Here is a 128,067-nt window from a genome sequence, read left to right as displayed (position 1 = left end):
ACACAGACGTAACCCCAGACCCAGACCCAGGCAGATTTACAGATACAAATTCAGATACAGATTCTGAGACAAATACATATGAGCACGCAGCAACGTTACAGACACAGATACAGAGACATCGTCAGACGTATAGATGGGAAAACGAATGGATGCCGTTGCTAAATTACTAGCCACTTAAGCGCATCTGCGGTAAATTCAATTAAACAATTTACCATTTCTGTTGATTTTATTTTCTCAGTGAAAATAAGCAACACTTAGCAGGTTACTCATGCCGTTTCAGCAACTGATGTTCTTCCTGTGGATGTTGCTGCTGTTTTAGCTTCTGCTGGTTGGATTTTCAGCATTTGGCCAAACACATAAGTGAGTGAGTATCTGTGTGGATCTAACAATTTGGAGAGTCTATGATGCAGCTTGTGCTTTAGATTTTGTTTCTTTGGCATTACTGTTAACACATCAAGTGTTATGCCAATATTTGTCTATCAACGTTTTTATTCAGCAACTCTCCATTTCTGACCAATTCATTTCCAGTTTAGGTTGCACATTTGTACAAACGAACTCTTACGGTACTCAATACTCGACTTATTCATCAGTTATTTTCGATGCTTACTCTACTGCCGATGCCAGAAATTTAGTTTGTCACAAAAGGTCTTGTCCCATGTCTCACAAAAAGGGTCAAGATAGTAAATACACTCTGATACACGGACTGTTTATCCATCTCCTTAAGAAAGTTTGATCTATAGAAATGCAAATTATAGAAAGAAGGTCTTAATCGTTTTTATGAACCCATAATACTCAGTATATATAACATCTAATTTTTGCTTTGGATTGAATCACTAAATTATAGATTCTTAATATTTGTTTGCATGTTTCCGCGATATTTGGAATCGGAACCATTCTCTGTGTTTAAAAAAGGCTTGTTTATATCAGAACTCTGCCTTTGATTTTGTTTATTCATACACCGGGCCGTTCTATGGGCCAAACTATGCCATTTGGCAATACTCAATTAATTTATCATTTATCAAGTGGTCAATGCAACAACGCCAACGTGCAGATTGCCAACCAAACCAGCGGCATTCACATTCAAATGTCGCGATGTTTGAGTGTCGGCAATCGGTGGCCATCGATGACAGCAGTGCCACCAAAGTGGTAGTTGTTGCTGCGTTGTTGGTGTCTGCTGGAGCGCCTTTTTCTGCTGATGTTGGTGTGTCAATACGGCTGACCGTTTCGCCTGCCCGACTCGTGCAACATGCAGCATGGACTGGTCCGGTCTGGCAAACGGGGTGCAGTCCCAAACGCCCAGTTCGCTATTTCAAGCCACTTCAGGCTCACTTAAAAAAATTTTAATAAAATTCTACAAGTATACCTATAATATTAGCTAATATATGTGTTAATACCAATAAATATTAATTAAAAAAGGCAGTGGTTCTGGTGAACATATTTATCCGACTTTTTACCAAGACACGAAGAAGGATTCGACGCTTTTTTTGGTTTTGTTTTTGTTAGTTCCCTCACCATAACAATAATGGAAATAGGTTCGTAATGAAAATGAAAATAAAAATTGAAAAGGAGCTCCTTTTAAATGTATTAAAATAAGGAAAAGTGTCCAGGAATATTTGACTTCTAATTCTAGTCCTGTTGATCAACCCCAACCCAAAGATAATTCAGTAGATAATTGGGAGTGGAAATAAGTTTTTATTGGTGTTTTAATGATAAAGAACCAAAATGGTCTGGAACTCCAAATGGAACCAAATTAAGTTTTTAATTGGCTCAATGAAAAATAACATTTAATTAGATAGGACACGTACATATATTTAATCAGGAAAAGCAAAAGAATGTAACAATGTCCAATGTAACAATGTAATGAATAATAAATATATCGATGGATTTGTTTGAATATTTTTTAATAGCTATTTCAATGTTAAAAATCAATATTCCCGGAAGTCGGGAGATATCAATCACTCTGAATTCGATATCTGAGTTACAGTCTATGGTCACAAAGTGCATGTCACAATTTGGAATTTGCATTTTTTCCTTGTGTATGATAGGAGTGAAGATGGCTTTTACATCGACACTTTTTTGTGCTCGTGAATTTTGACATTTTCAATTGTCGCTCGCTGGTTGCAGCTATCTGATTTGCCGCCACCGCCCTCCCTTATCGATTTTCATTTAATTTTTCATTTTGACATTTCTATTTGTCAATAATAACATGTTGACACCGCCGCTGCCCTCGGACCCGCCGCCGCATTTGCATGGACTGATAATTGGATTTCTGGCCAAAGAGGCGTCAACTAAAAGCGCTGTTCATCTAAAATGCATTATTGATTTGGTTTGATTTCGGTTCAAAGGCGGGACAGGCGAGCCATTTGGCCCGGGGTTATCAGATATTGCAACCTAAATCTTCTCACCACGTCACGAAATAACGAGTCAATTACTCATCTGAAGCCGTCCAGTTGGGCCGGATATAGAAGGCATTATTGGAGCTGTGTCTGATGTGGGGACGAGGTGACCAGTTCACCAGGTGACCAGGAGACGGCTTGTCGCAAGCGTGCCACCCACGTGCAAATGAAATGCACGCCGAAGTTCCGTACAGGTACTGTTTACGTACGCTTGTATGTATTTTCCACCCAAAGTCCAAAGCCAAGTTAAGGGAGCACCTCCTGGCTACAACTGCTGGTGGCTCCCACATAAATCCGCTTACGTTAAATGCTGATTAAACATCGACCGACAGCAACGAACGGCTGCAACCGACGCCTTTCCATCTGTGGCGTTGAATGGATTTAATTTCCTGCAAAAATACACGCTGAAGTAGCAATGAAACGCACTCGAATCGACGGGGCCACACTTTAGTATCCCGATGCCCATAGCGACACCCAATCCACTCGAGCTGCAGACAAATGGAGATGCTGGGATACTGACAGCAGGACCCGGGATAGACAGCTAAAGTGGAGTGAAGAGCTCGGCTGGAGTGCTTCTGCTGATAATCAGCTAACAATTGTTGCTAGATCCCTGCCCAGTGCCTCGAATGATGTGTTCGATACTTTGACATTGCTACAAAAGCTGTGGAAGCCCTACAGCCTCCTGACACGAAAACATGTCAAGTAAACTAATTATTATCCAGACTTGGGAACTGAATTTTTCAATTATTGGAGCGCCTAACATTTTTTTTTTATATCTTTTTAGTAGTAAAAAAAATTTTTTTTAATTTTAGTATTAAAAAAATATTCAAAATAAACAGAAAATGTTATTCTCTACAACTTTGTCCATTTTTAAAAGCGATTTAACGCTTATGGACATACATATACGCATGTGATTCGTTTTTATTTATAGTAATTTTATTTATAATTAGATTTCTGAAAAATATGGAAAGATCTGGAAATGAAACAAAGATTTTTCGACCCACGTTATTTTTGAAAAATAATGGTAAGGTTATTGTTTTATATTATTATTACGAAAATTTTTGACATATCCACTTTACGTATAAGATTATTTTCTCCTGTCCATCTGCGATCTACAGTGCTGCTGGCTTTACTTTTTCGCCTCCATAAAGAAATAACAGTTAAATAAGCAAAAGTTTCCCACTGCCCCGCCGCCGAGTCTTTATTTCGCAGCCAACCCATCTGTGCCTCGGACCTCCGCGTACTTGGGTAGTGGGGGAAGAATCAGATGCAGCCACGCATTTTACCGTTTCGGCTGGAGATTGACCGGTGGCGTGTTCGGACCTCGGTTCTCGAAAATTCTCATCTCAGCAGCAGTAGACCCGCGTGCAGAATTTTTTGTTCTCATGCCCTTACCAAGTGTAGTTTAATTCTGAGGCACTGATGCATTGATGCCATGCTGGAGGGATTAAATAAGAGGGTATGCTAACTTAAGGGCATTGGAACTTCGGCTCATTGGCTTCGCTTTCTGATTTCGGTTTTTGTGCGGCGACTCTTGCTGCAAATTTAACCGCAATCTCCTGAATGTAGCAGAACAGAATACTGAAAAAGCCGGAGAGAGAAAGGAGCTGAGGTCCAGACCAGTTCGGAGTTCGGGGTATTGAAAAACTTTCGGTAGCGAAATGGGGGGTCGGGGGACATGCTGCATCTGATTGGTGGAATCGCACACATTGAGGCAAAAATTTGGCAGTAGCGCACAGGTAGAACTGGGCCATTCATATTTAATTGGAATATTTTTGAAATTAGAGCCAGATTACAGCCCAAATTAATACGTACTTTTTTCAAGAGTTTCAACTCGAATTCGTTGGGTTGCTGGTGGCAACTTAGCAGATGATTTATGGCCCTCGCCTCCCGACTGCCTTTGTTTGTCTTTCATGAATTAAGCGTTCAAATTTATTAGTCCTGGCCACCAACAACCTACATACATAAATGCAAAAACAGTTGTCGGTGGTGGGCCTATAATTGTAATGATGGCCACTGGCAGGAGGCAGCACTGACCACGCCAGCAATGATCAATATCTTTTTAACCAATAAATCAAATTTGGCGTTTTCCTAATCTATAAATTAAATGCTACAAGCCCAACACAGCGGCAGACACAACCAAAGCTGGTCAATAAAAGCCTGCAACATCTAAATAATCGCTCGTAAATCCCTAGTGACAATAAAATTGTTTATTCACCGAATTCTATGCTCAAAATTACCCTCATTTAGTTTTTATTGCGACACATTTAAAAATAATAATTATTAAATTGTTCAAAGAAATACTTGTTTCACTTCTTTCGACTTGTTTAAATCGTTCAAAGTTTAATCTGAATAATTTATATTCAAAGAATCTTTTATTGCGCTTGTCAAATCACCGTATATAACGGGAATATAAGCGTATACCTTTCAGTTAATAGTGGTTAATACTTTAGAATGCTCGTTAAATATGGGTTTAGTTAACTGTAGAAAATTTCAATATGAGAGGCTTAAAAAAAAATGAATTTTGAATAAAGGACCAACTTTCTATTTTAAAAAACACCAAAGGCATTGACATATCCGATCGTTCAGTTCTATGTCCGCTAAAGGAATATATTCGACCTGGACAAGAAAATCTGTATATGATCAAGAATATATACGGTAACGGTATAGAAACAAACAAGTCAGTATAAGTAACTCTGCTAGAGACGAATATTAAACACTCGTTAAGATTTTTGAAACAGTGGCAAAGAGTTTACAATGAATTTAATTTTTGGGATGTGTCCGTTTTAAAATTATTGTGCAATATAAAATTAATTTTATAATCGATAATTTTTATCAAAACATTTTCCAAAAGTCAGAAAGTTTGTTGCAACTTTGGGTGAAAGCAAAAAAATGTTAATTGGATGTAGTGGGACTTCATTGATACCTCAATGATCCCGATAATTTATTAAGAAGTTATTATTTGATTATTTCACAAAAAATTCCTTAAAGAATACTTTTTCTTCGTTTTGCAAATGAATACAGAAAGGACCTAATTTCCGAATTTTTTTTAGACGAGATTATTTGTTATCTAGAGCACGGCAGTGCACGAGGTGGAGAACCGCATGCATTAGCGTGCGCGTGAAAACACTTTAAAAACCGTAGAATTTCTGTGTGCGTCTGAACTGAATAAGTCATAAGTCAAACGAAAGGTATTGCCCTCCAACTAGAGCAATGTTTGTTTTTGTAACAGCCTACCAGTTTTGGAGAAATTTGCGTAAATTTGAAATGAAATTAAATTAATTTCACTAACTTGAAGTCTCCAGATTAATTATTTTTTCAGAACACCTCAACCATCCCAATCCGACTTTTCGTTTGGAAGTTTTTCAAGAAAACCCGATTATTCTTCTGCTTCCAAAATGAAACCTAATGTGTCCTGTTTGTCTGTTTGTACTATTTTGTTTCTCCTAATGCTGAACAAAATTTGACATGTTAGTTGCTTAAATATTTCCACCCTATGTTTTAAAATTTTTTAAAATACCTTAAGATTACGTAAGCTTTTTAAATTTAAAGATGCATAGCTTTATAACCAATTTAAACAATTATATCCAATGCATAGCTTTATAAGCCGTATAACCAATATTTTTTCATATATAATTCCTTTTAAAAAAAAAAAAATATAATGTATCTATAAGACATACACATACTTTGGGATATACTTAATTAAAAATGTATACAATTACGCTTAATAATTAGATGAATATTTATGTATGTAATAATTATGCAAGGGGAGAAGGGGGAGTTTAGATTACAATTAAATAGCCGGACTACTTAATTGCTATGTTTAAAATACATAATTCGATTGGTAGTCAAACTGGTAAATAAGTGGCGGCCAGAGATAACCGTTCTTTGCTCTTCAAATTATGGCCAATCTTCTAGCTTATCGCATTCTAGACAACACGCACTCGCTGGGGAGCAGCTGGGAGTCGTCTGGAGGACGTTCAAGCAGTTACATATCGGCTAGCCTATATAGACCTACGGTTATATCTCCTAAGATAGCAGCGGTGCGGGGGATGATGGTAAATCAGTCGATGGTGGAAGCGGTGGCAGAGGAAGAGGAGGATCACTAGGGGGATCCGAGTCCGAATCCATGGCCATCCATCACTCGTCCGACTCGGAACCCGAACCGGAATCATCGTCCTCGTCCGAACCGCCAGACCGATTGAGTCTCAGCATCTCCTGGAACTCATGCACCCGGATCTTCTCCGGTACGATCTGCAGGAGAAACTCCAGGTTCTTTCAGGTTCTCGGTTGAGGGCTGTTGCGATGCCGGGAACGACTCCATGTACGCCTCGCTGGCCGAATGCTGGACAAACATCTCCGTGCACTTGGTCATAAGGAAGAGCACCTCGTTGGTGATCAGTCCCGTGTCCGAACTCTTCATGATCGTCTGCACCGGGCTAAGGGGCAGGAAGGTATCCGAGCTGGGGCCTCGGCCTGATTTGTCGTGTTCCGCCATTATTCTCTATAGTTTCAGTTGCCGGCTTAGTTTTTGTTGATCAGTTCGGTTCCTTAAGCCGCTATATAATCGTGCTTCATTTCAAGGCAATATTTTTTAGATATCTGTTACACTTTTTACCAAATGCCTAAATCGTAAAAAAATACACTGAAAATAAATTAAATGCATAAATTAAATAATAAATAAATAAAATGCACGAAATATTTGATATCCACTTTTGTGTCCAAAAAATGCAATATAAAACTTCCTATTAAAAACTTTTCTTAGTTGGCACGTGAAAGAAAAATTAAAAACAAGAAAGGATAGCTAACTTGGGGCGGAGCCGTAACTGATACACCCTTGAAGTTACAATCGAATCGAATCGGATATAGTTGGCCGTTCATTATGAGAATCCTTATGATAATTAAACCAATTTATAAGAACACAAAATCTAGAAAAAAGTGCCAAGCTTCTATCTTGAAAAATATCAAAGTTAATCAACAAATACCATTTCCGATATAGGCGGCCGGATATAGATATAAACGGCCGATCATTATAAAATTCGGTAGGTCGCATCAATTGACCAAAAATATAATCTGTTGGAAGTTGCAACTTGCTATTTTCCAAAACACGAAAGTGGGTTATTTCTGGGAAAGTTGGGCCAAAAATAGAATCCATCCATATGGCAGCTATATTATATAGTCGGCCGATCCATGCCGTTTTGACCTACATATGTTTATACTGTGTGCAGGAAGTTCAAGTTTGTTTCAAAATTTGCCTATAGCTAATATACATACATATAACTGAAAAACAAATTTAATCGAAATCGGCCGTTTTTTAGACGAGATATACCGATATATAAACATACATACATATATGTATAATTTTCCATACAAACAGGCTAAAATTTTGAACGTGGATCTCAAAGAGATAAGAAAAAAATCTCAAGAGATAAAGCTATCCGATTTGGAACTTGAACTCGAACTCGAATTAAAATAAGTAATGTCATTTGATCCGTCTTATCCAAATACATTGGCACATAAACCCTTGTGACCGCTTAGAGGGAAAGCCCCAGAAGGTGGGAAAATCGATCGGAAAGCACAACTCAAAAATTCTTTGCTGTCAACTGCAATTATTTGGAAAAGATCTAAAAGGACGGGGCTTAAGGCAGTTGGACAAGGCAAACAAAGCAGCCAAGCAGAGAAGTCGCCACGCTGTTGTGCAGTGGAACTAATAAAAATCATAATTTTCTCATGATAAAGTAAAGCGAAACGGAAAACTGTCCAACCGCTTGGCTTTTAAAAGGCAGCTGAGCGGCGAACGTTGAAAGAACGTTGTAAGAACGGAGCGAGGCTGGGTAAACATGAATAAATAAAATTAAATGCAGCTGCCCACTTAAGAGATGAGCATGCAATTTTAAATAAGAATTAAAAGCATAAAACTGTAAATAGACACAAAAGACTGTGAGTCGGAGGCTGAGCGAGGCAGAGTAAGGGCTTTACAGTTTCAAGTTTCAGGTATTCCATTTGTCTATCGAACCAAAATTTTTGAAACGGTCACCGGTCGCCGGTGACTGCAGCGGTAAGCAGTGACGGCTGCGACTGCTGGGACGGCGGTGGAAGCCTCTGAAGGAATCTTCAATTACAAAATTGATTACCATTGAAAATTGAGAATTAAGTTCAGTTTTGGGTTTTCAGCATAATTGCAACTGATTTATGTGGCTGGGCGGTCAAAAGTGCACTGTCATTAGGACGTCCAGGGGGCGGGGGCGGTGTCGGTTTATTGTTCTGTGTTTGCTTTGGGAATGATAAACTAAAATAGACAAAGTTAGCCCGCTCTCAGCGCTGTTGCCCTGGTTTTGGCCTCCAGACTCTAGAGAATCAATCAAGCCAAACGTCAATTAAAATTACCTAACGTTCAAGTTGTATTATGCGCATTATGCAAGACCTGGGCAGACAAAATCAACAGGAAAAACAGCAATAACAATTGGTATGAGGTGCGTCGGAAATGACAGAAAACTATTCAGTTGAGTTGGGCTGAGACTCTTGATTATGGATACGCTAACTTAGTCGGATGATACTGTTTCCGTTGCGTAATTACTTCTTGAGGAGTGGCTAAGGATAGCCTAGGCGAGCCCTGTATCAGAGCTCTTGTTTATTTGACCATCGCTTACTAATTGCGATAGATTAAATTATTCCTAGAAAGTCTAACAACTTAATAATCCCAAATAATTGTAAATATTTGTCCTTTAATGTTGGTGAAAAATGTTGGGAAAGCTATTTTTGTACACAAATTAAATCCACTTGTGCGCCAGAAGGCCACAATTGAGTAGGAAATTAATTTTTGGCGATCTTTTTGGTGGGAACCTTTTGCGGCAAAAATAGTTCTTACAAAATGGAAATGGATTTATTTTTAAGGAAACTATAGTGTATTGTCAATCGATGTAAAGGACTTTGAAGTATCTGAAGAAAATGAATTCTAAGTTATCGTTTCATACGCAGTTTCTTAATCCAAAAAAGAATCATATTTAGAACTTACACTATTGTATGACAATTATTACTAGTTAAGCAGAAGCTACTTACTTGGGTAATAAACGATATTATCAATACAAAACTAAAAAAAAAGTAGAATCTATGAATCTTGTAGAGCACAAGTATAGTTTTTTTTTTTTGGTAGAGATGTTATACACATAAGCCTTATCGGAAAGTGTCAAGTCATTTAGATGATAAATGGTACAATATCTCTTGTAGGTTTCTTATTTCTCCGGCCTACTCTTAGCTCCAGTTCAATATGGATTCTATCATAACGCAGAAACTAAAGCACAGTCCAAAGAGTAAAAAGTTAATTATTGCAAAAACCGTATCTGGTATTCTCAAAGGTTGGCTCTTTCATGGCCAGCTCTATTCAATGGGCTACAGAAAGACAAGTCTATGAAAAATACATATCTTGACAAAGAAAGTCAGCGAAAACATAATAAATAAAGTGTTAAGCAGCTAACAAAGGCCCATAAAATACGGCTGGGCTTGTATTTCGGTCTTGTCTTTTTGCCAGTCCGAAGTCCGGGCACTGGGACTGCCTTCGCGTTTACAAAGCCAAGCGCAAGAGCGGAAAAAGTTTATTCTAGTCAAGCGGCTTCCGTCTGCGGAATTGACCCAGAAACACAATCCAAATTAATAAAAACGAGAAAGGAAAACTAACTCTCGAGCGGAGCCGGACAGCATATACTCTAGCAGTTACGCTTGGAAAAATCTAAAAATAGTTTAACCTTATACCGGTCCTTAACAAACTGTCTAAATGGGATATCATTTACCGAGATTCAATTACCTCTCTAGAATAAATGGCTTGTAGATTTTTTAAGGAGACATGAGTTTAAAAAATGGAGTTAAAATGAGTTAAAAAATCCTTACTAAGGATATCAAATAAAATTTTTCTTTAAAACAAAATGCTAGATTTCGGATAAATTATAATAATTTCTAAGTATAATCCATTTCTTAGTAATTACTTTTTAAAGTCCAATCAAGTATGACCTGGTATTTCCGGTCCCTAATTTCAATACTCAAAAATATTCCACGAGGCACAAATTTATAAGATGTAAGTTTAGAATAATTTTGATTGTGGGTTTTGGTATAAATGCGTTGTTAGTTACATTTTACCAACCCAAATTATTGTGTCCTGCCTTACTTGGAATGCGTTTTTGGCATAATAGAAATGCCGTGACGTTTTTACTTGGCCGTGTAATTATGTTTTCATTTGGAAATCAAATTTAATAGCGTCAGAAATAAAAAAACTACTCTCGTTTTGTTGAATCGGCTGGTTTTGATTTGATGAAGTGGCACTTATAAAGCACTTTCCCCGCCACCTAGCCGCCTCACAGACACCCATCCCACACGCACTCCAATTTATTTGCACTTTGCGTGAGGACAGAGACACTAGCCCCCAACACCCACCCAGTAACCAAAATCCAGCTAACAACCGGGGGCAAGAGTCAACGGCCAAGAGCAACAGCGGGTAGCCAGATGAAAAAACAGCGGAAAAAAATCAAGATGAGCGGAATGTCCGAGTGGCAGAGTCAAGTCCACGTAAATTGTCAATAATGCTGCTTCGGCATTGTTGTTTTCCACTTTGGCTGTGATTTGATTTTGACTCCCACTTCCAGTCCCCCTGCCACTGCCACTTCCATTGGCGTGCCACCCGCACTACCGTTTATCGCCGGCGCTTGTTAACTTTTCCCTGGCTCAGTTTATGCCAATAGCTTTTGGCCAAAATGTCACTTTTTTATTGTCTTTTTATGAGCGCAGCGTGTCGTTCGGCTTTTTTCTGTTGCTTGCTTCGTTGGCGGCCGTTACGGCTTGGCCCCGGCAATGCCGTCAAACGTGCGTCGCAACTTTCGATTAACGAAAATTATTTTACTACTTTAGTGTCCAAAAGCGAGTCTTTCCCCACGCTGCCCTCCTTAAATTTCGCCCTAGCTAAGGGCATTCACAATGCCCTGCCGTGAAAATTGACTGAAGCGATTTAGTTTTTCAGACAGTCTTTGAATTCCCCTGTGCGCGTGATCCTCAAGTGACTCAATTGGCCAAGTTAGACGGTAGCTTTTCATGTTTTGAGAGCGCCCAGCAGATTTCTAAGGTAGATGTGCGCCCGGCATTTCAATTGCAGCCTTTTGATAAATACCCAGCCAGTAAAGCGTTGGCTTTCGTTGGCTTAACTTCATTTTTCGAACCTATGTAGTCGGCGCTGCCGTGGGTGAAAATGGCCCGAATGGCATTCAGCTTTCGCCCTTTTGAAAGCATTGCCACAAAGCAACCACCCTCAGCAGGCTGTACCGCTCTGCCCCAAGTTCCTGCATTCAAAGAGTTTCTAGCTTCGCTCAAAAAAAAATTGTGGCGCAAGGTCAGCCTAAATTTTGTTTTCAAAATCCTCACGGAGGTCGCATAATTCTAAGCGCCTGGATCAGCAACTCAAATTACGTCCGTTTCAACCTCTGGTGGGCGACGAGGCAGGTCGCTACTGCATCCATTTCCAGATGCATCCGAGATCAGCATCCAATACCAATTGGTTTTCCCCGTTCACACTGATTCAGTTTTAGTCCCAAACAAGAGAGGAAAGCTAATTTCGGACGGAGGCGCCGTTGCTATAGCCCTGCATATAGTGAAGTGTCAGCTTATACACCACCATTATGACCTTTTCGATTGTTTAGTTATATGGTAGCTATCGGATATAATTGACCGAATCCTTTCATTGAGGTAAAATCCTACAACCTAATACATAGGTTCATTCATCGACAACGACAAAATACGTTTTTTACAGGGATGTTTTTGAGTTATTAATTTATTTTTTATTCAAAATATATGTATTTATAAGTATTAAAATCATAAAAAATCAGTTGGAGATTTTTTTATGTCTTCAGATGTATTAAACTATTTTTATTAAAACTCTTCCGATTCTCCTTTTTCAAATCCACGAAAGTTTTTATAAATAGTTTTTAACCCAAGAATTGATAAATTGTATATTATCTTTTCGAAGCACCAGACAAAATCTCTTTATCTGACAAAAGTGTCAATAGAATATGCAATACTGTATTTGCATCTCTACAGTATACAAGATACCTATCAATGTAAAAAGAAAATGTGTTCAAACAGCTGTGCGGCTCAGCTACTTGGTGGGTATACCTTTAGGTTCCATTATGTTGGGTCGGCTGCGCATGCGCCTCACGTAGCCAACTCACGTCGGAGTGCCGAGTACTTTGTAAGCTAGCAGCGGTTGTCAGTCTGTGAACTTTCGTGAAAGTTCTGCTTCGGGAGTGATAAATCTTCCAGATGGCTGATATAGTTGTATCTGAATCTGCATCTATAACTGGTTCCCTAACTATTTAGCGGCTGTGTAGCCGAAACGGGTCTCACGTCGTCGGGGCGGGACTCTTTCCCACTTCAGGTGCTTCGCTCTTCGCCCTCTTCTGATAATTATGATTGTAATTTAAATGCAAATTGCCCCAAGAGCTAGCGGGTTCTAGAGCATTTCGTGGGTGCGATTTCGATTCAGCGCTGCAATTTGACAAGCACTGACCCTAATGAACCCGGGGTGGAGCAATACAGCTAATATGAACTTATTGGCAAATGGTTGTGTGAAATCGCCGTCACTTCTTCCTTGTCTTTGCCTTTTTTATTTTATAACATCTGCAGCTGCGGCAACGACAACAGAGAGTACTACACACTCATAATGGGAAATTATGAACGCGTCCGTCGTCACATTAAAACAAACATAACAACTACGTGACTAATTATGTTGATATTAAACTTATTTCCTCCCCCTGCGCTCCCATTAAAGTTCATTCTCTCGGTGTCTGTACGCCAATGCAGAAGAAAGTGAAATTAATGTTAAGTACGCGTAAAACATGTGAGTTGCTTTCATATCCATAGTACGTGTTTCGTTTTTAGTTAAAGTATATTAAGAGACTGCTGCCAAGATTAGCAGAAAAGTCATTTGTATCAAGCTATTTTCCAGCTCGTGTCTCTACATCAGCTCACAAATGGCTGATTGCCTTTGCTGGATAGTCGGCGTGTTTTAAAACTTGTTGGAGGGATCTGATATTTCTTGCTGATAATTTAAATCGACTTGATAAAAGCTCTGTTTAAAAATCCTCAACTTTTAAAACCAAACACCCGAAAGTCATTGAAATTTGTATCGTTCTATATCATTATACAGGGAATCTTAGAGGGACCTCCATATCAAATGGATTCTAAAGAGTATGCCTTTAAAGCTTTAACACTTCCGATCATCCAAAATGCCGGCAAACGGACGAGCTGGCGTCACCTCGGGAAGTGATTCTAATCAAAAGTAGTTGGTATGCCTTTCACATCTTGGCATATTTTATATTGAATGTATATCGAGTACATATTGTAGCTATATTGCACATTCTGTTGGCTGGGAGCTGTCACCTTTGTGGACTTTCATGAAAATACGCGGCCAAAATTGTAAAGAAGACTGGAATCAGAAGCCCCCAAATGCACATAATGAATAGGTGCACGTGATTCGCAGAAACTGAAAACGAAATTATACGGCAAAGCAAAACTAAAACGTTCAAGAAATGAAAAGTGCCTGAAAAATGCATAATACAGAAACTTAGAAAGGAAAGCCGAGAGCGCGTGATTAATTTCGCTTTTCGTTTTAGACAAATTAAAAATGCCAACCGAGTATCTGACCAGACCACTTGTTTGTGGTCGTATTCCCAGTGGAAGTTACTTTTTTTATAATAAAATATTTTCCAAGGCAGCTGAGCTATGGCCAGACATTCGGTGAATATATTTAATTCCTCTAAACGGTTCCTTAAAAACGGAGGGAATTTCACTGGGGGTGGGTTGACGAGAAATGAAGCAAAGGCCAACACACGGAGGTTGAGTTATATTTCCTCAATGTAGGTGCCTTTAAGCACGTTCGAAACTATTGTAACTTCGTAAATAAGACGCTTTTTAAAAAATATATTCTTTTAAAAAATTCTGCCGATGGAACTATTTGCGCCATTCTTATTTACAGACACTTCGAATTCAGAACGCAAACCTGCGGTGCCCAATTGCGATTCGGTTTCGATTCCAGGGCTTGCAGTTTGATTGTTTGCATCGCTCAATAGATTTTCAGTAATACCATCGATTGGCAAACCATAAACCAAAATAAAACTAAAATGCACTACGTTTGGACGCCAATAAAAACTTAACCGGCAGCTAACCCGTTTTTTTCTTTGATATAAATGCAAGTGCCTTTTTTTTATATGCTACACAGCTAGTCTTGTGAGGAGTAAACAGCTTGATACCCCTTAAAGACCATCTCAAAGTATATGGGGTCTGAAGAATACGCTTTCCCCATCATTGAATCATTCCAATAGCTTTTTAAATATTGTTAGTTAATATCCTGATGTAGACTTCGCCTCCATCGCACTGCAAAATAATAATACCCTCTGAAAGACTTCAAATATCGTATTGATGGGAGTGAATGAAGAGCTTATGTTTGTCATGAAATTAAATCGCATCGGAAATGGGAAAATATTCCACAGCAAACAATCAAACTAAAATAGGATTAGTATCGCTCTGTGCTTAATTTCACAGTATAAACGCTGATTTCAAAATGGTTGTATTCGGGCAAGCGCCAAGTGAAAACAAACAATAAAAGCGCTAAATTAAAGCAAAACAATTGTCAGACCGTTGTGCGAAAAGCGAAATTTTAAAACCTCTATAAAATACCCATTTGTGAAAGACGGTTGTGGGTCAGTAAGATTATTTAAGATTCCACCAACAATCCGAATTTCGGGACGTCTTCCTCTATTTTGCAGTAAAATTATATTGCTGGAATAATTCTATATTAACAAGAATAAAAACTTTTGACTTATTAAAAAACTTACCTAATAAATTTTTGCTAAGCTGGTCATATTAGGACAAAGCATCTTAGACACGCCCAGAGTATGCTTCTTAAAAAAGTCATAAAAGGAGCGCCTTAAAAAAACCACACCAAAAAATGCCAAAAAGATAGTGTGAGTCCCTGCAGCCCCCGAAATGAAAAGAAATTATCTCATCAAAGTCATGCAGTAAAACATATAAATTACATGATATATGATATATTATAATATATGATATGATATTTAATATATTATTCGAACCTGACGAGGAGAAGCCATGTGATGGAGCCATTATGTTAAAATTATATAGTTTGGCTTATATCCCATTCCTCACAACCTTTCTAGCTAAAAGCTGGGATTTTTTGAGTGCATGCTCTACAAATTTGACCCACTTTGCATTATTCAGCGTTGTTCTGCGTTGAACAAATTGCAACCGCTAGGGAAACGAATTTTGAGAGCTTTAAACATTGCAGCTGGGACTAATACTATTAGTCTTTAGTTGGTAGCAGTATTAATAAAGCCGATTTTTGACATAGCGTTGTCCCGGCTGGTGAGTGAACTTTGAACCGGAGACTTTCCGGCTACTTAAAAGCCGCCCACATCACTCCAGCTTGGCCAATTTTCGGTGGCATCCGCCACTGAAGGTATCAGCTTTGGACATATAGGGCAGCAGGGGCGAGAGCAGGACCTCGGGCTCAACTATCTGCGAAAATTTGCTCAGTTACTTTTGTGCAATCCCCAAATCCCAGTTCAATTTTATCTATGTACGTATGTATCTATCTGAAGCGGCAAGGGAAGCCCTCGCTGCCTCTCCCTTCTTGCCTTCGGGTCCGAGTGCGGCTTGAATGGAACTGTTGACGTAAATTGACAACAAAGCCAGGCACTCAGCTGCGCAGTCTTATTCTTTGCCCTCGAAAAATGGAAGTCATGATTCGGGTAATGGCAAATGGCAACTGGACCCGGTGCCATGTTTATTGCATTTCGCATCGCTCTGTGCCAAATAAACACTGCTCGCGCCCTGAAAGGTAGCTGTAGCTGCCTAATTTTTTGATTCCGTCCTTCTATTCATCTGCCAGATGCAAAGGACCTCACCGCAAAGCTGCAGTGCTTTTATATGCACCTTTTCCTGGGTAAACAGAAGCTTAATTGGCCCACCCTTGCCCCCGCCTATTACACCGCCCAATCACCCACTCCTACTGGGGCGTGTAGGAGGACTCCTCCTTTAAATGGAGGATGTGTGCGAGATCCTTTGTTTGCCCAGATTGATGCTAACTACAAGCACTTGCTGTGATGTGCTCGGCTGTGCTGCTGGACATCCATTCATGCTGCCTTTTTATTTAGTTATCCAGACCGCAGAGTAATACGTGAGGGGTTTCAAGCCAGGCGTCCTGGAATCGGGGCGAATACGCAATGCTCCCTCTCAATTAGGGACGACTTGTACCTGTAATGCAGATCACAGTCGTTGTGGGAATCGATTTGTGTTTCTTTCCCTCGCAGTTCGAGGCCGTAACTGAGTCATTTTCTTGTGGGTTGCACTGAAGACTTTCCCGAGAGAAATGCGAGAAATGCGAGAAATGGGAAATGGAAAATGAGAGACGGTGCATAGAGCAAGCCTTTTTGCGCACAGCTTACAAGGGTTCTAGTTTGACGGCAAATTTTGTTTTTGCTCCCATAAAATTCCCAGAAATAATCCGGCTGCGTGCAACCTTGCTTCGTTACCGAGCCAACGAAATCATATTTTATTTTGGGCTTTAAAGCCAATTCTGCCAGAGTCTGGATTTCGTATTATAATGCACCATCAGAGATGAACAATCCGCACAGGAAACTGCACACTCCACTCATATACACACATGTATGTACATGATGTGTGTAATAACTGGAGCATAAATGCGAGTATATTGCTGCTCAAAGCACTTCGAAATATTTGGCCCCAGGTTGCAAGCACAAAGCTCGCTTTATGTGCCTTAACCAAATGTATTCCCAGACGATACGTCACTCACCTGTATCGCATACAGGTACTCATGCTGAAGTTTGGAATTTAAAATTCTGAACTTTTTGATTACATATGTAAATGGGGGACTCGATGCAGTCAACTGGTTCCTTTTAATGGGACGGAGCACACCTAGGTTTGCATTCTATTAGCAGGTCAAAGTAAATTAAACTGCTCATTGCTGTTTTTGCTTTTAATAATTTACGAAGGAGCCCGACAGGACTACATTATTTTTTCATCTTTCCTCCTTATTGAAGCTGCTGGCCGGAGTAAAAGAGTTGTCTGCGAAAAGCAATAAAGAAAACATTTATAATATCTGATGGAGAAGCAAATTAAGCTACTCGGATGACACACATCTTGAGCGAAGTGCCCTGATGTCATCGGGAGAGAATTTTCTACAGGCATCCAAATAATTCTTAAGTCAATCAAGACAATAAAATTGGACATGATAGACAAACGAGGACCGGGATTTAATTTGTGTTTTATGATCGTTATTTAGATACTTCCTGGGATTTCGAAGGACGGTAATTAAAACGCTTCCAAATCGAACGTCAAGACAGGCGCAAGTCAGGGACAACGATTTTGGCATGGCGCAGAATACTTTCGAGCTGCTGGTACTTTGGCAGTATCTCAATTATTTCAATTTGGCATCGTTCAAGCATTTTTAATAATGGCCAAGAATCCTGGCAAATAAAGGATCTGCCAAGAATGGCAATTCCGAAACTTTCTCTGTTCATTTCTCTGCCTTTTATTACGGTGCATAAACTACCAAAAATTTTGCAAGCTAATTTCTTAGTCGGAAAGTCGGAAAGTCGAGAAAAAAGGTAAAATTGTGGGGTCAAATGAAACACGAGGGCCAGCACGAGCAGAACGGGCTGGAGGAGCTAAGATAAAGTTGCGCCGCACCAAGAAATAACTCAATAAAGGGTATTCAATGAATGAATTGACAAGAACTTGGCAAACTTGGGATATGCTTATAGATGCTGCTCCTCAGACAATAAATTAATGCCATCCGAGCTGAACAAAAGGTGACAGCAGAAACAGGAAACGACGGAAGACAAAAGCGCATCGCTGAATATTATTTTTCATTAAGGACATATGTGAGTGTGGGCGAGTGCCGAGGACGAATCGGATGATGACTACTGTTCCTCGGCTTTTTCGCTTGCCTCTGAGATATTAAGAGCATATTCAATGAGCACTGGCCCTCCTCAAAAAAGCAGCATTCAATCAGCTCTCGGTTGCGGACCAGCGGGCATTAAAAGTCAAATGGGACGTCAAGAGCCCGCAACTATGGAATGGGCGATTAAGCCAAAGTCTGGCTTCAAGACCGAATCCAGCTCTGAGTCCCACATCGAGTCCGATTCCGAGTCCCTAGCCACTTTCCATGGTCGCCATCGCAGCTCCTTTCGCGACCATTCCACTCTCCTCCATTCTCCGGCAGGTCCGTTGGGGAAATTTTACTAAATCGCTTGTAATCAATCAGTTGAAAATTAAATTCTCCAGCGCCAGTTTCGATTAAGAGTGACGCAGTGCTTCAGGATGAAAAGGAACGCAAAAAGAAAGTATCTGATTGCAACATTGATGTGCAACGCAGCACAATGAAAAATAAATCAAAGGAAAAATCACATGAAGTTATATTTTTTTGCCCATTAAGAGGATATAAAAATTTTGAGTAATCTTGATCTTTCGCCCTTTAATAATAAAAACGCTTAAAAAGCCGCTAACGGAAAATATAAATAACTTAAACCATATACCACTTAACGTAAAATATTGAAAAAAATACAAATATTTTCTAGTTAAGAGTGTTCTTCCAAATGGGGCGTCCATTCGCCATCAACAGAACCTCACATTCCGCTGCCAAATTAATAACTCCCACAAGAGCCAATGGCTCTTACCATCAGCTGCCCCTCATTTTTCCATCCTGGCCATAGAAGTCGTCATGATGGCCGCCATTGAGACATGCGTCCCGCAGTTGCTGTGCGTGAGTTGAAAAATTTTTATTGCATACATTTGGGCCGTCAGCGTAATTTCTCACTTTAGCAGAGAGCGCGGGCCTGTGATGCCTGCGTGAAGTTTATATGGCGTCGGCACGCGTTGACAAATGGGGACCTGACCCCGCCCCCCAGCCTCCTACGGAAAACAGGCTACAATGAATGACGATGTGGGGCTAGAGCGATGGCTAAAGGCATCTCCATTACTGGGTATCACGGCGTCTAGTGAATAGTGCCATTTAGGCCAGCAACTTTATGTTTCGCGACCCTCTGGCGCTGCGGAGCGAAATTTGCTTTCTTCCGCAGCGCGCACCAGTTTATTTTGACGCCTTCGGGCTCATAAATAAACTTCCAGAAACTCAAGATGATGAATTGTGTTGACGACTCTTTAGGGATTATGGTTTTCCCTACCTAATTTACCCCAAAAACTCTTATATTCACACCGGGGGTATTTTAAATTTGTTTAGCTGTGTGTGGTGTTCATAGGCGAAGCCCCATACTTTTGTTTCTGCAAAGAACCGGATTAGGCATTCGATTCCTGTTAATTCCAATTAGCTTATTGCACCCTTCCGCGGGTCTCGCTGAAACTAAGTTTTAAATCACATTTTCCTGCCATGTAAATAGATTCCCGACTTCAGTTAAGGAGTGTATAAATTCGTCGACCTTTCGAAGGGCTTATCAAAGTAATTTGGAAGCAGATGCCGAAATTCCGATCCATTTTCCTGGGTATTAAAGTATGTATTTATGTTCCTCGGGCTTAATAATTAAGAGTTTAAAAACCAAACCATTTTTATTTATTAACTTAATATGTTAAACTAATATGTTTAAGTAAATTATGCAACTTGGAATTTGGGACCTGAACTGTGCTCGAGCAAACAGTCGCTTGCTCAAGCTAATTTAACTTTTCTTTGGCTCGCACACGGACACTTCCAGCTGCGGTAGGGCCAGGACGAGGCTAAATAAATATAACGAGAAGTCTGCTCAATGCTAGGCCAGGGATTTTCTCGAAGTTATTACGTGAGGTAGTTGCCCTAAAAATTTATGCACTCCCGGCGCACAGGACTCCTTGCGCGCTGACGTGCACAGGTCGAGCGGAAGTAGTGGCCCATAATGGCTCAAATCTGAATTATGTGGCAAGAAACCGGATGTCAAGGAGCAGAGAAGGCCGGGCGGCGGCAGTAGAAATGACAAGCGGACATCCGTCATAGGTCAGAAATCAGCATGCTAAGCACTGTGCCCGACTCCGATGTCTCAGCAAGCCCTCGTCTCCGGCCATCGGTTTTATCAATTATGCAAATGGCAAATTTAACACCTCAGAAAAGTAGCATATACGGGAATGCAGCTTGAGCGGGTCGGTCTGGGAGCCCTAGTTGGTGGGACTCACTAAGTCGATGAGACGACGAACCGTCGCCCATAAATCTTTAGCGCCGTAAATGCAACGTGACGTTAGCAGCCCGACAATGAATTTAAAATACTTTTTGTTCCTGGTGGACTTTTCAAGTGCTGCGGCAGACCAGCGCTGCCGACCGCACTAAGTTGCTTAATTTTACGGTCGCGGTTTCGGTCCCGGATATCAAGGCAAAGTGGAATTTTCCGTTAAACACACATAAGTTATGCAGGAATATTAAAGCAAAACCAGGACGCAGTGAAGCCCGAAAGGCGGACGTGGAACTGCAGTTTTCATTGGACAGGGGAAATAATGAGACGATGGTTGCCATGATAAAGATGGAGTTGATTACGTGTGGAAATATTTTATGCGATTTCAAAAATGAAACACAAACGGCTCGAGGGCTATTAATTTAAATCCACGTCAGGAGCGAAGCTCCCGGGACCCGATTTTCGACTCCCTAGTCCCGAGCTCCGACTCTCGAGTTCCGAGCTCCGAGTGGTAATATTCTTTTTCATAATTCTTTGTCGCTTTGCTTGCATAAGCATTTGTTTTATGCTCTCCCACATCCTTGCGTCTTGAATTCTTTGTCAGCTGTGGCTCCAGCCTGAGGACATTATTTTTCTTCTCTTGCTGAGCTCAGCGCAAAATGCCTTCGCTTGTAATATTAAAATAACCGGAAACGGAAATTCAAAACGCCACTGCATGCCCGCGTATGAGAAGGTTTGTAGGTGAACACTGGTACACGTCCACTACTGTACACTGTACACTTCACACGTGTTGGTATTTTTTCATATTTGATTTTCTTGCAGAACCCTATGGGCGCCCTTGCATGTCGCTAAGTATTTATAAAACGTGCATACAGGCATGCCAAAATAAACACCCCGGGGACTCCAGACGAACGTCCAGGTCCCGTGCTCATCCAGAATTCAGTTCTAATAAGGCTGCCCCTCCGAGTCCTTCGGCGCTATTGATTGTTTCCTCCGCAACAAATTATAAGTACAAAACGGTGAAGGCTTCCCGGCGAGAGGGTGCTTTACGGACGCTGGCTTGTTGGCATAACAAGCACGTGCCAGGACAAAGGGGTTGGTCGGGGACTGGGGCCGATTGGGGTAGCAGAAAATCTTAAATCCAGGCCTTTATATTATATAATGAGTGCAGGGAACGCGCCGCACCTGATAGATCAAGGATTACGGGATTGTCAGAGGCTTTTGGAACTTTGTCCAATTCTTCGTTTATGTGCACTTTGACTCCATGTGTGCTATTAAAATTTAATTGGTACTCCAATGTACTTAATTGGCAAGGCACGATAATTGAAACTGCGTAGAATAATAGGTATTAAGGAAGAATTAAAGAAGCTCTGTAAACAATAATACATAAATACAGATTTGTAAATTTTAATCATATTCGGAATTACATATTTTTACGGTCGCGAACGTACGAGAACGTACGATTTTTCCACAAAAAAAATTTTTTTTTTTTTGATTACCTCTTTGTTTTTATAAATAAATTTATATTTTCTTAAAAAATTTGAATTTAAATTTTATTTTAATTTTAATTTAATTTAATTTCGATTGCCACTTCCATCTACAACTATTTTTTATACGTACGTCATACATACGGTCGCGAACGTACGCCACTTTAAAATTCAATATAACAAAAATTTCTTGAAAAAGTCGGGATTTTTTTTATAAATTTCAATAGTTTACACTTAAATGACTTAACACATAAAGTTTCATCCACCTGCTTTCACTCAATGCGAAGCAATTACAATAAAATTATGTTTTGGGTCGCGAACGTACGATTAAAACATAGTTAAGAATCAAAATACAAATTAAGAGGTAATTGAACATTTTTTCGCTCTCTTTAATTTTTTTTTGTCTTATTAGATTGGTATTAAGAGATTTAGTACAAAAAGAGCAAACACAGCATATGTTTTCCTTGAGAAATAAATAAACATAAAAATGTCTTTAAAAGTATACAAGAAAGGAAAGCTAACTTCGGGCGGAGCCGAAGTTTATATACCCTTGCAGTTAAAACCGGATATATATCGCAAACATCGGATATAGTTGGCCGATCCTTATGAGAATATGATAATATAACCCAATTTATTATAATACAAAATTTAAAACAAGTCCCAAGCTTCTATCTTTAACAATACCAAAGTTGGTATTTCTACCAAAAACCATTTCCGAACGTTCAGTTATATGGCAGCTATAGGATATAGTCGGACGATCGTTGTGAAATTTGGTAGGTCGGATAAACTGACCAAAAATATAATCTGTACCAAGTTCCAGTTTTCTATCTTCAAAAACACGAAAGTTGCGTCATTTCCGATCGTTCAGTTATATGGCAGCTATAGGATATAGTCGGCCGATTCCGATCGTTCCGACTTATATACTGCGTGCAAAGGAAAGAAGGGTGTGTGCTAAGTTTCAAGTCGATAGCTTTAAAACTGAGAGACTAGTTTGCGTAGAAACAGACAGACGGACAGACAGACGGACAGACGGACATGCTCATATCAACTCAGGAGGTGATTCTGATCAAGAATATATATACTTTATAGGGTCGGAGATGTCTCCTTCACTGCGTTGCACACTTTTGACCAAAATTATAATACCCTCTGCAAGGGTATAACAAGAAAGGAAAGCTAACTTCGAGCGCAGCTGAAGTTGATATAGGAAAATTATAAATGATAAATGAAAATTTAACATAATGCTCAAAATACAAAAATAATTTTCGCTTATTTTCAATGTTGTGCTTTAGCTTAAGCCTTTATATTTTTCCTTTCCATTGTTTATTGCAATATTTTTACGATGAAATTCCAAGTATTTTGCTATCGAAAATCTTTGGAATGAAGACGAAGGGGCGATAAAGAGTGAGAGCTTGACCGTGGCTTGGGTGAAATACCGCTTGGACGTGATGATGCACTTTGCTTCGAACGGTGCGCAAGCCATCGATGATAATTTTTTTCTGCACTTGCACTCAATACACAAATGTGCCATAAAATATGTGAACAAATATATCTTTTTGTAAGGGAATGGGCAGAGCTATAAATGGCTTCTGGTTGTACTTTAAGTGGGGCGCAGACCCTGACTTTCTCCCCGCCGTTCCCTGCCGATGGCGGTGCCACTACCCTGCTCATTGGGCTTCCTGTCACGGCGTTATGTTGTGCGCTTTCTTCCCCCAATGCTCCGCACGGTTGCATCATCAATTATGCTTATCAAAACAGTGAAGGCTAAACTTTTGCTGACCAACTGATGCCCCTGTTGGGCGATACGCTTTCAGACCATCCACTCTTTCGTCTTCAGCTCTTCCGACCGCCCTTTGCCCTGCCCAGCTCCGGTCTGCCCTGTCCGTCCCAATGACCCCACTACAACGGCTGCATGTGATTTGAGTGCACTCGACAGGTAATAAATATGAAGTGCTAAACACGAGATACGCGCATTTTTCTGCTCGCAAAACTTTTGCCACATTGTGGCCAACAATATTGCAAAAGCTTTTAAACAATTGCAAAGGGCTCGGGCGGGACTGATTTAGAGCCGCAGACAGACCCAGGGCCACAAAAGGTACCAATACGGTCGCGGATGCGAACGCGGATACGGATTTGGATTCCGATGCCGTCAAAGAGCTGGCTAAGAGTGCTAGCAGGCCAAGGCCTGGGCAGATTGAACTGCTCTCACCCCGTCGCTTTCCAATCAATTACAACCGGCACGAGTAAGTGCAGAACGCAGCGAGAACAGCACTCTTGGGTGGCTTGGATTTACACAAATGCACAATAATTTCTAACATCTAACGGAAAACATGACTGCTTAATGGCGGAGGGCCAGCAGCAGAGGAATGCTCCGCCAGGTATGTGCACACGGGGCGTATGCGCAATTTGAATGATTGTTTTGCGTTTTGTTTCTCCATTTTCCTATTCGTCGCTTTGCGCTTTGATTGTTTGTTCTTGCCACGGGAGAGTGGAACGTGTGTTGATTACAGTTATTGCAAGCTGTTACGTGGTACTCACAGAGAGTGTTGAGTGTGTTATAGTCGTGCAAGGACGAGTAACATAGAACACTACATTTTTTCATATATTTTTTTTCTCATCCGTCAGACAGACAGACGGACATGCTCAACTCAGGATGGGATGCTGATCAATAATATATAAATATATATACTTTATAGGGTCGAAGATGTCTCCTTCACTGCGGTGCACAGCGGTGTATAAGATATAGTCGGCCGATAGTTATGAAAGTTGGTAGGTCGCACCAACTGACCAAAAATAGAATCTGTACGAAGTTTAAGGTTTCCGTCTTTAAAAACATGAAAGTTGGTTCATTTACGATTTTTCAGTTGTATGGACGATAAAAGATATAGTCGGCCGATCCCGTCCGTTCCGACTAATATACTGCGTGCAAAGCAAATAAGGTTGTGTGCAAAGCTTATAGCTTTAAAACTGAGATAGCTTTAAAACAGAGATACTATACCTTTGCCCTATACTCGTTCGCGTAGAAACAGACAAACGGACATACTCATATCAACTCAGGAGATGAGTCAAGAATATATATACCCTTTAGGGTCGGAGATGTTTCCTTCACTGCGTTGCACACTTTTGACCAAAATTACCCTTTTCAAGGGTATAAAAATTGGGCGAACACTCAAATCTCTAGAGTCTAGACGATTGACATATTTGCGACGATTTCTTTTGAGGAATAAAGGTATGTAGGTATTGTGTAGGTATAGGATTTTGCTGGTCTGAAATCATGGAATAAAATTCAGCACTCAAATTGTTGTTGATTGAAATTTGTTTGATAATAATTTTGTTCAGTGTATTTTGCTGCCAGCTGCAGTGACAAAATGGAAATCTGTGCGCCATTTGGGGTGCCTGTCATGACATTAAAATTAATGCGTTAAAAAATTCGATAATTTAAATGTTTATAACTCGCCTATAAATTCAATTTGAGCTTTTAAGCAAACAGGACTCATGGAGAACCCGGCTTAACAGCTGTCATCCTGCGGCGCTGTGTGTTTATGGGAAGGATATGCGATGTGGGTAGGCGAGATACGAGTGTTTGCCAATTTCGATTCCAGCAGAGGTGACATTTCAGGGCTGAATTATACAGCGTTTTTGTGAGCGACCTGGATCTTTGAGTTTTCGCGTGAAACTTTTTAATCAAAACGGCAAATCGAAAATAAAAATAGCAAAGTTTTCACTCAGCAAACGTCGAAGACTTTCGGCAACTCAACTTTGGCTGTCAACAGCCAATTTCGCCCATTTGGCTGCCGCTCTGGCGAAGTGTGCAAAAAGGTTCCGGCTGCGACTCAGTACATCTTGAGGGGCCTCGGCAGGGCCTTTCGCTTGTGTGTACACTATAATTTCTTGTTGAAAACTCTCCATTACTTTTGCAGTTCAATGTTTTACTTTTAAGCCACCCAATCGACCCACCAAGGCATCGAGCCACCGACCAGGCAGCCCACCGACCCATCGGCCATGGGCTGCTCTGGCACTTGTGCATGGCAAATTTACTCGGGTTCATTTCATTTGGCAAAACTTTGGTGGCCACAAAAGTTTGCTGTTCGGGCCGGGCCTGGTGGCAGCATTCAATGCATTTGATTTCTCAAACACACTTAGCGTGGAATTTAAGGCACGGCGGGCATGACTGCGAGGGCTTCTGTGTACTTAAGTGCAACATGTTCGCTGGCGAAATGAGAGGCGACGGGCCAGTGAATGAAATGCTGACAGAAAGTAAACTGCCGGGCTTAAGGAAAATGTCGAAAAATAATTGGCGCGCGTTCGGAAAAACTAGCAACTTTGGCAAATAGGCAGTCGGTTCTTTTCGGGGTGTGTGCTGTGGGTGTGGATCCTGCGTTTTGCCAACAATGGGGTCTAATTATAGCGTGTTGACGCACAGCCTTTACAATAGCAAGGATTTGGCACTTTTTGAAAAGTTTTTGGCTACCGGACGGAGCGGCTTTCTTGATTGGCAATGGCTCAATAACTTACCAATAACTGCATTTCGGCCACTCCTGCCGCTTTATATAGTACAAAGAATAAGCCAGGACAAAACATGATTATTGTTTAAATTACATTTATTTTCCATGATAATCACTTGATTTATTCGAATGCATTCGTATTGGTTTCCATACTTTGCTGGTTTGGTTGTGTCTCCTGTCGCCTTTATTCCCCCTTCCGGGTGTGAGTGGGTGTGTGTGTAAGCACAATGTTTTATTTACTGATTTACTGGTAATTTTACTATTATTAAATTCATATTCGTCAAATGTTTGCAAGTTGAAATTGTACAATAATGCGCACGAGCATTTACATTGAAAACACTTTAATCATTTTGAATCGTTTGTTCGTTAGGTTTCGCTATGGCCTTCGTCCATACAGAGAGTACAATATCTATTATAAGATTTCATTTGTCATATGTGACTTTATAAATAACAAACGGACATTACCGGCCATTCGATATACATATGGTAATATGGTAATACAAAATATTTACAGTGGAAATGCTTAACAGTGAGAACCAATTAAATGCTCCGAACATTGCATTTAATTCAATCCAATAAATTACTTGTTCCAAAAGATCAAAGGACCTGGGGCATTCGCATACACATACAACACATCAAGGAGACGAATCCACAGTTAGTACTTTGATATTTTCAATATTCTTATTACGTTTCACAATCAGTAAACTACATTTACCTAATTTTTGGTTTTATGTCCGGTTTATACTAAGGAATCTAGTCGAACTTCAAGTGGTATTGTTTAACAGTTTGTCGCTTGTAAATTACGTACCGATTATAAACGAATGTTGGCTTAAATCTGATTATCCAATAAGAGGCGGAGGAGATCCTCTATGTTGTATTGTATTCTATCGTATATGCTGACCACCCTGGCCACCCCGCGGGGTGTCAGCCTTGGAGTCGGGTTCCGTAAACAGTCGAAAAGTTGTACATAATTCATTACGTAGATGCTTGTTTCTAGATTGAGGTGTTGCAGCCGCTGGCACAGGCACGAAAGAAATGCGGATTGCGAATTACAGAGGAATGTTAAAAGAAAGTGCTGAATTTTCAACTTTCTTGCTGCCCCGGCCTGCCTTGCCCTGCCATAGATGACGAAGTACCGAATGGAAGCTCGACATGCGGACGCTTTAAGGATTTCGTTGATTTAGACTCCATTCAGGGTACGAGGGCCCTTTGCTGGGAGAGTGGCGTCAGTACAGCACGTGGGTTGGTGCGGTCCACTTTGCCGTGGTGGTCCGGCACTCGTTTCCTCCCAGTGTTCGAAATTAATTACTGAATGATTTTGACAGGTTGAAAGTCCATAAAGCATCCGCACGCTCCAAGCCCGCACCCTCTCATCCCGTTTAATATTATTGCGCATTTTCAGTCGGTTTTGTGTCTTTTGGTTGCTGGTGTTGTAGCTGAATGATTTCCTCTTTATTTACAAAATTTGAATTACTATATTTTTGCTGAATGCGGCGTGAGTCCTTGTGTGCACGTATGCTTGCGCTGCCGTTTGCAATAAAATGTATTTACAAACTTAATAACACAATTAATTAAAATGGGTTTATTTCGTCCTTCTTACTTTCGTCAGAGAGTGCAATTCGTGCTGCTTGCTTTGCCTGCGGAGGTCCTTTATACTATAAGTTTTCAATTAGCAACTAATAACAGTTATAATGGTTTTTTAATGGATGCCGCATTTGTTAAAGAACTCGTTTAATGGATTCGATTGGCATATAACCATTTTCAGAGACGCAAAGCATTTCACTGGCTCAAACAAGGATACATATAACATTTGATATTTTCATTGCACTTACCCATGACATTACCCATGTCAAACCCAAACTTAAGCGTAAACTTAAACTTAAACTTTGTCTTAATTCAACGCATTACCAAATAAAGAAACAGTTCACATACATATTTGTCTCCAATCTTCAACCTCAAACACACTGTACACAATCAATGGAAAGTGAGTTATAACTAAACTTGGACTTATCTAAACGTCTAGATGTACGAGTGGATGCCTGGCATACATACGCTACACATATATGCGACTGTGATTGGATTACGTTGATTTTTACACTCCAGTGCTTAGCTTAGCAATTATTCTAGACTCGGGTTATTTAGTTATTAACTGTGTGTCTGGCTTGTTTAGGTCTAACACTGAAATAGCTTAAATAGGACTTCTTTGTCGCCAACATCCGCTCGTCGCTTGCCAGTTGCCGTCTCCTCCCTTGCCCCTTAGGTCAGAAGAATGCGTCTGTTGCGGGATACATAGATAAAAATACAAGTTCTGCCATTGGGGATTAGAGCGCGTCTTTCGTCTTACCTCACAACAACCGTGTTTAGCAGCAGGCAGGGCGCCAGCATTGACCTAAATATGTGCGTCAGACGATCGGCCGAAGAGGTCTTGCGCCGCGATATAGCCGCCATATTGTCGCCTGAAAGTGACAGGGTAAATTTGAATTTGAATTAGTGCCAGAATTAGTTGGGTGCGAATGCAATTATGTGTGCCAACAGCCGCGCCATCCTGTGCAACTTGCCCTCCTATTTGTATCCTCCCGTTTCCCCATTTTTATTTTCAGCATCTGCAGGCGTCGTCTCATTTGCATATTTTCATCATCATTACAAAATTCGCTCCATGTCCATTTAAATGCAAACATAGCAAGAAACTCGATTTGTGTCACCCTTTTTAAGGAACAAGAAATGGAAACTTAAGCGAGACCCACGCTGCTTGAAGCTAAACTCACGGGAGCTGTGTAAACGCAAATATCAGGATATTTTGGTATTTCCAATCTCACCTTTCGAAACAAAGACGTAAATGCTGGCCGGCTCCGTGTTGCTGGCCGAGCACGTGTAGTTGCCGGAATCGGTGATCTGTGGCTCTCGGATGATCAGCCGGCTCTGCGTTCGGGGCCCAGGAGTCGTCTCTATGGTGATGTCACGCCGGGAGTCCACGTAGTTGATCAGACGGTCGTTCTTCTGCCAGTATACGTACTGGGGCGGTGTCGGACTCTGTAAGTAGACGGGAAATCGTCTGAGAGCCGAAAAAGGAGGCACGTGGACAGCTTACCTTTTCAATAATGCAAACCAGATTGATTGTTGAGCCCATGTCGACATGCAGCTCGCCAGAGCCCAGGATGAAGGCCTCCGGCACAACCACTTGAAGATTCACAAAGTGCGAAATGATGCCAGTCGGGGTCGAGACCTGGGTGTTAAGTTTTATTTTGAGTGTAAGGTGAGAAAATGGGAGGAGCCATGGAGCGGAAAGAGCAAGTACGGCAATTGAGTGCGATTGGTATACGTAATCAACTCGAGTCTTAATGCTTCAGTAAACTCAAAGCAAAAACCACTCCCCGCCGGGCTGTGTTAGGAAATCGTTGCGAGTGCAAGAAATGTTGCACTCATTGAAATGCAAATCAAACAATTTCAATTTGGCACACAAAAATGAAACAAAAACGAACGGATTCTATATAAGTGGAGCGCTTCCTACACGTTCCGAATACTTTCTGTCTGAAGCGATAGCGGTAGAGGGAGGGGGAGCAGAAGCCGGAGCAGGATCAGACGAAGGCCCTGCTCACAAAAATAACCGGCAGGCAGGCAGCAGTTGCTGCAGCTTCTACGCTTCTGCTGCCCAATAGCAGCAATGGAGAAGGAAATAATCATTTCGGCATATTTGCATGCAGCTCTCGTTGGCTACGTATTCCCGGGTCCAGAGACCGAAGACCTGAGTCCGGAGGGGACATGCCCGACCCACTGACTCTGAGCATGACTCGATGACTGACTGGTTTGCCCTGGCATGCGGCTTCTCATATTGAAATTGCATGCAAACAATTTTGAAATTGAAGCTACGTTTCCGAAATCGCTCTGTTCACCGCCCGACCGCTCCGTCCACCAGCCCTATGCACATCTCCACCCGTTGTCCTATCCATCCAGTCAAAGCAGCCCGAGTGGCACTTGCGCTGCTGCACAAACAGAGTTACTGTCAAGTGTCCATTTCAGCAGCGTCTAACTTTGTTGCTTTTCGGTTAGTTGTCTTCCCCGCTTCTTTCCCTTTTCTATCCCTTCCCTAGCTCCGTCCCTCTTAAGCTGTTTTCCTTTTCATTCCGTGCCGGGAACACGCCCCTTCCATATTTGCATCCTCATGACTTTCGGCTTCTTGTGCATTAGTTGGCAGGATAGAAGGAACGTCGCTCGAATTTGTTATCTGCAACCGTGTGTCAGCCAGTGAGCCAGTCAGCCAGTCAGCCGTGTTCCTGGGTGGCCCTGGGTCCAATGCTACACTCTTTCGGCTGGCCTGAATTGTCAGTGTCAGCCAGACGATTGCTGATTCGGACCCGGACTCGGACTCCGACGCGGATGCTACAGTTCCTGATTGTGACAGCTGACCAAATAGTCGCGGGCAGTTACCTTAAATCGAACCTCTGCATATAAAACTCAATTTGCATATTACAATTAAATCATGCGCAGGTACGCAAACCGACGCGACGTGACGTAACGTTTCCCGAAATCAGCGCGGAGCATAGAGCCTTCCGTGAAAACCTCAATACTTTGTCCACATACGGTCGTTACGGGGGAGGAGCGGAGCACGAGAGCGTATGCAAATGCACTTTAGTTTATTTCAACTGCGCTGCATGCATAAAATATGGAGCCATCATCGCAGAGACTCGCATCCATCTGCACCGGCCCTGTTCCCGGCGTCCACCACATACGCCCACTGGGCGGAGTGGGCCCAACACCGTCGTCCCCCTTCCCGGTGACTTACCTGGCACTCGTACATGCCATGATCCCGGCGCTGCACAAACTTTATCTGCAAGGTCCACATGTTGGATCCTGGGGTGTGCAGTATCGCGAAGCGCTCGTCGTTGGTGTAGAGCTGGGCCCCCGACGACAGGATGTGCCAGTCCCGGCGGCGGATCCAAGATATTTGATTCTGTTGACGAGAGCCAATACCCAGCCGCGTTATTAACAAAGCGAACAAATTGGAAATCGAGTATTATGCGCACAGATAATTAATAGCACTACAAAGTAGGCAGCACAAAGCCGCTCATGCAATTAGCGAAACATGCGAATGCTTCTCGAAAAGTAATTAAAAAATGCTCACATGCGGCCCTCTTCGTCGCCCAGCACCAAGCCGCCAAGCGGTGGCTGGGTGCAGCGGGAATTGAATTACAACTTGGGTTTACACGCGGATAAACTATTTTTAATGCCCTAGCAGGTGCGCAGCCAGAAACGAATGAGGCTGCAGCGAAATAATGTGGGTCAAGGGATTTCGAGCTAGCGATGAGTCTCAACGAAGGATACCCCGTACTTTGTTGTATGAGAATAACATTTCCGATTAACTTTTAACTTCAAAGAATTTTTTTACACATTGCTTTTGAATTAAGAAAGTTTTGATTATGAATTGCCACGACTTTAAAATACAGCTTTCGGGTGCTTCTATCAAAAAATAGGAAATAATAATCCTAGACATTTAAAAATTTGACTCTTGGTGAATTGTCATTGAATTGTCATCATTTATTTAGCAACGCTGTTAATTGGCATTTCATGAGGTTTCGTTCGATCTGAAGGTGTTGAAAAAAGATCCTTACGCACATAAAAAGCGTGTGAGAAAAATTTTCGGGGGGAATCCTTCTAATTAATTGACATTTTTTAGGCCCATGTATTGAGAGTCCCATCAAGCATTGTGTGCCAGTTGTGGTGCTTAATTGCTTGTTAGCCAAACCGAATGTCAAACAGTGTGTCCTGAAATTGTCATTCTGCCGAACGCTTGCTTTCAACTACAAATTAAGCTCTTGTTTGGCTGTTGTTCGTACTTGGCTGTTCAACAAATTAGACTTTTGCGTGCCGCATTCGAGAAAACAATAAGCGAAATGAAAATGCCATATAATTAGACAGGAAAATGAAATGAAAACGAAAACGGAAACGGAAATGGCATTGGGAGAGGGAGTGGTAGTGGTAGCTGGAGTGTGAGTGGTTGCTGGTGCGGGTGCGGGTGCGGGAAAAACCAGAACAAGTTTCAAATAAAATATGCATGTTGCATTGCAGCAGCAGTTGTGCTCGCCAGCAGATCTCTCCCGTCCTATCTAGTCCTGGTATCTAGCGGTCTCGAACCGTATTCAATTTCCCAGCTCCGCCGGCTAGTGGGAACCAATGGGGCGGAGCTGCAGGAGGCGGAGGTGCTGGCGTTCACCCTGCACTGAACTAAGCTACTGGTATAATGCGGGAGTGTCCTCGCGCTTCGACGAGGCACAATTAGAGAGACAAAAACAAACCCAATTTACACCCACTCTGTCCACGCCGGAGACCTTGCAGACCAGGAAGGCGGTGCCACCCAACTGGACGGTTGTGTTGTGCGCCATCAGCTGTTGCAAAAGAAGAAAAGAGGGAAGGGAACGGGGAAGAGAACACACAAGACAAAAAGTTAAAAGTTCATTGTTGGGTTGTGGGTCGGTGGGTTGACATCCAAACGACACTGGCTCCGAATCCAGCAAAGCAGCGCCACCCCCTCGCTCCAGTTCCTGATACATCAGCGTCGCATTCGAGTCATCCGCCCAGCGAAGACGGTTCGAGTGGCTGGGGGCCTGGAGAGCTTGCTATTTGGATAATTAGATTCGAAGCCAGTGCGAATGAATTATAAATAAGCACTAAAGATTAATTAGCCGCGGTCTAGACCCAGGCTCTTCCGTTACGCTCTCTCTGGGGCGTAATTAGCGCCAAGCCGCTTGGGTGTTATCTCCGGATTCTTTCTCGCAGGGTGCACTCTCCTTCAGCATCATTAACATATTGATCGTTCTGACGTCTTACCTCCTCCCTCCTACCCCTCATCAGCGACTGCAATCGACTGAAGTTTACAACGCTACCGGATTCGGCACGAGTTGATTGCATTTGGGATAGGGGGCAATGAAGGTCAATCTGTCATCGGGACTTACCTCGCTGTCTTCGAACATTGGACTGTCACTCGAGTCAAGATTATTATCCAATTTTGAGTCGGCCCCCACTCCGCCGCGCATCCATAGCTTCTTCCAGTCGTTATCTGTTAGTATTGACTTTTGATCTGCAATCAGAAAAGAGTAGCCACGAGCGTTACTCGAAAATTGTGTTAAAGTTCCGATTGTTCTTATTCGAGTGCAATCAGCAGAATGTCTGGGGTGCAAGTGAATGTGATTGGCCTTGGGTTTGGTGAGGGCTAATCCCATCCCAAATGGCACTCGGCTCTCTCCCAGGACGTTTCTTATCTGAGCCCCTTGAAATGATACATCAGATACTCCAAGATGGACCTCGAAGTGATTCGTCCTATTTCGGGTTATTGACTTTCGACTGCTTTTCGAGACAAACACTGCCCCATCTATAGCTAGGCGGATACACCTCAATTTATTTCTCCTAAATACAATGCTGGAGAAGCTCCTTAATAGGTTTTTGGAAATAGAAACAGCGCGCCTGTCCTGCTCCCCTCAATGGCGATTGTGTGGAATCAGTCAGGTGCACAAAGTTGTGTCTTAGAGAAGCCAATTTTGTTGGCGGAGAAGGAACGCAGTCCAAGTAAAAATGTGTAATAATGTTGTCTGCAGGATCAGCAGATGAAAGTGTGCGCCCACCTCTGACACTCGGCTATAAAACCCAGCGAAGCGAACTCGCAGTTTTATTGCCTCGTAAATTTTTATAGTTTATACTTTAGGCATGCGTATGCAGGACTCCAATCGAGAGCATACGAGGACATGTATGTATTTTCGGGTTTCTTTTCCAGCGCCAATGTTATTTATGTTAGCAGAGCTCGCACTGACGTCAAACACTTTCGGCCACGATGCATTGATTTTAAAATGGGTCTGTTCGGCTCAGAAGTGTTCTGTTTATGAGTACCCTGGCTGACGGTGTACACACACAGCTTCATGGCGGGGAAGGTCCTGCTAATGCCCAACTATTAATTATGCGGAATGAGCCAGGCAAAGCCAGCAGAAACGGGAGCAGCATGGAAGCCACAGCACAAAGGCGAGTCCACTTGACTCGAGCCGTTTCGTGGCAGCTTTATGACAGGTCAGGTCGGCTTTGGCATCAAACATAAATTATTATACATACCCACACGCGTTATCTTTGCATTTGTATGCATGACAGTCAAACACACACAGCCGCGTCCTGGGGTAGGGGCTAGTGGAAATATATTGCGCATGTTTAAGGGAATGTAAATGCTCGGGAAGAGACTTTGACTGAGGTCAAGTGTGGGCAGAATGAGCGGGGTTGTGGGCGGCAGGCCGTGGTGAAGGCCAAACACGATAATAGTGAAAGAACACGCACTGCTAATAAAACGGCTAGAGCGGCGTATTTCAACGCATCCTGTACTTGGCGGTACGTGCGCATGTCAGCTGCCTTCGGCTTAGGCGTGTGAATTATATTATGCCTGAAAGTAGGCAACTGTAATAAAACTTGCGCAAAAAGCGATAGAAAATGACACACCCCTCGCTCGCCGACTCCGGGCTAACCGGATGCCGCAACAAAAGTAGCAAAAACTGGCAATACATGGCAATATGACTCCCTTCGTTCCGTTTAGTTTCCTTTCGTTGCCGAATTTTTCATTTAATTTACCCCGTCTGCCCGCTCCCGCTGCTAAAAAGCGATAAATAATGAAGTCAGCAAGTGGGGCTGGCATGCTCGCATGTTTATTATTAATAATAAATATTTCTTGTCAATCTCTCGCCCCACGCCCTCAACCGCTTAAGTTATATGGCCCGCAGTCACGGCATACTGGTTATTGTCCTTGTTGTCGCCAGGATCGGTTGTTGTGAGTTTTTCTATTGTTTTTCCCTAAGCATATACCTGTGCCTGTTTTAAAATAATATTTATCTGTCTTCGTTGACTGAGGGCTCCTCGGCGTATACGTAAAACTTAATGCCATGCCAATATGTCTGCGCTAAGCCCCAAATCTGCTTAGGCCGACGGAGCGCTTAGCACTTATGAAGCTGCCTGCCAGGCGCTCTGTGACCTGGTGGTCACAAAAGCCACGCCGGCTCTCAGCTCGTTTGCAGGCCAGAGGTCGCCCCTCCGCCATCCCACTCGCTTAATTTTTAAACCGCTAAGCAAATTTGCAATACTGCTGACTGAGACACACCCACTCCGCCACCCACAGAGCCACCCACTCAGCACTTCCAACTCATTTGCACTTAAGACTTGAGTGCGAGGATACGCGAAATCGTGTTACGAAGTGAAACGCACGAGAAAAAGAGAAAAATGGAAAATCTCTGGAAAACGCCATCTTCTGTCCCTTGTTTGTTTGCCGAGCGTAGAGTGTGTCTCGCCCCCTACGTGTATGCAGAGTGTGGCAGCCCCGCTGCTTCAGCGACCTTGGGCCCCAGCCCATGTGCCACGGGTATGCCATTTGGAGGGGCTAGCTTGCCCTGGACGACATGGAAAATTATTTTTTCGACGAAGCTCTGCGATGAAGCCAAAAAAGGCGTCTGAGGAAACTTTTGGCCTGGTCGAATGACGAGGGAAATATAATACAAAGGGTGGGATAGAAAACATAAGCTAAAATAACAGATATCTTTCTTGAAATGGTGGTACTGGAGTTCGTGCCTTCATGAATGCATTAAGGGTTTAGTTTGAACAGATATTCCCCAACAAGAAACTTAAAAATTTGGGGAGATCCTGTGCTGGAGAACTTTTTAGTTGGTGTCATGGACAAACTTTCGAACAAACTGCAGGTGCGAATGCCTAGGGGAATTCGTTATCTGGCAGCAGACTGCACAAGTTTTTAAGATTGATTAGTTTCATTAAATAACCGCCACTAAAATAATAAATTCGGTGTCACTCAACTCTGACACAAGTAAATGTATTCTAAAACATCGTAGGAGACCGGGATAATTATTCGCTAGCAAAGTAACCATGAAATCTTGTGGTGAATGAACATAGGCGCTTCGTCACCGAAACTTGAAAGTTCAATTTTTCCGAAACCGGCAGTGACAGTCCCTCCCAGCTGGTGAGCTTACATCCACGCGCCCTCTTTACACACTTTCCACCCCAGCGACTTCCGCACTTTAAAAGTCAATTTACAAAGTTTTTTCTGACAACGACTTTCAAGCCACAAGGCGTCGCAATAAATTTTCAATTTTTGCACTGTCACGCGAGCATTGTTTGTTTTCGACTACGGTTTTGACTGCGCCCCTCTTCCCACGTCCTTGTTCTCGTTCTGGTCCTCGCCAAGTGCCCGCAACCACCCACTTTCCTCAGGAGGCTGCGTAATGAGCGGACCTCTCGCTTCGATAAGGTGTCGCCTTTGCCGTGTCGGATAATTTATGCGCAACGCGTTTGGCGAGCTGCGAAAAAAGCAACAGAAAGCGGCAAGCTCCGCGACCAGGGGTGTTGCCCCATCGACGACCCCGGTAGAAACCAAAGCCGCAAGGGCAGCAACTACGACAACGGCCACATCGCCCATTGCCCATCAACAAGGTGGGTCGCCCTCGGTGCTAATCTTTCCCCTGTGTATTTTTCATTATCCTTATTATTTGTGAATGTTACGTGTTGGCCATAACTTTGGAGCTCTAACGATGCGTATACGTGACGTTCCAAGTGCTTTGGGCTTGGCAGCCCGCCACGCTGTTCGGCAGCGACGCCCATTTAAAGTAAATTAGCGAAAGGTCAAGCGATGCGGTGTGGATGAAAAATTAATAACTGTTTGCGAAGCAATCGCCGAAAGCCTAAAATTAGTTGGCTGCACTCTGGATTCGAGTGAACGCCCACCCGCCCTACTTGAGGCGTTTACTTGGCATCGTTCGGCTGCATTCCATTTTTCAAATGAATGGCAAACAGTCAGATGTGCTACTTGTTATTGCCAGCAAGTCCCGCGGGCGTATTTAAAGTATTCCGTCCCAAAGTTCGGTCCGCAGGTGCAAGCTCTCGACAACTACGACTTCGGAGCTCCCGGATTGAACTCAATGCCTTGACCTAAACCTAATGATTAAAATTCGTGGCAAAATAAATCCGTAAATTGGCCAAGTTTCGGCCGCTTTGGCCGTGCGATTTGGGACTTTAATTATTGGCCTGCGGACTTAGGGGCTGTTTTTGCCACGATTTGTAGGCCCAGTGTTAATATTAAAATAAACTGCTGCATACTTTGAGAAACTGGCTGAGTACTTGGCATAAATTTCGACTTAATTTACATAGCACTTTCAGGAATAAGCCAGCCACCTCTACTAGGGGGGTCTCGCCCGAGGAAACCCCCTAATTAAATACTAGAAGCAAAAGTGTGACTGGGGATCGGAAGAGCAATGAGATTTTCAACGCACCTGGCTCGAGAGTCGTGGCAAGAAGTAGGGTGGGCAGACACAGCAGCAGGATGCGCAGCTCCATGAGGTGCACGGGTCGCCGCAAGGGCAGTAGCAGTCGTGGCAGCACCATTGGCAGTTCCTTCGGCTTCTTTCTGTTCCTTTCCGATCCGACGTTGCAACTACTACCACTGTCTACGCCTATGGCCGCTTTACCGCCTAGATCCTAAATCCCAGAATTGATGGGGCACATCGATGGGCGGCAGCAGAATGGTTCGCCTCGTTGTTGTGGCTGCTTATTAGGGTTAATGGCTTTTTGAATGAACGTGCAACAATGTCGGCATCTCCGGCCCGCACCCGCCTCACTGGGCCAGCGAGGCAGATCTACTGTTTTTGTTGTTGTTTGGTGTTGCTAGTTCCTAGTTGCCAGTTGCCAGATGCTTTCTCTTTGTTGGATGCGATGCGGCGCTGATAAATGAAGCTGGTCCAATGTGAGCTTTTTTTTCCTATTCGCTGTCGCCTGTCAATGCGATGTCTGCTGTCTAATGTCCTTTGCCCGCCTGTTGTCCTGTGCAACACAATGCGTCCTCCCCCTTCACGGGTGCCTTACTCTGCTGTATGCAACGCGTTGGGCGCCGAGCGCTCTTTCTTTAGGCTTTGCTTCTTTAGGGAGCTTCACACGAGGTCTCCATCATTTTTCATGTCAATGCGTGTTAGCACATTAAGCCACGTCTGGCTGTATCTATCTTGTATTGTGTGGCTGGCAAAAAATTAACACCCGCTTTTTATGAAATTACATTCAATTTGCTATAGTGGCTGTTGGCGTTGCCATGAACAATGGTGTAGCGTTGAGGCAATGATGAATCGCTTCCAACGTAATGTCCATTGAGGACTCTTGTTTTCCCGTTTTCCGCTCTCCACTTTCTTTTTTCTGGTCCTAGGTTGGCTTTACTTTTTCCGGGTGCTGCTCAGCGAGCTGAAAGAAGAAAAATAAAGGAAAATGCATAAGTTACGGAGTGGAAAAAATAACAAGTTTCTTAAATTAGGAATAAGTTATAGATACAAAAACTAACTAAGGGGCTAATTAAAAGAGTAATTGAGTTCATGGGCGGTTTCTAGCGCCCTTGCTCCCAATCGCTTCAATTTATTTATTGCCGAGGAAAATTCGTCACATTATGTGTTTCTAGGTGGGTGGGTGCTGTCAGAGTCGGGTGAGGCAGCTGGACAATTGGCGAGATCAAGATTATGCAAAGTGGACGCCGAGGACGCCACTGTAATGGCTCAGCAATTGGCCGGACGGACTGGACACCAGAACCTTACGACCTCGAAACATAACCTCAGAGTGGGATTTTCCATAAATTTGTATTTATTTGCCCGCACGCGTGAGTGAGTTTATTTAAATTTTTATGCTGAGATGCATAAAAAGCGATGGCCACTGGCAACTTGGTCAAAGTTTTGTGGCCAGTCATAATTTTTATCTGCAGCCCGGCTCTTGTTCTACGTCTGCTCTTTATTGTGACTTTACATTTTATAAGTTTTTATATTTATGTCGATATTTGGGGGCTTGGGCCGAGGCCAGCTCTTCAAATGGATGGTATTGTGGAGACTAGCGGTGCGAGAGTCCGGGAGTTTGTTCAACTCGCTGTGCAAACAGAGCTAATGAATCCGAATTTGGCGAAGCGTTGTGCACATAAATTAAAATTGAAATTCGGCCGCAGGATTGCCAAAGCGTTCGTTCATTTTAATTACAAAACTATGTGGTTTTCTGAGCATGGCGATTTTCTGGTTTTGATTTCGCTCTGCGGCCCGGAAGAATCCGAGCTTTTTAATTAACACTGCTAGTCCGCTGCTTGCTCTTATGGCCAAACATTAGGAAATGTCATGCGGCCCGAATTTATGACACACTCGTGTACAATTCATTTAAATTGATAAGGGTGGAACAGCTCCAGCTTCCAGTTGCAAGTTGCCATTTGCTATTTTGCTATTTGCTGCCATTTTGCCTTTTTCGGACTCGCATATCGCATCGCAAGTGCAGCAGTTTAGAGTAATTCGCAGAGTAAATGTCATGCCAGAGGAATTCTTGTTTATGCATCTGTGTTCTCGGTGTGAGTGCGAATGCGACTGCTAGTGCGAGTCCTGGCCCAAGTGTAAGAGCAAGTGTAAGTGTATGTGTGAGTGCTGTTCAACACAACTATGCACTTAAATGCAGTCACGTACTCACACAGAGACGTCCATATTATTATCTTGACACAATGGTGCCATAAAACTTAAAGACCCCCACAGCATTTTGCCTTTCCGAATGCTTCTGCCTTTGCTCTGGCGAGGGCAAGTGCTGAAGGACATGGCGCTTGCCTTTCCCGCGTCGTTGCCTCTCCTCTTGCCTGCCTCTCTGTTTCTGTTTCTGTTTGTGTGTCTATTTCGCTTCACCCTCTGCTACTGCCTTTGTCCGCCCATTGCTCCCTATTTACACACTGCACACACATATGCACACTTGTATGCAATCCGCGCACACAAATACACATCCACCCAGCTGTTCTGGCCTGCGTCCTGTTTATGCCGCCCCTACCCCGGCGCTCTGGAGGTTATATGGAAATTGTAATAAGTTGGAAACCAAAAAGCTGATGTCATGAGGTTAGTTGCTGAGGCTCAAGTTTCAAGCGACAATCATGTGCTTTCTTTTGTGCTCGGCTCGGCTCGGCTCTGTTTTGTTTTTCTTTGCTCCTGCTTGGCTCTCTTCTGCTGACCTCATACTTCATTTTGTTGCTTTTGTTTGGCTTGTCATCCGACTTGCTCTGAGCTCTGGCGCTCTGCTCCAGCCCCCCAAAGTCCCAGGATCCCCGAGTCCTCTTGCCGTGCTTTCTGTATAATGCACTGCGATGGCGCTATGATCCCGCCCGTATTGTTATTGCAGCCGCTTGGCTATGCTGTCGGAAACGTAACTGCATGCCAACATGCGGGCACTTGCCCCGCCACTCTCCGCATGAGCCATCCGAGCATGTATAATTAAGTATTGCCAAGGACCCTGTTTTATTATTGAGGGCAAGTGCGGGCGGCATTAAATAGTTCATGTTCTTATTCGGAGATTTCGCGGAGTACTGACATCACTGGGACCTCCGAAAGGCCACCATGGCGTATGCTTGTTGCCATCTGCTAATTGATTGATGTATACGACGAATTTGTCAATTCTCTTGCTTTCAAAAAATGCGGATATATTTTTGCACCAAACTATCCCTAACAGAGTTTTGTTCACTTACTCTAGCTTTTGGGGCATGTAAGTGGCCTTCCTCCTAACCAAAGTTTTTCTCTAAAACAGTATTTTAATTTTAAAAGGTGACGATAAAGAGTTGAATAAATAGAAGGGGCCAAATTATCTTTTATAACCAAAATAAATTATTTCCGTATATGTGCATCGAAATCATAAATTATTCAACCTGCTTTTCTACTTGCATTATTATGAAAGGTTGGAAAAAAGTCAAATTTCCCGCAAAGTGCTGAATAATAAACTGGATGAATAATTTATGAATCTTTATTCCAGAATATTAGTGGTTCATCACAAAAGATAGCTAAGTTTCTGGCAAGAGCATCGTTTACCAAATGATTTCACCTCGTTGGGAGCACAAATCAATTATTCAGGACATTCAATGTAACATTCCAAGGAAGACACAACGCTCGGGAGTTAAGGATTTATCGAATGACCTCTCCTATATTTCCCACGCCTAAGTCCCACAGAAGGGCTGCTACTCATTTATGTCCCATGAGTGGTTCGATTTTTGGAGGAAACTGCAAAACCATTATTGTGGTTCCACTAAATGGCGTGCGCCCGCACTGGTCGGCTTTATAATTAGTGCATTTGAAATTAAGGCGATAAGTGCGGCAAGCGGGGAAATTGGAAAATTATTACGCCTTGGCAGGCCGATTGAAAATTAGTATTTGCCACAAGCACTGGGTAATTTATGTGGTATTGCGATACAAAAACGAATAACGTCAATGCTCCCCAATCTTTATCCCGATTTCAATCCCGTCCCAGTCCCACACAACCACAAACTCGTCCCCATTGCAGCGCTCACCACTTCCTCCTAGCATTCAAATGAAAATGCACGTTACGCATTTTGATTGCGCTTGAGTGGCTGGATAAAAAAAGCATTATATAAATTTCGCCCTTTAGATGACGACATTGTAGCTTCACTGTTATGGTCGTGTATCTGCGCATACGAGTGGGTGCTCGCGTTGCAGGCTCCTGCCGCCTCCCTTGAACTGGTAATTGTTTTGCGCACATTTCCGTTTCCGCTACGCTGCACTTCAATGGCCTTAATTTACACTATTTTTATTTACATTCTCTGCTCTTCACAAGTGGCCAATTGTCAGGTCCAATCCGAAAATCTGCATACTTTCGAAATTCATGTTTTATGACAAAGGAAGTGTGTGAATTCACCATAAAAAAGCTCATTTGTTCGCTGGCTGCTTCCTGACCCTGTCAGTTTATGTTATAATTTATTACTGGATATTAACAATTTAATAATTCAATGCCCAAAGTTTAATGCCGGTTTTTATGGAAACATATTTAGGGTCCTGACAAGCTAGCCCCAAGGGTTATTGGTTTAGGCCCCGCAGAAACAAAGACTTCGAGAATGCCAAGTGTGATATGCAGTAAACAGTAAAGTAAATAAGTTAAGGGGAAGACAGCCCCGTCCTCTTAAGGGAAGCTCGGAAAGTGATATTTTTGTACCGCCGGTTTTAGCTCTCAATCGCAGCGCTTGCAGTCTGCAGGAAAACTTCAATCTCCGCCCGGGGGTGCACTGAATCCTTTCCTGGAACTTGTTCACAACATTTAAAAGCGAAAGAAACTTGCAAGTTGCAAACTTTTTCAATTTAAGCACGCTGTGCCCACTGTCCCACCTCCACCAGCCCCACCGCCCAACTAAGCCCACAGCGAGACCATAACTGCAAGTTTTGTACTTGTTAATTTACCGTTGAAAAGTGCATTGGCCACACTCGCATTATTCCGTGCCTTTGCGTGTTGCGAGGACAGTTGCTTCGGCCTGACTGGCGTATCCTTTTCGGCGCTCCCGCTCGTCCGTCGCTCATTTGGCTTTAATTAAAACTACGCCAGCCGAGATAAACTCGTAAAACGCCAAATATCCAAGATGTCTGTTCCCAGCAGTTCGTGTCGGAAATGGAATCGATCATCATGAGGAGGGGTCCCCGTCCATACCCAAAGTTGTGGCAAAGAAAGCGGGTGGCAGTCATAATAAAAACAAAACTATTCTCGGTGTTTATTTAAGTTTAGAAATCGTGCAAATTTTCATAAATTGTTTTGTGCTTTGCACGCTTGTTACAGGAAAGCGACGAAACTTTTCCCAGCCGTGGCCCTTTGAATGTGTGTGCCACTACATTAAACTCTTCCCATCATTTTCCACCCCGTTGTTCTGTCCACCTCCTGTGCCCCATGTAGCATTTGTTTTTTGTTTTTTTTTTCAATTTTTTTTAGCTTTTGTAGTTTCTGTCTATGTGCCGTGACTGCAGCAAAGTTTTAGTTCGGCAATTTTGCCTTTCCGTTCGCTTCGTGGGTTCTTTTTCTTTTCCATTTCCATTTTCATTTTCCGTATTTCTTTTTTACTGGTGGGGTTTAGCTTTTTTCGGCGCCATTTTTGTTTCGTTTTGTGCTTTGTTAGTTCCGTTTCCGCTCCACGCTCGCCACCAGAACACACACAGGACTCTCCCGACACGGCAGAGCTCTATTTTCGGGGCCGACCCGCTCGTTTTTATTTTATGTGGTGTTGTCAACTTATTCCTACGTTCGGTGATTTATTCTCTAAACAATTAAGGCAAAACAGAAATGCAAGCGCGCGGAGATATCAGTGGGCCATGGGGTGCCTGGCGTGGCTTTATGAATTTTTCAGTTGAAATATTTACAGGAGAAACGCAGGTAAAGGGACAGAAAGGGCCGTGCCGCTAGGCACGGTTCAATAAAAACAACAGCCAGCGTTTTTCGCAAGCTGCAACCGGGGAAACAAAAACTTTGCATGTCACCTGTATGGGAACTGGATGAAAATCAGATGGAAAAACTAGTGGATAGATAGAGTATCAGGGATAATCTCCGCATGAGTCACCAGACCAAATGACTTTTGGAGCGATCCTGCTGCGCCGAAATCAATGCATCGCGGCAATTTCAGCAGTCAGCTCGGATGCAGTTTAAAACAGCTTGCTGTAGCTTAACTAACAAAACGTGACTACACCATTTTCATACAAAATTAATTTCGCTTTCAGCTTTCACGTGTGCTGTGTGTACTCTGCGCCAGTCAACCGACACATAAATCCTGACAGGTATTTCATTAAGTCAGCGTCGCAGCACCTCGCTGCTCATAAATAAGAATGTGCAGGTGCCCCACGGATACGCCCATCGTCCCGAGAGTGCATGCCCCACACGAACAGTCCACAGACACATCTATAAAGTCGTGTAATCGTCTTCATAATTCGCGCCAAGACAACTCGACTCGGCCCACCTGAACCGCCATTCCGACCGAGAACGCCAAGAACCAGAGCCAGCCAGCCGGCATAATATCCAGAGCTGCGCAGTGAACAATAAAGCGCAGCAGCGAGACTATTACATTCACAAACACACCGAGTACACAACCCCAACACCAATCCCCCCACACCCAATCCCAGAACACCCAGAACGAAAAGTTTCCTCGCAGCTCCTGGAGAAACTACAGAAATTATGCGCATTTATCAAAGCAGCGCTGCAAAGACGATGCGAGCACACACATCCAAAGGCACAATAACGTATACGCCGTGGCGCGTGGGAAAAAGTGCATGTAATTTTGTGTCAGAAATTATAAACTCGGCACACACGCGGGGCATAAATGCATCCAGATCTCGAGAAGGTAGGGATCCTACGGAGACTGCTCGTCGGTGTTCCTTGCCCGCAGTGTCTCTAAGCGGAGGAAAAAAAACTTCCACGCCCCGAAGCTTTCTTATTGTATCTTCGCCTGAATGCTTCCAGAAAAAAAATGCAATTCTTATCACAAAATTTGTTCTTTTAATTTGGGCTCCGAAAGAGCTGCCTTGTATAAGAGTTATGGTGTCGAAACTAAGTGAAAAAATATCAAATTATCTTCAAAAGAATCAAAAAAAAAAAATTGGTAGTAACTGCTTGGCCACTCACAGGTCAAATGAGAATAAAAAGACGGGTTTATATAATACATTGTCCTTTCTAAATTAACTGTGGTTTTCAACTTTCTTTAAGAATAACTCTATAACTTTTATAGGTTAAGAGTTCTATGGTGGCCTTGAACTGCCTAAGATGCGAGAGCTACTTTCTTGGGTGACATGGAGTCCATAATTTTAGGCTTGACGCAATCCATTTTTTGTTTTCACACCAGCATAGGTCGTCGTTTAATGCAAATTGTCGTCCCGTGTATTTCATGAATTCATGCAATTAATTTCGCTCCCAAACCTGGCCACGTGCATGGCTGGCCGGGTGTGAGTGTGTATGGGTTTTGATTGATTGCTCTCACTTTGCGGTGAAAGCTTTGGGAAAAGTTTCGGGACCGCTCCAGCTAGGGCTGTGCCGGGCTTGAGAAATGCATTTGAATTTACAATGTGTCAGCCCAAGCACCATTAATATGCCTTTCTCTGAGCCCGTGCGATTGTGGCAGGGCAGGGCATGTGGAGCCCGATTTCGGGCCTTTATGAGCCCAGAGGTTCTGTGATATTTATGATGGCCGGGCCGCAACTTTGGCAATGCATAAATATTTCCACACGCCGACACCTCCCGGCCAGATAATAACGACTTGAATTTACGATAAACGCTATCCAGGCCGGATTTCTTTTCCTTCTGTCTTTATTCGGGCCTCCTTTTTGTTTTCGTTGTCCGCTCCGCTCCGCTCCTTTCTGTTCCGTTCCACGACGGAAAAGCAGAGTACTTTCAAGGACACGACGCAGGACGCAGGGCAAGCCGCATTATGTGAACCGGTTGCCATTAAAAAGGGTCCCGGCCGGGGTACGGGATCAGGGGCCGCGCCAAACAAAGGTTGTCCGGCTGGAAATGGTTCTCCTTCGCTTTCGATTGAGCGGCGGAAGTCCGCGGCGGTGGCCTGATGGCCGTGGCCCTGGATCCCTGGTTGCTGGTCCCCGGCCATTGCGTGGTGGACATCATTGCCGCCATTAAGCTCTAATGACCGTAATAAATAATAATTTATTTTACCTGCAGGCCACTAGCTCCGACCCGACCATGCATGAGGATTTGAATTCGATTGTGTAATGGAAAAGGCAGAGGATCGACCCAGCCTGGAGTGCCACTAAAAACAAAAGGTTATTGTTGCATTCGCCGTATTAATTGTTTTCCTCGGACGGAGGGTCTCATCTAACTGCGATTTAAGTGGCATTTTATGCCACCACTGTGGCAGCCAGACGTCGGGAACGTGCCGGGATTTAGCGAAAATCCCTAACCCAGCCCGATCCAAGCCGATACGGGCCCAGCCCGTTTATATAACTTGGACCGGCTTCCTGCTGGCAGAGCGGTAATTACAAACACACCAAACTTTTGGGTCTTCTTAATGCATGCTTATTAAAATTTCGTGTCATTATAATGGACCGAAAAGTGGCTAGACCAGGCGGGGTAATAATGATGGAGACCATTGCGTGCAGGTGGCGCGCCTAATTGTACACCTGACTTGGCCGAAAGGAGACTTCTGGTCCGGGGGTCAAATCGTTTAGCTTATATGTAGGTCCGACCACTAAGTTTCTAGTCGAATGCGAAATCGATGAATGAGGGAATGTGGACGACGACGTAAGAATTTGATTAGGTTCTGACAAAACGAACTCCCCGAAAGACGTGCACCGCCACCATCAGGCCAACAACTGAGCCGAGATGTGTCTGAAATAAAATCAATAGACGAGGAACATCCCCGACAATGGCAGCATATGCTGCATCGCAATAAACATGGGCGTGAAAACCACAAAATTTTATGCAAACTCATAAAATGATTTTTACAGCTAAGCAACAACGACCAAAAAATAATGCCCATTGTGGCACAGACAAGCATAGTCCAGAGGCCAGATCCCAGAGCCCCGGGCCCGGAGCCGTCTATAAAACTCGCAACAAAAAGTGCAGTTAAACATGAGTCCCAAACGTGTTTGGTTTTGGGTTTTGTATGGCTCGGAGCGGCAAAGCCAAAGTCAATGCCGCTGCCAATGCCATCGCCAATATTTTTCCTAAGGCGCTTTGCAGGAACTCGCCAAAAACCGCAAAACAGCAAACGGATTTTTATACCCGGCCGCGTTCAGATTGTGTTTGTGCTCATACGTTGTGCGGAAACCGATCGGGGATGGAATATACGAGGTATGCTCAGTGGAGTTGGCATAAAATATGGAGGTCGACTCGGTGGAAGCCAATATGTATAGAAACTGGGCTCCCTATGCAGGCAAATCCCAAAGGCAATGGCCAATCGCGCCTACCAGTATGCGTCAAGTAATATAAATCGAACGGACCCCGCCTGGTCTGCGGCGCAGAAGCGGTATGCCAGACCTTTGTGGGTGTGGTAGGTCTGCCTTGTCAGCTTCTGGCTGACCTCAGAGGATTTGGCGCTCAGTCGGACAGTCATGACTATTGAACTAATATCCGGGCCAATGGGGCAGGGATTTGGCATGCCGGAGCCAAATGCTCCCCAAGCGAAACAAATTTTACCATTTTATGACAGGCATTATCCGGGGTGCCTTCTTGGCATTTTCCGAGCAAAGACAAAGCCCTGCCAAAGATGTGGACATCTACTTCTGCACTGCATCGGGACGCATTCAGGTTAATTTCCTATGTACAAAGGAGGGTTATGCAAGCCCAGTCTTTGTGATTCGTGCCCATCCTGCCAAGTGACCTGTGAGCTCGGCGGGGTGACCCGGTAACTGCGACCGGGTGGGCAAACAAAAGTTGAGTTAGCAGGACATTTGAAGCGAAACCATCGCCGCCATATGGGGACGAAAATCAAACACATCTGCCGCACTCTCGTCGCTTGTTGGATAGGTGCCACGGTACTCATGTCAGATCAATCAGACCGGCAGTTGTTGCATTCGTCGCTGTAGTTGTCATTTAACTTAAAGTCAAAGAGAAGACCAAACTTTCAAAAAGATTTGAAAAATATTTACATAAAATTGATTGGATGCCAGGTCCTCGCCGATTTGTAGCAAGGAAGAGAGATTGGAAGCAATTCCCTAGGCGGCCATAAGTAGGGAATAGAGGTCTTAAGCTGCTTTTACCCCAAATGCCTTTCGATTACCCTCTCCGTGCGACAAATTCCTTACATGACACTTTGATACCTCGGCGGAGCCTGATATGAAGAATGAACTTGTACATATATGATGATTCTGGCCAACGATAAACCATCACACTTAAAGCAGGCAAACTGTATAACTTTATGACAATCAACAAACAATATGTTTTTCAGTTTGGGACACAACACGAGAAAGACGAGCCCTAGAAAAAATAATTTTTCATTCGCGGTTTCATCCTTCGTTTTTTTTTACGTCGTCATTACAATTGCAACACGAGCCAGTTTGAGTTCCTGGAGGTGCAGGGACGCGGCGAAATTATTTTGTTTCTGCTTGTCGGCAAAATTATTCTCTTCAGTTAATTGCGACTGGGATCAGCGTCTGAACATGGAGACAAGCACACTATTAAAGGGGAACATAGCTCAGAAGTGGGAACGACACAAAGGATGAGTTCCATTTAAAAATAATGAGTTTTCCGGCTAGTTCGCTGAGAAAAGCAGCGAAATGGGGCTGGTGTCGAGTCGCACAACATTCCCAAAGCAAAAAATTAACTTTTCTCTTAATTATAAAGCTGGAACCCCCGAGAAAAATCCCGAACCAAGTCGGGCCAACTAATGGCAGATGAATTTTAGATAGCTGAAGGGATTCCGCCTCCCAGGAGTCCCCTCCGCAGATAAGCCCGACGTGCAAAGGCCAGGTCAACGACAACAACTGCTTGGGCATTGAATATTTTAATTAATTACCAGGCGCCACCACTGAAATACATATAATGCAAAAAAAAACCGGACGTAGCCCAAAAGTGCCTAATTATTCAAATGCAAATGAAAGTGAAAACGAAAAATTAGTACTGTACTTGGAGAACGCTATTATAAATATTAAATTCCCTAGCCCAGAGCAGGCTGTAAATAACTGAAGATAATTCTGGAACAAAAAACAGCAAATTAAAGCTATGATATCAGTTGGTGGAACACTGGCTCCAAGGATAATTTTAGAGAGTCCATAGAAGTGCTCACCCGACTATAGATACCCGTTAACTAATTGCAACATGCTGAATAGTAATTACTTTTTGGAATGCTGGCCAGAATGCGGAAAGAACATAAAATGTACTACGAAAACGGCATACCCCTGCTCAATCTAACCACTCAGTACTATCAATAAACGTTTATTTGTTTGTATTTCTGAAATTATTTCTCTTTATGGGAGGGAGAGGGACATAGATTCCAAAGCCCGGGTCAGCCCTTGTTATTCTACTTGAGCTATTCCTTGGCATTTAAAATCCACATTTGAATGCGAATGAGTTTCCGGTCCTATCTCCACTTATTTTTATGATATTTTGAATGTAATTGCCGCACATTATGCAGATGTATGCCGAGTATGTATCCTTTAGTTATTTTCCAAGCATAAACACTGCCGGATAATAAATGGATTGCCGTTTAATTATTAGTTACTTATACTTCTGGTCTGCCTGTTTGGCTGCTAAAAGATAAAAAATAAATTAAAATAAAGCAGATAAATTCTACTGCATCCTAATTTTTCCACCTTTTAAAACATTTCCATAGATTTTGTTCCTATTAAAACTTTTCCCTGCTTCCTTCGTACAACTTGAATATGACCTACTTCGAGTAGTGGTAGGTGAAATCCACAAAGCGTTATCTATGTTAGGACTGGTCGGCCTCCCATTTGTGAGATTTTCAGAAATGGAAAGGGGACATGGGTCGTGTACCCTTTGCTGAAATTTAAATAGTTTTCGAAAAGCAGTCAATTTTATCGTGCTTTTCCTGGGAAATTAACATGCGTCGAGACCTCGGTGGGATGCCTCCTTGGAAGTCCCAACTAGCTCGTTTACACTCCCATTCCCCAACATGGCAGTTAAAAAAAGGCCGTCCGTCCGCCTGAATGCTCCTTTGTGTGCGTCCGGCTCAGCACTAAACTTTTATTCTAGATTAAGTCAATTTGCCCAACAAGTATACAAAGAACACCCGCGTGTTAGAATGTGTGTAAATGCGGGATTGGGTGAAGTTTTTTTCATTTCTTCATGCGCTTTTTATTAACAACGCCACATCCGAAGATATTCGGAAGCAAACTATTTACACATTCTGCCGCACACACAACACCATGTGCCCCGGCTTGGCGGTCGGCCCATTATTACGTACGATACGTATACGCACCGGGGTCTCCAAGGTGTAATCGACAAAGTTAAATTTTGCACTTTTGTTGAAAACTTCTTGAGCCAGGCCCAATTTTTGATATATCCCCAGCCGCATTTCAGCCACCCTCTGCCTCTGCCTGCTTCGTCTGCCTCCGCAGAGCCTCGTTTTGAAAACGAGTGTAAAAACTCCATAAATAATGCCGCTGGCTGCGTGCTCAGTGCTCACTGTAGACACACAGCCCTTTTCCTCTTTGCTCGCCTGATGGCTTGATTTATCCACTGTCTTTAGGCTAAAGACTTTATTGGAAAAGTTTGATTGGGATACTCACGGCTAAGGGGATGCTCATTGGCGAGGCTGAGGATGCGGATGCGGATGGCGTTGCGGCGGCTCTGATTGCCTCATTTCGGAGGACGGTCGGCCGGGTAGGTACACACATGCACATCCTGATTGACGTCGGCTCCCTGGACCCATAAATCATAGATTCACATGCCAATAAGGCACAATTTTGAAGTGTTTAAAAATTAATGGGCCCCGCGCAACTTTAGTCCATCAATAAATGATAAGCACGCGCGAAAAAAATGATGTTAAAAATTCATTTCGCCCACTATCCCATGAAAGCCTGGATCCTGGGAGATTGATCATGTTGAATTTAATTGAGCTTTGGTATAAAACAATTTCCCTCCTTTTAGGACCCCAAATCGTAACTCCTGGGATTGAATTTCGAGCACACTCTCAATTAGTAGCTTTTAAAAGAAATTTAAAAATGGTCACCGATTTTTGTTTGCTATTTGACTTTCTGTTGACTTTCTGTGGATACCCGGTACTCGTAGAGGACTAATATTGATCTATTTAATATATGTATATATATACAAACTCCTTGGTTGGTTTGTTTTGCCACGCTCACGGCATCCAGGGCAGAAACCTTTTTTCAGCAAATTTCGATTTCAAACTGTGTTAATAAAATTAAAAATTCCTTAGATATAAATATTGTGTAATTGGAATATTATTAATATATCGACTTGAAACTTTGCACACCCCCTATATTCCTTTGCACGCAGTCGGAACTCCGGGATCGGCAGACTATATCCTATAACTGCCATATATCTGATTGGTCGGAAATGCAATAACTTTGGTGTTTTTAGGGTAAGAGAGTTGTAATATTCTATGGATTCCATTTTAAGCAAAATAATATGCCCTTCAAAATTTTATAGGGTTTGGACTAGTATATCCTATAGCTGCGATGCAACTGAAAGATCGGAAATGACCTATCGGAAATTTTTGGAAAGGATCGGTCAATACTTATTACCGATCAAATATATATAATGCAAAGGTACATTTACTTCGGCTTCCCCCCAAGTTGGATTGCCTTTCTTGTTTCTGATCTGACACGGTAGGAAACTTTGGATCTTAAGGATTAGTTTTCTGATTCAAATAACCATTGAACAATTTATGTTAAAGGAACGAAAAAGCATTTTTCATTAATCACATTATATTTTAGACCAGAACTAGGTGTCAAGTTTCATAGTTCATATAAATGATTTTCAAATGGATCGTAAAAGTAGAGTTGACACTTCATTGAATATTTTTTTTTTTAAGCAACAAGTCATATATTAGCTTAACTTCTAAATTTTTTTGAACCTTAAAAAATTAAATAGTTAAAGAAAAGTAAAACATTGTAAAAATTTCTCCGTTTCATTTAGTCGTACCTACAAAAAATATAAAATTCATTTAATTAGCCAGTCTTTTGGCTTTAATACCTTTTTTTTATATGGGTTCATTTGGCCATAGGGCCAAATAGACAAACTATAATTCGAATAATATGATGTGAATTCCTTTTCTGAATCCTTTTCACCAAATGTCCCCATATAATCAAGACTTTAATCATGTGCCATTGCTCCCGGAGTGAAGCCCGCAATAAAAAGGAAATATCCTAACTACCTCCTGCGCCTCAAAGGGGCTTCTTTAATTACAATTGCCGGGTGGTGTCCCGCTCTAATTCAGCCGAGGCAGAAAGCGGGCACATCTTTGTGCGTGGCCCCCAATCGTCACCTCGTCTGGCATATGCAATTGAATGTTCAATCCCCTCCTTAGGATACAGGCACTTGAGACTGGCATTTGGGTTTTCTTTGTGGCTAAATTCGTGCCGGGAAGGGGTTCCGGGTTGGGGCTGGCCTTTGTTTCGGCAGTGTTTGTTTATGACCTTTTCCTGCTAATGAATGCCGGCAAACCCCCGACCTCGAACGTAAACCACCCACGTGCGTGCCAGTTGGCAAGTGTGTTTGCAGGAGATTTGGGTCTTCGCCGTGTGGTTTTTATGCCAGATTTGCAAATTGTCTTTTATAATATTTAATATGCCATGTTGCCGCTAGCACTTGCTCGGCTCCAACCAGCCGGGGCTCTACTTTTATTTTATGTCCTTGACAACATTTTTATTGCTTAATACGGCCAAGGCGAGAATTGTCGCCTTGCCAAACAGGTCCTGCCGCGCGTTAAATTGAACCACGCGGGGGAAACGCCGGTTTCCCAAGGGCCTTTAATATGCAATTAATGTGCTGGCGGTCTCTAATGATACGAATTATTTATTTGTTTTAATAAATAATTTGGGCCACATAAATCAAAAGCTCGCCGCTCTAACCGCACGGACAATGCACATAAATCATAGTCAGTTCTCCGGGATCGGTGTGTCCCCATGCACCTTCACACGAGTCTCCCCAAAGGCAGTCCGTGCTCCTGATTGAATCCCCTCAAAGTAGTTCGAGTCTTTGACTTCTTTGTTCTCCACGCCCAAGATGACACTTTGGCCCCTGAGATGCCTGGCGGTTGTGTATTGGGGCTACAAGATTTATGGCGTTCCACCTCCCTTCCCAATGTTATCCGTGTCACATCTGCTCCCCGGAACCTATCAATGGGAAATTGCAGTCGCTTAAAATATGCTCAAAGTTGCGGCAGCGACAGGGGCTAGAAGGCACTTTGCAGCTTGATTGTGCGCAGCCTCCTCCCAGCCAAGGCGGGACAAATTAGGGTTTCTGCGCTGACCAGGGTATCGCCTAATGTCAACTCATTAGAAGCAAGCTTCTGTTTTTTCCCTGTTTTAAGTGTCTCCCGCTTTTGTGTAAAAATAAATTTTAAAACAGATACGAAGCCAAAGCAGATCCAAGCGCGCCATCGCAGGATGTGCAACCATGCGTATAATTAATCTGTTGGCATTAATTGCGGCAATGGGTGGAAAACCGCATTGCCAGCAGTAAAAAAAACCGCGGCAGAGTACCGTATAAGAGCGGGGCGGAGCAGGGAGAGGCTTGGAAAATCCTGAAATTATTTTAACGCTCAGCCCGGCGAGATAAACTAAAGCAGGCACTTCTCATTCGAAATCAGTCGAGCGTGAAAGCCAAATATAAATCTGCTGCCTACCAGTGGGGGATCGGGAATTGAGTGTTTTAAGAGCCACGGAAGTCTTATTTGTTGGGAAAAACCGAATTGTAGACTTGAAGTACCCAGGGTAAAAGTCTGTTTGTCTGAACATCCACCTAATTTAATTTCTTTATTTATCGGAAGTTCTGAATTTTCCCAGTTTTTACCCAGTTGCAATGTTATAATTTTGTCCAAAAGTGTGCAACGCAGTGAAGGAGACATCTCCGACCCTATAAAGTATATATGTTCATGATCAGGATCACCTCCTGAGTTGAGCGTGTCCGTCTGTCTGTTTCTACGCAAACTAGTCTCTCAGTTTTAAAGCTATCGTCTTGAAACTTAGCACACACCCTCCTTTCCTTAGCATGCAATATTAAGTCGGATCGGCCGACTATATCCTATAGCTGTCATACAACTGAACGATCGAAAATGACACTACTTTCGTGTCTTTAAAGATAGAAAGCTGAAACTTAGTACAGTTTATATCAGTTAGTAACTTAGTACAGTTTTGGTCAGTTAATTCGACCTACCAAATTTCATAACTATCGCCCTACTATATCTTATAGCTGCCATATAACTGAACGATCGGAAATGGTTTTTGGTAGAAATACCAACTTTGGTATTGTTAAAGATAGAAGTTTGGGACTATTTTTAGATTTTGCATTATAATAAATTGGGTTACATTCTCATAATAAGGATCTCATAAGGATCGGCCAACTATATCCGATGTTTGCGATATATATCCGGTTTTAACTCTTTATATCAACTTCGGCTCCGCCCAACTTTCCTTTCTTGTTTAATATTCCTTTAATCTTTTAGATGAATTCTTTACAAAGAAATGTCTAACCAATAAAATCTTATAAAAATTTATAAAAATCTAACCAATCTTTTTAATGAATCCGTTCTAAGCCCAACAAGGGATTTCTGGCTTAAGAACTTTTTGATTTTTTCAATCTGAAATGTTTCAGTAATTGCCTTGTGTGCCGGGGTGAACACCAAATATGAGCCAAGCCAATCAGATCAAGTACTTTAAAAACTTTAAAGCTATCTGCACGCTATTTTATTTGCACGTAGTATATAAGTCGGAACCGGGAGCGGGGATCGGCCGACTATGTCCTATAGCTGTCATATAACTGAACGATCGGAAATGGTATTAGGTGAAATACCAACTTAGATGTTTTTGAAAATACAAGCTTGCGTCTTTTTTTACATTTTGCATTGTAATAAATTGGTTATATTGTGATATTCTCTTAAGGATCGTCCAACTATATCCGTTCTTTGCGATATATATCCGGTTTTGCTGCAAGGGTCCGCCCAAAATAAGCTTTCCTTTTTTGTTTTTATTTAATTCCCTACGTTTTTATCCCATTCCGTCCAATTTGATTTTTATGAGAAATCCAAAAAAATCACGGATTAGGGATGTGTTGGAGTTCACAAGTTTAAAAACTAAAACGGATTGGGTTCTTTTAATATGGTTATATTAAAAGGGAGTATACAGGCAAGCTCCGGTGTTTATGGTACTTTTTTTTAAGTAAATTACTTTTCTCTAAAAAAATATTTCCTCTTTATTTTCAAAAAAAAAAAATCTCGTTCAAGTGGAATGAAAAATACCTACTTTTTCACCCCTAAATCGACATATAAGTAAAATAAAATAAAAATATTCGACGAATTTAGGTATTGACTTTTAAAATACATAATTCGTTTGCCGATTATTTGGATACTAAGAAATATTTTTTTTTACACACTTTATTTTTGGGTCTTGAGTTGCCAGGCTACTTCAGATTGCGTTTTTAGGGTTTGTGTATCGGGTTGACAGATTTATAAGTTACTCAAAGTTTGTGGGGTAATGAAATGTTTAGACTGTTTAAGGCGGCTATAAAATTAATTTTTTTTCAATCGTTCTTATTTAATTTTTTTTAAGAAAGGCAAATATTTATTTGCATTTAAGTGAATAGCTAAAGTGTATGTAGCTTTAAGAGAAGTTACTTATGAGAGGTTAATAAGGTATGGAATGGAATTAAAAAGAGGGGAATCTTTACTGGGTAAAGTTTTACCAAAAACAAAGAAGGTGTGAAACTAGGCTGAACTCACAGGATCTCACACATTTTGGTTGTTAAAATTCACTTCGTAAGAGTAAACACCGCAACCTGCCTGATAGTCTTGATCATAGTCCTGTATAAGGTTTTTGGAATACCTTTCCTAGAAATGAAATACCTTCTATGGTTGCAAATACAAGTGACTTGTTTCGAATTTTGGAGTTTTATAAAATCTTTGACTTTGAAAACTTTATGAAAACTTAAATAGTATTCGGCTTTGTCATCCTTTCTTGTTCAATTACCAGATATACCGCTTAATAGAATTTAAACTGGCTATAGTTTAAACTGTGTGGCGACCTTAATTGCTGGCCAGGTGGAACACACATACAAAAATTCGCACATGGACGAGCTCAAGGAAGAACGTGCAAAATGAGAACACAATTTATAACAGTCAACACTTGAACACGTTTCAGCATTTCAGGAAAGAGGGTAGTGCTCGCCCACCAGGTCACTTCATTTTATTATCAAGCGTATTTCTGCTCGTAATTGTTTTGACGTCACTTTGCAAATTGTCCTTTTCGCCGTGTCGTCGTGTTGTCCTGTCATCGTGCTTCTGGCCTTCCTTTGCCCTGATGTGACCTCAGTCGATGCTATTGGGTTTAGTTTACCTTATTCATCAACTAAAAGTATCACAATTAAAGTTCATATGTCAAGCCACCGTATCTGGCTTACGCATGATGGTTTTGGATGGTTTCTCGTCACGCCAACTTTCTCGACCACAAACCGATCAAATAATAATTCAACCTTAAGCCGCCATTCACTTACCTTCCAACCAGTCGGGAAGGGTCGTTACCTGTAATAGGAAAAAAACAAGAAAGGAAAGCTAACTTCGGGCGGAGCCGAAATTAAAATATCCCCTGCAGTTAAAAGCGGATATGTATTGCAAAAATCGGATATAGTTGGCCGATCTCTTTGAGAATATCATAATATAATGTTGAAAGTTGATATACCCTTGCAGGTAAAACCGAATATATATCAAAAACATCGGATATAGTTGGTTGACCCTAATGAGAATACTATCTGTACTTTCTATCTTTAAAAACACGAAAGTTGAGTCATTTCCGATTGTTCAGTTATATGGCAGCTATAGGATATAGTCGGCCGATATTATATACTGCGGCCAAAGGAAAGAAGGGTGGGTGCAAAGTTTCATGTCGATCGCTTTAAAACTGAGAGACTAGATTGCGTAGAAACAGACAGACATATGGACATGCTCATTTCAACTCAGGAGACTCCCCCATCCAGCAGTATCCGTAGAGCTGCGCTGATTGCCGACTGATGAGTCAGACATGACAGCTTCAACGTCAGCACTTTGCAGTCCATTGACGCTAAAGAAGCCAAGCACACGAATCCGACTCTACACCCGAGTCGGCCTAAGGCGCCCGAGAGTGAGTCAGCTGCTGGGTCCTGCCTTTGTCGAGCGATTTGCAATCAATGCGGCGTAAGGTCATAATCGCTGCCTCAACTTCAGAAAATCTGCATGCAAAGAGCAAAGTGACTACATTGAATTGTGAGTCGCAAAGATGCGTCTTGGAAAGCTGCTCCAATTAATTATTGGAAACTTTTGCGAAAAATAAATGAATTAAGTGGCTCCCCCGCTCTTCTGGACGATGAAACCTAAAGCAACAAAGTCTTAGCCAAATAATTAAAAAAGGACACGACGGTCCAATCCGAAAAAGTAATTATTTTACTCGGTCTCCTTCGCTAGGATTCTCCGCCTCTAAAGAAGTGGAGCCAAAAACTTTTACAGCAAATTAAAATTAATGAAAATAAATTTTCAGAATGATTTTAACCCCTTTTTCAGTGGGCCCAGGACGCCGATGCCGGCTCTTGAACAATTTAAGTGTAATAAAGCAAAGCAACCAAATCAAAGAAGGACCCAGCGAAAAGTCGAAGGGTTCGAAGAGTCTGCACAGGTCCCCCGTCTCGGTGTAGTCGCCGCCATTCTGGGCAGTGGCTAGTGAGCCTGGGCCGTGAAAGCACTCAAGAAATTGAGTTCTTGTTCCCAGCCTTGTATTTGAGGTCGCTCCCGGTTCGTGGCGACCTTTAACATTCTTCGCCAACTGTGTTTTTGTTTGGCGATCAGAAATCGCGCAAATGCTTTTGACTTTGGCTTTCAGCCCGCCTTCGCCATTGTTCCAACGACCGCGGGAACAATACCCCACGGACCTATGCTAATCTCCGAGCCGATTTGGGATGGCATCAAACTAATTAAATATTCGATTAACGGAAAGGCCAAGATGGACAGCGGACACGACTGACAAATTAAAATCCATTAATTTTGCATCGCTAAGCGTGCGTCCCAGGTTTTCTGGATGTATTCATTTCGCCAAGCATCCTTCCCCAATCCTGCCCACAAATCCTTTGGCCCGTTTCGCTTTTCTCGCGTTACATACACTTATAATGCGGACATGGGAAAATGCGCGCTGCCATTTGTTTATTTAATTAGGCTCATTAAATGGCGGCTACTTTGAGCCCCTCAGGCTGGCGGGCTCAGGCAGTCCATATGCCAAACGGCCCGCCCCTTTATCCAGCCGTACCACCCCTCCGTCCTTCTGTACAGGACAAGCCGCACACACATGCATAATTAATGGGCGGCTTGGTGGCTTCATCTGATTATGAGCATATTGAGCTTTGTTTTGGCCATATTGTGCCTGGAACTGAAAGCCCGGACGCCTTTGAAAATGTTGTAAAAAGATTTTGTTTTATCCCTTTTAAGCCGCCTCGACTGACATTTAAAACGCCTAATTAGCTGCGAGCCCTGCCCCTCTTACCCCACCCATTCGCTCCCTTCCGGTCCTAATGAAATTATTGGAGCATGTCTGTCATGCATCCGAGAATCCCTATATGTGCTAGCCTTCTGTCCATCCGCTCGTCCGCTCTCCCGGCAAGGAGTGACCATTTATAAAGCCCGCCCGAGCACAGACAAATTAAATTTATTCAAAATGAGACACATGGCGAGGCCGTATGTCCTTGCCGAAACTTTCAGTGGTCAAATGGCCTCATCCTTGTACAAGCCGAATTCCAGTTTGACCTTTGCCCGACCCGCCCGTATCCGTGGAAATTTTCCTGCATGAGCACACCTTGGAGTGGAGTGTTATTTAAAAAGGAACAGGATATACTTTGCCCCTCAAAGGGCCCAGGCCACACGGGCAATTTCATTTGAATTGTGAACGAGCCTTTTTAATGCCTGCGATTATTTTATTTCTATTTATTCGACCCTGTGGATGTGAAGGCCTTATAGGAGGCGTCCCATAAATAAGTGCATTTCGTGCTTGACAGACCCGTTGCCTATTTTCCCAAAGTTTATTGAACTTTATGAGTGGGGGATTCCATACGAGCGGGACCAGAGATATGGCATACAAGTAGGAGTAAGACAGACCCTTGTGATTTACGAGGCTATGGTTGACTGACAAGTTTATGTTTTCCTTTTTGTTGAAAACCCCAATGTATTCGAATAGAGGGATTTAAAAATAAGTTCTTGTGAATTACAACACACATTTCGAGGTTCCGTGGCTTATTCGCCGAAAATACCTACCCTAAATTATTAGCCGACGACTAAATCTTTCCAGGATTTATTCAAATATGAGGGAATTTAGCACGAAGCCCAAGTCCAAGCCCAACGAGGTCTATTTATAAACTTGTTTCCCAACCTGCTTAAAATTTGTGAGTCGCTTTTAAAATTTCCTTTAATGGCATTATTCACACATGGATGCATTATAGTCCATACATCGGTTTCCACTATTCGACTTGGTTTTGCTTTTCCGCCATCCTGTTTAGGAAATTAGAAAACTCAACAAAAAAAACGTTGTTTGTTCAGGTTTCCAGCCATTAAATGATTTAATGTTCCTTTTTTCACTGGTTGCGGGCTGGATTCTCGTCCTGGAAGAGCTTAAAACCAGTTTGTTTATTTAAGTCTGAAAACTCTAAAAAAGCCATCTGAAAGGCTGATTATTTAGGTTCCAATATATAGCTTTTAAGGACAATTTTAGTATAAATATTTTAGATTAAAGAACTGTACATAAGCCATCTGAGTATCTGAATATTAAGATTCTAATATATATATATATATAACATAAGAATAAGAAGCCAAAAATATATACATATATTATCTATAAGGATATAGAAATATACATATGCTTAATTAATATTTTTCAGATTTAAGATTTTAGGAATTTCAATAATCTGGTATTTAAATATTATGAAAAATTTTAGACTAACATAGTTTTACTAAGTTGTTACATCGTATACAATCGTATCGATTTAGATTCCGCACATTGTGCTTCAATCCTCTTGGCTTTGGCCAGCAACGACCGACTTTTCTTGCTTAACTTAACCCAACGCTTTGCGAAAAGGCTTTCAGCCTCAGCCTTAAAGGAGCGAAATTGAATTTGCCAATCTTGTTGTTTTTGCCCTTCTTGCAAAGTGCAGTTGGCCACATTTATTGTTGCCGGGCGCTGCTACTGCCAAGTTGCCCTGCTCATTGTGCCGGAATGACCAATTTTTGTGATTTTCAATTAAGTTAACGGTGAGAGGAGCGACTGCGCTTCTCCCTGACGGCTTCTGTTTTTGTAACACTTTAAACAGCTGCCGGCAGCACTTTCTTCCCTATTCCCACTTTTTCCCTGGAGTCTCGGACCTAGCCCACCAGTATGCTCCGCTGCATCTCCTCCGCGGTTCCTTGCGGCTGACCACGGCGGTCGGCACCATTAGTCTCGAAATTTATCTACATGCACTTGACAGGTGACCAGTCTCAGTGGCCGGGCGGAGCAGCAGCAGCTACAGCTTGATTTAGTCGGACCGGCAAGCTGGCATATTAAATTGGTCCGCTAGTTGACGTGGCAGCCAGTCTGGCTCTGGAAGGTGGACACGGATCCGAACGGACAGTCGGACCAAGCTTGCGGGCAATTGTAAGCTTTGGCTCTGGTGCCTAGGCTGTGAGCTCTACTAAGTGCTGGCTGCAAAATTGGCTTAAATTCAATAAGTTAATGGCAAGCCGCTCGTGCCACGCCTCTGACAGCTGCTAGCTGCTGGCCCATTGCACTCAATTTCATTTTGCATGGGGCACATGTTTATTTTGGCAGCTGCCATCAGCTGTGATTGCATTAGGCATTAGAGGGGAGTGTGTTCGGTGGTCAATTCTAAACTGTTGTCAGCAATAATTTCGTTCACCACCTCTCATCCTGCCGCTGCCAAGCTAACAAAAAATAAATCAACCAAATGGCCTTACTTCATTTCCACAATCGCTAGCCAATAAAATCGACTTCCAATGCCATTTGTCCCTGTCAACTCACAATTTACGATTGACAAACGATGCACGCGCAAATAACCCGCTTCCGGGGGCCAAAGGAAACAAATGGTCTCGGCTTGAGTTTGCTTCCGAGTTCGAGCGAAAAACGCAACAGTCCGCATCAAAAATAATACAAATTATGGCACTCGACCCCGCCTCTTGAAAGCTCCTGGTGTCACGGATGGGGCGTTGGCAAACGTGGAGAGGAGAGCGGGAGGGCGGGAGGTGAACCCTTTTAAGATGTCAGGTTGCGTTTTAGTTCCATCCGCCGGCCACTGCCGTCTAATGAATGCTGACGCGGCACTGACACTGATTTGAGGGGAAATCGCCGCCCCTTATGTGGGCCGCTCGGCCTGTTTTCATACTCAATTAGCCTTGACATTGATTAATACTGACCGTAATTTCATTAAATCGCCTTTTGATACCGCCCGTGAACCACAGCAGCCCTGAACTGCTCTCCTCGGCTTTCGGTCAAGACTGGCAGTCTGGGCCGTGGCATATCTTCATTACGGGTCCCAGCCGACTTGCAGTTTGCCAGTAGTACACGCCCACACCTGCGGATGAGTTCGTCGGTGAGGCAATCATTAATTTTTGCAAACGTTGAAAACATCAAGGCCAACATTATCGGCAAAGTTGTACACAAACTCTATTTTTTCGGAAAGGGAGACCAACCTCGGGGCATAGTTCGTACGAAACGGCAAATAAATTAATAAGGCCAGGACCTTGTTTTATTGCCTTAACGATGAATGCTTCTTTGATTTTATTTGACTCCCGGTGCCCATTGCTCATGTCCGTTGAGCCCTGCGTTAAATGTGAGATAATAATGTCGACCTGGCCGCATATTTGCGCTTGTTAGCTGTCAAAATAATTGACATAAAGTGGCATGTGTCTTCGGCGTCGTTATTTACGAGCCATACACATATAGGGGACGCAACAAAGGACCTGCTGCCACTCACACTCACACTGACCCACCCGAACTCGGAGCGACGCCCCGAACTATAAATAAATGTAAAGGTGCCGACGTCCTTCAAGGAAGCAAAAAAAGTCGACAACCTGGTTATACCCTTGTAGAGGGTATTATAATTTTGGTCAAAAGTGCGCAACGCAGTGAAAGAGACATCTCCGACACTATAAAGTATATAAATTCTTGATCAGGATCACCTCGTGAATTGATATGAGCATGTTCGTCTGTCTGTCTGTTTCTACGCGAACTAGTCTCTCAGTTTTAAAGCTTTCGACTTGAAACTTTGCACACACCCTTCTTTCCTTTGCACGCTGTATGTAAGTCGGAACGGCCGGGATCGGCCGACTATAGCTGCCATATAACTGATTAATGGGATATGCTATTAGCTAAAAATACTAACTTTGTAATAAGCTGGGTTGATTATGATATTCTCACAAGGATCGGCCAACAATATCCGATGTTTGCGATATATATCCGGTTTTAACTGCAAGGGTATTTCAACTATGGGTCCGCCCGATGTTAGCCTTCCTTTCTTGTTTTACTTCTCATTCCGGCGAGCCAAGAATTTATTTCCGCTGGGGCTCTGAGCTACGGGGCTCCGGGGCCCCGGGACTCCGAGCGTACTTGATATGCTTTGTTCATTTCTCACAGCACGCATAATAAAGCTGGGCAGGACTAATTTATCAGAAATTTCCCTAATTCCGATAGAATTTACTTTAATTTTGTGCCTTACGACGAAGACAGGAGACCTAGATCATTCCCGCCTGCCTGCCATCAACCCGGCCCTAGAAATGGCGTTTGAATATATTATTCATCGGTCCTTTGAAATATTTATTAATAAAATTGCTCGGCGCTGTTAAATATTTAGCTCCTGTGTATAAACAACTCTCCAAAATATGTCCAAATATTTTTGACTGCCATCGTCGACCGTCGCCGCCGCCGTGCCGTTGACTTTTCGACACGAACTTATCCTTTCTGGAAATTCACACAGTTCACTGTCATCGGCAATTTGGGGTTCATCAAAAATTTAGCAGGAGCTCTGAACCAGCTCGAAGAAGGAGACCGCCGCAGAGGCAGCAAAAAGATGTCAAAAATTCTTGGGAGAAAGTTGGTTAATGGGCATAAATGTGGCAACAGACGCTGGCAACGACTGAACAATGAACTTTAATGCGCAAACAGTATTCCACTATGTGTGTATACGCGATGCGTGTCTGCCATCGATATTTTCCGTGCTCAAGTTGCCCCCTGACGCTCCTACGACTCCGGCTCCGTCCTTCGTGCTTCACTCACTTCTCAGGTGCTTGGGGCCTTCTCGCATTATTAATAAGTCGTACGGCGCTGAGTATACGTGACATTTACGGAAATTTGATTGAAAAATATCGAACATACTTTTCGCCGCTTTCCCAGGGCTGCATAACAATTTCATTTGATGCGAAAAAAAATATGAGTTGATATGCCAATTTCAGCCCCCCGGTCGCAGAAGAAGCAGAACGGAAAGGCTCGCAGAAGACACGTTGTTTGGGTGTCAGGCTCCGCCCGTTTTATACCATAATTCCGCTTCGCTTCGCCCACCCTGTCATCACCCAGCCTGTTACTGATATCGGAGTGCGTGTGCGAAATGACGTGTCCCCGGTAAAAGGATAAACGGCCCCTACCCTTATTTCTCCTCGATTTTCCCATTACAATTCGCCGGACCCAAGGGCTCAAGGGCCCACACACCGAGGAATCCTTGGTAACGGACGCCAAGGTCGTGGCTTCGTCGAGGTGCAGCCTGCTCACAGATTTGCAGCAGTAGTTGAAATTGGCTCATCAAAAATTAATCGAATTCCCGGGCTGCGGGCCAGCGTTGAGATGTCAGTTGTCAAGCCGGCGAAACTAGCTTCACTCATTGTGTAATCTGCTTAAAACAAATATTCGACAGTCGCCTGCGGCTGACGGCTGATGGCTGACGGTCGACAGTGTTGGAGTGGACGCGGTCACGGTCTCCATGCGGCTCACGGCGCATTATTATGCGGCTGCGAAACTCAAAGACTCTCATAATTGGAATTCCGGCGCAGGTTAAATACGCCTAGTGTTCCGCTAACAGTAGGTGTGGTTCTGATTCCATGACCTACACCTGCGCCTGTTGCCCTGCTCTCCATAAGAGCCATTAATCAAACTATTTGAGCTATCCGTTGTATCGCTGCATCCGCGTTTGAGACCGCATTTGCCTGCGGCTTGCCGCCTTTGCTTTTGTCGCCATGTGACAGTTGGCAGTGCGACAACCCTTTTATTAAATGTGGCTTTTTAATTTCACTTTCATCGTGCTTCGTTTTATCAAGCCTTTGGCACAGGCTTCTACTACGGTTGGAAACCTGCCGACTTGGCATTTTTGCAAACACATTTTTCAAGTGTCCAGCACATTATAGATTCACTGGAGCATAAAATTATTTTTTACTTGGATCGAAAATGGAAATCATATTGGCATGATGAAATAAATAAATATAAAGCAATAAATTGCAAACTTTTTACTATTTTTATTGAAGTTTTCCCTATATTTATTCCCGATATATACTGAATTAAGATTTTTGCCTACCACTTAAATCTATTAGTCAATAAATACATTAACGGAAATATTCAAAAAGAAAATACTTAAAAATTTTAAAACAATACTGCCATAAAATCGTCAGATGTATGAATGGTCGCTTTACTTTATTAATAATTATAACATATATTTACTTTGGTAAAATTATTCATATTAATGAAACTACTTTTGTTTTCATTAAAAATCAATGTAGTAACACATAGAAAAAAATCTTTAAAGAGTCAATTTTTTAAATGGATTTTGTTTAAGATTATCTTTATGTTTTTCACTATAACATAGATTGTAGGCTATTATATATCATGTCTGAAAACTATTTCAAAAGTACGTTGCATTCCGCACACATCCTGCAAATCAATCGAAATAAAAAACCCGCGGCAGTTAATCCAGATAATAGCAGATACATTTTTCTTTAACTGCCCAAATTAGTCCCTCAATACTGACTTTACCATTTCGGGTTTCGTTGCCCAAATCGATACGCGGAAAGTGAGTCCTTGGTCGTAAATATTTATCAATCGCAGCCCTGGCCTACATGACGGATGAGTGTTGATGTCGCCTGTTTGGCCCGCACCTTCGCTACATAAATCGGCTCAGGTGGGATATTCCTCTTCCAATGATCAGGAGCCCGGGCTCCTCGCGAAATCGTCGAATGCAAAAGTTTAGGCCAACACAAGGAGGCCGAAGCCGACCAAGGCCCGACTGCCAAACGGCGCGCCTTTGTGCGTGTCAATAAATGAAGCGTGATTGATTATGGGGAAAAGTTTTTGAAAAATCTTCGCTTTTATGACAGCCTTAAAGGGGCCGTGGCAGGACGCAAGGACCGGACCGCACAGGACCATGGCCTGTGTGTGTAAAAGTGTGTGCTGCGGGCTGTGGGTATTTGTTAGTGTTTATTGTTTGAATTTCGTGTATCTTTGTTCAGCTGGCACTTCCTGCTCTGCTACCTGGTTGCCTAACTGCCCGGCTATTCTTCCTTCCCAGCCTTCCCCGACCGCTACCCCCACGGGTGTGTCGGCTGGGAAAATATTTTGTCAGCCATTTTTATGCAAATGAAATAAATTTTGCATAAAAAGTCAAACATCAACACAGATTTATGACTTGTTGAAACTTTATCATAATTTCATAAATATTTAAACATTTTCGTGTCTGCTGCAGAAAGGCTCCCAAAATTATGCACAAGTATGAGTATGCCGAACAAAGGCAAAGGATGATTATGTGCAAATATTTACGCTTATTATGCGCAGCTCTTGGTCCTGACCTAAATTGTAATGCCATCGAGTGGCCAGTTTGCAAGCAAGGGTGAGGAAACATCCTTTTCGATGATTTTGCCTTAAGTGTCTATCCAGCGGTCGTGCTAATCAATTTTCGAGTTCAACAAAGTATCATTTTTATATGCTTAACTACGCGATACAATATATGTATAGTATAGTAATATAGATAATTATATAATTAAACCCATAGTCTTTCGTCATTTTAAAAATACTTACAACGTAAAGAGAGTAAAGTGGCTATGTGTTATCTCCCAATCCTGTTATTAACAATATTAAAGGGAATTCACGTTCGTTATTTAACCTCAAAGTAAAAAATGTTTTGCTCAAGTTAATAATTTTATGGCATATCAGGCACCTGTAAGCATAGAATTTAAATACCTGCTGGGATGGAATAGGCAGAGCTTGGCTCTTAGCTATACATCCTTTGTGCGAACTAAATCGCCTTGCTCCGCCGCATGCCTTACATGGCTTTTGGTTTCTGCAGGCACTTTGATAAACATTCACTTTGGCCCCTTGAACACAATGAATAATGAAGCGGTTCTGAACGGAATCGCACACTGCACAGGTTGTGGGTCAGTTTTGAACGGCGCTGTTTTGGTGCTGTCAGGACTGCCCGTGACAGTCGCAGGCACTTCAATTAATGAGCGCTCGGCTAATTGCAGGACGCGCAAACATGCGGAATTAGCGGTGGCATGCAATAATTCAATTGCACGGTCAATGGGCAAAACTTCTACGAAGGGGGTGGCTTTTTTCATGCAGCTCAATATAATACACGCCACGCAAACCGCCATGCCGTATCGGTGTTCTAGCTCGGGGAGTATCGAGCTGAATACTCTGGGTAGCTACCCAAAGGAACCATGAAAGTTGCTCCGAAGTGGCCGACGTTGACCCTCTTATCGGCAGTGTTTTATCGCTTCTAACATTTCATGTTAATTTATTTCAGTTCTTTGATCTTAAGGAACCACCGCAACTGCCAAGCCTGCAGAAGTGGGTGGCAGGCAAATAAGTTTTCATATAAATTTCACATTTTGAGCGACAACATGCCGGGCGGGATCCGGGCCGGGCGGGGTGTTTTATCTGCTCGATAAATTGCGCATCCTGCGACTGAAAATATTTTCGAAAAAGGTCCGACCGTCTGCCCGCCCCTAGCACCCCCCAGCAGACAAAGGACGCGACCAGCATTTGTTGTATGTGAGCAGCACATGGTAATGGCAAAAACAGCTGAATGTTTACAAATAAGCAAACCATGAAGTGGGCTGGGGGTGCAATGGGTCTGACAAGTGATTACACGGCTCCTGTCGGGGCTGTTGTTATTCTTTTCGCTGATGTTGAAGTTGATGTCGACGTGGATGTGGATGCTAGAGTATCGGGTACCTGGTACCACGATATAGGAAACAGCATAACAACGTCGTTTCTACGGAAACTTTCGCTGGAATCGGGAATGACGTATCTGCTTCCATTGCTTCCAGAACATTAAGGCACGGCTCGACTTGTTTAGTTTGGCGCGGAGCCCAGTTCTGAGTTCAACAAAAGGAAGATAAGCATAAGACCAACAAAGCAAGAGCAGGCAATATTCTATGTTATTCCCTAAAGGGCACTCCAAAAAATCATACAATACCATCTTATTCAGCGGGCAAAGACACGATCGCGAAATATATTTTATGAACAAATATGAAAGAGCTGCGTCTTAGTTTTTTCATCTATGCCAGGAATAAATTAAAACTCTCAAAATTCCATATTCACAGACTGGCAGCATTATGTAGAAACTCCGTGTCCGAATATGTTTGAAGACAAAACACAGTCTCTGCAAAAGCCTTTGGCAATTAGTTTTGCTGAGTTTGTCTGAATTTCCGAAATAGACTATCAGCGGAAACATTCCAGTTCACAAATAAAATCTTCTTTTAACACTATATCCCAATCGAAGCATCCATTTGGTTTGCTTCACAATTTCCCCTTACAAATTTCCCATTTACACTTTTACTGCTTTCGCGGAAAGGTTCTACGGCGGGCTCCGCGAAATTGTTTGTACAGTTTAATGACACAAGGCAGCCCCTGCGTGGGTGGGCGTGGTTGGTGTCTTTGGCATTGGCACTCGCTGCCCCGCTTATGCTGTAAATATAAATAAGCAGCTCCCCCCCTCCCCGGTGACGATCCAGAGGCGCCCCTTGGAATTGCGCTTTGTTGAGATTTTGTAGCATGCATTTGTTTCACGCTCACTTGACGGCTACGGCATTGACACACATGAACACATTCGCCAGTTCACTTGAACGAAAATCCCAACATTTACACTATACACAGCCAGGCCCACACCCCGATGCGCACTATACTTTTGGCTGGGCTCATACCCTCGTGGAGGCAGCTCACGAGAACTGCGAAAGGAATTTGTTTTTTTTTTTTATTTGTCAACATTTTGAACTTTCACTGTGGCCTCATTGTTGCAGCGACTGCAGTTGCTCGCATTTGTTGGTCTTTCGAGCCACCTGGTATATTAGAGAATCTTCGACACCCGGCTGTTGGGGAAAAAGAGTCGTCTAATGCGATTTTATGGCTCCAGTAAAATAGACAAAAGTAAAAATTATGCGATGAATAAGAAGAAAAAGTAAGGACAGCCAACTTGCATCAACATTTTTTGCCATTCAACCAATTTTCTTCGTGGTTTTGCGAGTGGACGGACTAATGATATATGCCTTTCCACATGCCAAGTCCCAATTCAATTTATAGGAAATACGTAGTATGCGTATACGTACTAAAAGCCACATTAGTCCCAACTTTGTTGGGAACATAGCTTGGAAACGGGCTTGTGTATTCGCCTTTCCTTGGGAACTCCTCATGCTGGGAACGGTGGGGCTTCCACGTATCTTTCTTCCTTCCTTAGGTTGGCGTTTTTATTGCAACAACCAGAGCGGCAGTCAAATATGAAAATGTTCGCAGGTTCCTTACCGGTAGTAACACATTCGAAAGTCATGAATATATATATTTCATTATCTGCTGAACAGAAAGAAACTTTTTTATGTGACTGACTTAAGCGCAGTCAGAAACAAATATTTATGTGTAATTAATTGTGTTTTCAAGACTCCCCCCAAGGTGTCTGATTTACAAATGTACGTAATTGAAGGGGAGCTACATTTTCCGTGTGTGGGAATCTATCCTGAAGGAAGCGGCACCGAAAACCACAGACCTTTAATTTGCGTCGAAGCATCTTCGCCAAGGAGGTGTAGCGCCGGGTTCCATCAGACGGTTTAGTGCCGCGTCGCATCGGATGTTATGCCACATGGCGGCAAAATTTATGCCGTTGCCACTTCCAAGCCCTGATGTGGAATAGAGGAGGTAAGTCAGGCCTCAGGCCACGAGCCTGGCACATTTGTCGCTTAATTTACAGGAAGGTTTGGCGTACTTTAACACACTAACTGCTTTGGCTAATTCAATAACGGCTGCAGGTTGCTCAGCCTTATCTTTGTCAGCGGCACGGAGATTAATAAATAAAGTGGCCATACCAGTTATGACAAGGGAGTAGGAAACTAAAAGTGCTAAAGGTCCTAAATGTCATTAAAATATTTAAAAGCTTCTCATATTTTTCAAGCCAAAAGTTTCACTCTAAAATAGTTTATTTACTAGTTTATACTAGTTTATTATTTTATTTCATGTTGATTGAATATGGATGTGCAAGAAAGTAATGAAAAAATCCGTTTGAAAGACTAAGATTAAGATTATCAGAAAGCTTGGGTTTTTATGCCATTGGGGAAAAAATTGAAAATTCCTGATTTTTACATTACATTACCAGAAAAAAATGCAAGACTTACGAAAATCGTATACGCCAATCATCGGTGGCTTGGTCAAAACGAGGTCAAGCAGTAAAAAGACCAGCGAAGCATGGTCATGCGACCACAAAGTCGATCAAAGAGACCTTTGTCTTATTCGTTATTCCCGTCAGCCTCAGGACCACCACGTCCGGCAAAGGAGAATTACTACGCCCCCAGTCCGATGTCACATATCAATGCCGCAAATAACTTCCAGCCCCGCTGAAAAACACCACCGTAAAATTTAAAATCACAACAATCACGTATTACAGGGGGCTTGACTGACTTTTATTTATACCCATGGCTATTTTTATTGAAATTGTATGCTCTGCACCCGACCCACAGATCTGGACGGAGACTGGAATTTAATTTTGGTTCCGCAATATTTCTACGAAATTTCCAGTGCCCGCGCAGCTTCCTCTGAAGAGCCCTCTGTGGCATATTCCCCATATTTTTAGCTGTCAAATTGGGCAGACAAAACAACAGAAGGAAAGAACCCGTTGGTCAGAACCCGGGCCTAAAGCAACAGTCACGCCAGTGGTTTGTTAGTATCGATGGCTACATTAAAATCTGATTTTGTGTGAGCGGTAGCTGGACGATAAACGCTTGCCAAAAAGCCAGAAATGACTGCATTTAATTCAAGTCCATTTAAATTTTTTATGACCACAGAGTGCTCTGCGTGGAGAATAAAAAATGTCATCGAAAACGAAACCCATAAATAATACTTTATTGTTCAATTTTTGGTTGTCCCCGACATTCCGCGGCACCTGCCCGCCACAATCCGAGCAAATCCATTCCACTAATGACTAGTCAGCCAGTCGGGTGGAAGATGACAGTGTGTCCTGGTACCAAGCAGTGCCATCATGCTCGTATTACGTGCGCAGTGCTCCCGGGGGTGGGCAGGCCAGCAAAACTGCTTAATAAGCAGCGCAGCTGTCAACGCTTCGGTATCAATTCGGTTCCCATTGACTCTAGAGTCTAGACTGTCGGTTTCTGGTTTTTTGGTTTGGTTTTCTGACGAGCTATACCTTTTTTTCCTGGTGACGCCCCCACAAAATGTCGGCTATCAAAAGTTATTGCGATGTGCTCAGCCGCTATCAATTTCTAGTGGAAGATCTGCGGGCTGGGCGATAGGCGAAAATGTTTAGCGCGATTGGGAAAATGTCCGCCATTCTGCGCAACAAAAGCAAAAATGGCGCTCGAGGAGAGCCCAGCTGGAACCTCAGAGTCCAGGTACGGATTTATTTTGCGCTGCAGGCGGACAAAGAATTAATTTTAAGCGACCCGCCCTCTTCGCAACGTGAGCCCGCAATCTGGCATCTTGATGTCCTGGACGTGGCAGTGGGAGTTACGGTCCGCACAACTTGAGCCTGGTGGAAACGGAACGGTGCTGAGACCAGGACAGCCACAGGCTACGCAGTTTGGCCTGTTTATGTGCCGAAAATTGCAGCTGTTGCCCATCGTTTTGACAATAATCAAAACATCAACAGCAAGGGGAGGCGACGGCATCGTGGCAGGCATCCTTGCCCTCGCATCGCAACACCCCACGCTCCTTCTTCTACACTAATTGCTTTCAATTAAATGAAAATTTTAATAGAACGGCGCCTCGCCAAGAACAGTTATCGTTTCTTGGGTCCTAAGCTGCAGCTGTGCAGTGCATGAAAAACTTAAAGGACTCAAAGCTAGCCCAAGGCAGCCAGAAAATTGCGCCAAAACAATTTGCACTTTATATGGTGAGGGGAATTTATTTGGCACACACTTGCTCGCACACGTACTCGAGACTTAATAAACACAAGTTGGCATTTTCGGCTGGCTCGGCTTGCGTTGCAATCTGCACTGCTCCAGACCTCGCCAAGTCCAAGGTGTCGTACTAGCGATTGCGATTTTGGTTCTACTAGCGATTTCGATATACACACACATACATAAATATGTAGGTATCCTTTGGAGCATCTCTTGTAGTTTTGACTAAAATTCTGCACGCAGATTACTGTTAAACTTTGTGAGTTTTGGAACTTCTAAAGTTGGAACAAAGGTTTGATCTTATTCGTGTCCCAAGTGGGAAGAACAGTAGAATCAGTACTCCAACATTTCTAAGCCAATTGATTATATAAGCCTGCAAATATGATATTACAAAAGATTATAGAGTATATAGATATAGACAGTAAGATTATATACAGTAAAATGTGGATGTGTCGAGCATGATTTGAATTTGTTCCACTCCGCACACCAGCCGAGCACTTTTCCACTCGGCTATACATGACTTGTTGTCCCGCGAGAAATTTCATAAACTTAGCTTATTGCTCTGGAACCCGCCATAGGAACCCATTTGTTTCTATGAGATGTCCCATCTATGTACTGCATAATGTTTTGTACTATATACATAGGTACATATGTATCGTAAAGGAATTATTACATTTATTTTAAAGAGGCAGCAAGTGCTTTTTTAAAAAGGGAGATTATCTATTCCAGGAAAATGATTCCCGTTCAATGTTGAGCCCTGTCTCACATCATGCCGGTTCGAGAGACACCTGCCGAAATAATTCTCAAGTGACTTCGAAAAAAGATACGTTGGCAGGCGCCATCAAAGAGCTATCCGCTCGATAAACGGCTGGTAATGAAGACCCCGGGGCGCGGCTGACACCGTTGGGCAATGGCCTGCCGAAATAGTCGACCATAATTTTTGGCCACGGTTCGGTTGCTGGCTGTTTGCGGATCGATGGAGCCAATAAACAATGATGAATCACTTATAAATTGTGGCCATATTTCGAGGACCCATTTCAGGAAGCATCGGGCCTTCTTATTGGGTGCGGATGCCTCCCCCCGTGTAAAGTGGAAATTGAAATTGATGAAGTTGTTCGCGCGGAGCTTTTGACTTGTCGCCGCTTAAATGTTGCCAGTAAGGAACTGGAAGTGGCATTATTGTCCCAGCCATCCCGGCTGTGCCCTCCAGCGGCTGGCCCTCCCCCTATTGCGGTTGTTTATTTACGAACATTAAGAAAATAAATGACATGCAAATAAAAAGGCAAATGCGAACGCGAATGCGAAGCGACGTTGCCACAAAAAAAGTTAGAACAGACAAATTACTGCGATGCTACTGTCCTAGCATACGATGAGGAGGGGTAATCACTAATGGTAACTGCCACCCGCTAAACCCAATTCATTCAAATTTCCCCGACTCGAAAAAAGGCTGACGGAACGACAGTTGGCTGGCGGGGCATTTTTAATCTTTCCCCCCAAAGAACTCGTGATTCTTTCCCATTGATTGGCTTTGACCGGGCACAAATTTTGTCACTCGTCCACGTAATTAAGAGCAAACTTATTAATCACCATTTTTGGACTCCCCCAGTCGGCTAATTAAGTCAGATTCCTGAAAATCGAAATTTTATTTAATTGTTTTCCGGATGACTTTTCTGCTCCTTCGATTTTCTGTCTCAAAACTTTTACCTTGTTGCTGAGCCTTCACGAGAATCTCGCGGTTATGTTTTACGAGGCAAAGTGAAAATTTGGCAACTTCGAAGGGTTCCTAATGGGAGAACCCGCCAGCAGGCAGACAAGGGTCCTTGGCGCGCGCGCTGTTGAACGTTGTTTTCGGCTTGTCAGGCATTTCACAAATTTCATAATAATTATAATTGTGTGTGTTTTCTCATTTTCGGTGTGCCGGATTGTGGCAGGGGTCTCGTGGGAATGGGTTGCGTAGCTGCTGGATTTGGCAGCTGTGGCTTATCTTGGCCAATCATTTAATACGGGAAAGTTGTCAGCTTTATAAGATATTTTCGGCATGTTGCATAGCAGGTACAATGGTTGATTTTACAACGTGTTTGTTTAAGAACGAAATGCGGAAGGGGTCAATACTGATCGGTGGCGAAAGAGGGACACTTGTATCAGGAAACTACATGAAACAGCCAGCTTTCTGGTGGGCTTTATTACTTTCATTCATTCACCCTATTTAATGTATCTAATGAAAGACAGTTTTAAAACTTGAAGATGCTCAGATAGATGCTTCTTTTGTGTTCGATGTAGAGATTTATTACATTTCTGGCCTTTTTTTTTCTCATATTTATTATTTTTGTATGCAAATGAATTCTATTCCGAAAATTAAATTCCAAGCCAAGCTTATCTTTGCGCTCTGCCCCAACAATACCATCAATTGCATTCGTCCTTCCTTAAATTGTAGTTCTCAGTAGGTTGACACTACAATTGACATTTTATCAAATGGAAAGTAATAAATAGCGATTCCCATTCCCCACATTTCCGCACATCGTCGACATTGGAAGCACATTCGACTCGGCCAACAGTCGTATCCTGGCCGGCGTGCTCGTGTCTACAAAGCAGGTTTTAATGTTGCGTAGTAAATTGAAAAGTAAGCAAGCAAATAAAACATACACATGCCCAGACTCAAACCCAGACCCCGACACAATAGCAGACCCAATTCCACAGCGAGAGCCAAAGCCACCAGCAACATTGTAGGCAATGACTTCAGTTGGGGTGTGGCATTGGCCAGGCCGCTATCATTTTCAGACAGTCATAAAAGTGGCTTTACAATGCCAGCTGCTACTGTTCCTGCTTACGCTATGAATGCCACTAATGCAATTCAATACAAATCGCAAGGATACCTAGTGGGTCGAGCAGTTTAGCTAAAAGACTGTAAACTGTGATGAACCATGCTCCTGCAACTTTTCTTTTGGGACTCGGATTTCGGTTAAATGTGAACAGTCCAAGGCCAGAATGCCGAATTGTCAGCCAGTCGCGTTCCCATTCAATTTTCAACATGACTGCGATTTGTTACCCGACATCCCCTAAGCCTCAACCGGCCATATTTAACGTCACGTATTTGATCAGAAAATGAAGGATCAAAAAAGAATTTATGTAAGCATCTGAAAATGTTGTGATTTATTGCGCCACACCCGGTTGGCCTGGCATGCGCTCCTCCTGGCCAAGTTCTGGGGACATTTCCACACATATCCACATCCCACATCCCGCATCCACTTTCACTTCTACGTCCATATCCACCATCCATTTGACATACGAGCCAAGCAGCTGCCAGACCGGGGCTCTGACTTAGACTGCTTAGTTTTAAACAGGGACATGTACAATTTAATTTAATCTTTGGATTTTCTTCAGGCAAGCTGCTTCGCCTGCCCCTTGGTCTCCTCTTGGCTTTTCCAAGCTTCTCTGTTCGGGCCCCCCATACATTTCGTACATGACTGGCGCAGAATAATGCAGGAGCAGGAAAATATGGAAAATCTTTTCATTTTGCAGAACCTTTTGTGTGTGCGATTAGAGATGAAGTTAGAGATGGAGGTAGAAGTGGAGGTAATGGTGGAGGTAGAGGTGGAGGTGGATGTGAAGGGGCCGTTGTTTTCCGGCTGGCGGAATTCTGTTTTCTTAATTATTTGAGTTGCTTTTGCCCATTGTCCTCCATGTTCTCGACAAGTGATAAATCAGTTACCTGCACAGATATCCTTTGAGCTTGACAGGGGTTATCGCACCGAGATGACTCTGGCAAACAGAAATGCGAATGTCACTGCCATTAGCAAATGTGGCAAATATTTCAAATTTTAATTAAATTCACGGAGTGTTCATCCGATAATAACCTAAAAGACCGCGTCACTCCACTCCACTGCACTCCACTCTAGGCCATTCAATCGTTGTCATCTCTCCCACATCCACGCAGTCAATTTAATTTGCTGAGAGCTATTGCTTTCCACGGCACGTAAAGCAATTTCAAATGAGCAACTGACGGAAAATTTAATAAATTTTTAATGCTTTAAGGACCCGTGTGTGGCGGTCTGCGTGGGGCTCTGTCATCGCGGACGGCCCGTTGAAACTGATAGCCCCACATAATTATGTCGCCTACTCTGATGATTTTTGCACATTGCATCAATTATTGTGTGTTTATGCTGATTAAAAATCAATAAAAGGCGCCATGGGCATTGCATTTTTTGCAGCTCATATTAATTGCGATAGACATCTTATTTACTTTTCAATCTCAGCTCCCCCAAACATTTACACTCGGAATTAAATACAGCTGCAGGTGCAGAAACTAACTCTGCCCACAGACCAATTAGCAGCAACTTTTCCGCCAAAACTTTTACAGCTCCAGGTTTCACAAAAAAACATGGAACAAAGCAAATAGTGCGAACCGCACCAGCCACCGGATACCCGACTTAAATTCCACCTTTTTATATTTTGCTCATATTTGACCATCCAGCAGACAAATTCGATTGCCGCTTCCGATTTCGGGTTTCCATAAATAAAAGCACACACTGGGCGTATACTCGATTAGTCGGCGGCAAGGACACAACGCCAGCGGTTATTTTCGGTCTTTAAGGCAAATGAAGCGTGCAAATGCCACACCGCCCCCGGATCCAGACCATTAAATGAGCAGCTCCGACATGCACTGCAAACTCGCCCCACTTCCAGTTCAGGGCAACGCTGGCTTTTCGGCACTTTGTGTGTTTGCCGAATAAATGAATGGGCGACGGCCACTCCCAGAGGCGTCGCGATTGAGTCGTGATGGAAAATCGATGGAGATTGTGAAAGAATCTATTGCAAAACTCTGTTTACGATGATTACCATGTTATTACGAGTATTTCCCTTAGGTTTTACAGTCACTGTAGCCTCATCGGTTGTCTTCTTGATGTAAATACCCTTACTATTCGAAGCGCACATGAGCAAAAATAGTTAAAAATAATTAGTCATAGATTTTAGTAGTAGTCCTCTATCAGTTCGGAAGGTATTCCTATTTAGTTATTAGTTGGTCTCTTGATGACCTTCCTTGGTTTTAATCCAACAGAGTGTCTAGAAACCATTTTTTCCGAATATTTATTTATTTTATTTCGAATAATAGTAATTAGTTCGAATAATCTGTGAGAAGCAGTGAGGCGAAAGCAAAAGAAAAAGGACTTGGCCCGTACCAGATTTAGGCACCTCGGGTCATTGAGCGAAAAAACATAATACAGCAATAAATTAAATTAGTGCGCAATATTTAAAAACAAATAATCGGTGGTGCGGCGCCTGCTAGCAAACAATGGCAGAAATTCCCGCGTCATAAATTATGCATAAACATTCATGCAAATCAACAATGTCAGCAAATACCGACGCAGATGTACGTGTGTGGCTTGTGTGACGATGTTTGCCCAGTAGGGGTTCTAGTAAGCGGGGTATGAGAAGATGCCCTCCGAAACAGTGGGTGCCAGGGGGCTCTGCGAGTGCGACTCATAATCGAATTAGTTGCAATAAAGCACGAAATTAATTTCCGCTCTCCAAGCCGCAAAATATTATTCCAGGGCTGGGAGCGGATTTACGTGGAATTATTCGCCAATAGGAAGTGGGAAGGCTGCTTGGCAGTGCCCGAATATCCTGAAAAGTCCTGGTTGTGTTTAAGTTACTTAAAAATATAATTTTGTTGTATCACTCTTGTTTAATCACTTAAAGCTAGGTGTTGTATAAGGAATCCGGAATATACGTACATAAAATTCTTCAGGAACTAATGGTAGCTTTGAACAAAATAATTTAAGGAGAAATTTTAAAAAAGCGTCCAATAAAGACTAGTTCTAACGAATGTGAGAGGACAAGCTCTATCTCGAAAGCTCTATCTCGAAATTATTTACAACCCAATTATTTACCTAATATTTGATATACAAACATTTAAACACTTAATATTTAAAAAACTGTGTACCAACTTTGCTTACGACTCGCAAAATTCCTTTCTTTCCAAACTTTCATGACAAATTAAATATATCTATGGAATTGCGTAAAAATATGTAATAAAAAGTTGTCGTTTATTTAGTAGTGTCCGAATTCCCCAAGCAGAAGCCATCCACAGCACCCCGGCACAAACTCGTGTTACAGCCCATAACGCAGCGATCCGATAGTCGTTTCCAATAAAGCGCAGCATAAAAGGATAAATGGCATAAGAAAACCACATGTGAAGGTTTTTAGGTCAGAAAATATGGGCGGAGGGGCAGGAGACACGACCGGCTTTTTGTGATAAAAATGATGGCTGCGATTCAGGCAGTAAATAAAGTGACCGACGACTAGAGTACCGGATCCAGATCTAGGACATTTTGCCTACACAGGGGCCAAGCTGCATACTTAAGATTACCCCGCATTCAAATTCAATTTACTTTTTTCTGAGGCGGCTTTCTTGTTTGACCAACCCAAACACAATCCTCTCTGTTCCGCTTGTAGACTTTGTAGCATCATTCATATTTACCCCAAAAGCCTCAGATACTTCTAACTCAGTTTTGTTTCAACGCACCCTGGTACTTGAAAAGAGAAATCAATGGGAAGTTCTTTCTCAGTCTTTCAGGAAAAACAAAAATTCATGCAGAACTGGTTCTTTCACACAGGAATTTCAAGTTGCCCATATATGTATGTTGTATGAAAATATCTACATATATACTCACCCATATACCCATATATATACACAAAACAAGCCAGAAGGTATATAAAGAGGCAGAGTTTTGTTTCCCATTTTCATTTCTTTCAAACAAAATTATGAATTTTTATTTATGAATTAATAAAGTGATTAAAATGGTTAAGGGAAACTATGCAGAACATATACCTCGGATAAGAAATTTCGTTTCTCCACTTTTCTCCACACAGTTGCGTCTCGGTCATCCTCAACGCTGCGATTTTTTGGGCGTCCTTAGAAGCCTACACTCTGCATGGAAAAATTCCTTAGCCCTCCCGCCCTCTACCGACCACCCTATGCGGCCGGAGCCTGCGGGCACTCAACATGTATTGACTCTAACATTCTTGTGCGGGGATGTCTTAATGGCAACGGCTCCTATATGCATTTTTTCTCAAGCCATCCAGTGGCTCGTTCTTCTCGGATATGATCGACGGTTTGACTGGCAGAGTGGCAGACTGGCAATTCACTTTAAAATCGACACCATGCAGCATTTAAAACTTTTGGCAAAAGGATTCGCTTTCGGGACCGACGGACTTCCCCAGGCCCCGAAGTGCTATTACTGAAATTGAAGACATCTATAAGTTGCTTTCCCATTGACGGCTCGCAGACACACACGGACACGAGGCACAGTATGTTTTTGCATAAACTCTCACTTATGTGTGCGTACATGGCAGTGCTTTTATGGTAATGAGCTCGCATTACATGGGGCATGCGGCATGCGGCAAGTGGCAAGTGGCAAGCGGCAAATGGCGAAAAGGAGAGCTGCGAAAGTGTTTCGACACAACGCACACATTTGATGAGGGCGCAGCAGAGTTTCGCACGTTTCTACCCGCCGCATCTCAAGGCTTATCACATGACAGTGAATGTCTCGGGGCACTTGCCCTTTTCCCTTTTACCCACACTATGAAGCCCGCTTCTATTATTTCCGGAATATTACTAAGGATCTCTTCCGCTGCTAAACCGTCTACGCAGCTGACTCTGTGAAATTTCAGGCTCGCTGATACAGTAGGCAAAAGTCACAACTCATTTGGCGCATCTGCCCCATTCCCCAGTACTTGGCACCCAGTACTTTAAACACAACTGCCTGGTGCTTGTTATTTCCACACTTACATGTTTTACATGTTGCCACACCAGTCGACCTAAAGACTCCTAAAGTGGTTTATCTAATATTCCAAATTTTAAATCCTACAGTCAGTGTGCCAAATAGTTACCGCCAGTGTCACAGAGACCATTTATAAGAATATATACATGTACATCTATTTATTTACCATGCATTATTTGTATATATTGACATTTCATACATGGCGCATGGTAAGAAGCACGACTTTGTAGGCAAATTGTTTCCACGACGTTCGGTACAATTCCGCAAAATCTATTTATGGAAATGGTGCTGGCGTCCAGTAGAATAATTGGATGTACGGAAAAACAGAAAGGATAAACAAACGAACAAACAGACACAAGAACATTGTAGAAAAATTGAGCCAACAAATAGATTCGGGTGATACCCAAACGAATCCAAACTACGAATTTTCATTAGGTTGTTTTCCGAGGCAGAGCGCCAGAATTTTGAGGGCAATGGCTGGCCAACACAAAAACAAGTGACGATACACATACCACCTCCAGTGACTTCGAGGACACGGAGGACACAGGGTAATTCTTAGTTAACGAGCTGCCAGCCAGTGGTCGGGCTCATCCTAATCCCCAAGGTGCCCCGCATAGGATCCTGATTCACTCTCTTTGCTTAGGGCTAAAGTATGTGGCGGCCAGGACGTGGACCATTAGGATGTGTGCTTAGGACCCGGGGCACTGCCGGGCAGTACTAGCTGCTCAGGGCAGGCCTGCTATTAGAGGCCTAATTGTGGGCAATTACTTGCTGCTTGACTAATAAAAACGTTAGAAATATTTGCGCATTTAAACAAATGGTATTTTCCAGGGCCTGAGCCAGATCTGGCCTAAGCGAATATAAGTGTCAAGCTGAGTTGCTCCGGTCATCGGAGCATACAAATTATCGTACATCCCGTCCAGAAAAGAGGCTAAGCAACATCTCATTAGCAAGCCGGCTTACACAGTTATTAATAATTCATTTCGAAGTAATTGAATGCCCATAGCTCGTTCCAGTCCCCGACCCAGTGACATAAGGCCAAATCACTGGCAACACGACAAGACACACAAGCTCTTCCGATAATTAGCCGATAGCCTTAATAATTTAGAAAGACTTCGGGAACGATGGGTCTGAAACATCGATGGGTGGTCATCAATCAAAATGTTCCGCCCGGGCAATAATATGTTAATGCTTATGTAATACTTATATTCCAGTTATCAGTTGCTGGAACAGATCCCATTATCTCCACTTTATTAGGACCTCGTAATGGCATATAATTGAAATGAAGGCCCATAATTACGGATCCTAATGTTTAAACGACACTTAATACAAAGCATCTCATCGTCTAAACTACTTTTTAATTGACTTTTGATCTTGCGCATGCTTCAGTAATTCGAAATTTAAGGCTTTGCATTTGGCACACAATGGACACTGGCGCAAATTCGTCTTGCAAGTCGCAATCAAACAGAATATACTAAACATGCTATCCAATATTTATCTGCAAAATGTTGCACAATGCGGGCTGCACACAATGGAAGGCAGATAAGCCGCCTTGCCAGTCACAAAAATAAATGGAAATTAAAAGTTCGTTCCGTCCCAATTGCGATGCAAGCATCCAATAATACTTTAATAAAATATTAAATGGCGCACGTTCAATTTTGAGCGGGGATCCCATGCAAATGACAAAAAAGCCTGCCGAAGGAGCATCTGGGTTTTGCGAAGGAGGACAACTGGGGCGAGTGTACGTGCGAGGCTGACTTACTAACAATGACATCATTGGCCAATGAACATGGCCTAATGAATACAAATTATTTGAGAGTAGGACGAGAGCTAGTAGAAAGAACTCAGGCGATTTATAAATGAAGTTTGGCTCGAAAATAATATTCTCAGACTACAACTACAGTCATTGTGCTCGTTCTTCAGTTGGGCCTTTAAGTGAATATTTTGTCTCTACAAATTTAATCCCATTTTCTTTTATAATAATTTGTGTAAAATGTTTGCCAAAAACAAGATTCATATCGCCCCAGAACACGGTGCTCGTCTGACTGTTTAACAAACGGAAAAGGAGAAGCGGAGCAGCGCTTGAGCAGGCTGCCAGCCAGTCTGGCCTAAGCCAATGGATCGGGGAACCCTCGGCCAAGAATCATAACTAAATGGCGAACTTACATGACGTCCAACGGGGCATGCTCCAATTTCTGTTTCCAGTCTTCATTTTTGCTGCGGCAGCATTAGCATCAGTTCAGCCTCATTGTACTAGTTGACTTGTGATCCGTTATTTAAATAAGGCTTGTTTTTTATTTGCCGCTGCTATTAGGCTTGAGGATATTTTGTATAAATAACTAAGAGCCAAACCGAACTAAACCGAGCAGGAGGTGGTTCGATGTTTGGAAGTATACCCACATGCGCACAATAAAATCAAATCAAGCTGGAGAAAACAACAATCTTACAAGTAGGGTGGCTTGTTCTTAGCTCCACAGTTCTGTGCTGCACCAATATAAATATTTGCCCAGGCTTGTTTGCTGTGCCGATTCGACTTTTTGGCCACAATAAGGCTTTTATTGGGTCGTGGGTTAAGGGCCAGGGCGAATGGAACTCACATTACGCATTCTCCCCAACTGAAATGCTCATTAGTCGCCACACGGGGCTGCCAAGTGGAGGCGACGCAACAGGAATGGATGTCAGCCGCAGTTAGTGTCAACAGCCGGCTAGAGGTCTGAGTTTCATGGGAGTCAACCGGAGGGGCAATACTCCCACGCCATTCCGCATTTCAGGTCCGGAGGTGATGAAGCTCTCCTGACACTGTTCCCCCCACCTGGTTCCGCCTTTCGGCCTGCTGACAGACCAACATTGAGCTAGGATTGCCAGGCCTCAAGTTTCGCCACCCAAACACGAGCGTGTTCTGGTCCCTATTTACAAGCTTGCTTATACGCTGTTGAAACTCGAATATGAAATTTACATTATTTTAACATCGAGGAGGAAATAAATTTAATTGATTTCTGACCCATGGTCCCTCAAAATACCACCAAGAGCACTTAAATTTCCGTCGTTTAGAAATTTGAAACAAATAATTAATATAAGCAATATTCAAAAATATTTTCTGATTCCTACCAGAAATGTTTTTTCAGTACTCGTCGAGTACTCATAGACTAGAGAAGGAATCATCTCCGACTCCATAAAGTATATATATATTTGATCAGCATTAATAGCCTAGTCGATATTGCCATGTCCGTTTGTCCGAATAAACTATTGGATCTCAGAGACTATAATGCAGTTCAAGTTAGTTACAAGTTTTTTCTACATTTCCTTCCGCCCCTATACAAAAATTTGAAAAATAAATTTGAACAAATTTCGGACGATTTTTAGAGGATACATAGACATATGTATATATGCCAATTCTCATGCAAACATGTTAAAATTTTGAAAGCGTGTATCCGATTTGGAACTTCCAATAGTTCCAAAAATTCAGCATAATAGGAAAATTTTTAGACGAGTTATAGACATTTTCTTTCTACTTTTCTACTGAATTGCGTCGGTTGTTTTTTCCAAGCAAAAAAGTATGCAACAAAAATTTTTGGATGAAAATCCATACCTTTCAACTTTGAAGGTTGACATATTTAAAGTATGGGTGGAAGGGATGAGTACCGGGTATAATATAGTCGGAAAACTTGACTACGGCCGTCATTTCTTTTAAAGTTTTATTTTAACGTATGTTTCTCATAAGCCAATAAATAAGTTTTGTTTTGTTTGTGGGAATGTTTTTAAAAACAACTACATCTATAATATTTTAATCTAATATTTAATAAAATTATATTAACAATTTCGCACTATATTTAAAAATTTTAACAAATTTAGTAAACCTTTTCAACCTTTTTATCTTACTCATAAATTTTTAAAATTTTTCTTTGAGGAATGAATAGTTTCCGAATTTTCAAACTCTAACACCAAAATTGTCCTGGCTGGAATTAACTTAGACTTTTAACAAGATGTTTTTCTAAAAAAGTAACGCAATGATAACGATAAAGGCAAATTAAAATAATTATTAATAATTTCTGTGCGCACCATCTTATAATGCAAGTATCTCCGTTGAATTAAAAATAATGAGGTTCTTGATTTTATAATAAATTTGGAAACCTCACTGAAAAATACACAAGGATTGTCTAATATACCATATCTTCTTATAATGATAAAAATATCCAGTTCCAGGTTTTTTTTTCTGATGTGTACTTAACAAATGTCGATGAAGTAAAATAATGACTAGGTATATGAGGGAGGGACCGAAAACACTTAATTTTTAAGCTTTTTATATTTCTGTATTGCATGGCTCTACCCATGAGCAATGGCTCATGGTTGAAATTCTTAATGATACTGTACTTCCTGTACTTCTTTAGTCCCCCACCCCACTGCACTATCTTAGGATACTCTTTACTGATTTTTAGTCTGAGTTTATAATAAATAATAAGCCCTTTCATACACACCCAGAAAATTAATGTGGTTCATTGTCAATTAGTTTGAAGCAATAACTAAAATCAAATCAATATAACTGGAGTTTGTTATTAAGGTAGGTAAAGTACAGTAAAACCATGTATAAATCGTATTTGAAAATTGATTAAAATTGGTGCTGGCTTAATGACAAACTATACCACACTTAGAAATTGAACTAACTTTAATTTAAGTTTAATGCTTAAACTCAAATTTCACTCCGCCCCGGGCTGCTAGGCTACCTGTGCTACTTCCATTTAGCTGACGTAAATGATGTGTTTTGAAGCAAAGCTCGACTGTGTGTTTGACAGCAGCAATGTTTGTGTTTGCCGCAGGCCATAAACCAAAGTCCGGACTTCGAAATCCCTTAGACGGGCCGAGTGGAAGAAGACGGCGGAATGTAGAAAGAAATCCAGTTAAGTACGTGTCATACTCACATGCAAGGAACGGCCAACGAGAATTACCTTCAAAGAGCAAATGACGGAGTTCTTCTGAGTTGGCTTATGCCGTATGTATTTATCAGACCGTCGGCACCCGCGATTTTCACTTGCCACTGACAACAACTGGCTTATCGGTCATGCATGCCACGCCGTTGCATAGGCCACTGCCAGACATAAGCCGCACACCTCGGATGCGATGCGATCTGGGTCAAAGTGCTAACAAAATGACAATGCAATCGCACATTTCACAGTTGTCACTGGCGCTGCCTGTTCTTCGTTCCTTGGCGCTCTGCCTTTCTGTTTCCGTTTCCGCTTTCACTTTTTATCACTGTTGACTTTTTAGTTGCGCTCACATTTGCCCCACCACGGGATACAGGAGCTGAGACCATATACGCGCTGCACGGACACTGGGGGTTTTTCCGTAGTCGACACTACGATTCTCACGCGCACAATTGCTTTCCCTCAGTGGAGGGAGGAACCCTCAATGTGGCACTCGTTTTGGCCGGTCTTGAACTTGGTACTCGCGCGCCGTCCCAGCACCCCGGGGCATATTTCAAAAAATTTCAAACGCACTTGCCGCCGGCAGACTTGGGCTGAGCCCTAGCACTCACTTGGCCTTGGCTTCGCTAGTTATTTTTGTGCCAGGCTGTCTCCCTGTTTTGTTTTAGCGGGCCTGTTTTTTATAGCAATGGCTAGGAGAGTTCCGTGACACAAGGAGCGATACCGTCGCTTCCGCAACGTGCACAGCTTTCAACAAGCAAACGAAGTGGACTGTCAAAGGACGACCCGTGACGACGACGTGGCGGCCTTTCCAGTGGGCCAGGAACCAGTCGTCCTCGGCGGCTCACGTTGGAAGAGCGCACCCGCACTTGCGCGGTGCCCGGCTGAGTAAAAGCTCCCGCCAGCTTTCAGGTCAGTCGCTCGACTCCGCCTCCGGGACCGCCTTCGCTCGCCAAGGCGATTGCCGCGTCAGCGGTCGGCTCCCGTTTCCAACGCGCAGCCATTATAAGAGCGCTCTCTTCCACGGAGGTCGCTCTTTATCTTTATAGCGCTCTTCGGGCGCTCCGACTTCGCTCCAAGACTCCAGAGTTGTGACACATTTTTGGGTGAACGGAGTTTGCTTTCATACTGTCACGTGCCAGGGATCCTGCCCCCGGAAAAGGGGCGGCTGGCGGATGGTGAGTCGACGGAAGGCTTCGAGGGACGCGGTTTCTTTTGGCCGCAATGACCATTCCACTAATGCCACTTGCAAGTCGCAGGTGAGCGCGTGAGAAAATCAGTGCCTCGGCACAGTCACCGGAAGCAGCGGGCAGATGAGCAGGCAGATGGACCATCGAGTCGACAGCCCGCCGAACCGCCGCAGGCAGAGCCGCAACTTGCAACTAAACTTTTGCGGTAACCGAACCCCAACGTGCAGCAAACTCCGACCACAGAGCTGACAACTACAACGACAACGCGACAACAACTATCGCTCGTCAACATCTGGGGGTAGGTAGAAGTTGTTGGGGCGTCCTTGGGGAGTGGGGCAGGCGGAAGATAGACCCAGAACGTTTGCCCACATGCCGCTTGTCGCTTTCCATTAGTGTGCCGACCAACCTCAATGATTTCTTACTTACATCGCGCAATTTGAGCGCTGGCGATGGTGTATGTATGTGGCCTTGCGGTATGTGTCAGGATGTGTGACTGTGAGGGGTAACGAATTGGTATTGGTTTTAGACTGGTGAGGATTCCGTGAGTCACCCAACGCGTGTCGAGCAGTCCGTCGTCTTAATCTGGGAGTGAGTGGGTGTTTGTGTGCGTATATTATCTCTGGCCTTGTATATGTATCTGTGTCTGTGTCCGTCGGTTAAGAGTTCAGGAAATTGCTTTTGCATGGATTGGGGACAGCCAGGTGAAGGGTAGGTAGAGTGGGTAGCGGAAGAGTACCGGACGTTTGCCGTGGCCGCTAAAAGGAAGCTGCCCCGATTGCAAAAAAAAATTTGCCAATCGACTGATTTTGCCAAGCGCAATTGTGCCAACTGGCACAGCCGGTTGGTTATCGTAATTAGTAGCGGCCATTCCCTGGAGATAATTATGCCGCCGAAATTGAATTATTGTCAGTCGCGCTCCCTATGAACATCGCAAACATTCGCATTGCTCCTTTTTCTGGCTCGCATGTTTGCCAGCCATTTAGTCAATGGTCAAAACTCTGCATTTATACCCTCTGAACCTTCAACTGTTGTCGTCAACCCGTCACTGTTGTCGCCACCCTCGGTCAGGCGCTTCCCCGTAAACACTTTATGCGTAATCGGTTCGCCGAACGACCCTCTTCCTTTCATTCCAGTCCGGAATGAAAAAGGTTGCCTTTGTTTTTGGAAGCGAATAAAAATAAAAAAAAATGACAAAATTTTGGACGTGAAGGACAAACTATCTTATAGCAAGGAAGAGTTAAAAGTGTAACATAACATAATGAAGGAAGTCATCTATGTAGGTATGTATATCCACCTAAAAACTCACGTATGAATTTTTTTTCTCAAAAATGATTGGTCTGTGTGACAAAAACTTTCATGTTTAAAGCTACACAAAAAACCTTGTTTTTTATCTAAAGATATTTCCTTTACATAAACTGACAGATGGGACATACATATGTCCCTTAGTGGATCCTAAGGAATCCCCTAAGCTTGCTGGAATGAAATGGATGTCTATTGTTTTTGATTTGTCTTGAAGTATAAGGAATATGAATAAATTAATATGAATAATTTAAATAATTAATATATGGTAAATAATTTAAAAAGTTACTTACGAATTTATTTCGAACTAGGTCTAATTGAAACTAATAGAATAGAATATACTATACTATACTATAATATACTATATATACTGTACAAGTCTAATAGGTCTAAACAAGGATTTAGGTCTAATATAATATATAATACAATATAATAGTAGTATAATATAATAATAATAATAATAATAATAATATAATAATATAATAGTATAATATACTAATAGAATAGTTCTTAGAAATCAAACCTCACAATCATAGCAACTAGAAACACTTGGCGGTGAAGAAAAAAATATGGATTGAGGCGACCATGCAGACTAAAATACCAAATGTAGGACTATTAAATCAATTTAGGTCTTTGCTCTTTGCACTACTCTCACTTGCTGTCAGCCAGTCAAGCAGCTGAAGTAAGCTGACTATTTGAATGACAGGCAACAGAAGGGGCGATGGGCGGCGCGGCCCCGATGTCTGGGCCAAGTTAATGTCTAGGCTGGCTGAGCATGCAATATTTAAAGAACAAACAACCAGACCGCGTCCCAGGGCAAATCAATGCCCTCAACTCCGGGGGATCCCTGATTCATGCCAGGAGCCAAGCTCCGTCCTGATGGACCCAGATATGGGATATGCGGAGAGTGTGTAAGGGCAATAACTCAGAAAATCATTATTAAGTTCAAATATGCGTGGCAGCCGTATAAATATTGACATCACAAAACAAATTACCTGATTACATTTGGGTCAAGCCATTTTTAGCACCAAGGCGACACTAAATGTTGTGTTATTCTTGTTTGTGTGTGTCCGCCGATAGGGACTTCCGCTCCCTCATTCTGCTTTCCGCCGCCCCTCGCTCATAAACACACAAGATTCAAATAAACAAAACGCTCGCCCCCCGACCTGTAACCGTATCATGGCAATCAGTTAGACGTATAGTATGTATGTATGTATGCACTATGTGCCCATACAGTCCCGGGTCGCACAGACAGAAATTAATTAAAAGTTTGTGTGTTGCTGCACCAGGGTGTCTAGCTTGTTTATTTGTCTTTTTGTCCGTATGTGAGAGTCCGCCGTTTCGTTAGAGCTGCATGTTGTTTTTTCATACGCGAATGTTTTCCCATTTTTTATGTATTTTCACGACCTTGTCAGCGAACAATTTGGAGCACTCGCTCAGTCGCAATGTTTACAAAATAATAATGGCGTTTACGACCCTGGTCGACCCTCGTCCCGTGAGTGATTCCGCATGTGTTTGTCTCCATGTCGGTGCGACCTGGGAATCGTCCTTTGTTTCTGCTGCCGACGCTTCGGGAATTCTTTTCATTATATTTTAATTTTCTATTGCAAGCAGGAGTAACTCATCAAAATGCATTTAAAGGGCCCTGAATAGAAGAAAATAATGATAGACTTTATTTAATCTTAAATGGCTAATTAAAATTCTTATGTTCATGGCCTAATTCTTCGTGTTTTATACAAGGTTTTATAAAAAACGACTTTAGTTTTTATGGCAAATTTAGGAAACATATGTAGTGAAAGCAATGTAAGATACTAAGAAATGTATCACAATCTCTAGCATGTTCTGCATGGATGTTATTACAAAACCAAATCTAAACTTTATTATGGAGTAAAATGAAATTAAAAAGGGAGAGCTAACTTCAAGCAAAGCCTAATGGATCTTAACTTATAAAGGGTGGCTCATATCCAGTCTTTGTAGCGTGTAACGGGTAGCCGTGATCGGACGTATCTTTAGATTCTACAATTGCGGGGCACGCTTTATTATCCGGCTCTAGCTCGTCGGCTTTTGGGGTGGTGGTCTTGCGTATATGTAGAACCTAACACTAGCCACACATTATTATTAATTAGAATAGAATTTAGCGTGCTTGCGACAACAACAAAAAACAAGAAAGGAAAGCTAACTTCGGGCGGAGCCGAAGTTTATATACCCTTGCAGCTAAAACCGGATATATATCGCAAACATCGGATATAGTTGGCCGATCCTTATGAAATTTGGTAGGATGGATCAAAAATAGAGTCTGTACTAAATTCCAGCTTTCTATCTTCAAAAACACAAAAGTTGGGTCATTTCCGATCGTTCAGTTATATGGCAGCTATAGGATATAGTCGGCCGATCCTTATGAAATTTGGCATGTCGTATTATTTTGCCAAAAATAGCTCTCATATCAAATTTGAACTCTCTAACTCTAAAAACACCAAAGTTATACCATTTCCGATCAATCAGTTATATGGCAGCTATAGGATATAGTCGGCCGATCCCGGCCGTTCCGACTTATATACTGCGTGCAAAGGAAAGAAGCGTGTGTGCAAAGTTTCAAGACGATAGCTTTAAAACTGAGAGACTAGTTTGCGTAGAAACAGACAGACGGACAGACGGACAGACGGACATGCTCATATCAACTCAGGAGGTGATCCTGATCAAGAATATATATACTTTATAGGGTCGGAGATGTCTCCTTCACTGCGTTGCACACTTTTGGACAAAATTATAATACCCTCTGCAAGGGTATAAAAATGTTATAAAAGGAGCTATAAAAACCGGAAGAACTAAGGGCACAATTCCAGACGGACAGAAGAAGGAAAGAAAAAATAGGAAGTGAGAATTTAGAGTTTGCGAGACACTGGTGTTATTGTGTTCGCTAGAAGCCCTACCCTACCTATGACCATCTCCGCTAGAGTACAACTCTGATGATCCCTTGGTACACCCTAGGACTGAAGAAACATCAGCTGGTTCAGTTTAAAGTTTTAGCAATTCATGTTTAATTCAAATTTTATCCCTAAACAACAGTAAAGTAGTTTCTAATTAGAGTAAACATTGTTTAAATATAGTTAATTTCATAAATTTTATAACAATAGGGTAAATAGGGGTAAATAAATGTTAAATATAATATATAATATGAAGGCGGTAATAAGAGTGATTTTTAAGCTGGCTATAAATTTAGTAAAGGCGAGATTTTTAAAATGTATCTAATTTTTAATTATTCATTTATTTTAGGTTGTAGTGTAATTTATAAGGAAAAAATAAAAAAAGAAAATTTCTAAAAAAAAATTTTATTGAAGAAAAAAAAATTTTTGTTCTCAGTGTATGACAAAAAGGCAAATGTATATACACTCGCCAGAAAAACTATGCGTACAAACATGTTCGCTCACTTTGGCTTCGAAAAAAAAGTGCTAATAGTATACATAGAAAATTAATTTTTTTTCTAAAAAGTAGCTCATTTTATTAGCTTTAATGGTGTGTAACTTCCTATTTCCTAGCTCTTAAACTTTAGATAATATTAAAAAAATAAAAAAAATAGTCGGCTTTTCAGTCAGAAAAAGTATGCGTACAAAACTTAAAATATAGAAAAAAATCCCTTTTTTTATAAATTATTACGAAGTTGGATATCCTTTTAGTTTCATAACATCATCCAACCAATTTGGCATTTGGTGGTCCAATTTCGCCGTATCCTTTGACGTTATTTTACTCCATTTTTCCTGAATTACCCTTTTGAGCATATCCTTGGATATTATGGTGTTTTGGCGAGTCCTGAGCTCCAATAGGTCCCATAGATGATTAATAGGATTTAGATTTAAGGATTGCGGTGTCGAATTTAAGTGATTTTCCACAAAATAAAGCATCTACAGCTTGGTATTGTGACCACAATGTCTTGGATCATTGTCCTGTTGAAACAGAAAATCATTTTCCAGTCCTAATTTTGAGCGCTTTGAAGTAAATTGGGTTTTAAAATGTTGATATACTTCTTGTGATCCTTTCTGGATTCAAAAAATTTCGGATTTCCGACTCTACTAGCCGCTATACATACCCGAACCATTGTACCACCGCCATCGTGTTTTACGGTATATTTATATTTCTTTTTCTTTTTTTGTCTCTTTTCCATGAGCGAATTTCATGTTATAATTTTATATATATATTTTTTTTTTTTTTTTTATACCCTTGCAGAGGGTATTATAATTTTGTCCAAAAGTGTGCAACGCAGTGAAGGAGACATCTCCGACCCTATAAAGTATATATATTCTTGATCAGGATCACCTCCTGAGTTGATATGAGCATGTCCGTCTGTCCGTCTGTCCGTCTGTCTGTCTGTCTGTTTCTACGCGAACTAGTCTCTCAGTTTTAAAGCTATCGACTTGAAACTTTGCACACACCCTTCTTTCCTTTGCACGCACTATATAAGTCGGAACGGCCCGGATCGGCCGACTATATCCTATAGCTGCCATATAACTGATTGATCGGAAATGGTATAACTTCGGTGTTTTTAGAGTTAGAGAGTTCAAATTTGATATGAGAGCTATTTTTGGCAAAATAATATGACATGCCAAATTTCATAAGGATCGGCCGACTATATCCTATAGCTGCCATATAACTGAACGATCGGAAATGACCCAACTTTCGTGTTTTTGATGATAGAAAGCTGGCACTTGGTACACATTCTATTTTTGGTCAGTTAATCCGACCTACAAAGTTTCATTAGGATCGGTTGACTATATCTTATAGCTGACATATAACTGAACGATCGGAAATGGTATTTGGTAGAAATATTAAATTTCGTATTTTTGAAGATAGAAGCTTGGGACTTTTTTTTAGATTTTTTATTGTAATTAATTGGTTTTATTATGATGTAATCATAAGGATCGGCCAACTATATCCGATGTTTGCGCTATATATTCGGTTTTAGCTGCAAGGGTATATCAACTTCGGCTCCGCCCGAAGTTAGCTTTGCTTTCTTGTTATTATTTGCATTATACCCTTGCAGAGGGTATTATAATTTTGTCCAAAAGTGTGCAACGCAGTGAAGGAGACATCTCCGACCCTATAAAGTATATATATTCTTGATCAGGATCACCTCCTGAGTTGATATGAGCATGTCCGTCTGTCCGTCTGTCTGTCTGTCCGTCTGTCTGTTTCTACGCAAACTAGTCTCTCAGTTTTAAAGCTATCGACTTGAAACTTTGCACACACCCTTTTTTCCTTTGCACGCAGTATATAAGTCGGAACGGCCGGGATCGGCCGACTATATCCTATAGCTACCATATAACTGATTGATCGGAAATGGTATAACTTTGGTGTTTTTAGAGTTAGAGGGCTAAAAATTGACATGAGAGCTATTTTTGGCAAAATAATACGACATGCCAAATTTCATATGGATCGGCCGACTATATCTTATAGCTGCCATATAACTGAACGATCGGAAATGACCCAACTTTCGTGTTTTTGAAGATAGAAAGCTGGAACTTGGTACACATTCTATTTTTGGTCAGTTAATCCGACCTACAAAATTTCATTAGGATCGGCCGACTATATCCTATAGCTGCCATATAACTGAACGATCGGAAATGGTATTTGGTAGAAATATCAACTTTTGTATTTTTGAAGATAGAAGCTTGGGACTTTTTTTTCGATTTTTTATTGTAATTGATTGGTTTTATTATGATGTAATCATAAGGATCGGCCAACTATATCCGATGTTTGCAATATATATCCGGTTTTAGCTGCAAGGGTATATCAACTTCGGCTCCGCCCGAAGTTAGCTTTGCTTTCTTGTTTTTGCTTCATTTAATTTTAAATCATATCTTATTGCAATTTTCGTTGTAGTTTTAGAATTTCACTTTAATTTTACATCTTTATCTTTTCCACTTGGTTTTACTTCATTTTTTCCACTTTGAATTTTTTTTAGTGCACGTTTTAAGACTTTTCGAGCATATTCCCCTTCTCCAATTTTTCCCAACTCTGGCGATTGACCCGCGGAGCAGCCGATTCCCAATTGGGATCGAAGGCAAGGTGCTCAGCGGGACACGAGCGGGTTCACGGCACTTGGGGTCGCTCCGGTTGGTGATCGATGAGCTCCCCTTTGGGCGTAAAATCCCCGGATTCGCCAGTCCACGTCGAGGGTGCTCCCAGGGACAGATGACGGCGATCCAAGTCGGAAAAGCGGCCGTTGATTCCCGTGGTGTCCACGGCTCTAGAGGATTAGTTAGGCTCCTTTAGCCAGCAGGGACGTCGATCCGCCTTAGACGGGATGCTGGTCCAGTGATCCACGTGATCCACGTGGGAATCTTGTCGGAGACAGAGGGTGTTCTCCAATTTGGGCAAAAACTCTGAAGAAATCCGTTCCGGCGGTTTCTGTCCGGATTCAGGAAGATGGCCAGGCGGCTTTGATTTGGCTGGAGCTTCTGGACCAAAAAAAAATACTACCAAGGTGTTTCTAAGTAAGGGGTTAACTGGCTTGCGCCCAGCTAGAGTCTTACTCGGAAACGTCTGTCTTCCTCGCCGGTTGGATTGAAAAGAACTTTAAGGTTCCAAGCGGAAATGCAAGCCGGCTAAGCCTTTCGCCATGATGCCATGTAAAAGCTTTCCATTGCAAGCCTGGGCCGCTGAACGGTGCCACTTAATTAATGGCATCCCCACCTATTCAATCGGTTATTTTTGGGGAATTATGGCGCCAAAAATCAATATTTTCAAAAAAAAATTTTCTTCTTTTTTTTTCCCCTTTTTTTTTTTTTTGTAAATATAAACCTTGATTAATGCTTCAGTCGCCAGTACATCTTAAAATCGGATAGCTGACCAATCCTTACGACAGTTCAGTTTGAATCCAATTTCATATACAATGATTTTAAGTTCATCCATTCCAAACTTCTATCTTAAAAAAAAAGTTTTGACTTTTCCGCTAGTTCAGTTATGAAAACTATTCCGAAAAAATAAAAGTATGTGCAAAGTTTTATTATTTTAGCTTTAAAACTGGCGATAGCTTTTTATACTCTTGCAGAGGGTATACAAATTTTGGTCAAAAGTGTGCAACGCAGTGAAGGAGACATCTCTGACCCTAGAAAGAATACGTATTCTTGATTATGATCACCTCCTGAGTTTATGTATATAAGCATGTCCGCCGGTTTCTACGCAAATTAGTCTCTCAGTTTTACTAGTCTCTCTCTCTCATCTTATAGCTGCCATATAACTGATTGATCGGAAATGCCATAATTTTGGTTTTTAGAGTTAGATAGTTTTTATACCCTTGCAGAGGGTATTAAAATTTTGTCCAAAAGTGTGCAACGCAGTGAAGGAGACATCTCCGACCCTATAAAGTATATATATTCTTGATCAGGATCACCCCTCAGTTGATATGAGCATGTCCGTCTGTCCGTCTGTCTGTCTGTCTGTCTGTCTGTCTGTCTGTCCGTCTGTCTGTCCGTCTGTCTGTCCGTCTGTTTGTCTGTTTCTACGCGAACTAGTGTCTCAGTTTTAAAGCTTTCGTCTTGAAACTTTGCACACACCCTTCTTTCCTTTGCACGCAGTATATAAGAGGGAACGGCCCAGATCGGCCGACTATATCCTATAGCTACCATATAACAGATTAATCGAAAATGGTATAACTTTGGTGTTTTTAGAGTTAGAGAGTCAAATTTGACATGATAGCTATTTTTGGCAAAACATTACGACATGTCTAATTTCATAAAGATCGGTCGACTATATCCTACAGCTGCCATATAACTGAACGATCGGAAATGGCCCAACTTTTGTGTTTTTGAAGATAGAAAGCTGGAACTTGGTACAGATTCTATTTTTGGTCAGTTGATCCAACCTACCAAATTTCATAAGGCCAACTTATGAAACTACATCGGCCAACTATACCCGATGTTTGCGATATATATCCGGTTTTAACTGCAAGGGTATATCAGCTTCGGCTCCGCCCGAAGTTAGCGTTCCTTTCTTGTTATTTTATACATACGGTACTCATAGCATATGAATGTAACATACTTAGAGAAGGAATCATTTTCGACCCCATTAAGTTATACATTCTTGATTACCATCAACAGCCGAGTCGATATAGTTATATCCGTCTGTCCTTATGAACGCGTGGATCTCAGAGACTATAAGAAATAGGACTTGGAGTGGAGACTCCTACGCAATTCCCACGCAGTTCAAGTTGGTTTTAAATTTTTTTCCGCCCTTTCCGCCCCTACAAATTGCAAATTTTTGTAGCTCCAGTACAGGGAGGGTTTTTTAATAACTTAATGCAAACTATTTCTATCGTTAATATAATATATCTCTAAAACAAATTTCATATAAATAGGCCTATTTTTAGACAAGATATACCCATATATGGTGGATCTCAAAGACTATAAGAGCAAGAGCTATCCGATTTGGAACTTGGACTCGTATGGTATCCGCGCAGATCAAGTTTGTGTAAAAATTTTACCACACCCCACTCCCGCCCCCAAAACAGAAATCTCGTTGTACCTCTAATATACAAATACACCTCTAAGTCAAAAATTCAAAATTAGACTTTTAAGATTGCTTCCCTACTGAATGTTATAGTCGTGATAGGGGGGAGTAGAGGGCTGCATTTTTTTTTTTCGTTTCTTGTTAAATGCTTATATTGACTCAAGACATACATACTCTAGAAATATATATTGTATAGATATCCAAATTTATATATATACCTAAGACCCAACATATAATATATACATATACTTTAAGAGATGTCTGCTGCATAGCCCACTTTTTCATTAAATTACATTTTATTTCATTTTAAAATTATCTTTTTTCATTTAAAATAATATTTTTGGTTGAAAGTCTTAGATAAAATTTGTTACATGTAATATTTATTTTTCATAAGTTCATTTTTTCATAATATGAATTAAAAATTTAAACCTTTACGGATACAGGGATTTAAAATACCGGATGATGCATTTTTTTATTTCCATTAATTAGGTGTGTATTAAAAACAGATTGGTGCTCGGTAATGATGCTGCAGAATGTGTGAGCCGCCTACTTCTACGTTACTTCCGAGAGGACTGACAGGCTGAAAAGGTACGTCGTGTGTAGTCGGGAAAAGAGATGTCGTGAGCAGGGATGTACGGAGATGTGCCACTCGGGGCTCTACTCGACAGGTGCTTGCTGTGCTAGCAGCGAAAAGCCTGAAAACGAGTGTAAGCAACTGCAAACATATTCGCACAGCTGCGCAGCGTGGCATTAATTTCCGTTAATTAAAATAAATACGTCAAGCGATAATAAATGACATGGCGTGTAATTTAAGCTCGAAACGAAGGATTGGGTTCGAAAATGACCCAAAAGTCGCAAACCACACATCAAATTAGTGGTCCCGACCAGAATTTGCATCTATTTTCGTGGGCAGAGTCTAGAAGAGTATTGCAATAAATGGCATAATTGATTCGCCAGGACGTCTAGCTTGGGACGCATTAATTTCTGCCACGGACAGGACACAGCATCAGATTGACGGCTTCAGAAAAATTCATCAGAAGGTCCTGTGGCTCCCTCGTGGCTTATTGCAGCGCATAAATTCTATTCAAATTCTACGACGTGTCAGCATACATATAAGCCGGCCATGTCAGCCGTACGATGTAAGATCTCACCTCGACAGACAGGAGTGGAGTGGCCAGTGGGGCGAAGTGTTTTGTACAAATAGGTAGGGCGAAGTACAAATGACTTTCGAGGTGACGACAATGGTGGACCCGGAGAGCCAACCTTCTCAAGTGTGAGAGCCGTGTCGGAGCAAACAAAAGATTATCCTTGCCCTTGCTCGTGCGCTGCTACACAAACTCGTCATGGACACAGCGCACACATCCTGCAACACAAAGGTACTTTTTAGCAGCAGCAGGGACATCAGAAGCAGCTGCTTGGCAGGACTCTTTGTTGCGCCCTGATGCCGCTGCCATAGGTGAGGCTGCGGATGCTCCTGCTATTGAAATGTTTCTGTAATGAAAAAATGTCAACTTTCACGTAGCCAGAGTTTCAGCTCCAGATCCTACTCCAACTCCCACTCGCTCTCCTTAGCCATTGCTGTATCTGAAACTGAGGCCAAAGTTGAAGGAATACCAAAAGGTATGAACAGCTAAAGCGACAGCGGCAACAAAACATGTGTCAAACGGCAGTCATTCTGAGCAATATTAATAACACTCTGTGAACATATTTTTCATTAAAGCTGCAAGTAGATGTCACGAGACGATGTAACGCACAATACACCATATGGCATCCCCGGTGGCTTTCGCTTTAAGGCTTTTTATGCAAACCTTTCTGCCCACTCGCCTGGCCATCCGACAGGAGTAAACTTTATGAAACTAACAACGATTAGTGGCCATTCCGGCTTCTCTGTGTCCTGGGGCTGGGTTCCTTTGTGGTAACCTCGATCTTTTGTGTGGGCTATAGTCTAGTAAGGGAGTAAATGCTTGTTTAACTTAGGCAAAAACAAACAAGCGAAGCTAACTTTGGTCAAAGATAAAACATATATAGTATATTACCTTGCATTTAAATGGCAGTTTCTATTGTTAGATATATACCGAAGGATCTAATATACATTGCAACTTTAGGATAGAGTTGCACGATCCCTACAATAGTGCCGGGTATCTCATATTCGAGGAACTTGAAATAAATTGAAATCATTAGAAAATCTGAACCATTTATATTTAATGTTATGCTTTTTTCGCCGTGACTTATAAACTGAGTCTATAAAGTTTGAAGTCGATAGCTTGTAAATTAAGAGACTAGTCTGCTTAGAAGCAGGCAGACGAATGTAATATCCTCTGTTAAACGTTAAATGAAAATATTACAAATGCAGTATCAAATATAAATGTCCAATGCTTATGGAAATTTTTCGTATTGAAATTTGGAACAATATGACTTTTAAAAACTATCGAAAGATTCAGAAATGTCACAAAAATAAGTTTTAATTGTTTTTTACTGTTTCAATGACTTGTGCACCAACCAATAAAACTTTAAGCCAATGTTTCTGCAAGCTTTCTTACCAAATAGTTTCACGATAGAGTCGTTTTCTAAACCTCATTTATTAAAAATATGGTTTAGTCAATATAAAAGGTTGGATTCGATTGTGGACGACGATTGTCACTTGGCAGCACCTGCAAGCTCGAGAGCCATGTTACAATTTTGCAAACTTTTGGAATCATTTATGCAAGCCGGAAAGCCATCATATGGAAGAACACCCGACACGCGGTGCAAATTGGCATTCAAAAGCAGTGTATCAAAATTTGGAGACCAAGACCTCTAAAACCTTCTGTTCGCCTTGGGCGCTCGCGCTAAGTGCCTTGACTTTGTTAATTAAACATAACGGAGCGCAGCAGAGGAATTCTCAAGTGAATAATTAAACAATAGCAAGTTTCTCAAACTTAATAAAAACTTTTAGAATTGGTTGAAACTTTCTCTATGAAAATGTCACAAATACTACTCGCCGGCCTATATAAGCGCCACGGAGTCGGCGGTACACTCCATCAGACCATCCAAACCAGCGAATCCAGTCCAGAATGTTCTTTAAGCTTATTCATCCAGCTCCTCTCACAGAGCAAATGCGATCCCGGGACGGTTGCATCTACTTGTACAGGGCCATGAAGTTCATCGGCTGGCGGCCGCCCAAGGAAGGTGCGCTGCGATACTTGTACCTCTTCTGGACACTGATGACGTTTGTGTGGTCCACAACCTACTTGCCTCTGGGCTTTTTGGGTAGCTACATGACTCAGATTAAGTCCTTCTCGCCGGGCGAGTTCCTCACCTCGCTGCAGGTGTGCATAAACGCATATGGATCCTCGGTAAAGGTGGCAATAACTTACTCCATGCTGTGGCGCTTGGTCAAAGCGAAGGCCCTTCTTGACCAGCTAGACTTGCGCTGCACTTCCATGGAAGAGCGTGAAAAGATCCATCGCGTGGTGGCGCGCAGCAACCACGCCTTCCTCATCTTCACCTTTGTTTACTGTGGATATGCCGGTTCCACCTACCTCAGCTCGGTCCTCAGCGGGAGGCCTCCGTGGCAGCTCTACAACCCGTTCATCGACTGGCGTGACGGCACTGCGAAGCTGTGGATGGCCTCCACGCTGGAGTACATCGTGATGTCGGGAGCTGTGCTGCAGGACCAGCTTTCGGACACCTACCCGCTGATCTACACCCTTATCCTGCGAGCCCATATGGACATGCTGAAGGAGCGCATCCGCCGACTTCGCTGTGACGAGACTCTCAGTGAGAGTGAGAACTACGAGGAGTTGGTCAAGTGTGTCATGGACCACAAGCTGATCCTGAAGTGATTTGTCCCACTTTAAGGCTTTAAGGCCAAGTTCCTAACAACTTTATTTCTTCGCAGGTACTGTGCCCTTATCAAGCCTGTCATTTCCGGCACCATATTCACGCAGTTCCTGCTCATCGGACTAGTGCTGGGCCTCACGCTGATCAACGTGTTCTTTTTTTCGGACATTTGGACAGGCATTGCTTCCTTCATGTTCGTCATCACCATTCTTTTGCAGACATTTCCCTTTTGCTACACTTGCAACCTGATAATGGAGGACTGTGAGGCCCTGACCCACGCCATCTTTCAGTCGAATTGGGTGGACGCCAACCGACCCTATAAGACAACGCTTCTGTACTTCCTTCAGAATGTTCAGCAACCCATCGTCTTTATAGCCGGAGGCATATTCCAGATATCAATGAGCAGCAACATCAGCGTAAGAGAGCACTTTTTATTTCTTGAAAGTCACTCACCTTTGATCAATCAGAAACTTCTATTTGAAAGAAAATTTAAACTTAAGCTAACAACGCTTTAAATATGTGGTAAAAAGGCTCTAGGTATAATTTTTTGGGAATGCAGTCGACCTGCAATTTTTGAATACCTAACTGTTTTTGTAGAACAGAGTTCTCACTAAATTAGCTTGTTTTTCAAAAACACAAAGGTGAGGGAAATTGTAGTCGCTCTTATAGGGCGACTATCTTATAGTTATAGGGCAGCTATGGGAAGTTATTAACTGCTATTTTTGTTAGAACTTACATTTAAAGGTAGTGCATGCAATGAAAGGGGTATGCTAAAAAGGGTATACTAAATATAAAGTATATAAGTAATATAGATAGACCAAAACCCAACGGACTAGTTTGCACAAATCAGACAGTCTGAATGTTGTTCTCATGGGATATCATCCTGAGTAAAAATATGTAAGTCAATAGATAGTGGATTTTCTGACTTAATTAACAATTAACATTAACAAGCCTGTAAAAAAAGAATTGCTTTGGTATATCTGTATATCCGTATATCTATATGGCCCAATCTTTAAGACAATAGAGGAATTAGCATATTCAAGGAACTTCTAAAATGCAAATAACAAGAAAAGAAAGCTAACTTCGCGCTGAGCCGAGGTCGATACACCCTTGCAGTTAAAACCGGATATATATTGCAAACATCGGATATAGTTGGCCGATCCCTATGAGAATATCATAATAAACCCAATTTATTACAACAAAAAATTTAAAAAAAAAGTCCCTTCTTCCAAATCCGTCTTCAAAAATACCAAATTTGGTATTTTACCCAGTTGGAATTTTTACCCATTTCCGATCGTTCATTTATATGGCAGCTATAAGATATAGTCGTCCGATCGTTTGGTAGGTGGAATCAACCGACCAAAAATATAATCTGTACGAAGTTTCAACCTTCTGTCTTCAAAAGCATGAAAGTTGGGTCATTTCTGATTGTTCAGTTATATGGCAGCTGTAGGATATAGTCGGTCACTCGTTATGAAATTTGGTATGTCCTATTATGTTTGCATCCCGACTCAAAAATTAATTAATCTAAGCACCATTTCGCACCATTTTGTTTGATTCAAAAATATTAACAAGCCACAAAAATATTATATCTATTTACTATATATGTACTATATTTATAGGCTGGAAAATTTATTCAGAATCTGTTTTACGTTAAATTATTTACTTTCTCCTTTTCAGGTGGCCAAGTTCGCTTTTTCAGTAATAACTATCACCAGGCAAATGAACATAGCCGACAAGTTTAAGGAAGAATAATTCAATATTTATAAAAATTAATCAAATAATAAATTAAAAATCAATAAATAATTCTTGTATAATAACTCACAAATTTGCGATTATAAAAGTGAATGAAAGAGTTTGCACAATGTTAACACACAATGTTAATGCACAATGTAAATATTTGCAGAATATTGTGTAACATTTTTATTTTTTATACCCTTGAAGAGTGTATAAAGTATATATATAAGTAAGTATATATGTTGTAAATATATGCTATATAGTATATATATTCTTGATCAGGATCACCTCCTGAGTTGCTATGAGCATGTCCGACTGTCTGTCCGTCTGTCTGTTTCTACGCAAACTAGTCTCTCAATTTTAAGGCTTGACTTGAAACTTTGCATACACCCTTCTTTTCTTTGCACGCCATATATAAGTCGGAACGGCCGGGATCGGGAAAATTTTGCCAAATATAGCTCTCGTGTAAAATTTGAACTCTCTAACTCTAAAAACACCAAAGTTTTACTATTTCCGATCAATCAGTTATATGGCAGCTTAGGATATAGTCGGCCGATCCCGGTCGTTCAGACTTATATACTGCGTGCAAAGGAAAGAAAGGTGTGTGCAAAGTTTCAAGTCGATAGCTTTAAAACTGAGAGACTAGTTCGCGTAGACGGACATGATTATATCAACTCAGGAGACTATCCTGATACTTTATAGAGTCGAAGATGTTTCCTTCACTGCGTTGCACACTTTTGACCAAAATTATAATACCCTCTGCAAGGGTAGGTAAAAGTAGATCCTAGGGTAATTTCAGGCTCCTGTCTCTTAAAAGCTGTCCAAAATTCGCCATCGCAAGTATTAGCGACTGGCTATCCATTACACTACTCATATGCACAAAACTTCACTCCACTTCACTTCAAGTGCCATAAATTTGTTTTTTAAATGGTATCCATTCCAATGAGCTGAGCATCAGAATACCAACTTTCTTGGGATCATCTTCCTCTAATAGCCAATACATCTCTCCGCCGCAGACGAGAACCCCGAAATGCTGTTTGCTTTCCCCTGGTGCGGATTTGGCAATATTTCGTCAAGATCTGGAGGAGGCACTGGATCTCTATTGGAAGGCATCTCATCGGATGATTCAAAAAATCATTGTGGAGGAAATTCAATCAACAGGTTTCGGTTTCAGGAATGAAGGAGACATCTCCGCGAAGACACACATATGGTATAAATATTGTGGATCAGGATCACCTACTGAATCGAAATAAGCGTGTCCGTCTGACTATTTCTACGCGAAAGCTATCGAATTGAAACTTTGCACACAACTTTTCAACACAATTTTCCTACACATTTAATTTTTGGTAAACTAATCCTGATCTGATATATCTGATCTTGACTGCAAGAGCAGTCAAGTGAGAAAAAGTATTACCCCAGTATTAACTTTCCTTTTTTGTTGTAGTTTCCAATTGTGTTGTGCATTAACCAGTTTATTACAGTTTCATACTGCATTTATGCCATTAAAATTACGAGAATGGGCAAAATTAAAAACATGTACTCACATGATGTACATATATGAGTACATAGCTCTATTTTTTTTAGTCTCATACGGCCAGACGGATCGAAATAACTATATAGGCTACGCTGTTGGAGCTGGTCAAAAATATATATACTTAATATAGAACAGAAAGAGGCAACCCCGTTTCATTTCAGCGAAGTCTCGGCGATTTCTTTCTTGTTTCCGCGCATTTATGTGCGCTACCCTAGACAATTTTATGAAAATATGTATTTTAGAAGACAAGCACAGTAACCAAGTGGTTGTACGGTTATACAGTTCCTCTATTCATCGTCTTCTGACTTGGCAAGTTTCTCAGCAATATTCATCTGCTTTACAAGCGTAAACACGGAGAATGAAAACTTTGTGACCTGCAAAGACACGCAATTAAATTTAACGGAGCCTTGAAGGACGAAAGCTTACGCTGATGTTTGTTCCCACGGATATCGGAAACACGTTCATGGCCATGAAGGTAATGGGCTGCTGGAGATTTTGCAGAAAATACAAAAGCGTCTTCTTGTACCGCTTTTCGCCGTCTATCCATTGAGACTGGAACAGGGCATCCGCCAAGTTGTGGCAGTCCTCCGTGAGGTAGTTGCAGAGAATGCAGAAAGGTGTGGTCTCCAGCAACACTGCGGCCATGAAGGAGAGTGCGGCAATGGCAGAGCCCAGATTGGCGAACAGCACGATGTTGATCAGGGTGAAGCCCAGCACCAGACCCACCACTAGGAACTGCACGAAGATGGTGCCCGATATCACGGGGCGCAGGCAGTCTACAAAACTGAAAAACCACACACGAATTTTAGATCCGTAACGTCTTTGATGTCTCTTTACACACCGCAGGATAACCTTGTGGTCTTCAATGCACTGAACCAGTTTTTGGTACCGCTGCTCCTGGTTTTCCACTGGATCCGTTCCCAGATGGCGGAGGCGTTCGGCAAAGATGGACATGTGGGCCCGCAGAACCAGAATGAAATTAACAGGATAGCAATCCACGCAGACGTCCTGAAAGCAGGCGCCTGCCATGGCAAAGTACTCTAGGCCGGCCTGCATTCCGAGATGCCAGTTACTGGAACGCCAGTCTAGGTAGGGATAGTAGTTCTGATAGGGCGGCCTACCGATAGCAATCGCCGAGAGAAATGTGTTCGTTGCATACACCATGTACACGGTCATGAAGAAAAAGAATATCCGGTTGCTGCTTGAGACTGCGCGATGGACCTGCAGTCGCTCGGAAGGCTGCGTCAGACGCTTGTCCATCGCATCGAGAATGATGTTGGCCTCATCGAACCTCTTGACCAACACCCACACAATTAGTACCTTGGTGGAGCAGGACCAAGCGTTGAAGGCCACTTGCAGGGAAGTGAGGAACTCTCCCGGCGAAAATTCCGACAGATGGCTGATGTAGCCTGTTAGAAAGCCTATGGGCTGGTAGAAGGTGGAGCAGAGGTTAAGTGCGAAGGACCACGCCACGTAGGCCAGAAAGAACTTGGCCGGAGGCTTCCGCACGCCCATAAGAAAGATGCATCGCAGTAAGTAGAGGGTCGCGTCCCGGGAGCGGGCCGGATCATCCTCCGACCGAATGTACATCGCTGGAAAGATTCTGCGTAGCTTTCGCATAGTTCAGGTCTATGTTTCAACTATGGATCCTTGATTATCCATCGTCCCTTTTATAGGGGAAACCGTAGCGTGATTATAAACTCATCAATGTGATTTGACTTTGATAATTTATAAACCACAGAAAAAGGTTGGTACCAATCAATTAGGGCGACGTTACCATGGCCCCTCAGCTCTTCCACAGTCTGCCACCAGGATTTTTCGACTCTCTTTGCCGTTTAGGGCTAAAGCAGTGCAGGGGTCTTGGTGTGGCCACGAGGCCGACCCTGATTCGCCTTACAGAACAGCCAGCACGTAATGCTGCCCAAAAGTGTAAAAGTTTACACTTCCATATAAATAACTGATGACCTATCGGCCAGCAGTCTGTAACAGTTCACAGTGAAAAAAGAACTATATTTTATCGCTCAATAATGCAATGATTGTGTAAGCAATCAAAGGTATTTCACAAGAACCTATCAAATTTACGACAATTAAAATTTTATTAAACTTTTTTTCGTGTTAAAAACTATATTTATCTCAATTTGTCAAAGGTATCATAAATATGTCTTTCATTGGAAATATCATTGGGTTGTTTATAACAAAAAGGGTCTCAGCTGCTGCATGGAATTTTAATTAGCAAACTCTGACAGTCTCAAACGGAGTCTTAAAGGGAAAGTGACCCACACTTAAATAAGTTTTTAATTAAATGCTTTAAGTCTCTTAGCATCAGCTGAAATGAAAGGCTTTGTTTCTGCGACTTTTATCACCAGGTTTTATTTCGATTTCGGGTAAAATAATTAAGTTAAATTTTTTAGAACTCAAATATAGTTTTTTTGTTATTATTTATAATGATAAATATTGGTAAACCGGTGTTTACCTGCTTGAGAATCGAATTTTTTTGAGAAATTTCAGTTTTCAGTTTTTTCAGTTGCTTAGCGTGTGCTGCGGTATACATATGTATTTGGAAGGGAATTATTAATTTGTTTAAATTCAATTCCAAGCATAGCTCAGCTCTGGTTCTTCCCCCTCTTATCTCTATTTCTGAATTTTTCATTTGAACTTCCCAAAGCTCCCGCTTTGGCTTCCTATTTGGCCCAGTGGTTCAAGGTAAAGTGTGTTTTAACTTTTTAAATATTATTTTTGTATTGTTAATTAATAATATGGAATTTAAACTGGTCTTTTCTATGAAGTCTTGTAACAAGACAATCTCCTCATCACAGCCTACCATCCATTGCTGGCTATGTGAAAACGTTGTACACGCCAAGTGTGCCGGGTTCACTGCCTCAGTTTCGGATGCCATTTCCCGTAGGTCTGGGATACAATATTGTTGTGAAAATTGTCGTGCTGTCCAAGGCGAAATGAGGTCGTTCATGAGACAGACCAAAAATGGATTTAAAGAGTTGATCACTGGTTTTCGTAAAGTCAATGACCTCTGCGCGCTTGACACTTAGTTTATCAGCCTTCAGCTACTAACGGAGTCTCCTAAGCGTAAGAAATCCGCTGTTCGTGATCCGCCTCAGTCTACTTAGCCGTCAATACCGCAGCCGCTCATATCTTTTGCCACCCCAAGGGCTAAAACTGAGAACAATTCGCCGTCCGAATTTCTCAAGGAAAGTGAGCAATTGTCTGATATGTCCTCCGTGGTATCCCTTCAAGTGATACCACAGGTCCAAGTAAATGAAACCTCCGCCAGAGTTACCCAAAAGGGTATTCCACAGTCTGGACCCCCGCACCGACTGATGCTGCAGTTCTCGTACCTGCGACACCAAAACCCTTACAGGTGATTCCTCCATCAAAACATATATTTGTTTCTAGGCTTGCCCCTTATACTTCAGAGATTGATATCTCGGCTGATATCAAAGCCAAAACTAAAGCCGATATAAAGGTGGAAGACATAGCGAAATTTAAACATAAATTTGTAAGGCGCACGTCTTCTTTCAAGATTCGTGTGCCTGCGCTGACGTTCAAGACGATTTGTTCACCCAGTTTTTGGACAGAGAACATTTTCGTAAAACTAGTATCGTCACTAACCCTTACCTATAAGAATACTAGGGGGTTACGTAGCAAACTCCCCAAACTATATTCTGAAAGTTTTTCTTTGCATCCCATATTATATCCTTTCCAGAAACTTGGTCAAAGCCGGAGATCTTTAGCTCCGAAGTTTTTCAAAGTAAGTACACAACTTTTAAACGGGATCGACCTTAGCGAAGGGGGGGTGGAGTCCTCATTTCGGTAGACTCCACTCTTGCTTCTGAAGAGGTGAAATCACAAGAGTTTGGTAATACAGTCGAATCCCGATAATTCGTACCCCGCTAAATCAAATCAAAAATAATTTATTTGCATTCAAACTCGTTAATTCGTAAAAATTCCATACATTTTGGTCCCCTCGTTAATTCGTAGCATTTGGCGCAACGCAAAGAATATTGAACCTCTTATAAATCGTAATTTTGTTTCCTAACCTCTTATAAATCGTAATGCAATGCGAAATTTTTTGTAGTTAAAGCACCGTTAGATTTTGCAGACAGCTATGCCGCCTTTATGTCGCTATGCATTATGAATTTTTTGTTTCTCTCACTGTTTTCGGTTAGTTTGCTGTTACCAATTATTGTTACCAAAAATTAACAATTATTTTAAAGCTTGAATTTTTGTTTTTTATAATTTAATGTTTCTGCTTAATTTTTTATTAGTACAATTTTATGTTATTGTTTAATTTTTCCCTTATTTGAAAAACGTACAAATGAATATACATACTTATAATATGTGTTTAATTTAAATAAAGTTAAATACATATGTAAACATGATGTGAAATGTAAAAGTCCCGTTTATTCGACTCTTTCATTTTTGAGCCCCGTTAAATAGAAATCTCGATAAATTGAATTTCCGTCTAATTTGTAAAAAAAGTTATCCACTTGCCCTTTCGAATTATCGGGACTCGACTGTGTATAATTTATTTGCATTCAAATTATTTTGTCCGCGGAATCTTTATACATTACTTGTTCATATATACCGCCTTCGACTGAACCGCCCACATATTGGCAGCATTTGTCCGCTATTCAACCCGTTTTTGATCTTATGGCTAATCGTGACCACCTCGTCGCTGTGAGCGACTTTAATATCCCAGAATTAAAGTGGTCCAACGTCTTTAACTCACCATCTTTATCCCTTATCACGCACCATGACTTCACCGCGGGAATTTTTGATATGTCCCTAGACCAAATTAATCATTTCATTAATCATTAGAAATTCGTTAGGTCGGCTTTTAGACTTATGCTTTATATCTGATCCCGATGGTACCGCTCTCTCCAGAGCTTTCCCCCTTTCAACCCCATAGGATCCATATCACCTTACGCTACAGGTCTCAATCAAAACCATTTCTGGTATCGATCAGATGTCTCCATGCGTGGCAAATAAGATTTGCTGCTTCCGTAAAGCTGATTTTCACAAACTTAATAGCCTTAGCGATACATATGATTGGTCCGATATTCTGGTGTGCCATGGAAATATCCGTCCGCTTTAACAAATCCTCCTTGGTTTACAAGGAGCCTTACAATCCTTAAAAATACTGAAAATAGGCTCTTACTTAAATATAAAAAAACATGCAGTAGTATTGATTTCCCAAGATATCTACTAGCTCGGTCAAATTTTCCGTGCATAACGCTGAATGTTACAGGAATTATATTCGCCGCTGCCGGATACAATTTAGTCAGGATTCAAAGCAGTTTTATAATTTTGTAAACACAAAGCGTAAATATGAATCTTTTCCACCTCTGCTTACGTTTGAAAATTCATCTGCGACCTCTGATCAGGCCATTGCCGATCTATTCGCAGAATTTTTTCAAACAACTTGTTCTCCACCTAAGTTAACAGATCAGTCTTACGCATACAACATTCAATCAGCAAATCTTATTTTCTGTCCGTTTTTCTCCGAAAAAAGCTTATTATCGGAGTTATTACCTGGATTGATTACCAGGCTGTGTGGTAAAATACTGTGCCAGGGCTCTGTGCAAACCTCTTCTAAGACTTTTCAACTTTTCTTTGGAAACCTCCATTTTTCCCCTTAAGTGGAAGGAATCTTTCATAATTCCCTTACATAAAAAAATGAAAAAGTCCGATGCTGCCAATTACAGAGGGATCTCTTAATTGTCGGCAATTCCAAAGTTATTTGAAAAATTAGTTACTCCTCATTTGCAACACATTTGCTCTGCGATCATCTCTCGATCATGGCTTTATTAAGCGTAGCTCCACCACCGCGAACTTATTGGAGTTGACATCCATCCATCGTCATAGATGGCTTTCGGAAGAGATAAAAAAAACCGATATAGTTTACTCAATCTCCTTGTCAGGACAGCTTGTCAGGACTAACTCCTCGTAGCTTAATAAATTACAAATAGCTTAATATATACTATTTTATCGTTTCTCGAGCGCCCCTCAGTCGTCTGGGCCTCTAAGCTTTATGATGAAGACAGGAATGCTAGCTGATACTCTATTCGATGCTCAAGCCATTTCTAATTCAGAAAGACCGCAAAAAAAAAAAATAAAAAAAAATATATATTCTTTCATAGATTGATTCATATATTTTACTTTAAATGTCTAGTTTTCAAACATTTTTGTATTCGTTTTTGGATGATTTGCGAGATTTTGATCATTCCCCTACTACAAAATGCTTTGTCTACTATATATTTCAAAGCCTACTGTATTATTTATATCACTGTATTTACCGTATTTATGACATAGCAGAAAAAAAAACAAGAAAGGAAAGCTAAATACCCTTGCAGTTAAAACCGTATATATATCGCAAACGTCGGATATAGTCTGCCGATCCTTATGAGAATATGATTATATAGCCCAATTTATTATAATAAAAAATCTAAAAAAAAGTCCCAAACTTTTATCTTAAACAAGAAAGGAAAGCTAACTTCGGGCGGAGCCGAAGTTTATATACCCTTGCAGTTTAAACCGGATATATATCGCAAACATCGGATATAGTTAGAGCCGATCCTTATGGGAATATGAATATACATATAATCCAATTTATTACAATACAAAATCTAAAAAAAGTCTCAAGCTTCTATCTTCAAAAATACCAAAGTTGGTATTTCTACCAAAAACCATTTCCGATCGTTCAGTTATATGGCAGCTATAAGATATAGTCGGCCGACCGTTATGAAATTTAGTATGAGTATGAGTTAGAGAGTTCAAATTTTGTATGAATTATACTTTTTGGAAATGGTCGGAAATGGTTTTTGGTAGAAATACCAACTTTGGTATTTTTATACCCTTGCAGAGGGTATTATAATTTACCATTTACCATTTTGTCTTGTTTATTCAAGATTAATGAGACAACATTAGTGTGTTTCAAAATTGATACCAGTTTTACCCAAAAAAATGGCGTCAAAGTCCGAAAATATGAAAAAAATTCCATAATGTCAGTTTCTTGTGTAAAAATTGTATCCTTTTTGTGTTAAAAAATTGAAAGTCCCTTTTTTTCAAAAGCTACATTATTTAACTATTGAAAAACGACGGAAATTTTAAAATCGGCGTAAAATTACGCGTTTACGAATTTTTAAGAGAAAAAATGTCCCTAAAACCCGTTTTTTCTAAATAAATCAAGATTTTGAGGGTGTTAGAAATATTTCAAACACGGTTTTGTAATATATTCGACCTAATAAACAATTCCTGCTAGGTCTCTATTATTAAGTTTATTATTATTATTTAAATTGATTTTATGATTTTAAATGTAGAGTTTAATTGTATTCATCGAATTACTTTGTTTACTTTTTATGTAACTTTTTGTTGAATTTTGACCAGACAAAAATACCTCATTTTACAAATCACGAAAATAATGTATGTCCCATAAACAGGGGTTATTTCTATATCGCTTTTTCAAGATATCGGTATTTCCATAGCATAAATATAGTAATAGTCTCTGACATCGACACTTTCATACGAACATGACTATATCGTATCGGCTGTTGATGCTGATCAAGAATACTTATATATGTATGTATGTATACTTTATGGAGTCGAAATGATGAGAGAAGGCTCTAGTTACATACATTAACATCATCACATTAATGCAATATACCCTTGTACTACCTTGTATTAGCGGGTAAAAAATATGGACGTTTTTACGGAAAATGAAACTCAACTCTAGATTAAATCGTTTAATATTATACCCTCTCAGAGGCCAAAAGTGTGGAACGCAGTGAACGAGACATCTCCCACCCCATTAAGTATATATTATTAAATATTATACAGTAATTTATAATCTTTGATACTATATATACATTCTGGATCATCATTACCTCTAGGATTCTATATAATAATTAGCATCAGTTTCTATTCAAAATATTTTCTTAGCTGAAAAGTTATGTACTCGAAAGTTTGCACACGTAATGGAAATGTAAAGTTTCCTTTGTAATTTGCTGTTTTTAAGCAAGAGTTTCTTTAGGACTTTCCTCAGATTCCATTTTTTCTCAACTGATCCGATATACAAATTTTCTGAGGGTTCGCCCGAATACAGCCTATTGCTTCTATAACTATAACTATAATTGATCGGAAATGCCATAAAGTTACCAGTCACAGCTTATGGCTGTCCAGTAAATGCTTGGGATTTGAAAAATTCGTACTGTAATTATTATTATATTTCAAACTATAACCAATATCCTACAATATGTTTATCTTATAACACACTCATCCTAAACGCCTTAGCTTGCACCCGAAGCTTGCTTTCCTTTCTTATTATTATTATTACCGCGGCTGGCACTTACCCCCTCCAGTCGTGAAGGGAAGCTCTACTCGCAGTAGGTGCCAAATTTCATTTCCATGGAAAGAAAACTCATTTACATTTGAAGGCCTGGCAACCATCCGTTGTGCGGCCAAAGAAGGGCGGTTACGTTGATGTTATTCACCTGAGCTTTGCCAAATCACTCATAACAAAATCAACAAACAGTCTGGACTGGGACCTCAGTCGACTTCGACTTCAGTACGAAAGATCTCGGAGTCGTTTGACTTCAAAGCAAGCAATCTGGGAATCTAATTTTTCACAGCTCCCTTTAGCAAGATGCCACGGCGGTGTGGCTGGTGCCGCGTGTCGCGCGACTGCGTCCTGCACATCAATGTGGTGTTAATTGTGATAGGGCTGATTTTTATGTTAGACGTGTTTAGCCACCTTTATCTGCGGTCGACCATGTTCCCCGACATTCGTCTATACCCGGTGGTGATACGGGGTTGGCTGTTCTGGATTCGTGGATTGACGATGCTCTCCTACATATCGGAAGCTATCCTGGGCATTTGTATGGCCAAGCAACCTAGCCTTATTAAGTACGGAAGCTACATACTGGTTGGTCTCGTAGTGCTCCTTTACACTGTAAGCATTGCGGTGACCCGCTTCATGTACCGCGACAGATTCGAATACTTCGCCCATTTGCTCGTCTACCAAATGTGGCTGAAGAGAACCCTAGGAAAGATTGAGGCCGAATTCAGTTGCTGTGGCATGGTGGGAGTAATCGACTACCAGACACCGTCTGCAAATCGCACTTGGGACAGTGGCTCTTGTTGCAGCGAGCCGAATTGCCCCGGTTGCAATCCCAAGGTTGAGGAGTACCTATGGACTATTGAGATGGATGTGGCACGCGACAACATAATCGTGTCAGTATTTTTGGCGTTGGGCATGATCGTCATGCTAATGCATTTTCATGATGTCAATTTTCACGAGGACCCATTCGAGGATGATTCCGTGGATACTACTGAAGCTACTGAGGAGGAAAAGAATATTTTGTTTGGAGAGGAGCCCTCACAGCCTTCGGACCGTAACAGTGATTATTGGAGAAAGTAATGACTCTTGCCTGTTCTGGTCAATTGAACTTTAATTCATTATGGACCCCATTCCCCTATTTCCAACTCTTGTTTATTCTTTTATATGTGGGGTTGTCGGCTAACTTGTTGTGGCCCATTAATTAGGATGCTAGAACGACCCCGGAATCCTCCATCCTCTATGCATTGGCTACACTTATTTTCGTACTTAAGAAAATGCCATTAAATAATATATAATGACTTCGATTTCAGTCTTAAAAGGAACAATTAAATATGCTTTTATAGCTTTAGCTGCATTTATATGACTCACTCCTAAGCCTAAAAAAAACTCTTCATTAAATACCATTAAAATTTTCCCACAACTTTTCTTATATGTATCATTGAACCAGTAAATAAAGTGTTTTTCTCGTCTTCAATCTTACCGCTTTGACTCAATCGTAGAAGCCGTGACCTTGTCACGTTTAAAAAAATCTTTGAACAAGTTGTGCAATTTCTATTCCCCATCTAAGACCTAATAGGAAATTAGCTGAAATTATTTCCTTTAAATAAATCCTTTTATTAAAAGATAACTTTTTTGTCGGTTTTTAGTCTTTTTAGTCTTTAGTCTTGTAGAGACTAAAATTAAACTAAACATATTAATAATTAATTGTATAATTTCATTTAATGACCAGCAATAAAATGAAAACTAATATAAAATAGAGGACCGAAGAGGTGATCGATATATAGACAAGGACAAGATATAGTATATAATATAGTCCGCAATCTTGAATTAAATGGCAAAATTTCATTATTTTGGGATTTTTAAAATACAACTTATAATGAATACGGTCCCAAGTTAGAATTATCTGACAAAAGAACACTGCCTAATTATATAAAATTACACTTTTAAATGTCATATAAATGCTACTCCGTAAACGGTTTCAAGAAGCCACCCAACCAATCTTTCAAAAGCTTCGCCCGCCTAAAGAATCAATTCTCAGAAACTAAGATCCTTTAGAAGTAGAGCCCAGTAAAAACTGTTCTAGGAACAAACAAAATCTAATTTTTATGAACTACATTTTTCTTTAAGGGGAGGGTAAGGTATTACATTTTTTTTTTTTCAATTTTTTTTTTATTTTTTAAATTGAACGCTGTCGAGTGAAGAATATTGTGTCAAAATTTCAAGTCAAATTAAACAAAATTGACGAAGTTATTAGTTATTGACAAAGTTGCTTATAAACGTTTTACACTGGATTACACTGGTGTTTAAAACTTTAAAGCGTTTTTCCCACAACTCACGTTTTCTAAGTCGGTGCCCCTCATAACTTCAAAACTACTGCACCGATCCTTTTGAAATTTTAAACACTATTTCTGTACATATTTTACGAGGTAACGCTGTCGAGTTTTTTTGTTTTTTGTTCATAATTTTGATTTTGCAATGACAAATTAACCGATTTTTTCCCAAAAAATTGAGTTTTTCACTTCAAAGTCTTCGAAAAAATTAAAAAAAATTGCAATTTTCAAAAAACCTTTACAGCGTTACCTGGGGCGAACTATTATCTAACGGATGAATTTTAATTTTTTGATTACAAATGATCCAGCACCGAGTTATGAGGGGCACCGCAATTCAACTTTTTTTGGCGACACGTCCGGACAATTGCTACCATTGCCATATTTTTAAATATTTTTTTTGTAAAAATTTTATAAAACATTCTTCTAATGTCATTCTTTAATATACCGTTGGTTGAATAAATAAATTTTAACTGTGTCGTCAGGAAAAAAATCACAAAAACATGGCTATTTTCGCATGATTTGACTTTACCCTCCCCTTAACGCTGACAGACGATTTTAGCCATTCACTTTAACATTCGCTTTTTACTCGGACTTGGGAGGAATGTTCAGCTACGGCAGGGGAAATAAAAAAGTGGCTTGAACTGGGAGGTAGGACCGGAAAAGTGCACGGCAGTGCTTCCGTTGCGGTTTGTCTAAAGGAAGCTCCACCGAAAAATAAACAGCCAGAAAGGATGCGAAATGTAACGGAAGTGCGCGAAATTTTTGCACATTTTACCAACGACTCTCCTGCCCCCGCCCTGTCCAGCTATTAAGCCAGCTGCACATTTGACGGAGGAGCGGTTGGAAGGCAAGAGCGACGGGTTGCTGAATGGTTGGGTGAATTGACAGTTTGGGGGTAGAGTGCTCTCGCGGGTGGATGGACGTTGTAAGAAGGTTTAATGATGTCAACGTTTATGACAGTTGGCTTGAAGATTTTTCAATAGTTTGACAGTTGCCCTTTTCGTGATCAAGATCTAAACTCAGTAAACGGAAGGAAGTTGAATCAGAGAAATCCAAGACGTATTTAAAGACGATAAACAAAGAAAGCCCTATTTTTAAGGGTGATCCAAAATAAAACTTTCAGTTCCTTCTGCTTTAAAAAACCCTTCTGTGCTAAGAGTAATAAATAAAACTATAAAACTCCAATCAGTTCATTTTCTAAACTAATTTTGTCAAACTTAAATTGCGAACTACTTATCAGCATAATGTGCCGCTTTAAATATTTTTACCAAAGAATGTTTTGGCGTAAACCAAAGTGCTCTTGTTTTTAGACTTTTACATAGGGTTGATTTCAGTATTATTGACCAAAAAATCAAATTAAAGGCTTACATTTTCCAATTACTATGACTTAATATTTTTTGTTTTGGCAGTTTTCCTGAAAAGTAATCATACCCTCGGAAAAATATACACAGTGTGACATGGTTTATGGATGGGTCTTTAAATGTAATAGGTACAAGATATAAAATGTATGCTCATATAAGGTATAGCGATTATTTCTTCAACGCAAGCCACTATTCAGACCATCCAAATACATTTATGCCTCTTTATTTGATTTGATTTCATATGGCTGGCTCTATATCAGGTTGTAGAGATGTGAAAAGTAATTGATCCGTCTAGATCCAGGCCATTGTCCCAAATTGTAGGTCATAAATAAGCAACGTTCCGGCAGTTCCATTTCGAAATACGTATTTTGTATGTATTTGACGTACGCCATGTTACAGCGTCAGTGGTGCGTGCATGTTTTTGTGTGCTCATTATAGTTGCCACAAGGTCAGATTTTGTCACTAAATGCTAGAACCCACCTTTCTATAGCCCACATTCTGTTTTTGGAAGTGGTTGCCATTCTGATATATCCTTCTATTTGGTTTACGACACTCAATTCGTTGGCGTTTTGGGGTTGTTTTAAATGCTATTAGCCAAACAGACATACACTGCCAACAACTGAAACAGACTGCCGATCAACTGAATAGGTTCACATAAATTTGCTTGCATTTTTATTATTTTTTTTCACAAATTGACCGTAAAAATATTGGACGAAGACAAAATGTTGTAAATTATACACGTAAAGATAAATTATTCACGTAAACCTTCAAGACTGCTCTTTACTCACACTGCTCACATAATCTGGACGAGCCAATGGCAAAAATGTTTTCCGATAAAAAAAAATTTAATTTAGACGGCCTTGATGGATACAATTCTTATTATCACGATCTTCGAAAGGAAGAGCATTTTCTGAGCCGTAGCCGTAGCTGTGAGGGAGGGTGACCATTGTCTGGGGGTCGGTATCCGATTTTGGCACTTTCGACCTGCAATGTGTTACTTTCAACATGAACGTGGAATCGTACAAATCTATATATACATATTATATATGTAGAATGCGTTTCTACATTATTCCAATGTTATTGGAATAATGTAGACTTACCAGTAAGATAACGCTCCTATTCATACAGCCAGGGTGGTAAAAGTGTGGATTAAGTCTCAAAAAACGCGGATTCACTCATTATTAGAATTTTTAAAATTTGCTTTTTGTCTTAACCAACTTATATAACTTGAATTTTTTTAGGTTTAACCTATTCAGATGAATGAAAAAAATCATTGATTTTGTTAGCCTTTTAGAAAAATAAATATACATGGAATTAATAAAATGTTTTCGAAAAAAATTCTTCAGCATTTTATTATACCCTTGCAGAGGGTATTATAATTTTGTCCAATATTATAGCATGTTCGCCAACATGCTCGGCTGTGGATGGGCCCCTTAAGTCTCTCAGCCTTAAAGCTTTGCTCACACCCAGCTTTTCTTTGCACGCAGTATATACATATATGGTAAGTCGGAACGGCGGGAATCGGCTGACTATATATTCTATAGCTGCCATAAAACTCATTGATCGAAAATTCTAGAAATTCAATATCATTATCAATAACAATTGAATAGGCTTAAGCCAAACGCACACTGCGTCCACTGTCGAAAGCTTTCGAGCTGGCTGCTGCGCTGTGAATAAAATATATATGTGTATGCACACCAAAACAATAAACTTTTTTCTTATTTTTTTCCTGGGCGGACTGCCATCACTTGCCATCACTGCTGTACTATCCTGGGTGATTTCCCTGCTATACACTTAACACTTATCTCCCTTTACAGTTCTCTCTAAATCTTAAAGCTATCCCTCTCGTCCCTCTCATTTGTGTTCAATTAACTCTCTGGAGAACATGCGGGAGGTATGCTCCATCCAGTGTTGCCAGGTATTGAGCTCGCAAATAGGCTAGATTTTGGGTAAAAATAGGCTAGAATAGGCTAAAATTCAGAAAAATATCTGAAAAATAAGCTATATATTCAAATCTAATAATATCTACCACATTAAAGTAATTTTCATGTTTTTATTATATTAAACACGTTAACAAACTTTCAATATCGTCGTTCTCCCCGTCATTCAAATAGCCTCCACGTCAGGCTATTTACAAATTTTATAGGCTATATCATTTTAAAATAGGCTAGATCTAGCCTGAAATAGGCTAAAATGGCAACACTGGCTCCATCACCTCACTACCGCGAAACTCCACCCCGTGCTATTACCCTTTTCGCTTTATCCGAACGAGGCTCCCTCAAGGACTCCGGCGGTGTCGCTTAAACCTTCATTAACCACGGATTACAACATGGGACACAAATACAATATAATTTTTTCCTGATTAACAACAAGAATTTTATCGCCGTCACGAAGGCCAACCTCCCTGCATCCACACCATTCTACCGCGTCTTCATTGCCTGTGGATCGCGGACTAATCCAGTCCCGGAGCTTTGCCTCTTTTTTGCCTAGGTGATATTTTTTTGGGAGCGATGTTACAAGCCTAGTTAAAAAGTATGCGGACTTATTAACCTCCTCTCTTATATTTTGTTTAAGGATGTAGTCTCATGTGTGAGGTTGAAAAAATCGATTTTTTTTTCACATATTTCGATAGTATTGTTTATTAGTCAACGAATGGACTACCTTATATAATTGTATCATGGAATATACTGTTAAAGTTTCAAATAAAAATATCAAATAATGACAGATCGATGACAATCGAGAGCGCGCCTACACCGAAAAGTATGAGTTTCTCGGTAGCGTCTAAACTTTAAACGCGTTTTTCTCGGAACGACATTTTTGTGTGCGGCGCAGTTGATTCACAAAATTCTATGGTACCGATCCAGCTGAAATGTGGATATGTTGTTCTAAAAAGTAACACCGCTGTCCCGTACTAGAATCATTTATTTTTAATGATTAGTTTTTTTATCATTAATTTAAGATAAATTTTTTAATTAAAAAAAAAAATTTTTTTTGTGTGTTTGCCATTTTGTTGTTTTGTGATGAAAATATTTCATTCTAGTACGGGACAGAGCCATGAGCTTACAAAACAATAATCTATTCCAATTTTTTGTTTCGGATGACTCTAGCAGTCGAAATCACCTGCGCCAGGGACCTACTTGATTTTTTTAAATGCATACTTTGGCATGCTATAAAGTGTATTAAACTACACAAGAATAAAATAAACAAAATATTTTCAAATAGAAAATATTTAAAAACATATGTGAAAATTGAAACAATCTCATTATTTTTTATTTAAAAAAAATTTTGTTGAAATAACCTCTAAAAAGTAGGCCGCAACATGAGACTACATCCTTAATTATTCCCCTGAACGCTTACCTGACCGAGTCAGCGCCAACACGAAAAACTGTTCACTTTTTATTAAACCTTTGCAGAGGGTATTATAATTTTGGTCAAAAGTGTGCAACGCAGTGAAGGAGACATCTCCGACCTATAAATCAGGATCACCCCATCAGTTGATACAGTATCTCAATTTTAAGCTATCGACTTCAAACTTTGCACACACCCTTCTTTCTTATGCACGCTGTATATAAGTCGGAACGGCCGGGATCGCCGAATATACATATCCTATAGGTATAACTGTGATCGGAAATGCTCTAACTTTTCCGGTTCTTCTTGGCCGGAAAACTATTTTCCTATTTATTGTAAATAAAAAATTTATTTTTATCCATCGCGTTGCTTGTTTTGTTTACTTGAAAGTCTGACCAGACGAAAATACCTACATACATACATAACTTTACACGGCTGGCATCTCTGATAAAATGAAATCACGAAATGATATGTGTCGTAATTTTTAGAGGACCTAGGATAGCCGGATAGGTTAGCCGTAGGTTCGTTGTTGTTGTTTTGCCCAAGCGCAAAAGTATGCAACAAAAATTTGTTGCTGAGAATTAAAGCTTCAGCTATGAAGGTTAATTAAATTGTGGGTGGAAGAGATGAGTACCGGGTATAATATAGTCGGGAAGTTTCCCGGGAAGACTATAGCTGTCCTTTCTTGTTTTTTATGCAAACATGTGGATTTTTAAAACTCAATCAAAAACAAGAAAGGAAAGTTTCATTTCCGACCATTCAGTTATATGTCAACTATAAGATATAGTCAACCGATCGTTATGAAATTTGGTAGATCGGATTAACTGACCAAAAGTAAAATATGTACCAAGTTCCAGCTTTCGATATTCAAAAACACAAAAGTTGGGTCACTTCCCATCGTTCAGTTATATGGCAGCTATAGGATATAGTCGGCGCATCCTTATGAAATTTGGCATGTCGTATTATTTTTCCAAAAATAGCTCTCATGTCAAATTTGACATGTTGCGTAGAAACAGTTTGCGTAGAAACAGACAGACGGACATGCTCATATCAACTCAGGAGGTGATCCTGATCAAGAATATATATACTTTATAGGGTCGGAGATGTCTCCTTCACTGCGTTGCACACTTTTGGACAAAATTATAAAACCCTCTGCAAGGGTATAAAAATTTAGTGAATGAAAATCCTTTTAATTTACCCAAAACTTTCTCCAAAACTGATAAACTTTTAAAAATTTTTTGAATAAAAATGGAATAAGGAAAACAATAAGCACACCAAAAAAGTTAAATTTTTCGTTTGTATATGGTGTATATTGTATATTGTATATGGTGCACACGCACGCTAATGCATGCGGTCACCCGTGTACTTCCGTCCCCACTGATATGCATATGTTTCAAGGCGTAAATTTAAGCTTTTTTAATAAAAAATTATTTTTTTTAATTTTCGGTAGTGTAAAAAATGTTTAGAAACTGCGCGGAGATATGTCGTTATGTTGCGATATATGTCGCGCGGAAATATATGCCCACTAGCACCAGAAAGTGGTGCTAGCTGTATCCGAGCTCCGAATTTCATTTATGAATTAAAAATTCATAAATTAAGAAAACTCGAAAATTCACTATATAATACAATAAGTGTTATTAAATATGCGTGATCATATGCAAAGAGGGCGCTACAAACGTCATAACAAACTTTCTTATAATACTTTGAGAGTTGTATTCGCAAGGTTATAGTAATGTTTGTTTACATTAACATCGCATTTCAGTGCATGCAGTGCAAGCCAAATCAACTACAACTCTGTAGGTTTTAATTACACTTTATAATATTTTAATAGAGGTTTTAACAGAGAAGTTAGTTTTATGCTAAATTTTATGGAATTATTTTTAATAAAAAAAATAATTAAAATAATAATAAAATAATAACAAAAAAAAAGAAGACTTCGTCTTCAAAAAATTATGAGCAAGAAAATACCGATTCTGAATTAAACCTAGAAGAAGATTAAAAATTTTGAATAGTGATGGAAAAAATAAAAGAAACGAATACTACTTTTAAAGTTTAGAGTAGATTAGAGATTAGATTAAAGTCCTAAAAAACACTTGTAACGACTTTGATCATTTTGCTGACTCTACCATTATCAGTAGGTTCGTGTGAGCGATCATTCAGTAAACTAAAATGAATAAAATCTTATCTACGCATGAAGACAGGCTGCCAAGTTTAGCTATACTTTCATTTGAAAATGAAGTTGCGGCATTACTGGACTACAATTATATAGTTGCTGATCTTGCGTCAATCAAGGCCAGAAAAGTTATATTTCAGATGTAATATTTATTTTTCATATTGTACAAAAACGCAAAATATGTTGCATGTAACAAAATAATTATAATAAAATACAATTTTATTATAAGGATAATTATAGGATAAGAGAGCATAGGATAATTATAAGCCTTTAAATTCCTGAAATATTTTGAATGTTATTCATTTAAAAAACTATGTGTCACGTTCATAAGGCAGAGGGGTCGGGGCGCAAATTTTGAGCTTTTGCCGTGGGCGCCAGCAACCTTGGATCCTCCCCTGCATAATGGAATTGGAACGGGTCGATATCCATAATTAAGATTAGATCAGAGTCTTAAAGTAATCATCTACAATATTAGGTATTTATAGGAACGTGCTATAAATATATGAAGTTATCCTGAATCTCTCAAAGTACAGTAACACAAAAAACACCAACAACCAACATCCAAAAACTTGTTAGTATTCAAACAAATTTTTGATTTGGGGCCGAAAGTGGGCGAGGCAAAATTTTGACACAAAAAAAAAAAAATTATATAAATTAGATATAGAAAAAGTTTGGCAACTATTTTTATTCAAAAAACTTTTCTGTACTGGCGCAATAGAATTATGTTATTTTTGGGTGCGGAAGGGCGTGGATATATTGAGACTTATATTGAGACAAAATTATACAGGTATAAATAGTTTAAATAATATTTTATATGTACTTAGGAGGGCGGTAATCTGGTGATTCACAGTGTGTAGTATGTATAATTAAAGTACCGGGTACCGGGTATAATATAGTCGGGAAGTTTCCCGGGAAGACTATAGCTGTCCTTTCTTGTTTTTTATGCAAACATGTGGATTTTTAAAACTCAATCAAAAACAAGAAAGGAAAGTTTCATTTCCGACCATTCAGTTATATGTCAACTATAAGATATAGTCAACCGATCGTTATGAAATTTGGTAGATCGGATTAACTGACCAAAAGTAAAATATGTACCAAGTTCCAGCTTTCGATATTCAAAAACACAAAAGTTGGGTCACTTCCCATCGTTCAGTTATATGGCAGCTATAGGATATAGTCGGCGCATCCTTATGAAATTTGGCATGTCGTATTATTTTTCCAAAAATAGCTCTCATGTCAAATTTGACATGTTGCGTAGAAACAGTTTGCGTAGAAACAGACAGACGGACATGCTCATATCAACTCAGGAGGTGATCCTGATCAAGAATATATATACTTTATAGGGTCGGAGATGTCTCCTTCACTGCGTTGCACACTTTTGGACAAAATTATAAAACCCTCTGCAAGGGTATAAAAATTTAGTGAATGAAAATCCTTTTAATTTACCCAAAACTTTCTCCAAAACTGATAAACTTTTAAAAATTTTTTGAATAAAAATGGAATAAGGAAAACAATAAGCACACCAAAAAAGTTAAATTTTTCGTTTGTATATGGTGTATATTGTATATTGTATATGGTGCACACGCACGCTAATGCATGCGGTCACCCGTGTACTTCCGTCCCCACTGATATGCATATGTTTCAAGGCGTAAATTTAAGCTTTTTTAATAAAAAATTATTTTTTTTAATTTTCGGTAGTGTAAAAAATGTTTAGAAACTGCGCGGAGATATGTCGTTATGTTGCGATATATGTCGCGCGGAAATATATGCCCACTAGCACCAGAAAGTGGTGCTAGCTGTATCCGAGCTCCGAATTTCATTTATGAATTAAAAATTCATAAATTAAGAAAACTCGAAAATTCACTATATAATACAATAAGTGTTATTAAATATGCGTGATCATATGCAAAGAGGGCGCTACAAACGTCATAACAAACTTTCTTATAATACTTTGAGAGTTGTATTCGCAAGGTTATAGTAATGTTTGTTTACATTAACATCGCATTTCAGTGCATGCAGTGCAAGCCAAATCAACTACAACTCTGTAGGTTTTAATTACACTTTATAATATTTTAATAGAGGTTTTAACAGAGAAGTTAGTTTTATGCTAAATTTTATGGAATTATTTTTAATAAAAAAAATAATTAAAATAATAATAAAATAATAACAAAAAAAAAGACTTCGTCTTCAAAAAATTATGAGCAAGAAAATACCGATTCTGAATTAAACCTAGAAGAAGATTAAAAATTTTGAATAGTGATGGAAAAAATAAAAGAAACGAATACTACTTTTAAAGTTTAGAGTAGATTAGAGATTAGATTAAAGTCCTAAAAAACACTTGTAACGACTTTGATCATTTTGCTGACTCTACCATTATCAGTAGGTTCGTGTGAGCGATCATTCAGTAAACTAAAATGAATAAAATCTTATCTACGCATGAAGACAGGCTGCCAAGTTTAGCTATACTTTCATTTGAAAATGAAGTTGCGGCATTACTGGACTACAATTATATAGTTGCTGATCTTGCGTCAATCAAGGCCAGAAAAGTTATATTTCAGATGTAATATTTATTTTTCATATTGTACAAAAACGCAAAATATGTTGCATGTAACAAAATAATTATAATAAAATACAATTTTATTATAAGGATAATTATAGGATAAGAGAGCATAGGATAATTATAAGCCTTTAAATTCCTGAAATATTTTGAATGTTATTCATTTAAAAAACTATGTGTCACGTTCATAAGGCAGAGGGGTCGGGGCGCAAATTTTGAGCTTTTGCCGTGGGCGCCAGCAACCTTGGATCCTCCCCTGCATAATGGAATTGGAACGGGTCGATATCCATAATTAAGATTAGATCAGAGTCTTAAAGTAATCATCTACAATATTAGGTATTTATAGGAACGTGCTATAAATATATGAAGTTATCCTGAATCTCTCAAAGTACAGTAACACAAAAAACACCAACAACCAACATCCAAAAACTTGTTAGTATTCAAACAAATTTTTGATTTGGGGCCGAAAGTGGGCGAGGCAAAATTTTGACACAAAAAAAAAAAAATTATATAAATTAGATATAGAAAAAGTTTGGCAACTATTTTTATTCAAAAAACTTTTCTGTACTGGCGCAATAGAATTATGTTATTTTTGGGTGCGGAAGGGCGTGGATATATTGAGACTTATATTGAGACAAAATTATACAGGTATAAATAGTTTAAATAATATTTTATATGTACTTAGGAGGGCGGTAATCTGGTGATTCACAGTGTGTAGTATGTATAATTAAAGTATTATAATGTTGCTAAAAATGTGCACCACAGCAAATCATCGTCTTGGCTAAGGATAAATAGATTCCGATAAATCGGAAACGACATAACAAATGGACAGACTGGTGTCGAAAACAAAAAAAAATTTTAATAGGTGTAAAATCCGAAATTCGTTTGAGTCAGCCCGATAAGATCCGATAATCGTCGAAAACATTGCTAAAAATATGGCCCGAACAGAAATGTTTTCGCTTACCTACAGAATTTAATCACAGTTTTGAGAGGGCTGTAAATTACCAAACGTGCCACTTCAATCAACTTGTTTACTATGTGATGAGTAGGACTTTGGTAAAAGATAACAAGATCCTCAGTCTGACCGCCATTCAAAATAACTTCAATCGAGTTAATTAATTAATAGCCATTGGAGCAAAAGCCAGCGCTATCTAAAAGATTCAATCTATCTGACATTCGTCGTAAACCTGCCTGGAATCAAAGCAACCCCCCAGATAGTAACCAGTGAACTCGTATCTAATCTTGCCCATGATAGACCCCGACGGATCCCCCCCATAACGTATACCTGGGCAATGGCATACGTTGCCATTTTGAATCACAAATCAATCTTCTTGCCAAGCCGCTAACGATGACGTCAAGTTCCCGCCCTATAAAAAGCACAGCCAAGTGGTGCCTTGATTCAGAGTAGAACTTGAGCTATGAGGGGTCTTACGAAGAGTCTTGTATGCCTCGCCCTCCTGGCGGTGGCCAACGGCCAATTCAACACCAACTATGCGGCAGGCCGCAGTGGTATGGTACACCTCTTCGAGTGGAAGTGGGATGATATTGCAGCTGAATGCGAAAACTTCTTGGGCCCGAACGGATTTGCCGGTGTCCAGGTGCGTCAGATATATTCTTAAAAGAGGTTCCTTAAAATTTGACAAATTTTGGTTTTGGTTGTCAGGTATCACCCGTGAACGAAAATGCTGTAAAAGACAGTCGTCCCTGGTGGGAACGTTACCAACCCATCTCGTACAAGCTTGTCACTCGTTCTGGCAATGAGGAACAATTCGCATCCATGGTCCGGCGTTGCAACAACGCTGGAGTGCGCATCTACGTGGACGTCGTTTTTAACCACATGGCGGCCGATGGTGGAACCTATGGCACGGGTGGCAGCACTGCCAGTCCCAGCAGCAAAAGCTATCCTGGTGTGCCCTACTCTTCGCTAGACTTCAACCCGACCTGTGCCATTTCCAACTATAACGACGCTAACCAAGTGCGTAACTGTGAGCTCGTCGGTCTCCGTGATTTGAACCAAGGCAACTCCTATGTTCAAGAGAAGGTGGCCGAGTTCCTTAACCACCTTATCGACCTTGGTGTGGCTGGATTCCGTGTGGATGCTGCCAAGCACATGTGGCCCGCAGACTTGGGCACCATCTACGGCCGCCTCAAGAACCTGAACACGGATCATGGCTTCGATTCTGGTGCCAAGGCCTATATCGTCCAGGAGGTGATCGATATGGGTGGCGAGGCCATTAGCAAGTCTGAATACACCGGCCTTGGAGCCATCACCGAGTTCCGCCACTCTGACTCCATCGGTAAGGTTTTCCGCGGCAAGGATCAGCTGAAGTATCTAACCAACTGGGGCACCGCCTGGGGCTTTGCTGCCTCCGACCGGTCGCTCGTCTTCGTTGACAATCATGACAACCAACGCGGCCACGGTGCCGGCGGTGCGGATGTGCTCACCTATAAGGTAGCCAAGCAGTACAAAATGGCCTCTGCGTTTATGTTGGCCCATCCCTTTGGCACTCCCCGTGTCATGTCCTCGTTCTCCTTCTCCGACACTGACCAGGGTCCACCCACCACCGATGGCCACAACATCGCGTCTCCGGTCTTCAACAGCGACAATTCTTGCAGCGGTGGCTGGGTTTGCGAGCACCGTTGGCGCCAGATCTTTAACATGGTTGCGTTCCGAAACACAGTTGGCTCTGACGAAATCCAGAACTGGTGGGACAATGGCAGCAACCAAATCGCATTCAGCCGTGGTACCAAGGGCTTTGTAGCCTTCAACAACGACAACTACGACCTCAATAGCTCTCTTCAGACTGGTCTCCCCGCCGGCACCTACTGTGACGTTATCTCTGGCACCAAAAGCGGTTCCTCCTGCACCGGCAAAACTGTAACGGTTGGATCTGACGGCCGAGCGAACATCTCGATCGGCAGCTCTGAAGACGATGGTGTCCTAGCCATTCATGTCAGCGCCAAATTGTAAGAAAACAGTTAGGGTCGAAGAAGAACGGAAAACTTAAATGAGATTATAGTTTTAAAATAAAAAATGAGATTATCAACATACCAGCTTGTCACTTTCTGGTCAGCCTAAAAACACATACAAGCTAAAGACTTTCGGCCGAAAGTTTCGGGTCAGCTTAAGAAAATACAAATTTAACTAATAAAACAAAAGTAATGGGAATGCTTAACTTTTACGATTGATATAAGAATTGATAGAAGATATAAATAACCTTAACTTAACTTAAAGAACCTTAAAGAACCTTAACTTAAAGAACCTTCAGCAGTCCTTTCTAAAAATATGAAAGGTGCTGTCGAATTAACAATCGCATGATAGATGGGAAATACCCTTGCACCCGATTTTATAATTTTAAAGGAGTCATCACCGGACGGAATCGGTGACTACATTCCATACTACATAACTACCATGTATGTCTTGCAACCGTATATAAATTTGGGTTTGTGGAATTGGGGTTTGAAATTCCATAGGAATCGGCCGACTATATCCTATAGCTGCCATATAACTGAACGATCGGAAATGACCCACCTTTTGTGTTTTTGAAGATAGAAAGTTGGAACTTCGTACAGATTATATTTTTGGTCCGTTAATCCGACCTATCAAATTTCATAACAATCGACCGACTATACCTTATAGCTGCCATATACATAATTGAAAGATCGGAAATGGTGTTTGGTATTTGGTAAAAATACAAACTTTTTTGTTTTGAAGATAGAAGTTTGGGACTTTTTTTAATTTTTGTGTTGTAATAAGTTGGTTATATTATGATATTCTCATAATAATTGGTCAACTTTATTCGATTTTTCCGATATAAATCCGGTTTTAACAGTAAGGGCTCCTCCCGAAGTTAGCTTTCCTTTCTTTTTTTTATTTTACCAATTGGTAAAGATAAGTATAATGAGTGCTCATTTTCCACACTGGACGTGCTTTTTTAACTAAGGTTAGGGCATAATATTTTAAGGACCTCACCTCTCTTCAACAATCCAAAAAAGTACTTTCTAGTTCATAAATTGCACTGGAGCAAGGCCAATAAAATATTATGCACTGGCAACCAGAAAGCGACGACAGTGTGGCAGACGGCAAAATGGCCAGTTGAAATGCCGGGCGGCACTCTTACAAAACCCAGACTTTGTCTCCTAATCCGATAACATTCCCCTCGGACCCGTTGGGTTTCCTCCACATAACCGCTTAAAAGTAAAATAGAGAATAACGGGCTCGTTGAAAACTGGCCGCGAGGTGAAAGGGCGCCAACTGAAGTCAGAACTACGGCCGGCCACGCCTCCTCACAATTGCAAACAATGAAATGCAGATGAAAATTACGATTATATGGCACGCCATTTTTATGCCAGAAACTTTGCATCTAAATGTCTATAAATGAGGAAGCGGCGCATCGTAAGGATCGCCTCAATGGAGAAACTAAAATTCCACCCAGAAATTAACGAGAAAACGGATGCCTGCAATGGGATAGCGGAAGGCGTGGCATACCATAATATTCCAAATCCCCAGCGGAAAAGAGTTAATTATAATTAATTATGTTTTAGGTGCGGAAGGTAGTCTTAAAATATGAAAAGAAGGACTTCTACAATCCAAAAAAAAATAAAATTGTAAAAAAATCGATGCAGCAATGCTGCCGTTAATTTTTCTATAGTTTCTATACTATTTCTATAGTTTATATATTTTTGAAAAAAAAATTTCAGCCAAATCTGTTGATTTTTAGAGGAGATATACCCATATATACAGATATTTAATTTCCCATACGAACGGCTAAAAATTTTGAACATGGATCTCGAAGACTATAAGAGTTCCGATTTGGAACTTGGATTCATATGATATCCGCACAGATCAAGTTTGTGCCAAACCCACTCCCGCCTTCAAAACAGAAATCTCATTGTAGCGCCAGTTTGTTAATGTTTTTAGTAAATGATTTGATGCCAAACTATTCCATTACCATATTAAAATGCAGCACACTCGGTAGTAGGTGGTTAGAGAGGGGATACAGTTGTTTTTTTATTTTGTTGCCCAAGCAAAAAAGTATGTAAAAAACATTTTTTGCCGAGAAGGCACAACGTTAAAGTTTAAACTTAAAAGTTTAGTTTAATTGTGGATGGAAGAGATGAGTACCGGGCATAATATAGTCGGGAAACTCGACTTTAGCCGTCCTCTCTTGTTTTAGATAGTTTGGATTTTCTTGGATACTATTTTTTGAAAAATAATAAGACATGCTTAATTTCACATCGGCCGTCTATATCCTATAGTTACCTTATAACTGAACGGTCAAAAATGGTATTTGGTAAAAATACCATTTTTTTTCTTTTGAAGATAGAAGTTTGAGTCTTTTTTATACCCTTGCAGAGGGTATTATAATTTTGGTCAAAAGTGTGCAGCGCATTGAAGGAAACATTTGCGACCCTCCTGTGTTGATATAAGCATGTCCGTCTGTCTGTTTCTGTGCGAACTAGTCTCTAAGTTTTAAAGCTAACTTTGCACACACCCCTCTTTCCTTAGCACGCAGTATTTAAGTTGGAACGGCCGGGATCAGCCGACTATATGGTACAACTGCCATGTAACTGATTGATCGGAAATGCTATAACTATGGTATTTTTAGAATTAGAAAGTTGGAATTTTGTTGAATGCTATTTAAAAAAAAAAAACCAAGACACAATTTCATAAAGATCGGCTGATTATATTCTATAGCTGCTACATAACTGAACAATCGAA

General features: G+C 41.2%; 5 protein-coding genes, 2 long non-coding RNA genes and 1 pseudogene across 9 annotated transcripts; 5 read left to right on the top strand and 3 right to left on the bottom strand.

Moving 5' to 3' along the window:
• Positions 1-6,069: 6,069 nt before the first annotated feature.
• On the bottom strand, positions 6,070-15,717 carry LOC108130220 (chromatin accessibility complex 16kD protein-like; annotated as a pseudogene).
• Positions 13,217-14,356, top strand: LOC138926022 (uncharacterized). The gene is made up of 3 exons (XR_011442333.1): positions 13,217-13,269; positions 13,579-13,717; positions 13,777-14,356. It is a non-coding gene; the product is annotated as an uncharacterized lncRNA (long non-coding RNA).
• A 28-nt stretch (positions 15,718-15,745) lies between the features above and the next one.
• LOC138926021 (uncharacterized) lies at positions 15,746-22,092 on the top strand. Of its 2 annotated transcripts, XR_011442332.1 has the most exons (4): positions 15,746-15,809; positions 19,046-19,230; positions 19,293-21,350; positions 21,440-22,092. It is a non-coding gene; the product is annotated as an uncharacterized lncRNA (long non-coding RNA). The 2 variants fall into 2 exon arrangements; XR_011442331.1 differs by having other exon boundaries at positions 19,046-21,350.
• Positions 22,093-26,704: 4,612 nt separating this feature from the next.
• On the bottom strand, positions 26,705-74,161 carry dpr12 (defective proboscis extension response 12). The gene is made up of 10 exons (XM_070278317.1): positions 74,083-74,161; positions 73,947-74,020; positions 37,898-38,102; positions 33,554-33,678; positions 32,897-32,986; positions 31,387-31,554; positions 29,695-29,829; positions 29,423-29,636; positions 28,951-29,062; positions 26,705-28,881 (listed from the first exon to the last, which is right to left on the bottom strand). Exons 1-10 carry the CDS (start codon positions 74,159-74,161, stop codon positions 28,863-28,865), a joined length of 1,221 nt encoding a protein of 406 aa, XP_070134418.1. The 3' UTR covers positions 26,705-28,862.
• A 23,924-nt stretch (positions 74,162-98,085) lies between these two features.
• Or42b (Odorant receptor 42b) lies at positions 98,086-100,717 on the top strand. The gene is made up of 3 exons (XM_017248586.3): positions 98,086-98,950; positions 99,011-99,368; positions 100,633-100,717. Exons 1-3 carry the CDS (start codon positions 98,184-98,186, stop codon positions 100,705-100,707), a joined length of 1,200 nt encoding a protein of 399 aa, XP_017104075.2. The 5' UTR covers positions 98,086-98,183; the 3' UTR covers positions 100,708-100,717.
• Positions 100,718-102,253: 1,536 nt separating this feature from the next.
• Or42a (Odorant receptor 42a) lies at positions 102,254-103,843 on the bottom strand. The gene is made up of 3 exons (XM_017248585.3): positions 103,065-103,843; positions 102,650-103,007; positions 102,254-102,597 (listed from the first exon to the last, which is right to left on the bottom strand). The coding sequence occupies exons 1-3, from the start codon at positions 103,841-103,843 to the stop codon at positions 102,511-102,513; spliced, it is 1,224 nt and encodes a 407-aa protein (XP_017104074.1). The 3' UTR covers positions 102,254-102,510.
• A 6,918-nt stretch (positions 103,844-110,761) lies between these two features.
• On the top strand, positions 110,762-112,050 carry Tsp42A (Tetraspanin 42A). The gene has a single exon (XM_017248597.3). It carries the CDS (start codon positions 110,883-110,885, stop codon positions 111,654-111,656), a length of 774 nt encoding a protein of 257 aa, XP_017104086.2. The 5' UTR covers positions 110,762-110,882; the 3' UTR covers positions 111,657-112,050.
• A 10,778-nt stretch (positions 112,051-122,828) lies between these two features.
• Positions 122,829-125,396, top strand: LOC108130253 (alpha-amylase 4N). Of its 2 annotated transcripts, XM_070278748.1 has the most exons (3): positions 122,829-123,055; positions 123,111-123,943; positions 124,009-125,396. In XM_070278748.1, exons 2-3 carry the CDS (start codon positions 123,764-123,766, stop codon positions 125,314-125,316), a joined length of 1,488 nt encoding a protein of 495 aa, XP_070134849.1. In that variant the 5' UTR covers positions 122,829-123,055; positions 123,111-123,763; the 3' UTR covers positions 125,317-125,396. The 2 variants fall into 2 exon arrangements, with proteins under 2 accessions (XP_070134849.1, XP_017104123.1); XM_017248634.3 differs by lacking the exon at positions 122,829-123,055 and having other exon boundaries at positions 123,094-123,943.
• The last annotated feature ends 2,671 nt before the right edge of the window (positions 125,397-128,067 follow it).

The sequence above is a fragment of the Drosophila bipectinata genome, chromosome 2R (assembly GCF_030179905.1).
Source record: "Drosophila bipectinata strain 14024-0381.07 chromosome 2R, DbipHiC1v2, whole genome shotgun sequence".
Lineage (NCBI taxonomy): Eukaryota > Metazoa > Arthropoda > Insecta > Diptera > Drosophilidae > Drosophila > Drosophila bipectinata.
This window is presented reverse-complemented; position numbering and strand designations above follow the sequence as displayed.

What these genes read in the sequence shown, in the direction of transcription:
- Or42a (XM_017248585.3), bottom strand. Translation starts at nt 103,843, where the DNA reads ATGCGAAAGCTACGCAGAATCTTTCCAGCGATGTACATTCGGTCGGAG. An exon ending in GACCACAAGGTTATCCTGCG is followed by an intron (nt 103,008 to 103,064) that starts GTGTGTAAAGAG and finishes GTGGTTTTTCAG; the next exon opens with TTTTGTAGACTGCCTGCGCC. An exon ending in CCGTGGGAACAAACATCAGC is followed by an intron (nt 102,598 to 102,649) that starts GTAAGCTTTCGT and finishes GTGTCTTTGCAG; the next exon opens with GTCACAAAGTTTTCATTCTC.
- LOC108130253 (XM_070278748.1), top strand. Translation starts at nt 123,764, where the DNA reads ATGAGGGGTCTTACGAAGAGTCTTGTATGCCTCGCCCTCCTGGCGGTG. An exon ending in ACGGATTTGCCGGTGTCCAG is followed by an intron (nt 123,944 to 124,008) that starts GTGCGTCAGATA and finishes TTTGGTTGTCAG; the next exon opens with GTATCACCCGTGAACGAAAA.
- Or42b (XM_017248586.3), top strand. Translation starts at nt 98,184, where the DNA reads ATGTTCTTTAAGCTTATTCATCCAGCTCCTCTCACAGAGCAAATGCGA. An exon ending in GACCACAAGCTGATCCTGAA is followed by an intron (nt 98,951 to 99,010) that starts GTGATTTGTCCC and finishes ATTTCTTCGCAG; the next exon opens with GTACTGTGCCCTTATCAAGC. An exon ending in CAATGAGCAGCAACATCAGC is followed by an intron (nt 99,369 to 100,632) that starts GTAAGAGAGCAC and finishes TCTCCTTTTCAG; the next exon opens with GTGGCCAAGTTCGCTTTTTC.
- dpr12 (XM_070278317.1), bottom strand. Translation starts at nt 74,161, where the DNA reads ATGTTGCTGGTGGCTTTGGCTCTCGCTGTGGAATTGGGTCTGCTATTG. An exon ending in TGTCGACGATGTGCGGAAAT is followed by an intron (nt 38,103 to 73,946) that starts GTGGGGAATGGG and finishes TCTGGGATTTAG; the next exon opens with GATCTAGGCGGTAAAGCGGC. An exon ending in TGCCACGACTCTCGAGCCAG is followed by an intron (nt 33,679 to 37,897) that starts GTGCGTTGAAAA and finishes TTCTGATTGCAG; the next exon opens with ATCAAAAGTCAATACTAACA.
- Tsp42A (XM_017248597.3), top strand. Translation starts at nt 110,883, where the DNA reads ATGCCACGGCGGTGTGGCTGGTGCCGCGTGTCGCGCGACTGCGTCCTG.